General features: G+C 38.6%; 6 protein-coding genes across 7 annotated transcripts; 3 read left to right on the top strand and 3 right to left on the bottom strand.

Moving 5' to 3' along the window:
* Nucleotides 1–2,624: 2,624 nt before the first annotated feature.
* exoc2 (exocyst complex component 2) lies at nucleotides 2,625–54,458 on the top strand. The gene is made up of 28 exons (XM_008406707.2): nucleotides 2,625–2,712; nucleotides 12,534–12,691; nucleotides 15,369–15,545; nucleotides 16,668–16,791; nucleotides 19,479–19,592; nucleotides 21,070–21,194; nucleotides 27,585–27,665; nucleotides 29,100–29,245; nucleotides 30,985–31,066; nucleotides 31,184–31,286; nucleotides 33,557–33,675; nucleotides 37,843–37,956; nucleotides 38,201–38,325; nucleotides 39,743–39,811; nucleotides 39,911–40,068; nucleotides 40,159–40,280; nucleotides 42,310–42,371; nucleotides 43,312–43,392; nucleotides 43,555–43,614; nucleotides 44,389–44,450; nucleotides 44,536–44,605; nucleotides 46,667–46,783; nucleotides 49,377–49,518; nucleotides 52,832–52,887; nucleotides 52,990–53,112; nucleotides 53,395–53,456; nucleotides 53,781–53,840; nucleotides 53,928–54,458. Exons 2-28 carry the CDS (start codon nucleotides 12,574–12,576, stop codon nucleotides 54,019–54,021), a joined length of 2,766 nt encoding a protein of 921 aa, XP_008404929.1. The 5' UTR covers nucleotides 2,625–2,712; nucleotides 12,534–12,573; the 3' UTR covers nucleotides 54,022–54,458.
* Nucleotides 54,459–59,629: 5,171 nt separating this feature from the next.
* On the bottom strand, nucleotides 59,630–66,219 carry LOC103463393 (interferon regulatory factor 4-like). Its single transcript, XM_008406708.3, has 9 exons — nucleotides 65,619–66,219; nucleotides 65,227–65,426; nucleotides 64,498–64,684; nucleotides 64,330–64,406; nucleotides 63,843–63,981; nucleotides 63,644–63,745; nucleotides 62,508–62,870; nucleotides 61,787–61,899; nucleotides 59,630–60,833 (listed from the first exon to the last, which is right to left on the bottom strand). The coding sequence occupies exons 2-9, from the start codon at nucleotides 65,422–65,424 to the stop codon at nucleotides 60,672–60,674; spliced, it is 1,341 nt and encodes a 446-aa protein (XP_008404930.1). The 5' UTR covers nucleotides 65,425–65,426; nucleotides 65,619–66,219; the 3' UTR covers nucleotides 59,630–60,671.
* Nucleotides 66,220–68,234: 2,015 nt separating this feature from the next.
* On the bottom strand, nucleotides 68,235–78,277 carry LOC103463394 (dual specificity protein phosphatase 22-B). 2 transcript variants are annotated; one of them, XM_008406711.3, is made up of 7 exons: nucleotides 77,986–78,277; nucleotides 77,868–77,901; nucleotides 74,741–74,823; nucleotides 72,711–72,760; nucleotides 72,470–72,544; nucleotides 71,071–71,234; nucleotides 68,235–69,678 (listed from the first exon to the last, which is right to left on the bottom strand). In XM_008406711.3, exons 1-7 carry the CDS (start codon nucleotides 78,004–78,006, stop codon nucleotides 69,635–69,637), a joined length of 471 nt encoding a protein of 156 aa, XP_008404933.1. In that variant the 5' UTR covers nucleotides 78,007–78,277; the 3' UTR covers nucleotides 68,235–69,634. The 2 variants fall into 2 exon arrangements, with proteins under 2 accessions (XP_008404933.1, XP_008404932.1); XM_008406710.3 differs by having other exon boundaries at nucleotides 71,071–71,242; nucleotides 77,986–78,273.
* Nucleotides 78,278–80,992: 2,715 nt separating this feature from the next.
* On the top strand, nucleotides 80,993–84,323 carry bphl (biphenyl hydrolase like). Its single transcript, XM_008406712.2, has 7 exons — nucleotides 80,993–81,250; nucleotides 82,389–82,492; nucleotides 82,567–82,733; nucleotides 83,416–83,569; nucleotides 83,669–83,800; nucleotides 83,962–84,085; nucleotides 84,172–84,323. The coding sequence occupies exons 1-7, from the start codon at nucleotides 81,168–81,170 to the stop codon at nucleotides 84,260–84,262; spliced, it is 855 nt and encodes a 284-aa protein (XP_008404934.1). The 5' UTR covers nucleotides 80,993–81,167; the 3' UTR covers nucleotides 84,263–84,323.
* An 878-nt stretch (nucleotides 84,324–85,201) lies between these two features.
* On the top strand, nucleotides 85,202–87,341 carry psmg4 (proteasome (prosome, macropain) assembly chaperone 4). The gene is made up of 3 exons (XM_008406713.3): nucleotides 85,202–85,614; nucleotides 85,707–85,782; nucleotides 86,995–87,341. Exons 1-3 carry the CDS (start codon nucleotides 85,438–85,440, stop codon nucleotides 87,114–87,116), a joined length of 375 nt encoding a protein of 124 aa, XP_008404935.1. The 5' UTR covers nucleotides 85,202–85,437; the 3' UTR covers nucleotides 87,117–87,341.
* On the bottom strand, nucleotides 87,223–108,284 carry slc22a23b (solute carrier family 22 member 23b). The gene is made up of 10 exons (XM_081606192.1): nucleotides 106,910–108,284; nucleotides 104,803–104,906; nucleotides 102,877–103,031; nucleotides 95,050–95,236; nucleotides 93,831–93,958; nucleotides 93,284–93,386; nucleotides 92,871–93,097; nucleotides 91,381–91,413; nucleotides 91,164–91,287; nucleotides 87,223–90,306 (listed from the first exon to the last, which is right to left on the bottom strand). The coding sequence occupies exons 1-10, from the start codon at nucleotides 107,327–107,329 to the stop codon at nucleotides 89,886–89,888; spliced, it is 1,902 nt and encodes a 633-aa protein (XP_081462318.1). The 5' UTR covers nucleotides 107,330–108,284; the 3' UTR covers nucleotides 87,223–89,885.
* Between the last annotated feature and the right edge of the window lie 3,294 nt (nucleotides 108,285–111,578).

Below are 111,578 nucleotides of genomic sequence, written 5' to 3' on the forward strand. Positions count from 1 at the left end.
GTGCTAGCATTCAGTCTGAAAGCCTCTGTTCTCCTTAATTCTTGCATTTTGTTCATCTGGGTGATTTTCCAAACTTAAGCCTGGCACAGGCCTGGATTTCCTGAGTCCAGTTTCTCCAGGAAAAGAGAGCTACTGCAGATAAAACAGCACTCAGAAACAAAACAAACCTAAATATCAGAGGTTTATTTAAAATCCTCTCGTCTTATATTAACAGCAGCGCTACGGGGCAAGAGATTAGCCATGCTTGGGTCAGCGTTCCTCAGCTATAGTAAGTCTCCTAGGAATACATTTTTTACATTTTTGTGGTACACATAAAACAGACAGTGACTGGCTTCATACTGGGCAATTGAAAGAAATAATACGTAATTAATGGCCGACATGATAGAAAATCTGTACATACCAATATGACACTGTAATTTTCTTTACCAAGGTTGGGACCCCCCAGGTTAATACAATGTAAACACAGAGCATGTGATCTCCCAGCAGCCATCTTTGACACTGAAGGACTGCTGCTTGTTTGATGTGTTACAGTTGCTATGCCCTGTGCAGGAAGGAAGTGCTCACCCACGGCTCGTCTGTTCCATCTTCAGGACCGGCTTGAGGTGGGAGGAGGGATTTCAGTGCAATATTTACAGTGACCTTTTCCTCTCACTGGCCAGGGGCCCATGGGAAAAACTAGAGGAGACAAACAATGAACAATAGGTCTGAGGGATGAGCAACGGTGCCAGCGCAGCATGTGCCATTACGGGACATGAATTAGACAGGGGTGAGGGAGGTCATGATAACAACTTAAATTGCCATCACTGCCCAACATAGCAACACCTGGACACCTGTCCAGAAAACCTAAGCTGTCTGAAAAACACAAGAACATGAATTCGCATGTTTTCTTTTAAATTGTTGTTTAAAATAAGCAGCCATTTAAAAAGTTGTGTTTATATAAACCATTGAATTGAAGCTCTGGCTGTATGCTTAGGATTGTTGCCCTGCTGCCGTCTTTAGAGTTTTTCAGTTTGTAATGGGTTTTCTTCAAAGATTGCCCTGTGTTGACCTCTACTCACCTTTTCATCAATGTTGATCAGCTTCTCTGTCACTGATGAAGAAAGACTGCCACCACCTTGTTTCATTGTGGAGGCGGTACGTTCAAGAAGCATTATTTTTTTCCCAAGACAAGGCATTGTTGCAAGTATGCCAGGAAATTATATTTTTCTCTCATCTGACCAAAGCACAGTTTTCCACAATTTTGATGTCTCCCCTTTATTGATTTCTAATGACTTTCTTCCAGCAACAGCTGTCTTTTTGCCACTCTACCTCCAATCCAAGCTGAAGAGCAAGTCTAATAGTTGTTCTATCAAAACATTCTAACACATGAGCAGTAAATCTCTGCAGCTCCTGCAAAGTTATGGAACTATTGGCTGCTTCACTGATTTTTGCTCTTAAGTGAACAGCTTAAGTGAACAATCTTATAGGCTTGGAGTTGTTCCATACTATTTCCATTTTTAGACAATGCATTGAACAGTGCTGTATGAGGTGTTTGGAGCTTTATGTGTGTTCTTTGGTCTTCATGATTCTGTTTGTTCAGTAATGATCTCTATAAAAAAATCTAGGAGGTTTTCACAGAACAGCCATTTTTAAATAAAATGCCGATAAGACCTATCGCAGCCTGTGATTGTAGCAAAATTAGAAGTGGACAAGTTCAATGGGTTTGAGTATACAGTAAAATAGGTCAACATTAGATTGTTGCCTCACCACAAGATATATGTGATGTACCACTGATGCTCTCATTCACTGGCAATGGCTATACCACTGAGAATAAGATCAAAATCTTCCATCGTCATTGCTGTTAAGTAGATGTTTATGTAGACAAACAGCCTCTGTGTGACATCAGCATCTGTGCAAGCTCCCAAGTCACAGTTTGATCCCTCAATTATCAGATTACCCCGTGTAATTGGACAATATGGTTTCCTTGGGGACTGGGCCTTGCCTTATCACAGAAAGTCTTTCTGCCCTGCACAATTTGGTGAGATAAATGTAATGGTATCGGTGCTCCAGTGTGAGCCTGGGTGGTCTCTGTTGCATTTCTAATGATGCTGCGACTTTCCCAGAACAAGTGGAAATACCTCAGTGATGCACCGTGAAAAGAGAGACAAGGAAAGAGCAGAGCTCCCACTGGGCTCCAGTGTTCTTCCACGAAGGACGTCAGATTCTCCTGAGAAAAATGCAGGTTGTCTTTGTTGTTGTTGCAAAGACCCTATTCTGACAAGATGCTTTACATTTGCCATAAGATTACCTAAAATAGTTTAGTTTAACTATTAGAATGTGTATTTGAGGCAAACAACAAATTTAAAAAAGGCTTTCAAAATTAATGTGACATTAATTTTGAATTTATTTATTGCAGTGTTTTAAATTTGATGTACAAAAAATTCTTAGTCAGCATATGGCAATAAAACACATCCGTTTCATACCGATTGCAGACTGTGTAATAAAAATTTATTATCTGCTCACTTTCTTAATCACAGATAAAGTGAATAATAAAGTGAATAAATATAGATGATTTTAGTAAATTTTGCTTTATGTTGATTTAATTGATTCGTCCAAATATATAAAAAGAATTCATAATGGTCAAACTTTTCCACGTGTTTTATTTTGAAGGTTCTGCCCGGAAGTTGTTACAGAAAACAGGAAGCAGTCGCTGCAGACAAGCCTCTTTGAACTGTGAGTTCCTATTTCTCTGCAATATTTTGTCCTTCTTTTTTATAATGTGGTGATAATGATTATATCACGCAATTTAGAGGACTATAAACTTTAGTAGGATTTCAGCCAAGGCGAATGACAGTACTTGACTCTCTTCTTTGACATGGATTTGACTCACTAGCTTCGTCTAGCGGATGTTAGCTTAAGCTAACGTTAGCTCTCAAATTAATCAACAAAGCGGCTGTTTTTGATGTTTTTTATTTAAAATCACCCATGAATAATCTTGATATCCTAAATTGAGCTGACTATAACATAGCAGTGTTTGTAAGTAATTTAGTTGAAGTGGTTTAACTGTCCTTTCGCTAAAAGTTTATGACAGGAGCGTTAGCCATGCCAAACTCTGTTAAAATTTTATAAAATTTTAATGTCCTGGGGCCGTTTATTTTTTACAGAATATATCGATTGCTTCTCACGTTCTGTGGACGATCCAGGGTAAATTCGGCGGGGTGCTTGCTAAGTCATTGCCAAAAGATTTGCCTTAAAAAAACCGTTTGCTTACAAATATTTAGGCATTTCTAGATGACTGCTACATGGCTGGGCAGATTACAACTCAGCTGACAATCCATAACAGATAAGCGTCTCACTGAAGTTATCTCATCTGGATTTACTAACACTTGTTTTAGGTGAAACGGTATCCTAACAGTTTAATTATCTATAAATTAAGCTTTTTGTATTTTACTGTTTATCATAAATGATGAATTTATAGTTTTGGTAACCATTAAAAGGTAAAATAACCTTACATCCATATTTTTGGGGAATGTGAAAAGAGTATCTGGACAAACCAATTTATTAAGTCTCTTTAGTGTCAATTGTGCATGATAAGATAAAACCATTAAACGTTAATTTAATTTCAAGTCAGTTTTCTGCGGTACAGTGATTGTTAAAGATTCTTTCATGCTGAATTTTAAAAGTTCTCCCAGCAACTGATTATTTTGGTCATTGATAAATCTGTCTAGTAGATGTCCTACTACACAGGACTTTTCATATACATACTGTATCATAATTTAATCTTTCGTATTTATATAAGCAGTTTTTACATTGCATGGCTTAATCATGCTTATTAAAATGGAACTTGTAAAAATGTTTACTTTTTGCTACAGAAAAAAACTTAGTTTATTGACCATTTTAGAAGTGGTGTAGCAATGCCCTCTTTCGAAAACAGCTATGTTTCTTCTGTGATCTTGCTTCTATTAACTTTTTCAATTAAGAGTCTCTGTTATTGTATAAAGTCTTGTCTCTTTTTTCAGGTTCATTAGTGTTTTCAGTCTCAACACGTTTTGCGCTTCTTTAATCCCTTTTTGTGTTCCTTAGTCAAATATTGCTGTAGCATAGGTTCTTTAAGTAGGTTTGTCCAGGGAAAACAGTACTTCAGCATGTGTGTTTGCTCAACAGATTGATTGGACTTGAGAGTGAAAGAGAGCAGGTGATTGACAAGTTCACAGCAAGCTGGGGCTGTGTCCTACAAATGTCTGTGATTTGTGTTTATATCCATGCTAGCAGGGCCACACTTAGAGCACTTTGTCTCACCTTCTCCTCCACTTCTCCTAAGTCAGAGGGAAGAAGGAGGGGAGGGAGGGAAACACAGGGGCAAGGCTACACTGATCCATTTCCTGTCCCCTCCTGGGGCTCTAATTGAAAAATTTGGGTGGCCCTGCTTGTTTGTTTTGGTGGAATGTGGTGGGCTGTATTTTCTGAGGCTTTCCTCAGTGACGCTGCTCCGCTGAGGCGGGGGTGAATTGAGTGACGGGGGTCAGGCCAAGCCCTATTTATGAACCAAGCTCACCCTAACCCTTTATCCCCCCTGCACTCTTTGCGGTGTGCCCCACCTGGTAGCCCAGCTAAAAGCCTTACCAGCCACTGGTCTTCACTCTGTGGTTCCTGTGATATAGTGAACCTTGAATTTACAGACAGAGAAACAGAAGACTGAAACTTATTCACAACTTAAAAATAAGTTCATATAGTTATTGAAGCATCACAATTTCACGCAAAGAAATGTACTTCCTTGTATTTATTTGTGCTTTAAATTGCCAATGCTGTGGTTATTGACATCCCTGGTTTTAATTGCATCCATTTTCTCCAGCAGGATAACAACACATCCCACAGAATTTCTGTAGGATGTCTTTCAAGATTCTGTCATATGGTTTGTGTCATTAATCTTAAGACATCCAATAAGAATCCCATCAGATTTTCATTTACAATGTCTTGTTGTTTTAAAGAGCTCCTGATGCCATGCGCTCAAACAATATTTCTAGAATGCTTGTGAGAGAAACAGACTCTGAGCATCACAGACCCTCTACTCTATTTCACAATGTCCATCAGGTGTTTTTTCACATTCAACCTGCTTTAAACAAGTCTCATCTAAAATTACTGAACTGTTCACATTTGTTTAATCTCTTCAAGTATCGCATTCAGTAAAAGTCCAAGTAGAGTTTATCAAACTACACATGTTTAAGTTTGTAGTAGTAGATATATTAAAACTTTTTCTGGCAAACAACCAGCTGGCATGTTGCTTTAATTTAACAACTATTATGGAGACTTGGTGACTCCAAGATGCCTCTCTTTGCTGCACTTTTGTTACATCTCTAGAAGTTATGCTACGCCCCTTACCTTCTCACTGCACATGGTGGGAAGATAAACTGGTCCTTCTCCAGTGTTTTGTCACAGTTCCAAGTCACTAACTGATTTCTTGATGAAAGTGTTTTAATCCACCAACTCATTTCTTAGTTTTAATCCTTTCTCTTATTGCTCTGACTGTAGATATGGGGAAGTTTAGGTTAATTGTTTTCATTTGTTAACTTAAGATCAACAAAGTAAGCATATCTTGCATGTCTCATTTGAAGGGCATGTTCTTATGTGTGATGTTACCCTTTTGAAGCGTGGCTCTAAAAACCCAGGGAAAAAGGAATTCAGAAGTTAAAAAAAGAGAAAGTTTTGCAGTTGCAGGCCTATTCTTCATTGTCTTCATTATCCAGTTGTACTTTCATTGAGCAAATTATCTAAAATTTAAAGGTAGGATTTAAAAAAAATTTTCAATAGGAGATTAATTCACATTTTCTTCTCATTTGCTTAGTAGTCAAATAATTTTTGAGACAGTTGCACAAGCAAAGTAAGAAACAAATGTATTTTTGATACTTTTATTCAATATACACTTAATTCAGTTTATCTGGAACACCAGTTTGTGACAAAATTTATTCCAGAAAAGCAGGAAAAGATAATTTTATTAAGAATAAATTATTTGAGTAATATTCAAGCATTCTTTGAAAAAATACGTCTAAATGAGTTAGAGCCCTATCAATAAGAGAAAGTAATAAACCCGTCAATTTAAACATTCCTTCTTTTGTTATATTTTATATGTTGTTGTGAAGTACAGATTTTTGCTGTAACATATTGAATTTCTGCTCCATAATTAATTACATCGCTTCTGTTTTGACTCTGAATGTTTCTCACGCTTATATAGATATATTTTTTTTTACATAAACCAGCCGGGGTAGAAACGTTCCAGCCCGGCTCACCAAGGTTCAGATTGCTCCACTGAGCCTCGTCACCAGGCAGAGCCGCCTGTCTCCAGCCTCCTAATCCTCTGAAAACATTTTCTTACAGTTGCAGGCCTATTCTTCATATTTCTGTTTATTGTTTCAAGATTTTTTTTATCTGGGAAATTGGCGACTTCACTTCATTAAGCCTAACTCAGTGAAGCGCTGGAGACCGACAAACAAACAAACAGATAGCCCCAAACATAACAGAGCCTGTGGGTAAATATGATGCTGGTAGGACAGGGAGCCAGAGGCAAACATCTGATCAGTTTGTCTTCATGAAGAGTCTCCATGAACTTTCAGACTGGCTGCTCTGCGGAGGAGATGCTGAGTCATTGTAGAAACGGTCAGCAGTCACTGGACAAGTTTCCAAACAGACTGTGCACAGTCCGTTTTAATGGAGCCCCATTTATATGGAATCTGATACAGTTCACACATATTATGGTCAATTTCTGGCTATCTGCTACATTAGGCTGTCCACATCTTAGAGCGAACAGAAAAGTAGATTGTTTAGGGTCGGCCCAGTCATCCTAGGCTGGGAGATGTTTGGTTGGCTCTGTGCATTCAGAGGAGTCGAAGGGATCTTTGATGGAATCTAGTGTTTATATAATGATGGGGAGCAAAATGGTGCGTGTGTGTGTGTGTGTGTGTGTGTGTATGGTGCTTAGAGGGGGATGGATTGAGGGTGATGAGCTGTTTTAAATGGGTCCCTTTGTGCCCGCTGAACCCATCACACACTCGCTTACACTCACACTCCAGCACAAATTTATGCCAATCATTGCCATATGCGAGTCACCTTTTAGCTCCAAGGGCTAAATGATCCAAAATTTGAACGCCTTATTCATGACTTTGTCGCAGGGCACTGGGTCGTGTGTGTTGCGATTATAGGGGGTCAACTAGTTTAGATAAATTTGTTTATTTGTGTGTTTACAGTTTTTCATGTTTTGATGTTAGAATAATTGAAATCAGTGTCATTTAAATAAATCCTGAAGACATTATCTGATGCTTCACTTACTACAATATTACACTATTCTTTTAGTTGTTGCTAAGAGTTAGTATGACCAGAGGAAAATATGAAGCCGTTAGAATTGCATTGAGAGTCTAATAGAAGAAAAATCCGTCTTATTGTTGCCAGGTTTAACTAAATCTATAATTTAATCCATGCAAGACTTTTATTTATCCGTAATGATTGTTTATGCACATGTTTCTCCATCTAAAAATAATTGAAATGGCAGTAAAAATGCTAAGCCCAACTAAATATATCATCTTAATGCTTTAGTAGCATTTGTATTTTTAATGCAGTGAATGTAGCACATCCTTCACGTTCAAGAACTAAAAGGAGATACACTAATTTTGTCTAATTTTATCATGCATCTCGTGGGAAGCAACAGTTTCCGATAATCAAGACAATCTGAGATAATCAAGATGGTTTATTATTCAGAACTTACATGTGGGTGTGAGAGTAAAAGAAGCAAACAGATGTCAAAACTGGATTCTTCATTTGCCATTTGCTCTTTTTATCAAATACTCTTCTGATCCTCCCTGCAAAGCATTACGCTTCGTAGCGCTTCTATGAAGAGAAGGTTGTATGGGCTGGAACTACAAGATTCAGGCTTTTGGTGGTCTTATTTTGTTTGTTTTTTGCAGAGTGACCTGCTGATTCTCATTATCGTTCTAAGGTCTGTAACACATATAAACTTATTCATTTTTACATGACTTTAGTTCCAATGTTTAGCTCAAGAAACACTAACCTTAACAGAAACCACTGGCACTTTGATAGAAATTGTCATTTTGAATTTAATACAAAATAAAGAATGCAAGATTTTTTTTCTTGAAGTTGAAGGAAACACATATTCCTCGTTTTTGTTTGCTTTTTACTTAAGGTGAAACAGAGTACTAAGAAACGTGTGGGTTGTTTAGGCATTTGCAAACTGAAAGAAGTGCCAGTTTTCCGTTTTGATCCATTTAACAGAAACAAAAAAGTTTGACTTTTCCAGTTTTTGATCATTAGTTAAAAGCCAATCAACAAAAATCTATTTCTATCTTTGGCTGAATGGTCATTACATCATAAAAAAAAACAACATTAAAAAAGATCCAGCAAAAATCTAGTAATTGGCTAATAAGTTGATCTGTCTTTTAGATGTGGATGCACTCTTTACAGGTCTGGATTGGTTATAAGTTATTTAAATAAAAATTTAGTGAACCTTTCTTTTTTTTTTGTAATTATGAATTGTTTCAGTCACATTCTTTAAAGCACACTGTGATTCAACAACCTGAGTTGTTACTGATATTTTTTAAGATTGTGTAAAAAAAAAAAAAAAAAAATTGCTCTCAATCCTTTAGTAAAGGAAATCATCAAAAGAATAGTTTTCTTTACAAATGATAAGTAGATGAACTTATCTTCAATATTTCAACCCATAACTTAAGTTTGGCATTGAATTAATATACTAATAAAAAAAAAATCAGTTGATTAAATTAGTAATTTCTTATAGTTCAGTCGAATCTTTTTTCTTATTTTTCATCTAGATGTTAAAAAATTTAATGTTGACCTAACCTCAACAAAAATTATCTGCTTTTTCCATCCTAGATGTAAGTTAAAAAGATATTACTCCTCTACTCAACAATATGAACAATGTCTATTTAAACAACACTCTGCATAGTTTTCTCTAACAGCTGCTGTATAATTGGAGGCAACTCTGGTGTTGGTGACCTTCAAAGGAAAGTAAAGAGTGATACATGGGAGAGTGGCAGCATCATGATTCTGAGGGATTCCTGCTGTAGAAAGGAAGCTAAAAACAATCTATGATTAAATTTAGCCAACGAAAAAAGTCGGGGCTTGACACATGTTAGAACAAAGTGGTTTATCATCTTCTAATGCCCCCTAGAGGCTCGTCATTTTATCCCTTTTTAGGAAGATGCTGCCCCCTTAAACGGTTCCAGTTGGGGATTCTTTTCCTTTTCATGTTGCTCAACGGCAAGAAAAAAGAGTTTGCAGTTAAGCGTCTGTTTGAATAAAGTTACAATTTCTCTGACCTTGTTAGCAGGGTATTTGTGGTGATGCATGACATGAGGAGTCCCGTTACTAGTGACTCGGTTCCTTGTGCGAGCGTGCGTGATGTTCCACACGTGTGTGTGTGTGTGCGTGTGTGTGTGTGTGTGTGGGGGGGGGGTGTGTGCGTGTGTGTGTGCGTGCTGGATGTTACAGAGAAGGGTCTGGGCAGTGTTCCCGTGTCCATGAGCAGCCCCCAGAGTAAAGTAAACACAGCGGCTCTTTTCTCATCCCAGCCGTCAGCAGGCTCTCCCCAGGCCCGCGCCGGAGACCACACACCCAGACCACACACACGCACACATCTACAGACATTCATGCACACACATGCACTGCCCAGAACTCTCTTCAGATTCTTCCTCACGCTCGCATACGCACAGACCACACAACATCAGCCCAGGCCCCTCGCACGCAAACCTCGCTGAGCTGTCATTTTGCTCAGCGTATGTCTGCGTGCGTGTGTGCGTGTGGGTGTGGGTGTGTGCGTGTGCGTGCGGGTGTGTTCACGTGTACTATATAGGACAGAAATACTCCTGGAAGTAGAATCTGAGTTATTATACAAAAAAAAAAAGGGTTGTGGTCTCATCCCCCCCACCCTCTCTCCTCGCCACTCCCGCTCCAAACATGTGGGATTGATGAAGGATATACCAGGCTCTTGTTTTAGGCCTGTTGACCTCTTATCTTCATCATGTCAGATTCAGAGCCCCTCCATTTCCTCTTAACAAGCGCAGGGCAGCAGCAACAGCGCGAGGTAAATCCCTCTGGAGGTTTGTCTTTAGCTTTGGGATGTTGGTGCGGCCCGGCAGGGAAGGAGCTGTTCCAGAACATTCCTCGGACAGGTTCCTATTCTGCTCAATTTTTGGGTCACTACAGTCTTGCTTACTTTCATGCGTCTCTGTTTCTGATTGGCTTCTTTTGTTTTTCAATATTGTTCTTTGAAATGAAAGTGCCTTAGAAGTCGCAGTTTGCTCTATTTTTTAATCCTCTCGGCCACATCTGCATAATTTGATACCTTTTTTAATAAACTATGTGCTTGTTTGTTTTTGTTTTTTTTCCTAGTTAAAGTAAATATAACATTTCTTAATTTTTGTTTAACATCTTAAATGTATTCAAATATATTTTAATTGCAACATCTTACAAACATTGTTATACACCTTCTGTACAGGTTATAAGTCATTTAGGGGAATTTCTTGACACAGATGTCTAGATATGGTCTATAAACATAAGCTGGTTCTGGGAGATGAGACAGATTCTCACTTTGTAAACAGTTGTGATGAATGACAGCTTGACGTATGTTGTGTTAGACTCCTTAAGGATACATCTAAGTATTATGAGTCTGTGTTGTGTTTTTTCAGCATTAATCAAATACATTTTATTTAAATGCACCAATTTAGATCTTGAGAAGTATTTCATTTTTTCTTTTGAAGAAATTTCATAATATAACATTAAACAGAAATGTGTCTAGCTTTCTGCTTAAGTTTGGCACTTCCACTAGATGCTGGTCAAGGATAATAGCTGCCACTTCATGTCACCATTCAGTCCAAATTTGTTTTGAAATTAGAAAATAGGAAAAATCTGTCGTATTTGCCTACATTTTTCTATCTTTTAAAAGCGGGTGTTTAGGATATGGTGATGAATTTAAAACCTATTTTAACTAATAGTTAGAAGTTTTGCTTCTCTTTTCTCTGGTTATTGATAAGCACAGAACTAAAATTGGGACTATGGATATCGTCCTTTTTTCCAGTGTTGCTGGAATGTTGCTCCTTTAAATTTAGACAAATTTCGTAGAACATTTCAAATCTACATATCTGAGTTGTTTGGAGCTCCTTATGGATCAGTTCAGGCCTCTCACATATAGCCACATTAGTTTTGGACTGTGAGATTTCCTATTTCTTGCGTATTCTTAATTTTTGAATCAGTGCATAGAGTTACCACTATGGACAAGCTAAAGGTCCGGTCCGTGTGAACTCCTGCATTATTTGAGGTGAACGTGTTCTGGCTGCAAAGCGAAAGGACGGAAGCCCATCTCGGGTTGCTTCACGAAGCTGAGCTTGGTCAGAGACCTGGCAGTAATTTATTAGCAAACATCTGCTCAGCTGAAATGCTTCCTTTCATATTTTTGTTTTATTTGAAACCCTTCTCTCTCCTCAACATGAACTGATTTGCATGGTTGCTCCTTCTTTGGTACCAGAATGTGTACAGTATTGTGTGGGCTTATGAGGAATGATTGGGCAGACCAGGTTTATTTATCCTGCGCTGTGAGGTTTACATTCTTCCAATCCTCTCTGCTCTCTGTCTGTTTCGTTCTTGGCCGCTTTCTCTGTGTTTGCTAATATCTGAGAGATAACTTTTGCAATGCATACATTGTTTGGAGACGGAAATTAACTTTGAGCCAAATTCTGATCATATTTTGGGAAAAAGGTCCAAATATCTGGCATGAGTACTAGGTAAAAATCCTTGTTGAATTTATAAAATGGTTTGTGTTATTACAGATATAATACATTGTATTGTAATAGTATTAACCTTCTATGATTCCTTATTCGAGTTTTTACACAACATGTAAAAAATGAAAAAGAAATGAGAATAGTATAATTTATAAAAGCCTTATTAATTATTCCATTTCCTAACAGATAAAACCCATTTGTCTTAAGTATTTTTCCATTGGTTTTATGTTTAAATGATGTCCTTTATCTTATATTACAACATTAAATTTTGGGTTGATTCCATTTTTCATTTACCTTTTTTTTGTTGCTGACAGATAACCACAAATAAACCATTACTTGTTCAAACATTTTAAAAAGGCCTCCAAACTTATTTAGATTAGAGTTTGAAACTGAATCAGTTTTTAAAGTTTGTCCAGATTAGATGCCAGTAAAGGATAAAAAATGTCAGATTGTTCCCAATTACTAACAAACTAAAAGATGTGACAAATTGTAAGAAATCTGAATTTAGTGCAGGGTAGTCCAGTGTAAATTTGAACACACATTTTTATGTTAATGCAACTTTTCAATGGACATTTGGGAATATATTTGTTGATCTAATGTTTGTATAGCAGCAAAGTATGCAACAATTTCAATTAATTTTGTTGTCGAGTTCTTTTCTCTAACTTAAATGGACCAACAGGACATTCTGTAATGTTCTGCGAGGAGGCTGCATTTCGGATGCCACCCAATTTTTTACCATTGTATGTTGTGCTTGTCCAGTTGCTGATTGGTCCAGAGCTGCACTGCGACTCAGGTCAAAATGTCACCAGCACGGCCGCCACCACTAGTCACGGGCATCTCACCAAAGGAGGGACCAGCATGGACCAAAGTGACCATTCGTGGAGAGAACCTGGGCACAGGCCCAGCTGATCTCATTGGTAAGACCTTTAAAACTAACTGCACATCTCAGTGCCAGCAAAGTCATAGTTTGTATTTTTGTTTATTTTTTTCTATATATATTTACTTTTCATGGGAGTTGACTTTTGGAATGTGGAGTTTAATGGCCGTTCAGATGTTTTGTCTTATTGTCTCTTGCATGTTATTTAAATTAAGTAAATATTTGTTCTTAAAGGTCTTTAAATTCGAGTGTGTGGAGCAGACAGGTTAAAGATATTCAGTCTTGCAGCAAATGCAGTGTTCTGTCATATCCAGTCAAGAACATATAGAGACAAGTTGGCATATAGAGATAAAAAGTTACTAATAATTTGAAACCTGCAAAAATAAGTGATCTGAGTTTGTCAGATCACTTATCTGACAAACTCAGAGAATTACAGAGTAATTCTCTGTAACACAAGTCAACAGAGAATTCTGAAAATATTTAACTTCCTTTAAAGTATAAAAAGAAAAAACAACTTTTCTACCTCATTACCAAATTAACCATTAAAAACAACTTTAAAACTCTAAACTGCTAAAATTCAAATTACCACTGTTAATATTAATTATACTAGCCAAAATATATTTTGCATTCATCACATTTTTGAATCAGTGGTGCTAAAGATCCTTAAATGTGTTTTACTTTGACACAAACATTTCTCGCAGGTAGCTTGTCTTTGCTAGCATATAAACACATTTCTTTATAATGTTGATTGGCTTTACCAGCATTTAGATCAATGAGGAAGTCCAATGATCATAGCTAAGAAGAACTGTAGACTTATAAAGTTTAGGAAACGTGTTGTTCAAAAAATATCAGTTCAAATGACATAAGTACACATTTTCCAAACTGTCACCCACAGTTTGAAAGGAAGTTTGTCAGGATTTTCAGAAATAACCCAGGAACCACCAGGTCTTAAGCTTTTCATGAACTGGAAACTGCTGGAACACCATAAGAAGCCAGTTTTATTCCACCATGGACTGAGGGAGTGTCATCCACAATAAAACCTGTCCAAAATCGACACATTAAAGCTTGACAGAGATTTGTAGCTGCACATGTGGACAAGCCAAATACTTTATAATATCAAGATGTCGATTAAATTATTTGGCCACAATGAGAAGACATATTGGACAAGTCAAGGATAAGCTCTTAGTCCTAAAACCAGACTGTTAAATGGTGGTGGCAGCATGTGCTTCTTTTAGAGGTACTGGGTCCACTGCACAAAGTGGATGAAGAAATGAAAGATGGTTACCATCAGATGTTGTATCTTCACCTCACAACATCAACCGGAATGGTGAAACGTGGACTCAATGTTTCAGCTGATCCCAAACCTACCTGCAGGCAACTGGAATGACCCTGAAGTAAACCCTGAACTCAATCTTATTGAAACTTGCACTTGAAAGTCGAACCAACCAGCTTAAATGGACTTTGCGAATTCTGCCATTAAGTCAAATATCCAGTCAGAATTGCACCTTAAGCTTAGTGATGGTTACAAATAGTGCATTGTCAAAGTGTGACCTCCTTGGAGACATTAGGTAAATATTATTGAGGGTGTATGTATAATTTAACCCCTGTGTGGATTAGAGAAAATCCACAATAAAATCAAAACTAAATTTGCTTGTTTCTAAACCACTTTTTTTTTTTTTTTTCACCTTTTAATTCCCCTTTTCCCCCCAAAAAAAACCAACTCAAATAATTATGGTCCATCTGCTCACGGGTACTGGATGTATATCCTTTATGTTTAAAGAAAACAATCGTGTAAACACTCAAGACCAGAATTCACATTTTAACATATTATAAGACTTTTTCCTATTTATGATCATAGAAAAACAGAGTTGTCATTTGGCTTAAAAGAAAACAAAGTCAAATGACTTTTTTTGTAAGCCAAATTTGAGCTTGAAACATCTTGCTCTCATTAGATGATTTTAACATCACACTTTGTCTTTGCCAATATTTTCCGTCATATTTGCCAGTTCCTGTAAAAACTCTGATGGCAGTTCAGAGGACCCGCAAACCGCTCTTCATCAGGCTGCCAGCTCCCTGGCCAGCAATACAAGTCTATTCCTGACCATCCATGTCCCTGGGGCCTTGACTAGGACAATTAGATATGCACAAATGTGTGTGAGTGCTTATGTATCCAAACAAAGTGGCCTATGGAGAACAGAGGCAGGAAATGGGGCTCTAATGGGCAAATTATTTACGGTTTTATGGGCTATTTGTTGATCGCCTCTCGCTGGGTGACACACACGCCAAGCGCTACCAGATCTCCTCTGCTGAAAATGCCCAAGTTCTCCCTGCCTCACGAAGGCTTTGTGAGGTTCTAAGAAGAGGCTGACAGATGTCGGGGCAGAGTGCACATTGTGCCAGTAATGAGCCACTTAGCACTGAGGAGTCACTCACATTAAGTTTAAGCAGTTGAGTGAGTTGGAGGAAGATCAAGGCCACCCACGCCAGCTGTGACCCCGGCTTGAGCTTCGACCTCTGGTGACAGTTTGACTAAACTTGCTGATAGATGACAGCGCTGTCTGAGCAAGCCCTTCTACACTGCTCCATATTTGTATTCCTGTGTGTGTGTGTGTGTGTGTGTGTGTGTGCTTGCATTGCAAATGTTTATTTGTTCCCCCTGTGTGTGTGTGTCTGTATCTTTCACCCATTTCACCTTTTTCTCTCCCTCTCCATCTCAGGCCTGTCCATCTGCGGCCATAACTGCATGCTGACAGCAGAGTGGATGTCGGCCAGCAAAATAGTGTGCCGTGTGGGGCCTGCCAAAGATGACAAGGGAGAAATCATCGTCACCACAAAGTCCGGAGGCCTCGGCACCTCGACCGTCTCATTTAAACTGCTCAGGCCAGAGAGGATTGGTAAGACTCAGAAGGGTATAGGTCAACGAACCAATGAAGTGCCCATGAGCACTGCAGCTATTGATGATGTATATATGGCTTGAAGTAAACTTTAAATTTAGTTTCTTGTGGATATCTGTCAACAATGGCTTGAGCCCAGATTGGTGGATTGCAAGACTAACAGATGACAGATTCTCCCTCCTGAGCTGCCAAACTGTGCAGCTCCTCCTCTCTTAAAAACCTCTGAGACCTTCACAGTTAAACAACATTCAGGCTAAATTATTTAACTAATGATTTTACTTTTAAAGGCAGTTTCTTGGTCTGGGTTTTATTTATTTATGTCAGGAGACTGAAAATAAGTAGGTGCAACATTTCAAGAGTTTTTGTAAAAAAAATTAAAAAATTAGCCTATTTTGTTTTTTTGTTTTTTTTCCCTCTAGTTTACAATGATGCACTACTTTGTGTTGGTCAGTTACATAAATTCCCAGTAAAATATACTCAAGTGACACAATGTGAAATGATTTTAGGGGATTGAAAACCTTTGTAAGGCAGTATATACTGGTGACATTTTTCATAACATTCTACTTTTAATCTAACCACAATCTAATAAAAACACCACATCTAATTGCATGTGGTGTTTATTTATTATTTGATATAAATTAATGTGCTATCAGATTACAGTAATTCTACTAAACCGAATTGATTTTATTTGAATTTGGCAATACAATATTGAATTTACCAAACTGTTAATGTGAGTACAAATTGCAATAAAGTTAATATGATTTTAAAAACTTCAATAAATTAGTTTTCCCTTAAGATTTCAGGGATTTTCTTGCTTTGCCACTCATCGCTTCATATTATTGTTGCAAAGTTGTTGTTTTTTTTGTTGTTTTTTTATGCAAATTTTTTAAGCTATGATTAATATAATTGTTGCATTTGGTCTTTTATGACGCAGTTTCAGTTGCACAAACTGAATAAAAGTGCTTTATTGTATTAGGTATTAAAATATAGAAAAACAATGAATACATGAACCCACGGTTGACTTATTTACTGTTTGCATGCTTGTAAAATAAATTAGAGCAAGTGTGTTTGTGTGTGAGCCCATCTGGGACGTGTTGTGACTGCGTCCCGCCTGTCCTGCAGGTATCCTGGAGCAGTCCGCCGTGTGGGTGGACGAGGTGAACTACGACATGAGGACGAACCGCAACAAAGGAATCTCCCCCTTCTCTCTGCGTCCCAGCAATCCACTGGGCATCGAGATGGACAAGTACGGATCGAAAACATACAAAAACGTACACATGCCATCTCACTGCCATAAACACGAGGGCTCTCAAGTCACTGAGTCATGGGTTACATCTCTAAACAGACCCAAACTCTCCCCATATGCCGGCATTTGAAATATTATGCCAGCATGGGAGCAGCCGAACTGCTCCGCACAGGGAGTGGAAACAACATAATTGTGTATAAAGTAGAGAGGAGAACGATAAAGAGACATTTGGAAAGGACTCTGGGAGAAAACGTCACACTTACAGCGCCTCGCAGAGCAGGCAGTGTGCTGATGGCTCCCACGCGTCGGCCAGGGAGGGCAGAGCTTGTAACTTATAGTTTGTCTTGTCAAGTTCTGACATTTCTGGTTCAGTATTTGTTTGACTTAGAGGGTCTGGGGGCAAGTGACCGCTCGTGGCCAGAGACAAGACCCCCATAAACAGGCAGCTCCATTGACTGGCTCCCAGAGATGCATTAAACATTCACCGCAGCGCGTCTCGGTGTTTGCCTTTCAGTCAGATTAAAGCTATCTCTGGATGATATGTAACATGAAGGCATTCGAAAAGAGCCCGATAGGTTGTTTACATTTTTCTGCAGTGATCTCACTTTTAGGGTTTGCTGCTGTAAGTATTTAGCAGCTTTAGAAAAAGACAGGTCCGTTATAACTTCAACTCAACTTGTGAGGTGTTGCTTACAAATCCTGCGATCTCTGATAGAAACACTTGATGCACAAAATTTAAACCTGCTTCTGAGGGTTGAAGCCTAAATATTTAATTAAGATTTAATCACACTAAGCTACATTTATATTTTAAACGTTTTTACGGTATTGGTTTTTTATCTTTTATTTGTATCAGAAGCATAATTAGAGATCATCTCTTCTTTACATGAAGACATTCTGTATACTCCACATAGCAATGGTAAAAGAAAGATTGTTGATAGAAATAAAAATAAAGCAGAAATAAATTAAAATCTACTTTGACCTTTTAAAAACAGGTGTAAAACTTTTATTAATCACAGAAATAAAAGTGGATAAATAAAATCAGCATAATAAATACAAATATTTAAAATTAAGATGAAGCCAAACTAAACAAGACTAAAGATAAATTTACTGTAAGGTAAGAATAGGAATGCATTTTCATTATGCATCTTAATCACTTCAATTAGTGAAATACCAAATGAAAAACACACATTTTAAGCCTTGTTTTAAAAACTTGTATGTTCTCTAATTTTCTTAAGAAAGCTGTTTAACAGGCGAGGACTGTCAATTTTTGCTTAATAATCTTATATTTTAAATACATCATATAATTTAAAAATACATAAAATCTAAAAGCTCCCACATTTTTCATTTTGTAAAAGTGAGTCAACTAACGACATATTCTTCTATATGCTCAGTTTTTTGAGAATATCATAGAGCTCAGGGACAAATGCTTTGATGTGTGCATTTTCTGTTGGATTCAAAACAACCCCAATCTAAAAAAAAAATCTGCGCTGAGGTTTACTTTTATGCTCAGTGTTTGTTATATTTTAACTGTCGAGTCAAAACAGTTTACACAAATATGTTTCTATGTGGTATAGTTTCCTACAGAAAGAATCAAAATCAGCAGGTCCGACTTCAGAGAAAATCCGAAATCTGATGAGTGCATTGCTAAAATCTTCATTCTGTCGAACCGAACTTTCCGGAAAGCTAATCTCATTTCAGAAATGTAAAATCTTCTTGCTGCATCAGAATTCTAAAGATAGGAACACCATTGCTTGGGTCCAATGCTGTTTGTCTGGGTGGCTGTGTATGAAGTCCAGCTGTGAGATTTAAAAACACCATAAAATGTTGATTGATGAGGAACATTGTTTGAGGAAAAGCCAGCTCATCTGTTCTGCTTTGCTTTTATTCCTTAAAATAGCTTCAGTCTGAGTTCTGCTTGCTGCGAACATTTTTGTCATAAACATTTTTAATTAAACAAATATTCTCTTGGTATCAATTCCACTGTTCAGAAGTAAAATATATTAGAATAAATACGACAACATTTCTGGTCATTTAAAATTTTGCAGACATTTATTATTTTTTATGAGACTAAGAGCTTCAGAAAGATAAAAATCTAATCCAGAGTAAATATTTTCACTTAGAAGTGTAAATGAGCTGAAAATCAACTGGAAAAATGAAATATATGTTGAGGTGGGAGAATAGCAGGAACCCTGGCACTCCCATCCACGGGAGGAACCGCTGGTTTTGTATGTATTTGTGCGCAAACATCACCATGGTGGTAGATGGTTTTCTTTTTCTTCACATAATTAAACACTGAACTCTAATGTGAGATGTTTCCTTCTTTATATGCGTGTGTGTTTGTGCATGTGTGTGTGTGTGTGTGTGTGTGTGTGTGTAACTGCAGGGTGGGTGGTGATGCTGGGGATGTTGGTTTGTGTAGCCCACAGGTCATTAGTAGAGATCAAGCTTCCCTAATGAGTACTGGGTCCTCCAGGGGCATCCAGGCGTCACACACTGCACTTCCCACGCCAGGCTCTCCAAGGCCTGTGCTTCCTAGCTACACGCTGCCCCCTGCTGGAAAATAAAGTCACATTGAAATGATACAGCTTTACAACTAGCGTACTTATAATTCAGTTCTCCTCAACAATACTCAGCTGTTCATACAGTTTTCTCTTGCATTTACATGCCTTAATGTTTTTTTCTTGTAGGGGCAAAGTTCCACAGAAAGACCTGGAGCAGATATTTCCTGGAATGAGTGGAGACTTCACCAGTGAGAACTTCTCTGCCTCCTGGTACCTTATAGAGAACCACGCAGGCTCCGGGTAGGTCCATTGTTGTGTCTGTTTAAACAACCATCTCATAAAGCAGAAATACGGTTTCCTCTTACTGGTCATGCACTTGAGGTGTCTGTTTTTCACTTAGACAGAAGTAAAATCTGGATTTTTGCATCCACTGGTTACAACTTTGATGTCTCTTTTTTTAAATATATATATATATATTTTTCACCACATAGTGCAAGTAGTCAAAAAATAAATTTTCTCAATGTTTTTTGACAAATGTGACAAATGCCACTAAGAACAAAAATACAGAGTATTTATAGGAGGAAGCGTAATAATTTCTCAGAATCTGGCAGTGTTGCATTTTAACTCCAGGATTTTGCCAATATGTTTTTTGATACACAAGTTTGAATGTGTGAGACACAAATGCGTCTCACACAGTTTCCTTCCTCATTTCATATATTTGTAGTTTTATTTTTTATGGATGACTTTTTCCGCTTTAAATGGAAGCTGTTTCTAACGACAGTTTGCACAGACTTTCCAAAATTACTTCTAGTTAAATGATCTGCTCATAGTTTTCTTTAAGGAAACACAATTATGTGACTCCAGTTTCTACTTTCTACTCAGTTATTTTGTTTTTTAAGAATCCTAATCTGTCATATTTCATAAAGGTCAACATATCCAAATGGAAATCAGAAACCCAATTAACTTAAACTAGATGTATAAAATCATCAGAGAATGATGTAGAGTTAAAATAGATGGTGTTTGGGAGAAAAAGTATTTACATGATTGCTTATCTTGATAATCCATTAACTATATGGCTTTAAATTTTATTAAGTATCGCTCTGTATATAATTTTTACTAAAATGTACCATTCAGTTGTTTTTTTTTTTTTACAAGTTTCTGACATTTTGCAATTGAAATAATGATCAAGGATTATTTAAAAATGAAGAAACAATTCAATATACTGCTGGAAATGATTTCTACATTCACGTACTGACTGGTAAAGAAAATATGCCAGGAATTCCAGCTGAAGAAAACAAAAACATAGTTGCACTGTTTTTTTCTTCTTTTTTTTTTTTTTTTTACCAATTCCCTTTGAGTTTCTCCCCACATTGTCAGCTGGTTCTTCAGAGATCAGAGCGGCGTGTAGACGAGGTAGCCTGTTGACCCTAAAGACTGTTGGGGCAGAGGAGAGTTATTTTGGACACTCCTGGCTTCCTCTCCCCCCTGCTTAGCCTTCCAGTAACCCAGACCCCGAGGATCCAGCATGACCAGGGGCCTCTGTTTGGACCTCACTGGGTGACTGTTTCTTCCTGCAGAGGAAACCTCACTCAGGACACTGACACACAGACACACGTACTCACACGCGTAAAATCTCAAACTATGCGTCCCGAAATAGTGTGTAAGAAATGCAAACAGGCACGAATAAGAAACAAATTCAAGTCATTGTTTGGCTTTTTTGTTTATGTCTCGCAATAAACTGATAATTATTAGTTGTTTTTGTTGATTTTCGTTGCAGATTTGAGCAGCTGAAGATTGCAGCCAGTAACCTGAAGAAGCAAGCGACTAAGAAAAACGAGGGAAGCCTGGCCTATGTGAAAGGAGGCCTCAGCACATTCTTTGAGGCTCAGGACGCTCTGGCAGGTAAAGAAAGACATGATCTCAAACGTGCGCAAACCTTTACTCCCTCACTTCATATTTGGCCTCAGAAATAAGGTCCTAATTTGGGGGTAAATGTACAAGTTGGGCCGTTTTAATCCCCCTCCCTCCTCACCCCACCGCCACATGTGGTTTAGCAGCGGTTGATTAAAGAGGCTCATTTGGACGGTGTGTGAAAACCCTCCTCTCTGCGCTACAGTTCCAGCAGCCAACCACAACACGGTTAAATCACCTCCATCAAAATGAGATCAGCTCTCACCTGTCAGCCTCGCTCGGCTCCGAGACGTGGTTAGAAAAGCACGAACATGCCATTCACACTCGCTGACCCTCAGATGCCAAAAAGATTTCAAGGTGGCAGAGTCGGGCCGCTGTCGCTCTGCCAGGTACCTCGAATCAATTGTTCACTTCATCATTCATGCTTTTGTCTGTTTACGCTCTGCTCCCGCCGCAGCCACTCAGTTACTTCCCCTTACTATTTATATGTACACTTTTCTGCCTCCATCTTTATTATTATTACTTTCCGTATGTTTGTGCTCCGGTTGGAGGAGAGGCAATGTTTTCATTGTTAGTGACTGAATCTAAATAAACGGAGCAGCCCAACACAATGCGAGCCAGAGTATTAGGACTGATAGAGCTGATAACGGAGCCAATATGACCAATGGGAACAATGCAGAGTCATTCTCACGTTCAGACTGAGCGTGGCTTCTGTGTGCCCACTGCCCCAATGGGAAGTGTACAGTCTGGAGGGGTTGCAGGAAGCAACGCGCCATGTGTGCACTACATTGACCTGTGGGCCAAGTGGACTCACACTCATGGTTGGTAGAACGTGTACCCTCTTTCAGCTCTAAGGTTTTATGTATTAGGACATAATAAAAATGATCTGATGTTTGCCAGGTTCTAAAATGACTTTAAGTGACGTGTGGAAAAGCACAGAACAGATTCCATATTGTCATTTGTTAGTCATTTAATATAAGGCTGAAATGGAAAAGCTGTGGATGGAAAAACAAAATGCATCCAACAGCTCGACTTGTAGAATCACCTTCAGCACTAGCAGCTGTCGGTAGTCATTTCCTGTATGACTTTATCATTTTCCCACATCATTGTGGGGTAATTCCACTAGCCTCTTCTTTACAACCTTGTCTCCCTGCTTCCATGGCCCAATTTGGATCAAGCTTCAGTTGTCCAAATCGGACAGGTTGACCTGCCTCACATTTGACTTTGAAATAATTAAATTTCCAGATAACTTGATGGATGACTGCAAAACGAGCTGAAATCATCAGCATTTGCTGATGACATGCTGGTGTTTAGTTTGGTTTTAATTTTATACAGTATGACCAACCGACAGTGCATTAGAGTTGCACAGATGTTTTCCTTTGACCCTTCTAAACAAACTGTCTTTGTTCCATCTTTTTCTATTTATGCTTTTATTAACTTTAACATTTACATTGCTAACTGATATTTTTAAAGCTTTGCATGGAGCTTATGGATTTCTTAGCATTTTTTGCAGAGTATTGCATGGTCTGACATTGGGGAGAAGTCGCTTAAACATTCAATCATGAAGGCTGGTAGCTCTCTTAGATGTTTTCCATTGTGAATAATCTCAGTCTCACTCAGTTTATGTAATGGTTTATAACCCTTCTCACACTGATGGGCAGCAGCAGTACCATTCAGACCAAATATCACCAGCAGCAACTACAAATCACTTATTCAAGTCCTCTAACTAGAAAATCTCGACTGCTGCTTTCACTTTTCCATCTTCTCTAAACTCCAAGAGTACATTTTGTTTTTCCCACTGCTGTAAGGATTTTAAAATATATTTACTTAAAAGATGTGTGCAAAAATGGAACAATATAGAACATAACAGTCCATAGGTGTGTGATAGGTGAATGTAGCTTCATATACTTTAGCCTCATTTTGGAGTTTTCCAAATTTGAGGAAATGTTTGTTGTTTTTAACAGAGTAAGGTAAGAATGAGATGGTTGATGGATAATTTTAGGGTTTAGTGATTTTTTTTTCTATTTTCCAATAAAACTTAGAAATTAAAAACATTAAACTGAAACTATTTTTGAGTTAAAGATTCTTTTATTTTCAATTCGGGCCTCTTCTTTTTCCTTTTTCAGCAGTGTTTATATATGCATTATGTAAGCTGCATCAAGAGAAAGTGTATGACTACTTATTAATGTGTAAATTATTTTGAACAACTCTGAGGGAGTTATCTTTAGATTCTCAGCGCTTGTATGCTTTTTCATTATTGAAACTTATGTTGTATTCGTGTCGCTTGTTGCAAGAAATATGCCTTGAAACTGCTAATTTAGGTGTCCACTTGTGTGAATACGTAAAACATTAAAAGCATTTTTTTTCTCTCTGTCTCTCTCAGCGTTTCACATCAAGACATAAAAGCTTTTCACATTATTCTGTTTTTGAACTTTTTCTGCATCCTAACTAAGCTTGCTTTCACTTTTTGTGAGTTTATTTATTCATCAGAAGCTCCTAACAGCAGCAGGACAGAGTAAAGAAACATTATCTTGACGGCGGTACAGCATCAAACACTGTAGCTGAAAAATACCTCTCCTCAAATGCTATATTACATCCATGTGTCAAAGGGTTTTATTCTTTTCCCCCTCATAAAGATAAACATTGTCTCATATTTGAACCAGCAGCGTGACTTGAAGGTTAATTTTCAAACCTCTAGACCCCATGGCTTCTCGCTGTGACTCATTACTGCCCCGCGGCATCCTTTTCAGGCCAGGGTTCAGTTCTCTGTCTTGAAAAATGAGGCAGCCACACAGAATGGGTAGTTGGGTCAGGGATATATTCTTTACACGGAGTACGGCTGGCCAAACCAATGCACAGAGCACGCAGCCTGTGAGCTAGCCAGTTGGACTCGGCCCCTGCAGTGAACCGCTGCAGGGCTACTAAGCACAGCTGTCTGAGCGACTGTGAATCCCTTCTTTGTGTCTCCGAGGAGCTTGGCACATCGTCGTCGTTCTGAGCCAGACCAGATGAAGCTTACCTGAGAGGCAGCTTTTGGGATTTTTAGAAAGTCTTGCACTTCAGAATGTGCTGCGTTGGAAGTTGCTGCTGTGCCTGCAGACGCTCTCAGTCACCATGTGACATTCTGGTCTCCCCTCTTGTTTACTTTCAGCTCGCACGCTTAGATGTTCATCAGGTTTTATTGATGACTTTAATTGAAGTCTGGGGTTATTTTTAATGCAGCATGCAAGGTGGAAAGAAGGACGGGAAGCCAAAACCTGTGTAAAGAAATGAGATGGATGGAAAAAGTTCAGAGCAACAGCGACACTCTGAGGTTTTCTTCTTCTGAACATTTTTTTTTTTTTTTTTAGTTCTCATTTAAGGGCTTTTAGCTGTTTTTCCTCTTGAGTTCAATATAGACATTTCTAATATTTAAAATAGTCATTTATTATAAAATATGACTTTTGCATTTTGTAAACTAAAAGATCTGCAAAATGCCTTGCTGTCTTGGGATAGTTTGCAAGTACTTCGTTCTACATAGTTTGCAATTATGTGTAGAGGATATAAAACATGGAAAACATTGCAAATTTTGAAATCGGCATCACATTTTCATAATGTGTTGAAAATATAAACTGAATTAATATACAATGCTATTTACTAGTACTTGGATAAACTATGTTTTGCTGATATATTATAGACGATGTCCTTGATGAAAGCCCCTTCACTTTTAAATCATTTATATGGCAGCATTTTGGTGATCTAGCCAGTATGAACTTAACGTTTTTACATAATACATTGATAAATAGCACTTGATAGCAGCATTTAATCATGTTTTCCAAGATATTAATATTTATTGATGCTCTCGTAGAACTACTAGTGGAAAGATAGTCTAAGTAACAATCCAAACATGGCTGTTAGTTTCGGGGTTTGCAGACCTCATTAGGTTTTTTGCTATCACAATAAATAACAATTTGTATCCTGTTAGAAAAGCATCACAACAATGATAAACAATACAATAATAATCTATCCCAAGTTGTGAGTTGAACAAAAGAAATAGTGACCAGATACAAACTATTTGTAAACACGTTTAGAAACCATTACTGCTGCCTGGTAGCAATTTAATGCTATATAACTTTTATTTTGTAGAGTCGGGATTGCATTTGATCATCTCTAGTTTAAAATCTAAAGTTTGTTCAAACCTCAACTGGATAGTTCTATACTAAATTATCTCTAACAGAATTGTATTCTGTGAAAACAGAATAAATGGTGATACACCAGTCAGCTGACCTGTGATCAAAATCTGGCTAATCTGGCTATTTCCTTTGATTAGCTTTGACTGGTGATCATCCAGTCAGATACTGAAAAATGTGTTTGTTTGTTTTTTTTGCTATTCAATAATTACAAGAAAACAGAATAATTTTCTAATCTTGTAATTCCTTTTTTTTTTTTTTTTTTGGTTTGACTCTAAAATACTATATTTACCAAGAAATTAGCAGTATTATTTTCTTTAAAAAATAAATGAATTGGAATCAGCAGGTAATTCTCTCTGGGAAATCGATATCGGACAGCAAAAGCTCGATCGTTGTGCTGCTAATTCTATAAAACAATGTTGATTATTTGCAAAATCTTTCCTCTATTTATGAAATCCAAAACCTTGGTAATGGAGTGTGTTTTAGAATTTTTTTTTTTTACTAAATAAAAATAGAGTTTAAGGGGTATCGAGGAGATCATTTGGGCCTAAATGTTTCTCAGATGATGCACGTGTAATTTTCAATCAATTTCATCTTTTACTCTATTAATATATTTTAATCTGATCAATATTTTCACTTTAAGGGAAATGTCTCAGGGTTTTGTGGAGAATTTTGTCCCTGCACACTGTATGATCCCGAAGCCTGAGAGACGAGTTGGGCCGATTCTTCTGAGACATTCTCTCTCTGGCTGATTGAATGAGTGACAGGCTGTGAGGGAGGGGCGGGTTATTTCTGCTAAAATGTTGAAATTTGAGGTTTTTCATTGTTGTGTGAAAAGGAAGTCTCCCAGTGATGCAGGAAACGGAACAGCTACCGTGGTCCAAAAATGAAAGATTCCCAGGGCCTGTTCGCCGCGTCCCCAGCCCCAGCAGGAGTCAAAACATCTCCAGCTTTAGAAACCAGGGACACTGTATTTTTATTTTTATTCTCTTTTTTTCTTTTTTTCCCCCTCCCTGAACGGTTCCAGGAAGCGGAGCAGGAGCTGCGGCTCTTCCTCAGGACCTGCCTTCGTGTGTTCTCCGGATCTTGACCTGATGTTTAGCTTAACTGTAACGTCATCAGGCCTCTCGGTGGGAGAGGACAGGCAGCTGGCAGTGGGGCAAAGGGCAGTCTGGAGACATGAAGCAGACCTGCAGTGTGTGTGTCATCCTTTGTTTTTGGCCCTATCAATCCTGCGTACACACACCATCTCTGCTTATTTCCGTCCTAACCTGCGTTCAGTCACATTTACTGCTGGCTTGTAGTGACGTCCTTACTACAAACAGTGTGTTTGAACAGTGTGTCTCAGTAATGCTTCTGTCTGTCTGTCTGATTCGAGCCTTATTTATTTATGGAAATTTTCCCTTTCTCCTTCTTTTTTTTTAAAATCAGCTAAAAGCCATTTGGTGTAAATGTTTATTTGTCGTCTTCATTTTTTAGATGGAGTTCTTCTTCACGATGGTGTCGCTGCACAAGTATGCAGGAGATTGTCTTTTAAAGGCTCCCCACCTCTTTGCGACTCTGTCAATAAACCCACCCTCAGCTCTCAGCACCCAGCTGCCCACTACTGAACACCATTTATTTATTCACTGGGGTAGCCCCACCACTCTCTCCCTCTTTTTTCCCCCCTTTTAGTTTTTTTTCTCCTCCATTCCGCCTTTTTCAAACTCTCTTTCTGGTATGAAGCTCTTCATGCTAAGTGATGGCTACAGGCCATCAGAGGGTTCCTGCCCCCCTTTCACTCTCCTCTCTGCCGCAGTCACTTTTGGCATAAAAGCATGTTATTTTTTCAAACAAATGAGACGTTTTACATTCATATTTACCCCCTCTTGGTCAAAGGGCTTTAATGTCCCAAAACCACCAAACTGTGCTGTTAATGGCTGTAGTTGGGCGACTTGATCCAGGCCAGTGCGAGGTCACGTCCTGGCAGTGTGGGAACAGTCACTGGTGGGTTCAATAGCAGCATCTGTGAGTGGAGAACCGGTGAGGTTATCTCACATCTACCATTGAGGCAGAGCCTGTTTGTTGTTTTACCTTCAGTTCCTGAAGCTAAAAATGTCCATATCTTTGGTGATGTGTCCCACTGCAGTTAAGAAAACAGAAATAATTTTCATACGTCTGTTGCAATTATGTTTATAATTTTCAATCATTAAAGTTATTAATGCTCTTCCAGCGATCCACCAGAGACTGGAATCGGATGGAACAGAGAAAGTTGAGGGATCGATGACCCAGCGACTGGAAAACATCCTAAATCGTAAGTTTTATTTTAAATTTTGTGAAACAAAACTGATGATGATTGTTTAAAAATTTGGTTCTGGCCTTCTTGTGAATTTAAAAATGATATATAGTTTTTCTCCAGGTACAAATGCACATTTTGTTAATTTTTAAGTTAACCGACTCAGTTGCACATATTTTTTATAGTTACACTTTATTAATGTAGAAATTTTGCCCTTATTGTTCAGTAAAGTTATTCTTTTCTATTTTCAAATTGTTGCTTTAAATTTTTCTTATTAATTTTATACATATTCTTAGCCATTTGTATCTATATTAATCTATTTTCATTTAAATGCAAGTATTAGAGCACCTCCGAAAAAGGAATTTCTGTTATAGGTAAAGTGACTTTAGGCAGATTTGTTTTGCCGACAAGAGAGATCAGCAATAATTTAAATATATAAATATAAAAAATTTATAAAATCAGTACATATATACACAAAAAATATCTTTTAAAGTTACCTTTTGGAACTGACAATGCTTACGTTCTGAATAGAATAGATATATTCATCTATTTTATTCAGAATCCTTATACAATATAAAAGTATTTAATAGGAGAATATAACATTCTAGTCTATAGTGGAATATATTTAATCATCTATTTGATCAGATCAGACAAATGGGACAAAAACGGATGGACTGTGCCAGAAAATTGGAGTGATAAGTGAAAACTGTAACCTGGACATGTGTGTGTTCATTCAGTGCACTGTTGGTCTTCCCCACTTTATTAAGCTGATCCCTCATCAAACCCTGTGTCCCACCCTTGTAGGTCATACATGATAATGGGGCCACTCTAATGTGAGGTCAATAAGCTGGCCCTTTTCCCTAAGTGAAGAGTAAATAAACCTCTTAGCCGGACATATCTTTCATCCCTCCAAACCCGGACGTAAAGGCCCATGGCACAGCAGAAATAGAGCTTCGTTCATCCTCCCCCCCAAAACTCTTAGCATCAAACACACAGCACCAGTCAGCCAATCACAAATCAGCCTTGTTAAATGTTCCTTAATAAGTGACACTGGTGATTGAAAAATGTTAGATATTAGTCTTTACTCAGCCTTTTGCTGTTTTTCCTTCAGGGATTTTGTTGCGGGTGGGAGTTTTGTTTTGAATAGAAGAACTTTGTTTTTTTTCTATCTGACGGCTCAGCTGAGGCCACCCACGAAGCCCCTTAGTTCTGCTCAAGTCCCACCAAGTACGCTAAGAGATAGTTGTCACTTTCTTCTGCGCAGTGTAGTTCCTGCTCCTATTCCTCTTTTTTTCTGTCTAATAACATCCCGAGCAAGAGGAAAACCAGAGACCGGGAATATGAGGGAAATGTGGTGTTTAGCATTTATTTATACAGTATCCCAGTTTCTCATTTTCTCCCACCTCCTTCACTCTCGCTCATAGCTTTTTCTCACTCCGTCTTTTTTCGCAGGAGCGAGTGATACCGCAGATACTCTCTTCCAGGAGGTCCTCGGACGGAAAGACAAGGCTGACTCCACACGCAATGCGCTCAACGTGCTGCAGCGGTTCAAGTTTCTCTTCAACCTGCCGCTCAACATAGAACGCAACATTCAGAAGGTACTTTACACGAACATGAGAAATCCCAGCATGTAAACAGAAAGTGCCAAATGCAAAATTAAACCCACCTGATCCTTGCCTAAACACCAGCCTGTTGATGCTGTGTCCCCTCAGCAAACCTGGTATAGAATATATGAAAACCTTATCCTAGTTTCTCTCTTGAGAACAAAGATTAGAGGTTATTAAAATGAATGCTTTAAAAAAAAAAAAAAAGAAATCCTTAAATATATTTCATTGCTTTCCAGGACATTGCCTTGTGCAACCTTAGAAAAAAGCCTCCAGTATTGGTGCTCTTTTCATCTTAACATTTTGTTCTAAGTGTCTTCACTGGGAGTGGTGGTCCCGTTTCAGATGAGAAACCTGCTTGTTGTTACATCTGCAATTACTAAACAAGGCATAAAAGCCATCAAAGACATGCAAGAACAATTCTTAGCAAAGCCGTCAAAGACGTTTTAAAAAACACTGGGTTCCTGGTAGATCACGAAGGTTTCCAGGAGGCTCTGAACATGTAAAATACTTCCATAGCATAACTGTGGTGGATTAATAGAAAGATTGCAGAGGATCGGAGTCTGGTGTGGAGCATGAGTGAGTAACACCATTGAGGCCCTGTGCACACCGACATGGCCTGGTTGCCAAGAATTTGAACCAGGGATTAACTACAGTGGTTTCATTCAAGATTGTTGAATATTTGTCAGCCCAGCGAAATACAAGTTTCCACTGTAAAAATGTTTTTTATGTGCCAAATCCATGTTTGTGTTGATAAACAATTTAATGTTTCATTGAGTCTTTTTTGTCCATCAGTAGTAAAGTTGACAGGCAAATGAAAACACATTACACTAAACACAATACATTTTTTAGATAATAACGATAAAATAAAAACTGAGTCACAGGTACTCACTTCGATGAAGGAGACTACCGTGTGTAGTAAATGTTATTGTGACGACTGTTTTGCCAAACAAGGAAGTGACACTTTTAAATGTTACATTTTCCTGAACAAAATCTCCTATTAAGGAAGTTAAAACTTGGTCATATGTTGTTGTTTTTGTTTGTTTTTTTTTTCAGATGTTTTGCTCTTGACTAGAAAGAACACAAGGCCTTCAAAAAATATTGTGCATTTTCTTTAACATTGGGATTGAAATTTCAAATTTTTTGCATTGTGACAAGTCACCTTTAGCATGACACTAGATCATCTTTTTGGTAGATCCTGTAATTTTGTAGAGCAAAATCTACATAAAGCAGTCAAGTGGGGAAGTGGGATAGCAGGCTAACCATTAAAAGCCTTGGGAGCTGGCTTGTTCGTCTGAAATAATTTTAACTCCTAACAGATAATATGCCAAAGTGTATGCATTTATTTTTATGCTGCATTTTTAATTTTTTTTTTTTGTATTTAGCGTTTCTAAAGTCTGTTACAGAAAAATAAAAGCTTCCTCACCTGTTTATTTATATTTACCACTTTTGTTTGAAGATTGATCCTAAATGTTTAAACATTTTCTGGCTTTATTTTAATCCACATTTAGCATAAAACACTCGCCAATAAGACGCAGGTTTCAACTCTTTTCCTTGCAGTTTCGGCTCCGTCTGTCCTCAGTTTGTCTTGTGTATTTGCTTTGAGGTCCAGCCTGGGTGACTTCAACCAGAGGGTGGAGCTATAGATAGTTTAGCACAGTTGGTGTTGTGATTGATGAGTAGGATCAAAATGCTGCATTATTAACTGATTTTTTATTTTATTTTTCTCCCAGGGAGATTACGACGTGGTGATCAATGACTACGAGAAAGCCAAATCTCTTTTTGGAAATACTGAAGTTGCAGTTTTCAAGAAAGGTTGTTTTTTTTTTTCTAAAAAAAAATTCTGCGCTTTCTGGGGGGTTTTGCCCCAACAAATAAATGCCACAAAGTAATTTGATGATGTTAAAAAGCTGTTTCCATTTTGTGCTGCAGTTTATGCTGAGGTTGAGACCAGAATCGAAGCACTGAGAAATCTCCTGTTGGAAAAACTGCTGGAGACGCCGTCGACTCTTCACGACCAAAAGAGATACATCAGGTCTCCTTTCAGCTGTCTAATCCTCGCTGGCTGTTCTTCATCATCCGTCTCTCCTCTGTGTGTCTGAAACCTTTGATTTCTTTTACACAAAGGCTTTGCCCTCGTGCTTTGAACAGTCATTATTTTGCGTTCAACCTCAAAATATCCAATACAAAGTCATGATAAATCTTTTACATTTTGTTCTTGCTCACATTTTGGTTGCTTTTATGTCTTGTTTATCTTTGTTTACTAAAACTTCAACCTCCATCCACGTCCAGTTTTTATTTTTTTGCTTCTCACTTTCCTCTGTTCATGAATCTTGTCATCTTTCTTTTACGTGGTCCTCTTGTTTTTGCTTCTATTTTTTTCTTAACTTTTCCGCCTTTCTTTCCCTCCTTTTTTCCCCTCCATCTAACCGTCCGCTCATACTTGTGGTCGGTGCCGATTTATTATTGTTAGTACCAACCTGTCAGGATCACAGAGACCAGCTCCCGACCACATGGTAACATCTTTCATCCTGGTGCATTAGGCACAGCTCCTAACGCCCACTCAGCTCCTGTTTACCCTTCGTGTGCAGGGTGGGAGCTGGGTGCATTTCTTCGTGTGGGTCTCACTCGAACTTTTAAAAAGATGCCACTTAATGAGAAACAAACGAGCAGCTGGTTTTGCTGGATGACGGCACAAGAAATGAGGCCAAATCTCAGAGGTGGAATCATCTGACATCCCAGAGGACGCTTTAGGGACATCCGGGAAATCAAATCTCCTTGGAGATGAATTAGGATTACCAGGATGGACTGGAGTTCAGATGATCAAAGAAGAGTCTAAATGCCTAATTCATGCATGGATTTACAAAAACGTCGTTTTATTTTAGTCACGGAAAAAAATTTTCCTCTTGAATTATTTTTGCTAAATACAAATAGGTCTTTGATTTTTGTTTATTTATTTATTTGTAAAAATAGTATCTACTGTGTGATTCTTTCTTGCTAAGAGTTTTTCATTCTATTATTACAAAGAACTGTTAAACTTTGTACATAGATACATAACTTACCTCATAAGGAAGAAAGATATTTTTACTTTTGCTTAAAATGAAAATGTTGCTTTCATCTTAAGGGGGGAAAAAAGCAGAAATAATTTTCTGGCCCTGATAATTTCTATTGCACATTTCTATTGGGCATTTCTTTTCCAAAAGCAAGTCTTTCACTCAGTGTTATAATTTTGTGGGCAGACTGCTTGGAGCTAAAATTACACCAAGCAGGAGTACGCTTGATGCAACATTGCAAAATTCACTCTGCATAATCTGGGAAATCTACAGAAACATCAGGATACAAAATCATCTCCACTGAAGTCTTTACATATATTCCTAATTGTTTTTCTCTATTTAATATAAAAAATGTCAATTATAATTATATAATATTTTTTCCAATTTTACTTACGGATTAATTTTTACATTTTAGTTTACTTATTTTTTTGCATGCATTTATACACACTTGTTTTACTTAAATTTTTTTTTCCTTAAGTTTGTGTTATTTTATTTATCACTTTGTTGAAAACAGACCATAATGCTTATTACAAAGCAATGTATTATGAATTCTCAAGCATCAAAAATAAAGACAACTTTTCCAAATGCTTTTTCTAAATAATATATATATATATATATATATATATATATATATATATATATATATATATATTTTTTTTTTTTTTTTTTTTTTTTTTCCACCAAATTCGTATATTTAGTGTGTGTACACTGAGACCAAAGTGGAAACACAGTCACATTTCTTGTTTGTGTGCACAAGCTTGGCAAATAAAGCTCATGTGAAGTTATTCTTGCCTTGGTCTAGTTGTAAAATGTTTCATTGACATGTAATCAAATCAATTTTTTTTCCTTCTCCACTAGGGGTGCTAAGCTTTCAATTTCTTTCTTCTGCACCCACTTCTTTCTGATTGAATATGTGTTCATGGCAATTTCAGGTTTTTAAAGGTTTTAACTGTCTACAAACTATTTACAAAATCTACATAAAGACATAGACACTTCAGAGGATTGGGTAACCAGGCTAGAAAGTCAGTAGTTCACCAGCTCCCTTTAACAATTTAATCTGACTTTACCTTATTTTACCATCATTAAAATACATTTCTTTGCTCTTATGTTGAGTATGTGCTGGTAGAACTTTTAGATTTGGGAGATCTAGGTGGCGATCTATTGAGAGACTAACACAACAATGCAGCTATAATTCCTTCAGTCAGTTTTATTTTCTATTACTCATTGTTACCTGTCTGTTCCTGCCCTGTAGGTACCTTTCAGACCTGCATGCCCCAGGGGACCCAGCCTGGCAGTGTATCTACGCTCAACACAAGTGGATCCTGCAGCTGATGCAAAACTGCAGAGATGAGTTCATCAGCGGCGGAAGAGGTAACTAACGGCACATAATATTAGTCCTAGCCTCCTATTTTGCATTTCCAATCGTCTTTTGAGCCTAGAAGTAGCTGAAGGAAGGGAAATCCAGCTGCGCCTCCGTCACTCCAGCCCTCTGCCCACATTCCCGCTTCGTCACCACCCTCCCAACCCTGTTCTGTTCATGGCTCGCGTGTTTATTTTTTCACCAGCATATGAATAAGATGAAAGCAAGGCAGCGCTGGCTTCGGATTTGGGTTTCAGGGCCTGATATGTTGCCACACACACACAAACTCTCCCCTTCTGCCTCACACACAGCTTCACAGATGGATTGGAACAATTAACCCCAATTAAGCTGTTCCTCTGTTAAAATCAGCCGGCAGAAAAATGTGAATGTGAAACTGTCCGCTCAGGAAGACGAGCAATTCTCCGACCACACTTCAGACACGTACATGCAGGAAAACACTGCTAGAGAGGGGGCTGCTTCACATTGTACAGCTGGAACGTAAACATGTCTAATGCTAAGGGTAACAGAGATTTCCGGGGCTCTGGCTTGATTGATTTGGGGTTTGGTTTATTTTTTTGCCTATTCACCTTAAATGTCATGGCAGACAAAAATGAACATGCAAACTAGAAATTGTGGAGTATATCCAAAAAACGATTTGAAAAAACTATATCTGACTTTCCCATTTGTAGGAATCTTCTTTTTTCTAGCATCTAGCTTATAAATGAGGTTTAACTGAAAGGCAGTGAAAAAATCTGTAGGTCAATGCACAGTAAGTTCAACTTTGGTTATAGAAAACTTTGTTTAGATTTAAAGTCTTTCCTCTCTCAGCTCTAGAGTAACTGGTTGCACTAGTGCACGTCATGTTTTTCTTGGGTGCACCAGCACAAAAGTTGGATGCATCCAGATTTCTGATTGCATTACATTTAATGTTGCAGTTTTACTGGATCTCTCACTTTATAGACTTTGTCTGATGATCTGATTATTGCCTCCGTGTCAGAGCCCTGGCAATGATTTTAGAATGGCTGTAATAATGCTTGATTCTTGATTCTTGCTCTTCTTCTTTGCAATATAGACGTTATTTTCAACGTCTTTATTGAAAATGCATCTTTTTCTCTGAAGTAAAAAAGATGCAGGATTTTTTTCTTAAAACCAGCCAAGACCAGAGATGCAACATCCTCTTTTACTGCAACTTGGAGCCTAAGGTTTTAAAGCAACATGAAAATGCATTTATTTTAGTTATGAATATGTGTGTGTGTATAACTTACTGACCAGGAATGATGCAGTCAATTAGATCCTAAACTCAGAAGTAAAAGGACCCACTATCTTCTGTGTTTTTTGTTTTAAAAAAAAGTTCGTTTCCAGAGTGAAGTGTGCTTTGTTCGGGGGTCTTCAATAAAAAAAGAAAAGTACATTAATGTAGCATGAAGGTGTTAATTTGAACATATTCCTTAACAGCTCTGATGAACATATTTCTTTTTATTCAATCTTTTCACATTTGAAATTCTAGATAAAGGTTTTTATGTTTGATGAAATATTTCAAGATTTTAGTCTTGATTTAGACTTTTTTTGTTTGTTTTAAGTTGACGAGAATCTGTATTATGACACCTGAGGTAATAAGTCCCGTCTCTCTCCTCTGCTTAACACTACACCTCTTCCCCTTTCTTTCTGTCTCTCACACACATGCGCGCGCACACACACCTGGTTGCTGTTTGCCATCTCCTCTTTTCGCTCTTCAACTGTGAGAAACCTCTTGAAACGTCTCTCCACCCAGCCAGTGCCTGAGCGGCCATCATCTCAAAACCACATCCACTTCACTCCCCTGACCCCAGTCTTCCTCCACGCCTCGCTCACCTTGCCACATTCACCCCCCCTCCCTCCACACCCTCCCCAACCCTCTACTGAGCGGTGCCTCCACCATCCCTTCTGCTGGCTGCTTCCTCTTCCGCCTTGAATCACATTCAATCACACGTGGTGGGGATCATTATTTGTCTTTGATGGGTCAGTCGTAAAGACAGTAGCTGAAATCATTTTCTCCATCTCCTTTGCTTCTTAGTCAAGTTTAGAGACCAAAGGCCGTTCTGGTGTTCGTATTGCCCCATTAATAGCTCGCTGAATTGTTCTAAATGCGGGATGCAGCCATCCATCTTTATCAAACCATAAACGGGAACGCTTTTTGCCTTGTGAAGAAGCAGAGCAGCACGAGTTGCTTTCATATGACTAAACGCTTCCAGCAAACCCCATTGCTGCCGTCTGATTTGAGTCGGCCCAAGTCATTTATAAACTGAGCTACTTAAACAACACTTCTGTTCCCAACATCAATACAGCTGATCAGGAATCTTGGCCTGTAGTTTAGTGATGTGTGAGTTTGCTCTGCCAATATGACAGTTCCCATCGTAAACGGCTTTTATTGAGATTTTAAGAGACAGACCAGCACAAAGAAGGCATTAATAGCATCAGTTTCACATGTACTAATTAAAACCCGAAAAGAATTGTGTGTGTTAGTGCTCAGACTCTGATAGGGGGCGAAGAGTTGTCAGTCTATCACATTGAAATGTGTCTGATGTTTTTTGATTAGTTTAATGCCTCCACCACAGTCTCACATTTTTTTCAGCTTCTAGCAGTTTTTTCTTTCAGGAATATTTTGCATTTACCTCCATGAATCTCCCCATCAACCCCAATTAATTCCTTGTCCCTTAGACAAAAAGCATTCACACTTCCTGGTGTGTTTAGGGTATGCATCCTCCAGCCAGCCTTTATAAAAGTCAAGCTGGTGAAGTGCAAAACTATTATTTCTCCTGGCAAAGGTTTCTCTGACACTCCTCTAGAGTTGAGATCGTGGCCTCCTGGTCTGTCAGTTTCGTCACACAGTCATGTCAGTGGTTTGTCAGTTTTTAGGGGTATCAAAGTAGATACATATGCAAGTCACACTCCAATTTTCCTAAAAAATAAATAAATAAATAAACATACAATTTCCTGATGATTTATGATTGTGCACCTCTTTGTGGTGGTCAATAAAATATATTGAAGCATCCAGCTATGACATTTTAAAATGTAGAAAGATTTAAGAGATAAAAATATTTTGACACACTTTGAGATGAGTGAGTTCAACTTCAGCAATCTCACGCTTAAAACATAAATGGGAAGTATACAAGGCATGCACGCATTATATTTAGCGCACACAATTTCTAACCTCTGCATTTTGAGAAGTGATTATTATTGTCGTGCAAACACAGATTGAGTCCTGCAGACTTCCATGTTTCCTTGTGATCCTCAGCCGACACCTGGAACAACAGCAGCTCTCATGCCTGTAAGAAGACAGGGAAAACATGAAAGACAGACTCTGTGCTGCTCCATGTGGGTCGAGTGTGGATTTGTGTGCGTGGATGTGCGTGTGTGTGCGTGTGTTAGAGATATGTTTACAGATAGTCTGACTCAAATGAGAATTTCCTTACATTTTCTAGGCTGCTGTGTTGTGTGCACAGCCATCTAAACCACAGTTGCTGCTCATTTTGGGGGATTTCTCAATACTTGCTAACACACTGCAGTCAGTCTATGAGTCACCGGTGCACTTCTCTCTCTCTATGTGTGTGTCAGACACATGTTTTGGAAATGTGGTCATCCGTCTCCCATCGTTTAGACAAACTCCATGTAGGCGTTCTGCAGCGTTTGCACGAACCTCTCCTGAGTTTCATTTTCACTGCAGCAGCTTTGCTCCCTTCTTGGCTCTGCTGCTCTTTCACTTTCATTCCTGTCCCGTAACTTACACCCCTCCTGCTGTTACTTTTAAGCTTTCTTCCAGATTAATTTCACCAAAGTTATGTCACCTCATGAGATAGGACCGTGCGCATGCCCTGCAAAGCTGCAGCCGTCGTGGCAGTTCCATGGCTCTCTGTTGCCATCTAGTGGATGTCTTCTGCTGGATGTAACTGAGGACATTGTGGACACTGTAAACCCACTTCACCCCTCTGCACTTGCAGACCCCCATACTCTGGACAGAACTTGGACGTCTCTAAGCTGCGGGTCTGGATCGGAACATAAATAAAGACAAGACAAGGAATGATTGTTTGGTGTGAAAACCTGCTCAGCTTATCGAGGAATGTGGAATTAGGAATATGGCTCATTTGATTATTTGCTATCTAAAGCACGTGTTGTTTTTTTCTCCTCTCTGCGTGGGTCAGTGGGTGCCGGCGCTCTGGATCTGGAGGGGGATACCCGTCTGGCGGCGCTCGGCAGGCTCGGCCACTCCGCGTCTCTGAAAAGAGGGGGCAGTTTGCGGTCGGCGCGGCCCAGCAGTGAGTGTAAAATCACCCACACGCAAGGTGCCGCAGAGGGGCTTCCCTGCCGCTACACTGATGTTTATGTGTGTAACACTTTCTGTCACATACAGTGCTTAGGGGAATCTCCTCTTATCAGCCAGTACAGTAAGGCCACAAAAAAAAGAAAAAAAATGTTTGTCTTCCAGGAAGGTTTTTGTTGTGTAGTTACCCACGACACGACTTTGAGTTTAGTGAATAATAAGCTTTTTCTTTCCTCCAGCGTGGCGCTTTGAAACCCCACAGCAGGTGCAGTTTGTGGAGAAACTCTCAGACGTGGTGATCGGTCAGCTGCCAAACTTCTGGAAGCTGTGGATCTCCTATGTCAATGGAAGTCTTTTTAGTGAGGTAAACAATTCAGAGTGAGAAGAGAAAGAATAATTAGAAAACTCAGTTGTTGTTTTTTTTTTCAGTGATGCATCAAGGCCATTTTCACCTTGGCTCTGGTCCATGATCTGCAGATCAAATTTAAAAACAAAATAGCACTATTAAGTGCATCAAAATTTCAGTCTTTAAACATCAATCAACAGTTGATTGTTTAAAATTTTAACAAATGTTAGCTTAGGGACTTGTGCGTCATTTATTTATTTTCTGCTGAATTCAAAACTTTGTGGGACTAGTAGTTTTTCACAGTTTTTCTCTTCTGCATATTTTAGTCCATTTTCCATTTTCTTGCACCCTTATCCCATTGGGGTTGGGGGCTGCTGGTGCCTATCTCCAGGGAATTGAACCCAGGACCTTCTAGCTGCAAAGCAACAGTGCTACCAACTGTGCCACTGTGCAGATATATTTAAAAACAGAACAGAATTGTTCCCATAGTAGAAAAAAATCTGGTGTCATAGCAGCAAGTTAAGGTAAAGGGGAACTTGCAAATGGCCCAAAAGTAAAAATAAAATATATGCATAAGAATAAGAGACTCTACAATAATGACAAATTCACAACATAAGAACAATAAGACAGTTGAAATATTGAAATATATTCTATTCAGATCAAAAGTAATATGCAGCTTTGCTAGTTAATTTAGAGGAGAAAAATGTGCAAGATGTGCCTGGATGTATATGAGCATTAAAAATAGACTATAAGAAATAAAAAAAAACTGCAAACAACTGGGAGGAGAAAATAACAGCAGAGTTAAAACTTAAGTCTAGATTTAATAAACTTCTGCTTCTCTTTAGCAATTTTTTTATCCATCTGACCAACTTTCTAGCCCCTGCTAAAGACTTGCTTTCCCACAGGATGGTTCTGCCACCACCGTGTTTCATGGTGTGTTCAGGTTGCTGTGTGGTGTTAATCTTAACCCCCACAGTGTTAAACCTGTAGATTCTGAGTTTTCTGAAGTAAATTTGTGACCCCTCTGATGCGAGAATGCTTTGTGATTCTCCAATGTCAGCTGGAGGATGTTGCTAGGGATACATGTCTAGTGATGGGCTCGCCTTTTTTTGCAGGGTTTCCAGGAACAATAACATTACCAGGTTTTTCCCCAACCTGAGCCTCAAAGGATGTTTACAAAACTAGACCAGAATAGGCTCTGTGATATCCTTGAAAACACTGTAAACTGTTCCAGATGCAAAATTATGTAAAACACTATATTTTTCCATACTGATGAAGTAAACTGAAAATTATCCTTTGTGTTCCTGTTAGTGGTTATCTTTGTTTAAAAAAAGAAAATGTTTCACCATCTTACCAGTCTCCTCACCTACCTTAGAAAATTATGTTAACTGCTTTTCAAACTGGAAAACTCTTGTTTTTTTTTCTTTTCTTTCAGACTGGAGAGAAATCTGGCCAGGTGGAAAAGTCCAAGAAGAACGCCAGACAGAGACAGAATGACTTCAAAGTATGAAGCTTATTTCACTTAGACTTAAGCTTCTTTTGTAAGGCATGTTATCTGGTTTCTACATGTTTTATGGGTTTGTTTTGTTTTTCATTTTTGTAGAAAATGATCGAGGAGCTGACAAACAGACTTGTGAAGCTTATTCGGGGCGCTCTGCTCCCCACCACTTTACCGCAAGGAGAGCTTCGTGTTTATGGAGGCTGGGAGGACAAGACGGAGCTGACCGGAGCCTGGTTCACGCAGATCATCCACACTGTCAGGTTCTCACTCCCGCCACCTCCTCTCCGCCACTTTGTTAATGACTGACTTTGGTCATCTGATCTGATGATGTTGATGCGTCTCTCGCCCAGGGGTTGTCACGAGGCGCTGTCCACTTTGGAGATCCCGAATGATTTGCTGCAAGTGATCCAGGATCTGCTGCTGGACCTGAGGGTCCACTGCCTGATGGTGACTCTGCTCCACACGTCAGAAGGTGAGACGTTGTCCGCTGAGTGGAGCTGTGGAAAGTGAACGGGGGACTATTCCCCATTAAACCATCTGCATCTGATCATGTCGGCTTCATCTCTGAAAGAGGACAGAGTTTATTTTTATTACACTTTGCAGACTTTTCTGAATTATGGGCTGGCAATTTGCTCTAGTGTTTACTTCAGCTGCTGTCCACATGTGCACTTTAACCCCTAAAATAAAACTGTAGAATGGTATTATAAATTTTTTTATTTTTTAAGAAAAAATGCAGCACAATTATCACACCATGGAAGGTATTATAGCAGTAATAATATAATTTTGATAAATACCTTCAAAAAAGATGAGATGTGTCTTAATTATTATACTAATGTTTTTAAAACCAAAATAAAGAAAAGTATTCATGAACTCATTTAGGTGTCTGCACGAGTCTAAATTCACAAATAAGAATATAAAAATAATGATTATTATAAAACTACTGCAGGAAACATTTGCATATACAAGACAGCTGCCAATTAAGACAAGCCAGATATTTTAGGAGTCCTTCAGCACAAACTTGCAAATCAGTTGCAAACAAAACATTAAGATTATAATGGGATTCTTGCATGTTGACTAAGGAATCTGCTGAAGTGTCAAGATAGAAATGCATGCCTTAAAAGAGGAATGACACACAAAAAAAAGCATGAAAATCAAATTGGTTGACTCAGTGTATGTGATCGAATACTTAGAAATCAAATGTGCAAAACAGCTAATCTGTTAAAAGCTGCAGCCATGGATAATGAGTCAGTGTGGATCCAGAGTCCTAGAAGAAGAAAATTCTGGAACTTCAACTTGGTTTCATCTCAGTGGAACGTTTAGGATGAGAGTGTGGAGAACAAACATCACAGCAAATTTCCTCAGCAATCAATGATTTTTGGGGATATGTGTAAGAAAAATGAGCTGGGCATCCTTATCAGTCAATGGAGACGGGATTTCATGAGGATGAAGAGATTTGTCAGACTAATTAATTTAATGTTTTCTTGTGTCTAATGTGTGTATGATGAACAGTGGGTATTTTCATGCTTGATTGGGATTCATCAGTTTGGATGTGACGGTGATGCTCAAACTGCAGTGGAACTAACTGTAGGGCAGCAGAGGAAATTAAGTTGTGTTGGTGGATCTGGACTTCTTGCCCACAGTTAAGTATGGCAGGGGATCTGATGCGGTGGGCCTATTTGTCTTCCAAAGGGGAAATTGTTAGAGAGCCAAACACAAAATGAACCCTATTTCAATTGTATTTATATTGTAATAAAATAAAATAAAAATGGTTTGAATTTTCACAAGTTTCTGTTGTAAAATTAGGTTACTGTCATTTCTTTATTTTATTTTTTACATATTTGTACAAGGAATTCTGATCATTTATGCAGAGGACTGTATATTGAAGTACTACAGTTCAGTTTCAAGTTTGCACATCTGGTGAAATCACTGTATAAATGCATACTTGATTGCAAGAAAGCCTTGAAGAAATACTGATAATTTATTCTAATTTTTACATAACTCTTGTGCACAGTAGACCCAAAATACAAGGCAGAATTTAAGAAAGTCACTTGGAAGTGAAGAAAATTACTGTTGATGGATGTAAAGCAGTAAGAGAAATCACTAAAAACTCTTCAGCATTTATTTTCTAATAAACCATCTGAATTGCCTGCATTGATTTTCTTACTGGTCAGGATCTTTTTACCTCCTGCAGCCTCCAGGGTTATAATGGAGAAAGTGTTATGAGACCAAAACCAGACATGTTCAGTTTCACTTGTGGTTAGGTATGGTCATTTTGAGAAGAGCGAATGGTTTTCGCTGAACTCCCTACACCCGTGTCACATAACACCAAATAAACTGAGGTCTCTGCAGAAAGGTAGATTTTCTTTGACATTGCCTGGTTTTTCTTCAGAAATGCACAACATTGTCTCTGTTTATTATCATTCTTTGAAAATAAGGGATCCCTGTTCAGTAAATTGTTCAACGGTTTGAAGTAATTTCTGCATTGCTTCTTCCCCGTTTAGATGTGAAGAGGCTTGCCGAAAAGGAAGATTGGGTTGTAGATAATGAGGGAATCACCAGTCTGGTAAGAATGAGTTACCACACCAAGCAGTGCTCGATCTTACAGAACTAAACGTGGTAGATATATTCCCACAAACACTTAGATAGAACCAACCCTAATTCAGTACATTCTTCTTTACTTTATAAACATTACCCTGTTTTTTTGTTTGTTTGTTCTTTAATATTGCTATGTTTTATTTATTCATTTTATCTAACAGAATCTAATCTTATCCATATCAAATCTCTTTTCTTTTTCAGATTAGTTCAGGGGCTTTGAATTGAATCGAGTCATTTTTGTTGCTTGCAAAATCAAAAATAGATTTTATGCAATCATCTTCCAATTAGAATACTATATCATCCTGTATGTGATTGTCTGAGCTTTTATGAAATTCTTTCAGAAATACCTCATTTTATCTCCTATTTTTGTATACTTTATTAAGGTTGATGTCCTAAAGTTTCTACTCTGCTCAAGACAAAATGGCTAACTCTCATTCTTTAAGTAATGGAAAAAAAATGTACGTAAAAAGTGTTCTAAGTCCATAAAGTTTACAGAAATGCAAACGAAAATTGAAAAACTACAAAAATCCTTGCTACATCCATAGGACTTAGCAGCATAAGTATCTGTCAGGTGCTTTTTGTCGGCCACAGTACATCGGCACCTTACAGGCCAACGTATCCTAGCGTCAAATCTGACTCTGTAGCATCGTAACTGTCTGAGCATCTACGTCACATAGTGTAGAGGAGACAAAATGATTAGGATTTATCTGTTGCTTATTATGTTGTGAAGCACTTTCAGTGGAAATCGCAGATCAAGCTGAAGAAAAGAGAAGTGTCAACCCCTTACATAATAATGCACCGACTCTTTCTGACGTGCACCTGCTGCCTGGCTTTAATCTGACTTGCTTTTATTCTTCAGCCCACGATTCTAAGTCTCTCGCATGTTTTGTCTTTGATATTTTTTGCAGCCTTCAAAGTTTGAACAGTGCCTGGTCCACATGCTGCAGTCACTGAAAGAGCCGCTGGAAATCAAAGCAGGAGAAATCAATGTAGGTTTTGAAATGAGTGAAAGCGAAGTTTGAAATCCTTCAGCGCAAAACTTTAAAGGTCACTTTATCCTGTGAAAACCCCTCTGACAGATTTATGTCTATGCTTGACAAATTGTAGCCACTGATTCAGTTACTTTAGGCTTTGTTTCCTGTATCTGTCAGGTTCTGCAGTTAGACCAGGTCCAGGACAAGGCAGCACAGCTCAGCGTGAGCATCATGAAGGTAAAGTGTGCTAGAAAACATCTGCAGACCTCAATAATACATGCTTACTTTTATTAGATTCATTTCTTGTATGATTTGAGGAAGTTTCCCATAAAGGAGCCACAGATCACTGTGTGCACTGTCGCTAAAACCCACTCTGGTTGTCATTACTCTGAATCTTCTGGAACAAAGTCCACGCATGCCAAAAGCATTTTTGTGTTTTTCATGCATGTCCACAGTTGTGCATATATGTATAGGTTTGCATATACATGCATAAATCCTTGACATCGTTTCTTTTCTCAAAATATTTATACTAAAGATGTTTTTTTTGTTTTGTTTTTTTATAAAAATTTACAAAAAGATAATTCCCAGTAGACCCAACCTGCAGGTTGCACCCATTAAAAAAAGATAGCATGGTTGTAAAGTGATAAAAATGGAAAATCTAAAATAAAGTGTAAGTTGCTACATGACACCATATTATATTTGCCTTTTCTGGTGGCTTTTGCCAATCACTGCTGAGGAGGATGTTTCTCAATCCTTAGCTGTCGACACAGATCGACTTTTGTTGCCAGTATTGACCAGTTCCACCATATGGAATTAATTGGAAATCACAACTGACACAATGGAGACAAAACACATACATTGAAAGCAGAACTTCCCTCTTTTTTGTTTTTCAATCTGCAGATCTTTTTTTCCACCAGTTTTAGTCGTTTTCATTCATAGTAGCTTTTCAGGCTGAATTTCACAGCTTTGATGTTGGTGGAAGTGATGTGGATCTCCATGTGTTCACCTTAGGTTTTTATAAACTGTTTGGAACAGCTGAGTATGAAGGCAGATGAAGACTTTAATGTATCTCAGTGAGTATTTTGAACATTTCTTTTTTCAGTTTTTTAGTTCGTATTGTGGTTTCTTCTGAAAAAGAAATGTCTCCTCTCTATTCAGCAACGTTTCAGTGGACCTATCCTCTCCTGATCGGTTTTCCGGCATCCAGGACGGATCCATTCCGACATCTGTAAGCAAAATTATTATAGTTTTTATAGAGCATTCTCGATTTAATAACCTCGAGTCCTACAGCCAGCCTGCGCCTGGTAGCGTCACCCGAGCGTGGAGCGTGGGCTCGCTATGTAACCCAACTAGACAAACACACGTCTCACTCATTGGAACCACAAAATGTTATCAGGCTGTTTCCTGGTTGTGGACAAGCAGCAGATACGTCCTTGTTTCCTGTAACTTGGTTGAGTTGTTGGTGGAGGGGTAAAACGCAGGGGAGGCGGCTGGGAGGAAGAGCAGGGTACGGGGTGCTTCTGGTAAAGGGAAATGGAGCAAGGTGCAGAAGGGGTTTCCCCAGCCCGATGTGAGCAGCGGGAGTTTGGCAGCGGAGCTCTGGTGAATGACCAGAGTCGAGACGGATTTCACTCATGCAGTATTTTGATGTTTTTGTTTTGAGAACGACTTGCTAAAAAGCATGTGAGGATGTAAACCTGACAGCCATTAATAGATATCAGGTTTCTGTAGCCAACTGGAGGCTCTTATCGCTGGAGCATGAAAAACAAACGTGCTGCGAGTGACGCCACATTTCGTGGTTGGCACACTACAAGCTTATCACTCAGTCATCTCTCTGTTTCTAAGAACTAGTTTTGGTTATTGTATAAATTTGTATCTCCATCTGTACAGTTTTAGAAGGTTATTGTGAGTTTGTGGAAATTAAAATTAAAAACGGACGGAAGGAGATTTTATTGAGTTGACAATCTTGCTCGTTGTATGCAAGATTAATCCAAAACAACAAATCTTGTATTGTTAAAAAATAAGTACAATTTAACGTATCCTAATCCCTTTATGTTAGAGTACCGGTTAGTTAAGAGTAGATTTTTGTATGTAGTTTGAGTGATTAGACAAAGATATATATACTGTCTTATAAAAGAAGACGTGAAGTTTCTAACATTTTGTTATGTGAAAACTTCAAACTTTAATGCATTTATTTAGATTTATTTTTTTTAGAGAAAAAATATATTTTGTAATATTTTGCATGTAGGCCTTAAGGTTCAGTTTTGGTCTTATCTGATCACAGCACCTTCTTCAGCAAATGTTTGTTGCGCCCCCTACTTGTGGTTAATTTCAGACAGGATGTCCAGTGGTTTTCTCCTATTGCCTCTCATACATAAAGATCAGATTTGTGGAGAAGATGATTAAAGATCATATTAAGACGCATATTAATAATTTGTTTCCTATCCACATATATTTCCACCTGAGCTTAATTATTTTTGCAGCTCCTCCAGATTATTTTCACTTTCAATGCTCTGTTTTCTCTTCACTAAACAATTGTTTATTTACCGAGACAAAATGACACACACATTAACTTAAGTCAGTAATTAGACAACTTGTGGTGGCAATTGGTGTCCAGATTTTATTTGGGAGTATAATAATGAGTTGGCTGAAAACAAATGCACATCCCACAAAAAATATTTTAAAGAAACTGTCCTTTTTCCGTCTGCTTCAAAACAATGCGGTATGTAACTTTGTTTTGTGTGACAGAGCTGCTTCCAGTATCTAGTTTATAATGCAATTTTTTTGTCTCAGTAGTTACTTGAGCAATATTTTGTGTAATTGACAACATTCTTTTAGTGGATTGATGCAAGATAATTATTCAATTTTTAATTCTATATTAACACACGCAGACGTAAAATTGAGGTGAATATTGAATAAAAATATTTTCATAATGTATTCCTCTCATTCTAAACCACTGCGAGAATATCCCTTTCCGACATGGGTTGGATTTAATGAGACTGATACAATATTAATATATAAATATAATTATTAGTCAAAAAGCCCACCTGAAAGTGAATGTTTAATTTGATGTAAGTCAACAAGTTTATTTTCTTATCACTCTTAAGAAAATCAGTGGTACTCATGCATCATATGTGATCTTTCACACTCATTTTGTCAAGATAGATACATATAGATGGATGGATAGATAGATGAATGAAAAGTGGGTAAAATGTTCCAATTTTAGTGCAAAATATTTGGCTTCTTTGTAGAACATGGAAGTTAAAACTTGGGATTGTTTTGTGCACAGGAGCAGCGCCTGTTGATCATCCTGAGTAACTGCCAATACCTGGAACGGCACACCTTCCTGAACCTGGCCAACCACTTCGAGAAGCACGGCTTGACAGGGACAGAGAAGATCAATCGGGTCAGTAGCCGAAACCGCGACTCCTTTTTAGGACAGGCGTCAACTGCAGCCAAAGTGCGCTGTACTCACACATTCATGCTGTTATTCTGTTAAGTGGTTTGCTGAGGTGTTTGTAACATCAAAGCTCTGATGAATGAGGTTCTGTTTCTCAGCAGAGTGATGACTCTTAATCAAAAAAGGTAAATGTCACTGTCTTTAAAGCAAATTTTCACCGCTTTCTCTTCACTCACTCAGACAGTCACACAGTGGCACACAATGACTAATGGCTGAATCACAAAGAAAATAAAAGTTCGGTTGGTTTTCCAGTAAAAACAGTTGATCATTATTTTCTTTGAAAGTTTGAGTTAGAGCCTCATCAAGATGTTAACATGATATGGGTGTTGGACTGCTTGATTAAAATAGCTCTGAAAGTGTTGGTGAAAAAATAAAAATAAAAATCCCAACTTGCATCTGGCATAAAATTGGTGCTCTGTACAGAATATTATCATCATTAGCGTATCTCTGATCAAAAATAACTTAAGAAAATGCACAGGTCACATATATAAATTTTGATAGTTTAGCATTATTCATTAGAAAGCATTTGCAGATATAATTTTATTTTTCTTGTTCCAGAAGTAAAAAGTTAGGAAGTAACATTAATCTAAGCTTCAATTTACAAAACACAACACATTTCACACTGATTAGTTATGAAACAATAAGGCTGAAATGCAACGACTGTTTGAAAAACTAAGTACATTTTTACGGCTTCAATGGGATTTAAAATGAAACAGTAGCAGCAAAATTGTCATCACTTTATCATCTTCAATCTGACCTCCACCAACGTGCAGTTTTGGCAGGGTGGAAACCTAGCGTGGAAAGATATCCGCAATGATGTATGGTAGGACACTGTTGTTGAGAGGATTATGTTGCCACTTTCCACCTATTTGAAGTCGAACAGTAAACACAGAGGAAAATTATTCATAGATGGGAAAACATTTTAGACATGTGCAAATTGTTCGATTCCAGTAAATCCACCCCAAGGTTAGATATATCTCAGACTCTACAGGTCTCGGTTAAATCTTAAATCTCATGATGAAAAACTAGCAGAGAAATTGAAATATTTGAAGGAGAAAATCCATGTTTTCTAAGAAAAAGAATGGAGAAGGATTACTTTGGTTTGCAAAGTTGCATTGAATGAACCGCAGTGTAAAGTTTGGAGAAAACCAAACGGCAAACACCTCATACCACCTGTCAAGCATAGTGGTGGAAAAGAGATGATGTGGGTTTGATTTGCAGTTCTGGGTACCTTGCAGTCATTCAGTCTGTATATCGTAGCATTCCAGCAGTAGTTTGTCCAACAGCTGAAGCTTGGTCCAAACGTTTTCATTATCAGGACAATGACCTCAATTACAAATCTGCTACACAATCGCTAAATAAGATCGAGGTGTCGTTTTGGCCGTCAAACCACTCAAATCAGCTCAAATCCTGCTGATTTTAGCAGGATTTGAACATTCCTGCTAAAATCAGCAGGAATGTTGTGTGAGATTTGTTTAGACGCCGTTCTCCCATTTAAGCTTGGTTTCAGTTTAATGTGTGGTTTATTTTTACCCGTTTTACAATCTGCAAAAAAACTATTTTATGTGTACCTACATGAAATAAAGTATAATACTTTATACGTGAAACTTCAGAAGAGTGGTTGCCAGCCATGATCCTCAGGGACCATTGTCCTGCATGGTTTAGATGTCATCCTGCTGCTTCAAACTTGATTTAAGTGGGTGATTAACAGACTTCTGCAGCTCTTGGTGGCAATCAGATGAGGTCACGCAATCGTTTGTATCAGGTGTGCTGGAACAGAGATGCATCTGAAACATGGAGGACATCAGTTCCTGAGGAATCACTGTTCTAGAGCTAAAGTAGAGGATTTCTACTTTCACAAAGTAGCCAAATGTGACCCGTATCTGACTTCTTCTCTGAAAGTTCCAATTCTGACCTTTCAATATGAATCAATCACTTCAGTTTGTGGTATTAAATCTGATCTATAGCCGATTGTTTTCAAAGAATCTACAGTCTGAACTGCCATGTCTCATTATGTCTAGAATTCTGCACTAGAAGAAGCCAACATGATAAATCGTAACGTACGCAATTGCTAAAAATGATAAAATATGAAAATATGAAATAAGTCTTAGTAAAGCGTATCACATCACAATCACCCAACTTCTGGCTCCATCTGCATGTCCAAATAGTCCTCTCTACAGAGGTTGCAGTCAATGTTCCACGACAGATCATTGCTATTTGCCTTTTGTCTCATGATCTTGTGACATTACTGTCTGCTCCATTGCTGAACTTCAACTTTAAAATTGATCAATAGTCAACGTGCATTATTACTTCTAGAAACAATGCACTGCACAACGTTCTTCTTCTGCTCATCCAGGTTGCGTTAGGTTTGTAAACCATTCACACAGGAGTCTAATTGCAGTCGTGTCATTCAGTGTTACGAATGACCACTGAAAAAAAAATCTGATTTCCACAAAAAAAATCAGAATTGAGCATCTAGACCTGCTCTGTGAACATAGCCTTGGTTTTTGTTGATTCCCATCTGTCTGTAACCTTCCAGGTGAGTGTAGACGCCGTTCGGGAGTTGGACGGTAAACTTTTTGAAGCTTACATCGAGAGACGAGCCGATCCAATCGCCGGTTCCTTGGAGCCCGGCATGTATGCTGGATACTTCGACTGGAGAGACTGCCAGACACCTGCAGGTATTGGAAAAGCTTCTTTGGCTTGATAAAAGTGAGGATTTAAAAGAGTTGGGAATTCACAGAGAGCAACCACCAACTGACCCTGACAGCATCATTGATGAGCCGCCAAGAGCCGTGTAGCATGAGAACTTGTCTGTGCTCTGATCTGTAGATTTGTGGTTCACGTGTGTCATGTGTGGAGTACAAGTCTTTGATGGCTTACTGTAAACATCATTCTGCTGCTCTGCCTGAAGCTCTCATGGCCTTTATGTTGGAGCTGTGGGTGTGTGCAAAGGTTTACTTTGACATTTCTGTCACCAGATGAACTCCAAACTCAGGTGGAATGAGAATGTAAAATACGTGGTTTACCTTAAACACAGGATATGAGACAGCATGAGTCTATTGAATTTTTCAGGTGGGATGCAGGCAGATTATCGCACAAAATTTCCTAATGACAAGTTTGAGCCTTGCACTGGTTTTCTGCAGCCTCTAAGAGTTCGTATGCCTGGGCCACATGTGAAAGCGGAACATTTTGGACACTAAACCACCGTTCTAGGATATGAGACTTTCACTTGTTGCTCTTTGTGTGGGACTCCTGTAAGCGTGTGGGGTGCTGCAAGGCATTAAAAATCCGGTTTCAGTACTTTCTTTCTGTTGCTGCATTTGGCTGTTTCGCTGTCAGAGTTCACTGGATGTTATATTTTCAACCTACCATGTTTGCACATTAACCCCCGGCCCCAAACCGCATTGAATCTTCCTCAAGTAAAAAAAAAATGGTAAAAACACCATTGCAGTTGCAGCTTCTTATGCATTGCTTCTACATATTTGGCTGCTCGTTTTTTTTGCTCTTTTTGGAGAAAAATGAATGCATTCATAGCTAAATTATCTCAGTTGGTCACATGTGGGCTGGTAATTGAAACGTAAGATTTATTTGGATCCACATGTAAACTAAGGACTTTTTTTACAATTTATTTTGGATAAAAATTGTCCTGTTTGCTTATATTTCCTAATTGGATTTTTTTATTTTTGTTTTTTCAAAGATTCAGAAACCAAAGGACATCTTTATTAACTGTGTGTCAATACAAATTAATGTAACTCAACTGAATACCTGACATTTACAAATCTTCTTTTAAGGACTTTATTAAATGTGTCCAAAACAATTTTGCATGCCTAACCAGAGCGAAACAGTCTAATGTAGGAATGCAGTTAAAACTAGGTAACATACAGGGTATAAAAAGATATACAACCTTTTTTTTCCTCACTTACTGGGGATAAATGAGACGTAGATTACTATGCATTTAAACAGGTTGGGGAAGCCCACATGATGACATCATGGCTTTGTAAATACATCACCATTTGTGTCCCAGATACGAATGTTTAAGCGTGAAACATATCAACCTCAGAACAAAACCATAAGGCCGCGTGAGTGTGAAGATACTAGCTGAAGTTAAACGGAAAGTCGTTTTCTAAAGTGAAACATGTCTTTCCTCAGCATTAGCTGGAAGGCCACTCGAAGAGGAAGAAACCATTACTGCCAAAGTAACATAAAAAGATAGATTAACGGTTGCAAATGCTTTTAGGTTAAAGACAGTAATTTATGGAGACATGTCCTCTGCTCTGATCAGAGGAAAATTTTAATTGCTTGCCCATTATTACCTGTGAAGGGAAAAATGAAAGCTTGCAAGCTTCATGCCGTGGGGGGCTTTGCTACAGAACCTCATGAAGCTGCTGGTGAAAAGCACCAGATGAGGAAGAAATTAAATAAAATAGGCGTATATCACAACTAAAATCATCATCTCGATATTTACCAACATTATCGCCATCGTAAGATTCTATATCGAGTAACTCTACTTTCATCGGCTCTTACTGAAACTGGCAACTGTCCTTCAGCAACTGCAATCTTTAAAGTGCAATGTGTGTTTTTCTTCTAACTTTTATTCTATTTGTGAATAACAAAGTGGAACATTGCTGTGGGGTTTATATATTAGTATCTTAACCTCAGAGCAGGCCTAGCACAAAAGTTCCAAAACAACTGGTAAAAGCGGTGTAAGGGTCTTAGATATTGAGATAATGCTGATCCTTTCTCTGTTCTTCTTTACTGAGTTACTTTGCTAGAAGATAGTTGTGACAATACCGTCTCTGCAACTTCCTGCAGTGCATAGCTGTAAAGAACATTTGCATAAATAATTTTAAATAATACAATTCAGACTCAGAACGTGCTTGGGAAGAATCTGTCATATACTGTACCTTGCAAAATAAATCATATGTTTTACACATTTGGTCTCTCTACAATGAGTAACTACATTAAAATAAGGATGCATTTTACTGATTTTTTTGTCGATTTTTTTTGACGTTTCAATGCAAAGCATGTGAAGTGGAAGAAAAAGTGCAATACATGGTTTTAGATATAGTTTACAAAAACTATATGAATAACATTGCAAACACTTGTATTCAACCTTGTTTTCTCTAAAACTACAAAATAAAATGAAATATAATGAATCTTATAAAACAGATCAATGATGAAGTTGTGTAGAACAATAAAGTAGGGTTAAGTTATCCTAACAATGACCAAAAGTGATCTGTTTGACTAAAACAAACTTTTGCAAACTTTTCTGTCCTGTGATATTCTGTGGATATTCAATCATCATCTAAAAAGAGAGAATAAAAAAAACAGAATGAAACAACTGTTAACCCAAAAAAACACAGGTGTCCATCTGATCTAACAGAATTTGAAAAGAGTGCATTACTCATAGAAGCAGCCAAGAGGCCCATGGAAACTCTGGAGGAGTTCAAGAGATCCACTGTTCAGATGGAATTTTTTGACAATTATTAGTCATGCACACCATAGATCTGGTATTTAGATCTATGGTGAGTAAAACTAATGGAGAAAGGCAGCCACAAGCCATGTAAGAAACGTGCCAAGCAAGGATTTCTGATTGTGTTTCTGTGTGAAACGCTGCATTTGGTATAAGATAAAACTGCAAGTCGCCCTGAATACACCATCCGACAGGGTGCAGTACTATGATGTGGGACTGCTTTCATTAAGCAAGGACCACGGTCACTGGTCAGGGTTAATGTCAAAATGGTGGAAGCTAAAATTGAAGCAGTCCTGGAAGAAAACTTGATCCTGACTGCAAAAGAGTTTAGACTTTGGTAAAGGTTCACCTTCCAGCAGAGTATTGACCCTAAGCATCTATAGTGCTGCAATAAAATGGTTTATATCAATGCTTATTTATGTGTTTTAATTCCTTTATGTTTTTTTGTTTTTTTTAATATTCATTGTTTTTGCAATATTTTGCATAATGTATCCCATTTTCACTGCCTTCTCCCTCAGGTGTAAGGAACTACCTGAAGGAAGCTCTTGTAAACATCATAGCCGTCCACGCTGAGGTACAAACGCCCTTGCCCAGACCCTCCTTCCCCTATACACCACAAACTTTTTTTTTTTTTTTGTCTGCACTTCTTTACGAAACTCAACTTTTTCTGCAACAGGTCTTCACCGTCTCAAAGGACCTGGTTCCCCGGGTTTTGTCAAGAATCGTGGAATCGGTAGCGGACGAGATGTGTCGCCTTATGCAATGCGTGTCATCCTTCAGTAAGAACGGAGCCCTGCAGGTACACACTAAAATACACACGCGTTCTCACAAACACACGTTTAGCTGTTTGTCAGTCATATAGTAAGACCCTGACTCATAAGTCAACACCACATTTGTGGGGGGATCCACCAGTCGTTTCTGATAATGCCACATTTCAGTTCATCTGCTAACTGCTGTCAGTTGGTCATGATGGCTAGATTTCATGTTCGCTGGCTTTTATTGTTCTTTTTTTTGTTTTTGTTTTTTTTTTCAAACCTAACCTCTCACCACCATCCTTCACCCCTCCCTGCTTCACATCCAGGCCCGACTCGAGCTCAGCGCCCTGAGAGACGCAGTGGCCGCATACCTAAACCCTGATAGCAAGTGAGTACAGCCGTCAAACATGTATAGCCAGTGATTTATAGCCGTGCATGTCACAGGCATAAATCCTAACAGTCGCACATCCCTCACCTACAATCCCTATTTATGTTAGTTGGTGGGTTCTGGAAAGGAAGTGAAAGTAATCTGGTTCTGTTGTGTGCCTGCTGTGTGGTGTGTCTTGTGTGTTCATGTAAGTAGGTCAGTGTGCATGTCAGGATACATGCATAGACTCGCCCTGAACTGTGTTCTCTGTTAATAAAGTTTAAGTAAACTTAACTGTTTTTATAAAATGTATGTTTTTTTTTTGTTGTTTTTTTTTGTTTTCAGCACCAGCTTCAAGCAGGCGTTGGACTCGCTGCCTCAGTTGCACAGCGGGGCTGATAAGAAGTGAGTTTAATTCTGACACCGTTTCTGTAAATGCGTAACAGTTTTACAGACCAATTTCATACATTTTGTGTTTGTTTTGGTCTCCAGGTTACTAGAGGAGCTGCTGAACAAGTTTAAGAGCAGCATGCAGCTCCAGCTCACCTGCTTCCAGCCTTCCAACATCCAGCCCATCAAGAGATAATCTCAGTCCACCTTCTTCTCCACTGCCCTGCATCATCTCGTAATAACCTGTATGCAGTCATCTAAAACTGCAGCTATTATCTGCTCTCTTATAGCTTTATCATTTACTCATAACTGTTTTCTTTTCCTCTGTATCACTTTCAATTTCTGCTTTACTATGATAAACACAAATGTCTGTAAATCTAATCTTGAAGACACTAAATGAGTGGATTTCATTGTTACTGTGCAGGACAGTCCCATCTGTGTTGGTTATGCTAATCATGCCTGACCATAAATGAGTTCATGTGGGGATCTTGAGTGTTTGAGAAAACACTGGATCATTGGCTGGATGCAGAGTCTCCTCTCAGACTGAACTAGTCCAAATCAGGATTTATTTAAAGGATGAAAAGTTGCTGTAGTTTACAATGTGTGTTAATAAAAGAAATCTACACTCCATAATAGTCTGAAGTTGAACGGTTTGTCAGATAAAAATATCTGTTGAAGGACGAGTTGCTAAGATGTGACATCTTTATCACTTTGCCTTTAAACTTTCTCCAACATGAGTCTTTCATATTGTGCAGCTGGAAGTTTACACATATCTACCATGAGCATAAATAGCATTTTAATTTGCACTTTTAGATGTTTTTAAAAAACTGTTCTAGAACCAAATGGAGGAAGCAAATGATTAAAAACTGCCTTTGAACTAAAACAAGCTGTTCATCAGCTGTTAGTTTAAAACCAAAAGCAAGTAAGTTTTAAAAATGTACTCTGTTGATGATTACATTTGTTTGGTTGATGCGACTGTCGAGGTGGCTTCACAAAGGACATCTACGGTCTACAACTGGTTTTGATCCCCAAAAGTTTCCAGTGGTGATCAGCAGGACATCCAGGATGGAGAATCAGAAGGACAGTATTGTCCTGACAAAACGTCCTTATCCGCAGTCATCAACGCACAAACACCTCAAGTCAATGCAAGTTTGTTTGGAAACCACATTTCAATAACAAGATAACTCAAAGTGCTTTGTATGATGAAAACAAAAGAACATATTGCAGTAACATAAAGGAAAGAAAGTTGGAATACAGACTAAGGTTAATTTTTGACTTAATATTAATGGAAAGAAACTCCAAACAAATAGGGTTTTAGTCTTTCTTTAAAAAAACTCAGGGTTTCAATATTCATTCTGGAATCTGGCTTCCAGATTAGTGGAGCATAAAAACTGAATGCTGCTTTTCCGTGTTGGGTTCAGATTCTTGGTATTCAGAGCAGATTTGAACCAGAAGACCTGAGAGGTCTGGGTATCTGGACGAAGACAGATCTGGAGAAGAGAACCTCCAGATCATGACTGTACCGTCTCCACTGTGCTGATAGAAAAGCTCTTCAGTAGCATCTCTTTGTCATGCTAGCAATGTTGAAGCAATCAAGATGTCAAAAATGTTTTATTATTATTTGGAAAACTTTTTGCCATCTTTTCAGTTTGAGGTAAGCTGAGCTCTGTGACATGATGTATTACCATGGTGAAGTAGCCCTCAGAAGGTAGGTGTGGTGAGGAAGGAATGGACATGGTCACCAACAATACTCGGGTGTCACAGTAACGGGCCCAAAGAATGTAAAGTAAAACCAAAAAAAAGAAACATACCATCATACCGGCACCATCATTCATAATTGTTACTACAAGGCTGGATGGACTGATGCTTTATTATGAATGTAACAGCTGAAATTAAGACTCCTTGAATTAGGAGACATGTTTTCAGTCTTTTTTTTGTCCCATTTTGGTGAGCTTTAGGTAACTGTAGAATGTTTCCATTTCTTGGTTAGTCTGTGGTCTTCTGCTATTGTAATTCATATAGTGTTTTAGAAAGTGTTTACAGTATACCTTTGTTAAATTGATTGGTCATTTGAGCTACTGCTGTCTTTATATTGTCTCCAGCCTGTTTATTCTCTGTAAACCTGAGAAATGGTTGTGTGGGGAAAATCCTAGCAGATCAACAGTTTCTTAAATACTCAAACTAGTTTGTCTGATGATGATAACCATGTTTTTTTTTTTCTTTCAAACTCAATTTCTCTCCCATTACACTGCTCGGCTAAAGCCTCTGCAAGTCGTGTTCACTAAATCGTGATGACTAAACGCATTTCCAGTTAGACTTTAAATTTAACTCCATGTCTAAATGTCACATTCGGTTGAACAGCCAGCAGTGAATGCATGGTTGCAGACAGTTGGTTTGTGTGCAAATCTGTTCAAACGATCATCTTTCATTATTCATTTCTGAAGCTCCAGCTCATCACCTTGCACATGCTGCCGTTTGTCATTGTCAGCGTCTTGTTCTGAGGGAGGCAGGGTGGGTTCAGGGCGTATGCAGGGTGGGGAAGGTGTGGGCCGTTGCTCAGGGGGAGCAAACAGTTATATAATCCCAAATAAAGATGATTGTGGGTGTAGGTACTCACGAGGCGAGCATCTCTTTTGCTGAAGTGGTGTACAGGAGAGAAGAACACGCCTACAGCTCACATGAGGCAGTTTGATTGGATGAAAGGGGTTGTTTGAGGGCAGAGTAGATGCGCTGCAGAGGTTGACCCATTAAATTTCAACTTCTGAATGTACAAACCACAAATTGCTCTTCTCAGTCATTTGTTTTCAGATTTATGTTATCGTCTGCATTCACACACCCCAAACTTTTTTTTTTTTTTTTTTTCTCTGACTTGGTTTCCCATCTTCATCTAGGGGAAGGCCATGCAGTGCAGACAAGAGTTGTTTTGATCGCCTGTGTTCTATGTTCTAAACTTAGCTCTCTTTCCTCCCACGGATTCATTCACAAAATAGGTTCAAAGCCTAAAGCCTTATCCGCTCCTCACCCGGCTCTGTTTACAGTAACAAAGGTGAAAAAGGGGAGTTTTTCTATTTACAATTTTTTTTTAATTTTCTGTTCCATTCAGGAGAAAAGATCACAACACCAGATGAAAGAAAAACTTACTCTGACGTGATGTTTTCTTCATAGTGAGTGGGTTAAATGAGCAGATGGAGAAATTTGTTGCATCAAAGAGGATTTGTTTTGGCTCAATTTGGTTGTGGAGCATATTTGTTACCTGTTTTTCTGGAGCAGATGTGTTTTTTAATGTACGTAAGAAAACAGTTCCCATTGCTGATGAGAAGAGAGCAAAGTTTAAATATGTGCTAAAACACAGTCGTTAGCAGAAAGACAACAATTTTCTGTTTGAGTGAAGCTAATTGGTTAGCAAGGTGACTAGTCTTGCCATTTTTTGAGTGAGGTTCTGTGGAATACTTATGAGCAGTCATTATCTTAGCTACGGCTGCAAGAGCAATCCTACTTTGAAGAATCAGGGACCAATTCTTGTGTTGAAATCAAGCTAACTTTTACTGTTTATACATTTCCTGAAATGTTTTCTGTTACATATCCGAAAAAATTTTACTGTTTGCAGAACTGTGGATGGGAAATACTCCACATGCACAGTAACGCCTGCAGCTGTACTGCTTTATTGAGATTTTCCTTTAAGTAAAAACAAAAAATGTATTTGATTTTCTTTTTTTAATGTCTAAAACTCTTTAACATAAGCAAGAGAGAAAGAAAATGTCTTTTATGTCAAAACATCTTGTACGCAGCCCACATCTGTGAGAATCTATGGAGCGGGGGGGGCACATTTACATCCTAAACCTCAGTGTTATTGGTGAGCTGACTTTTGTTTACTTGGCGTCTTTGTGCTCTAAGCTAAATGTGACTATGTAGTGAAGCCAGCTAAAAATGAATAAGCAGAGTTTTGACCCTCCTGTAGTTTTTAGAGGGGTCCAGTGAACCCCGCCTGGACTTTTTACCATGCGTGATTCTGGCATCATCTCCTGTTTAACAGCTTTTTTGTGTGTGGTTTTGCAAACTGAAGAGCTGACGGGTCACTCTTGGTTGGCCAAACATGACATCTACTGTGCGGGAGAGTTAAACCGTTAAATCTAGTTGAAACTTTGCCAAAAGAGTTGAAGTTAGGTAAACATTGTTTCTTCATCTCCTCCTCCTCCTCCTCTGGAAGTCTCAGACACTCCACCTGAACCTGGGAATCGCCATCCTCCACCTCCCGTGGATCGAACGGTTAGACTTTGTCTGTCTTATTTATGTATTAGATCTGCTGTTCTTGTGTGCCATGTGTATTACGCACATGTGGCCAGTATTTGTGTGGTCTTGTCTTGTGCTGGTTTTGTGCAACATGCACACGATGCATGTTAGAGATGCGGTTGTGCTCTTGTGGGTCAGGTGCAGTGATAGAATTGTGCGTACCCTCGGATAATGTCCTGCAGGCGCCCCTGCCACCTGCAGATGAAAACTCCCAACAGCACTGGAGACTAGGTAGTGCACTTTCCAAGCCTGTAGGAGGCAGGTAACCTTTGTGAACTTTCTGACCTAGAGTCATGTCTTTCAGAAGTGCACATATGATCTGGCACATGTAATCTATGCCTCTTGATCTCGAGAGGTGCAGCAGAGCACAGAGGTCCGCCATCGCTGTTGTGCTGTGCAGAGGAGAAATCGGGCTTGAGTGCGCAAGGTGACATGACTTGACATCAGTGTTTACAAATATTTTTGGTTTTACATTTACACAGACCTACTTTGCATTGTGTTTTTGGCCCCGTTCAAACTTTTGTGTTTTTGTTGGGCAAATGCTCTATTGAAAACGCCACAGAACGTTTCCGGTCTACTGTCCTGACGTTGTCATGTAAACAGGGCCTTAGTTGTCTCTTATGCAAATATCCCAACAAAATGGTGAGTTTTGTGTCACTTCGGTATTGATTTCTTTTCACTTTCTTGTAGTTCATTTGGGATCAGAGCAGAGGATTGTCACAAGTTATGAGAGAGAGGATGCAGGTGGAAGCAGCGCCGATGTGGTTGACGCAGAAAAATAGTTTTATATGAATGCAACAAGGTAGCCTATGCAAAAAAAAAAAACTTGGTTTACTAAATCGACTAACAATTTGATTAAGACAGTGGAAATAGAAGTTTTAACGTTGTTTTGTTTTGATTTTGCACGTGTCCACAAAATATTTATGTGCAAGTGAACATTTTGTGCACATAAAGTGTATGCACGTTTTATAACCTACCGAGGAAAAAAGTTTGAGACTTTTTTCTTGGTAGGTTGTAAAATTTTGGTGAAAATAATTTAAGCAGTTTTCCTCCTCGTGCTTTTCAGTACAACCACTGGTTTCCAAAGTAACATGCTCTGACTTGTTTTTGGAACCTAACCTCCTCAACTGATGACGACTTCTTCCCTGCTCATCTTCTGAATTATTTTGCGGCTGACAGAAATGTTTTTGTGGTTTCTTTTCGATTGTTTTCCATAAAAGTGGAAACACCTCTGCTAGCAGAAGTCAGGAAGGCTTTCTCTCCACTGCTCTACGCGGAAAGCGCGGCCAACCTCTTCCTCTCTCTCTCCGCCCTTCTTGATGTCATCGTACTGTTTGCGATAACCCGGAGTTTGATTAACCAGCATCATCCTGCATGTGAACCACACTTCCTGTGCAAACCACGCACAGATAGTACTGACGTTATTCGCCGAACTCACACAATGATGAAGAGAGCATGGCCTTTCTCACAGTGTCTTGTTGTTTTTTATTATTGTTCCTTTTTTTTATATATATATATATATATATATACAAACACAAATTATTCTTGAAGACAAAAGACATTCAGATTAAAACAAGCTTTGTTCAGATGCGAAACATTTGATACAAAGTAAAAGTTAAGAAGCTTATCTACATTCAGCTCCCTGAGTTTCTTATACAAACAGTAGTAATAGTGTCAACTAGCAAAAAAAAATATATATATATGTAGCAAAAATTCCTATTTACAAGAGGTTTGTTAAATAAAATAAAAAAATCTTGCAGCTTCTTACCCCAGCTCATATTTAGTTGTACAGACAGAATGTATGTTTTTTCTCATGTAAATAAAATACAAAAGTAGAGCCAGTAAGCTTACTCATAAAAATTTGCAAAACTGACCTTTTGTAATCAGTTAAAAAAAAAACCTTCCAACTTGTTTAAGGCTTAAAGGTACACATTTAAAATCTTGTTGACGATAATACTCAGTTTCACACTGTAATTGCAAAATGTGAGTTAGATGCAGTTGCAAACTAACAGAAAATGAAATTTTGGCCCAACAAGAAAGCAATACTTTTTTTTTTTTGTTCTAACTAAAAAATCAACCATTTGGTAGCTCTTTGGTGGATTTTGCTGGAGATCTAAGCAGGCCAGACCTTCTTTCTTGCTTCCAATTTTACGCTAAGCTAGTCGAGTGCTAGTCACGTCGTGGATCTCAGGATAGATTTATGACCTTACAAAACAAAATTTATGCTTTGTGCTATTCATTTAAGGCACAAAAGTCTTTTTTGTTCATTAGTACAATCACCTCCGCTGTCAGTTTCAATTTCCTAAAACAAATAATGTGTGGTTAAAATAAAACGGCGCCGCAATTTTTGGTTTTATCACACCAACACGTATTCAGTCACACGCTAATACACAGAATCGAAAACTAAGTAAACAGAGGCTAACTAAATATTCAGTTTATGTACACAGTTGTCCATGTTTGTCCCTGAGATTTCACGGCCAAGTATTATTTTTATTTTTTTTTAAATGCTTCTGTTGCTTCACGAAGTTTTTCACAGTCACTCAAACCGCTCACGGTTCACTCCTGCAGGCTGCTGCTGTGGTGATGCGTGATCGCTCTCGGATAGTCCTCGGTGGCGTTTATATGCTCCGTAACTGTGGGATGCTCGTAGCCGCGGTAGTAGTGGCCACCAGTCTGCTGGGCATAGAACAGGAACTGCCTGGCGAATAGCGGCTCCACCTGAAACACACAGAGGGGAGGAAAACACTTCAATATGGCTCCATTTTACACTTTGAGTTCTTATTCTTTGTTTATTTGACTAGCATTGCGTTAATGTACCCTTTTAAACTGCTAAAAGTCTGAGATGAGTTTGCTAATTTGTCAAAGCTCTAAGGCTAGAAAGGCTCAAGGAAGTTGCACTTTGTTGCCATTTACCACAGACTTGCTAATTCAATTTCTTTCTTTCTTCTGAAAACACACACAGTCTCATTCCTATATACAAAGATCACAGATACAACCTGGTTCCCTGAGCACCTGTAACATTTCATAGACATTTCTGCATGTCTATCTTTCCATCAGTTGCTCACATAAAAGCTGAATATATGGTGAGAAAAACTCAATTATTTAAATAATTTTCAAAGCAAGTTTTTTTAAAAAATCCTATTATTTTTCTTATTTCTCTGACTAATATTTATCTTGACTGCGTTGCTGTTGAACATGCAGATAGAAAAGGCGATTGCTAGCAAGAAATGTTACAAATGACCGAATTACCAAAAAAGTTGATTAATAGATTAAGAACGGCTAGCCATGCTAAAAATAGCCTTCCTTGTCATTTTGAGACCTCCGAAACCTTATGCTGCTGTAGAAATCAAAGACGTGAGAAGTAATCCTAGAGCCTGAAACCAGACTGATGCTGATTCTTAGCAACGTTTTCTAAATCTAGATTTAGTTTTGAAACAAAGCGTGCATCTTGACAATGGAGAAGTTCCTGCAGACTTTCAAGTCCTATTTTTGAGTTTTGAAAACAAACTTAAAAGTTTCAGCATTACTTTTTTTTTTCTTTCTTTTTTAAACCTTTCAAAACGTAACGCTGAAAATCAAACTATGATTTCATTTCGATCAGAGCGTCTTCTGACATATATTTACACAAAGAGCCATTGTAAGATTTCTTAAACACGGAGTCTAAAAGTCACCTGGACTGTGAGGGTTCGCCTTTGCCTCTGAGGATCTAGACATTCGTCTCCAAAGCTCAGCAGGACCTGGAAGCGACTTAGTGGCCGACCGTGGAGCCCGTAACTCTGGATCTCTGGGTGATGGGGAAAGGGAAACAACACAGGTTTACATTATTATTAATAGCTCTGTTATCTGGAGTAAGTCTGAGGACTCAAAATGATTTCAGCAGAATTTCTCTTGAAGTGGTATGACATTTTAGGGTAAAGTGAATGGAAAGTCCTGGTCACACTAAGCATGCAAATACAATTAGTTGTCAGTCACAGCTGGGGCTGTCGGTGCATGTGGGTGGGGAAGATGTGGCTCTGTAAAAAGTCATGTGACTGACAGCTTATCATGAAAAACTACTTGAAGAAGGTCACCACAATTCTTCTTAGATGCTACCAGGGGGCCTTTCCAGTAAATGAGCTGCAAGTTTGGTACTCATGAGATTTCACAATCAAAACTGTCCCTTTAACATGGCTAATGTGGCTTTTTCTAAATAAAAGCCACATTAGTTTCGGTAATAAAGCCTCTTTTGTTCAATTTAAATAATAAACGGTGTGAATTTCAATGAAGCTTTTTTTAAACCCTGTGTGGGCAACAACAACAAAAAATAACTAAAATGATGCAAAAATGTAACATTTAAAAATAAAAAAATAGTGCATTTGTAATCGAGTTTGATCACGCATTCTGAAGTCTCACCTGTAAGGTAGTCCTGTGTATGTAGAAGTTTACAGACAATGTCTCTCTCCAGCTTGTTGGGCTTGTTTCCGTACATTGAAGGGCCGCCCTGCCAGTACACTCTGCTCTGGCACATCCTGCGGGCGTAGAGTCCGTCAGCGCCCATCCACAGCAGGACGCCGCTCTCCAGGCCGGTCGGCGGACTCGGCGGGCACTCGTCCACCCTCCTTTGGGTGTCCACAGGCAGCGGCACCACGTCGGGACCACCCGAGAGGTAGGGCTTCTCTGGTGGGCTCGGCGTGATGTGGCAGCCCTCCGGACTGGAGGTGGTCAACTCCCTCACCAGAGTGTCCCGTACGTACACCGACACATGGAGGCGGAAGTCTGTTCGAGGAAAGAAAACCGACAAGAGGGTCAAATAAACCTGGCCTGTTTTTCCAACCTGTTTGCGCTTCCATCACCTGTACAGTCAGATTCAAAACTGTAGTTGGATCAAAATAGTTTGAAATATTTGCTGAAAACAATCAGCAACGGCATTTATCTAGGTAGAAGGTCACCTGGAATTGACAAAAACTCTGCTTTTTAGGAAACAGGATCTGTGCTGCAAGATTTGTGTCATACTTTAGACCTGTTCTCACACTAATGCCCTGCAAAATGGCATTAAGCCCTTCCTTTCAATTTATTATAGTTTGACCTGATGTGTTTGAGAATTTAACCGTTATACCTTTAAATATAATCAAATTTATGTAGGTGCATCTCTGGCAACTGATTATCGGGATCATATTTTGTTATAGGGTGTATAGTAAGATCATGTTTACTTAATTGATAAAGAAACTTTTTTTCCCCACTTACTACGCTGGGGCTGAAAAGATTGCTCACTTCTTGCTGAAATGTCATGTTTTTGGTTACATCTCCGAAAAGCTTTCCTTTGATTGATGACATAATTGTCTGTTTTTATTTTGGGCGCACAAAAAAAGGCAGGTGACAGGATTTCTGCGCATATAAATCTTTAATATGGCTGGGGGAAAAAAAACTTCTTTTGGCATATTTTAATCTGTACGAAGCATTTTGCCTCACAGCTTCCTGTTTTACAATGACCCTATGATTTCATGGCGTGAGAAGGGGAAAAAGGTGAAGTGAAAGTGTATCATGTGCACCTGAGAGCGCCTCTGCTGATCTGATGCTGGCGTCCAGCGGGAAGGGCGAGGGCTGACTGTCTGTGGGGCCGTAGGAGTAGATGGAAGCTCTGAGCTGGTATCCTGCGCAGAAAGAGGAACGGAGTCAAGCTTGGCATGCCAAAAAGTGGATGTAAAACGGATAGGTCTCATGCAGCTGTTATAGATAGAAATGACGTACCGTTCTCCATGGATGGGGTCTGCCATGGCAGGCTGCGGGGCGGACAGGGGCACTGAGTAAAGGGCAGGTCGGGCAGGGACGGCTGCTCCGAGCAGTAATCCCTCCAACTGCATTCAGAGCTCGGCATGTACTGTGGCATCTACGAACACATACGTCCAGCTTTGTTTATCAAGCCTGGCTTTAAAAAGCTTTGAAACAAGGTTACATTACTAAAATGTTTTGGGTTCAACGATCCATTTCGAACATGTTTTTCAAAGGACCAAGTGTTCAAATGTTGCTTAGGCTTATGCATATTTTTTTTTTCTTCTCACCGTTATTTAAAGTACATTCCCTTTACAAATGTTTGTTCGGCATCATTCAACACGTCATGAAGCTGTTGTTTCTCAGTTCATTCATGCACGAACAACATTCCATGGTTCATTCAGCAGCCTGTCTGCTGTCTCTCTGAGGCCCCGCCCCGCTCATTTTGTATGCATATGCAAATTACCTGAGTAGGTGCAGGAGGGTATGGATGGTGCATCTGATAGCTGACTGGGCTCAGGGGACTGTCCTCCGGTCTGGGCCCTGCGTGCAACACGGAAAAGATTTAACTTCACCCTTTCCCAGTTAAACTCATGCAGCTGTTCGATGTACATGTGGCGTTCGAGTCACTGACTTTTCTTTGCCCCCTCCGGGATGATTCGGTACACTTTGTAAGGGTCAGAGATGTCCAGCTGGCTTCTCTCCACCAGCTCCTCGAAGTCGTTGCTCTTGTTGAGGGCGCAGCGCAGGCGCGTCTTCCAGGTCGGAGGGTCCGGCTTGTCGATCCCCTCCCGAAACTTGCCCTTGAACAGCGCCCATGCCTGCAGACAATTCGCAGGGGGAAAAAAAAAATTGCAAAAACGCAATATATAAGCATTTGGTCACATCTTACAAGGTTGCAACGCAGGAATGCAGGATGAGTGCGCAATTAGACTCGAAAACTTTTATCTTTTTCGTAAAATATTGTATTTTTTCTTACATTTACATTAAATTTTGAATAGTATTGTAAATGTTATCTGCTGTTAAAATTGCAGTGATGACTTATACTGAATTTGATTGATTTTATATTTCGATGGATGAATTAGACTTGTTTGAAATTATAACGCATATTTGTAGTGAATTAAAATCACATGAACTGAATTGAACTTGGATCATTTTTATAGTTTGCTGCTTGCATGTTTAAGTCCACATGAAATAATACATAAATACTCCGCAGATCAACCGTGCATTAATATTTAAACAGGTGACTAAAAGAGAACTTAATTCTAAATGAACGAACAATAACTTTAAAATATTTAGTCAGTAGCCTAAATATTTAGATAAGTTGCCAGTTGTATTCCCATCCATGCCCGCTGTCTCTTACCTTGAAAAGCGCGGCATCCTCATCCCGGTTGTAGTCCTGCTTCCCGGCGTGTTTCCATGGTATCCTAAAGATGGTCTTCTCGTCGTTCTCCCACACCAGGCCGGGATACTTCCCGCAGTCCACCTGCTCGATGAGCCACTGGCGCAGCTTCCCGTTGCCACTGCTCCCGGAGCCTCCGTAATCCACTTCAGAGTTCATCTCTGAGCAAAACACAAAAACAAAACTCCGCTTGTAGGTCCTCTACCCTAATGTGATATAATGTGTAGGCTGTGAAAGCAGCGCACAATCAAGAGTTGTAAAAGTGAGAAGATCGCTAAACGTGGACTCCCACGCAGACTACAGTTGTGCTCTTGCTTTACGCGGCCCGGGTTGCGAATCGAAGCATGTCTTACCTGCGAAACCCGAAACCCGTCAAGTTTTGAAATCTGTCAGTCTCAGAAAGCCCTCACCATTCCGGCGGGCCCGCTTAAATCCTCGCAGCGTGAAGCGAGCAGCAAGGAGGGCGGAGTCAAGAGGAGGATGCTGAACGAGGAGGAGGAGGAGGAAGAGGAGGACGCACCTGCCGCGGCTGCGCCTCCTGCCGCCGCCACGCTGAGCTGAGCTCCCCTCCTGCGAAGCTTATCAGCGCGCTCACAGCGGCCGATCTCCAGTAAGACGCCAGGGGAAACCCTGCCGGCGTCAGCCAGAAGTGTCACACACCCGCACGGGTGGAAAGTCGGAGGACGGAGACGAAAACAATTCTTTGAAATGATAAAGCCTTACGAAAAAAAAAAAAAAGGTAGCTGCAGAGTGGTCCTGCAGGAGAAATGATGCGCAGAAAGAAAGAAATGTAGTTTGTTCCTTCTGGAAGATTAAATAAGAACAGAGGATATAATTAGATTAGGTGAGATTATTAAGTAGTTATAGGAATTCGCCCGCTCTGGTGCAAGAGAATAAAAAAAGGTTAATGGAAAAACATAACTGTAGCCTATTCGAGAATGAAGAAAGTGCTTGTGAAACTTGGGAAAGGTAAACTGAAAGAAAATATTAATATAATAATAATCACCCCAATCTAGTCTAAGAGATATCAAATAATAAATTCTCGTTTTCTTTTATGTCTTTTACGTATTATATTAAAATTTTCACCTTTTCTATCTCATTTTCTATTTGTAGTTTTTATACGAAAACTGTTATAGAAATTTTGCTTCATTTTATACTTATTGTCTTGCTTTTTCTTCTACAAAATGCATTCAAGTGGCCACCATTTTACAGGTGGGCCTTTTGGAAAAATTTGCATTTGAGTAAATCAGAGCTAAATGTATATGTATTTGAATAAGCTAGTTTTAAAGAACAAAAACAGACTGTGTGTGTGTGCGTGTGTGTGTGTGTGTGTGTGTGTGTGTGTGTGTGTGTGTGTGTGTGTGGGTGTGTGTGTGTGTGTGTGGGGGTTCTTTGAGAATTTAAAGCTTCTCTAGTTTCAATCTGCAGCATCTCAACTCCTTTATAAATGATATTTTCAGGAATACAGCCGATTCCTGAAAATAAAAGCTCCCGCAGAGACATCATATAGCCATCATTGAGCCCTTAAATAAGGAAGCAGAGGTACATGGCATTTGGCACAAAAATGAGTTTTAATAAACATTCAAATTCAGTCTACTGATTCATGACATTTTAAAAAAGAAAATATAACGCAATTGTCTAATTACTGTCCTTATCGAACAAATGTGTTATTTTAATTTTTAAATTTCTTTCAACATCCAACAAATATTGAATTAGTCACATTCACCTGCTGAGCTAATTCAGAGATGGAGATTTAAAATAAAACACAAGACTTACAAAAACAAAATGTTCTCATGTTAAATTAGCAATATTTCATGATTTTTACTTCTTTATAAAATACACTATTGACAAAAAGTAAGGGACATTTGCCTTTTGAGTAAAATTTATGGAAAACGTGAAAAGTTGGCAGGACACGAATATTTTTAGGCCAGCAGGGCATTTAAGTACAAACATGCAATAGTGGTTTTCTCATCTCAAACAATTCATTGAAACAAAAGCATAAATAGTGCTTATTTATGCCACACCAAAAAAACTGCCAATGTTTCAATGACAAGTCATGGCTCTTCATCATCTGTTACAGAAGAACGTCTCAAGCGTTTCACCAGTTGACTTATTGTGTGCGTCAGTCATTAATCCCACCCTTCCTCTTCTTCTTCTGTTCACAACAAAATGATCATCATGAGCTGCAACCTGCTGATGATACTCTGAAACACTTTTGTCTGAAAACATCATGCTTGAAGGTAAGGTCAGGTTGATCAGTTGCTTGGTGTTGTCTTGGTCTCATCCTGTCAAAATGTGAACAGCAAGCTAAAGGGCATTGTTTAAATACCAGTTCTGATTGAACCAGGAAATGTATTGGTCCAGTCAGGGATCAAACAGCTGTGGGGAATTTTATCATTAAGCTTAGAGAACAAAAAGTCACATTAGACCTTGGATTTGTAAGTTTTATTTTTTTAAAAAGGTATATTTTTTACTTAAAACTGTCACCAGACAGATAATGTGTGAAAAAAATCGATTTCCCCTGTCTTCTCCAAGTGCTAATTACAGATTTACACAGCTCAATCAGAAACAACCAATCACAGCCAGAAGGAGGATCTTAGCACTGTCAATCAGGCTTGTGTACACTGCTCACAGACTCCCACTTGGTCTCTGCAACACTACAGCTTCCCCCCATCAGTACAGCCTGTTGTGAATGCTAAGGCTAGTTAGCCGATGACAGCAGAAAAACGGCTTTCCTGGAATTGTGAGTTGTTTCTCCACCATTTGCACATTAAGCAGTGTGTATACAAGGTTGATTGACAGCGCCACAACACTCCTCCTGGTTCTGATTGGTTGTTTTTGACCAGGAGTGGTGCATTTCTTCACAATTTAATCTCAGTATATAAACATCTGTTCTGTGAAGGATTGTTGGAGAATATATTAAGAACAAACATCATGAAGATCAAGAAATACAGCAGACAGGTCGGGAATAATTTTATGGAGAGTTTAATGCAGAGTAAGATTGTAAAGCAATATCCCAGGCTTTGAACATCTAATGGACAGGCTGAGCAAGGGATGGAAACAATGGCTGGAGTTGATGGTAAGATGGAAAGAGCTAAATACAAGATTATTCTGAAAGAAAGTCTGTTGCAAAACACTTGAGACGGGAGACACGGCCCTACGCAGACAGTCACGGCTACAATGGAATGTTTTACATTAAAGATGAATGAATTGCTAAGACGGGCTAGTCAAAGCCTAGACAAAAATAACAAATTCAAAATGACTTAAAAATGTGATGTTCAGATGAGAATCTGACAGCCGATTTCTAAAGAACTACTGGCAATAGTCTCAGTTTCTTAATGTGCAAAATCGTTGAGACATAAAAGATCAGCAACATGTGGCTCTACAAAGTCTTGAATCAGGAGGGATGGTTAATATTCATGCAATTCTTATTTCTAAAAAATACATCAGTAATTAAGAACCGTGCCTCATTTTTCCTTCAACTTCATAATTATGCATTACCGTGTGTACATCCATCACATAAAGTCCCAATGAAAACATTAAAATTAAAACATGAAAAGGTTTAGGGCATAAATTCTAAAAAAACAAACAACAAAAAAAAACACTGTTTGGATACATTTCAGATACCAGTGTGTCAAAGACAACAGTTAAATTTGTGAAAGTCAGAATAGTTAAAAATAAATGAATCTGTTTGAAATGAACTCATAACTCCCTCGGTGGGTGGGTGAAATTTGACATTAATAAAAATGTACTTCCACAATATATAATTGTTTGCCTTTTTTTATGCAGAGGCTACTGTCAGCTGGACATAAGGCAACACAAATGAATTCAAATAATTCAAATAATATCAATAATAGTGTAAGTAATAAAAAAAGAAACACATGTTGTGGTATGTTTACTGGGAAACTGATCATTAGTTTCCACTCTCTGCATAGAAACTAATACTCATATTTCAAGTTCAAGACACAGCATAACATAACTCACAGGGGGGGAGTGTCCGCTGCTAACTGTGTGCTCACACTCAGGACTTTGTGTACATACTTCCTTGGGGTCCCGCTTGGCTGCCCTTGCATGTTGTTTTGACAGTTAGAGGCCAAGACATGACATGACAACAGAGGTATGAAATCCCCCCGGCCAATCTGCAAACACGAGATTCAACCAATCATCGATACCAAACAACTCCTGGATGAACGTTCCTGCTGATGCGATTCCAACAGTCCTCAGATTTGTAGGCCCGGGGTGACGAGAGCAGAATATATTTTTTCATGTGTGACTTGGTCCCAGAGCTGGGGGGAGGTTGACAGAGCTGCTGCTGCCGACACTGTTGCTAGACTTTTTATTGATAAGATTCTGAATTTCCTCATCGTCATTAAAGGAGCTCTTCCCGTACCGCTCCGTCCACCAGGCTCGATACTGAAAAGAGGGGAGAAAGAGCTTTATCGTTGTTGTGACGTTCTGAAGATCTTTCTTGTAGGTCTTGGAAAAAGCATCAGATCAAGACACATTATCATTCAGTTATAAAACTGTATAACGTGGTTTTACAGCCGACTGAATTAAGTAGTTTTAGCCGCAGTAAAACAGCTGATTAACCCTAAATACAAATATTCAGTCTGTCATTCTCTGCTTCCCAGCCCCTCTTCATTACATCACAACCAATTTTGAGATGTGGATAGATAGAAACACAAAGGTTTGGCTCCTCGCTTAACAAACACGCTCAGAAAGCAAATAATTTTAGGGTCGTCATTGAACAGTGTTATATTTAGAAAAAATAAATAAATAAAAACACTGATATTTCAGAAAATATTATATGCCTAACTTTTGCTTTGTATAGTACAATGCAAAAGTTTTATACCATTCTTTAAGTGGAGGATTGTGTGTGGAAAATCTCCGTAGGTCCGTTTCTGTCTGGAAGCAACATCCACGCTGTGTTTAAACACACTCCAATCTCCTTTTCCTCCACATTCTACACTTTGTTTGAACTTTTGAAAGTCATTTTCACCCCCTCTTCATATCTAAATACATTGATCTTCAACAGGTGTTCATAATATAGTGAACTCTGAGTGTATTGGAGTCTGTAAGTATTTGAGAAAATCCACTCAAACACCTAATTCTTGTTTTTTTCTAAGTTTTATAATCATTTTACGAAGGAAAACAATCCAATTAAGTCTAATGTGTTTGTAAAGATTACTTTATTACCCTGTCCTCACCTTTCACTAGTTAATCTGCCAATCATAAAAATGTTCAGACCAGAGTTAGCTTTACTTTTCATTTTTGACTTTTCTATTGTGCTGCCAACAGTTAGGCTGGTTCATGAAAATACTGTAAGCCATTAACTTTTATCTTTTGTTTGTTAAATAACTGTTAAAAAAAACAACAAATGAAAAAAGTAAAATTTGCTGCATTTTTTAAAACTTTTCCTGAATAAAAAGCTCTTAAACATTTCTCAATAAAAAATTTCATGTAAGAAATTTTTGCTGTGGGTAGGCTTCAAATATGTAACTTGCAAAAAACAAAGGACACGGGGGAAGGACTAAAGTAAGGATACAGGGATGGGAAGGTCGGAAAGAAGGAAGTAAGGGAGGGAGGGGAGAATGTAAGAAGGAAAGAATGGAGCAAGAGAAAGAGGGAGGGAGGAACAGTGGATAATTGGATGGGGCATCAACTCATCAAATTTATTTCGCCTTATTCTTTTCCACATTTATTATGACTTAAAAACTACTGAAACTGCAGGCTGCATAGGAACCCTATGGATAATTTTTGATCCCTCAAAGGTTAATTTTAGATATTTTCATTCAAATGACTAACCTCTGCCAGCTCCATGTTTTCGAACTCCTCCAGCTGCCGCAGGAAGCCCAGGTTGGGGCCCGCACACGGCCGGGCAGCCCGGACCGCCGCCAGGGACTCCACCCAGCCTCGTCCCGTCACTGTCATGATGTAAGCCACCACCAAGGTTACGCTGCGGGACACTCCTGCCACGCTGACAAGCACAGACCCTCACAGTTGGTAATCCTTCTCATATGCAGAATCTCTGCTTTAGAGTATAAAAGAAGTGAAACCCACTCTTTACGCTGTGGTTAAATGTCTGCTGTTGGCTGTTTGATATGAGACAAGATGAAAGGTGAGGACATTTTCTATGAAAGTTTTTAACCTAAAAGCCTGATAGTCAGGTTCTTTTTGGTGTGGCTGAAAATGAGACGTGGGCTAATAAAATCTGAAGATTTTTCAGTCATTCTGAGGAAAATTCTTATTATGACAGGGGAATACAAACTTTTTCTGCTTCTTTCTGATACAGTCACCAGTAAACTCTGATTCCCCCCCTCCAATCATTCAAAATTCTCCAAGCTATCCACAAGTCTTCCAAAGCGTTTATACCTCAACTTCCTTTTTTACCTCAGATGTATTTGAATTGGTGGGACATGAGAAAAACAGAATCCGAAAGTACATTTTGTAAAAAAAAATTAAAATAAATAAATTAATTAAATTAAATTAAATTAAATTAAATTAAATTAAATATGAAACACGGACCTGACACAAGGCCTGCAGGTGCATCATCCTAAAGTTGCTATAATTTGTATTTAATGACTTTACCTGTTAGGTTCTTCCTCAGATTGGTACTGCACAAAGTTGTTTTATAAGATTAAACCAAGGATACAAAAATAATAATGAATCTCCAATAAGTCATCACTTCATGTTTCCATTCTCTTTTCACTTTATCATCTTTTTTCTGTCTCATCACAGCCACAAACATCAATGTATTTTGTCAAGATTTTTATGTGACAAACACAAAGTTGTGGATATGTGGGTTTAAACAATTTTTACAAACGCAAATCTAAAAAGTGTGGCATGAATTTCTGTTTTCTTGGATATGTTACCACAAGCTTTCCACATCTAAAGACAAGACATGTGTTGCCGATTGTTGTTAAAAATGGATTAAGCGCCGTAAGATTGGATGGAGACGGTTTGTTGAAAAATTCTTTGTATGTCCAGAAATTTGACTATGTCATTTTAACACATCAATGACTCCTATTTAAACCATTCCATTGCAGGTCTGGCTGTGTGGTTATCGACCTTCTTGAAGGCGAACCTCCACCTTAGTCCTAAATCTTTCCCAACCTTTTTTAGTTTTTGTTCTTCTTTTTTTATAAGGGCTGCAAAAATATACAAGAGATTGAGTCTAAGAACTGGTCTAAGAACTGGTCCTCACCAGTGTATGAGGCAGCCCTCTCCTTTCAGGCGGCTCTCATGGATAAACATGATGCTCTCTCTGAAGTACTGAATCCTGGAGAAAGCATCACATCAAGCAGCTTATCATTAAACATAACAATCTAAATATAGAGAGGTATGTATCTATGGTATGGTTAGTTACAGATCAAATGCTCCTATTTCAGTTGAAAGAAAAATGTAACAAATTGCAGCACCAAAATCGGATCTTTTTCAGTACTCACAAGTTTTGCTTTGAGTGGTCAGAAGCAGATATACAGAGATAAGTCATGTCCTGCACAGAAGAGGAAACAGCTTAAATTAGAGATGTTAAATAAAATTCGGTGCAGTATTTTGTAAACAGAAGTTCCTTTACACTTGCAAAAACAATAATATTAAGTATATTAATCGCTCTTTGTATTTCGAGGTCATTTAGATGCAAATGCGGTGGCTATTGCACCCTTCCTGTTTTTCGTGATACGTGCCCCGAAACCTTGCAGTCCTTGCCCTGTGAGCGATGTAGATTGCGACATAACGGAGTGAGGGTGTGAGTTTTGTGCGTGCGTGTGAGTGTGTGTGTTTACTCTTCGTTGCACCTGGCAGCTGATGGTACATTAACTGGACAGAAACCACCTCATCGTGCTATGACTGCACTCGTGCAAAAACCCCTGAGTCCTCAGGGACAGCGCAAACTCTGGAAGTGCTCCAGACACTTTTCGTAAGAATTAGTAAAAATATATCCACAGACAAATTCTGACTCTCTGGAAAGGACCTCATGTCTTTGCACAAGTTCATCACTATTATTTAATCAAATCAAACCCTGACAGTGAAACTGTATTCCTATGCATGCTCATAACTAAATTCCATTCTTGTAAAGAAAAGTTTAACAGATTTGATCAAGTAGAAATTACTGCTTCACTCTATTCTGCAATATGGTAATCACGACCGCATCTTTTCAATGTAAATGTCACATCTGACCTCAGAGACTTAGTGGTTGCAAATTTTACCATCCTCTCTCAGGAACCATCACGTCGTCTTCCAAGAAATCAATCAGTCAGCAGTTTGACTGTTGAGTATGCAAATAAACTGTCCCATCTGGCCACTCTGTCTAAACTCGACCTGAGTCATCTTTAGTTACAGACTTTAAAAAAAAAAAAAAAAAAAAGCTGTGTCATGCAGTTTTTTTACAGAAAAAAATTATCAGATTATGTGTTGTATTAGAAATGAGCAAAAGTGTGTGAAGTACTGTATGTGTGGGCCAAAACTTTTGAAAAGTTTTGGTGGTTGACCAGTTTAGGTAGTGATACTGTGTAATACAAGTTGCTGTTTCTCTTCAATGTTCAATGAAACATTCTGGCATGGATGGGAGAAAGTGTACAGAAAACTCTGAGCACTTTTCATGATCGCTTTCAGCAAGGAAAAGATGAAAGTTGTGAAAGCGGACACTGGGGATATCAGACAGATTTTCAAAAATGAGTCCAATCGATTGTTTTCAAACACATTTCCTTTTTTTTTTGTTCACCTTGTTCCTCATGTTCAATCCAATATGATAAAAAAAAAAAATAATAATAATAATAATAAAAACATTCCTCCGCTTACCGGCACATCTAAGTGCTGCAGTAAAAACTGTTTTTTTTTTTTTGTCCACTCCTTCTTTCAAAAGTTTTTGGACCTCAATGTGCAGAACTAAAAGCTTCTTGTGAAGAAAATATAGCAACAAACAGCAGCTGCATCAGCTGACACAGATTTTCACACATGGACTGAAATTTCATGTTCTAACAATACTGAGGCCTCAGAAAAAGCTGTGTTTCTGAAACCTGGTGGATTCCATGTCTTATGACTGTCACACAATTGAAAATATGAACATCTGTATACTTCAGCTGCCTTTGATAACGATTTCATTGAATACTCTTATCTCACTAATGATCTTAGGTAATGAAAATATGTTTCAGGAAGTGATTCTTCAATAGGTTGAAAACATAAAATAGATAAACCTAAAGGATGATATATATCATGTAGTTATAAACTATTTGAAATAAATTCCCTACATGCCTTTGTCACACAAAAGTACTCACACACAGCTGTAGGGAGATATTTAACTCTGAAGAGACATAGCAGCTCCGCAGAGATTTCACACTTTCACAATGAGTACTGATCAGTTGGGACACTGACGGGTAGGTGTCTGAGTTCAGAGGACATTAAGTACTCTGTAGTTGGATGAAGGTTCGGGTCATGGGGTCGCAAAGGCTCATGTAGCAGTTTGAAGCTGCCTCACCTCCAGGACAGGTGCAGCTGTGTCATGGATTGAGAGGATGTGGGTGATGTTGTGCTTTGCCAGTAGCTCCTGGTCCTGTGCATCTGAGAATCACAGAAAATTGAGAAATTTGAAATTATTTCTGCATCCAATGACAAATGTCAGCATGAAAGCTGCAACCTAAATAAAGCATTTTCTGCCCGACAACAACCCCCCTCCCTTAATGTCTTCCAAGCAAATATGGCCGTATGGTTTTAAAGTTTTGCTCTTCTTTTGAACTGAAAGAAAAACCGGAAAACCAGTGTTTCTAAAACAGTCCAACAGCTTGGCCCAAAAGCAAGAAACAGTAATTGTTTTAATCAAATTTTGTTCTTTAAAAGGAAGCCAAATGTTTTCTACGATGGACAGATGTGCTTTAAGCATTTTTTTCTCATGCTTTGCAAATGTGCAGGATGCTGCTAATGCCACCCCAAAAATGCCTAGAGAAGCCTTCACTAAGCCCTGCTACAATGCAAGTAAGCAACCATAAACTGCAGACATTATGTTGCAAAAATATTTAATTTTTGCAACATAATGTAAAACAACACAACCATTTTTAATTATCAAAGTATTTCCGAGAGAAGTGCAATCCTGAGTCACTATCTATATGTTCCCAGGGTATAGTTTATGCAACATAAATCATAAATTGAGGGAAGGCTAGTAACTCCCCTAAGGTTCATAAAGCAAAAGATAACTTTTATTTTTCATATTTTTTGCCAATATTTGACATTTAAGACCAAAAGTTATTAAAATTATAATTTAAATTATCCAAAGATACAATATGTGATTCGTCAATGTGAAAACATGCTTTTATCAAGACTCATATTTGTAATGTTGGCCTCTGTATCTCCTATAGTTTGATAACTAGTTATGCATGTATGATTGGGACTGATTTTTTTTTTTACCTGGCTAAACTGAAATCAAGACTAGCTGGCACAATGTTGTGTATAAGACAGAAAGTCACTTAATTAACATAATAATATCTTCTAAAACAATGTATACCTTTATTTAGAAGGGTTTTGTTAGAAATCAGTTTATTTCTTCAGATTTAGATGTAGATAAGCTAACTTAGCGTTAGCGAAGCACCTTAAGTAGCTAGCTTAACATAGAACATAGAACATCTGCTGTCATAGTTGTTGACAGCAGATGGAATCCGTACACTAATCCGTTCTCTGATTAGTTTGAAGCTGAGAGGGACTGCAAGAAATATTGCATTGCCTTTAAAATTCAGCTAGACCCACCGCATTCCTAATTGGCAAATGATAAAGGACTAAAAGGACTCAATGCAAAAGACTGATTGCTTGCTTTGCTCAGTAGAGCAAAGTATGAGCAGCCTTTCACATCTCTATTTTTATCTGCAACCCATCAAGGCATTTGTCCAATGGACAGTGTTCAAAGAAATGTAAAATCTGTTTTGAAGGACAAAGATAGTAGGTGACAAGCCTTCACAAATAAAGGAAACTAGAAGTGTTTCTAATTATCCCTTCAGTTATTAAGCTTATATATTGAAAATATAAACTTTTCTGCAATATTCTAATTGACTGAATATGACTGAGATTAGTTGCATACTTTGATAACTTTGTTATGTTGTTATATTATGCACTGACAATTTAAACATTATTTATGTGTAGAAGCAGATTCAATATATGGTTTTGTGGTATTAAGATATTAGATATCAAATCCCAATTTCAGAATAGGCCAATTTTGCAGAAATGCTGTGAAATATAGAACATTATCAATGGATTTGATTTATTTGATGCAACTTTCATTTTTTCTGTTTACTCAGACAAAGTACATAAATGACAGATCCAGTTTGGAAGTGACTATGGGCTTCTGGCCTCATGGTGGACTGCAACTTTCATAACATCCAAATTTATTGACAGTCTAATTTTACAGTTTGTCTGTGTAGGGCGTCTTAGTTAATTTAGCATTGTACTGCTTTTTAGAGGTTGGCTTGCCCTTGGATTTTACACCTTAACTAGATTTTGGTATTAGAACTACTTGGTTAGATTTACACACTTGATTAGGGTTCAGCTACTATGGAAATCCACCAGTTACTGGCCCAGTAAATTTGGTCTTTTAGGGGAATTCCCAATTTCTGAGCCTTTAGTACAGCATGTAGACATCTAGAAACGTATAGCAGGTATCCAAATCAAGACTCCATTTTTTCTACGAGCTTCATCAAGTGAATTTATCTAAATACTATTGTTAAACCTGAGTGCATTATGTTTCAAATTCAGTTTTAGCTGAATAAACTTGAATCTCATCTGAATGTGTTTGAAATAATTTAAATCAGAAATGGAAACCTCAAAGGTTTAGTTGTAAAACTCATAAAGCAATATGAACTTATGGACTTTAAAACTTTAAAAGTTTTAAAGTCCATAACTTTTTTATGGACATTAAAAAGTCCATTTTTTGGTTAATTCAAACTAAGACAAAAACAATGTGATATCCACAGTTTGGTGTATATATAACATGAGAGGCAGCCTCATAACACCAGACATTATTATTTCCTTTGTTGTACACAAATGTCTTTAAATAGGCACGGTGGGAAGCATAAAGGAAAAAACATAAAAGGTGTTGCTAAGATGAAAGGTATTATGTTTCCTATTTGACAGCATTTTTCAGAACAGGTCACGTTTACAAAAAAACGTCTTCCACATATTTATGCTATTGCCTACGTGTTTATGGTTCACTGTGTGAATTAGATATAAAAAGAGCAACCTCATGCTTTGGTTTGCTGTTTTGTGGAAACATTTGGAATGCATCTTACATCAGGGACACCCCCACAGCACGGGGCATCCCCTCCCACGCCAACGCTCATCATATTCACAACATAAGATTTATGTTCCCCGGCAGCAGCTGCACACCTCAAAGGAAAAACTTCAGAAAAGATAAAAACAGTACTGTAAGTTTTTTTTTTTTTGTCAAAGTGCAGTACTCCAGTCGTTCAGCTTCACACTGTGACCTCTCTACTCTATAGAAACCAGGCTCAGTGTAGCAGTTCACCACATGCTCCTTCATATGAGGAACTGAAACGTGTTCTACTACGCTGTCCTGAAAATGATAAAAAAAAAGGAATAATTTCTTCACTGACATGAAGGCTTACCTTTAATGTTACCAAGGTACAAATCTGGTAGGATCTAAAAACAGCAAGGAAACGGAGCTGAACGGACAATGCAAAAAGAGATTTTGAAGATTTAAACCGATTCTTTGTGATACTTTACCTTACTTATTCCATTACCCATCTTTGACAGAATGTCTTATGCAAGTAAGTTCAAATCTAAGACAACTATATGGTCCTTGTCTTCCAATTCAGGCTTTGGGGATGAAATCCTGATGCTCTACAGCAGCATTGCTCTCAACTGACAAGCTCCGTCTCACCGTCCTCCAACCATCCTTGATAACTTCTTTGGGGTCAACCAAAATATCACAAAATCTTTGACACGTCCACAGCTCATGTACAGAGAGATCTTTCACTAAGAGCATGTTGATTAGAATTACGTAATGTCACCTTAGTAGTGAAGCACACTGCTTGGGTGTTTATATTTAGACCGAGCTGGGTCACGGGATCGTGCATAGATACATACCAGCCAGACAAAGATGGTCGAGTGCCAGGAGAAACAGGAGAACACATCTAGAGCGGGGTGACGTCTGGTTGTCACCATGTGCTGAGCTGTTCTGCCATACAAGGAGCACTTCTCAATCAGACTCAAAATACAATGTGTAAATCAAACCAAATTTTTTACTGGTTTTGCTTGACTAAGAAAACGTAAAACCCCATTTCCCAAGAACTGTGACAGTTTTTCATCTGATTATTTGTAAAAATTACTTTCAAATCAATTATATTCTCTATAAAGGTCCATACAATCGGAGGTTGGACCAGTTCATCCAGTAGATATGATGAACTAAAAGCCCTAACATATTCAATTTATTACAGAAAATTAAGTAAAATCACTTCACTGAGCCTGATTACGGGGTCTGGTTTTTTCTTGACATTAAGAATTACCCCGCTTAACTTTAATTTCTTGCTCTCTATTTCATTGAACACACTTCAAGTTTTGCATTTCCAGTAAATCTGGTGACACCTTCAATTCATCGCTCATAGCCAACCAGGGTATTTTTAGCCCGGTTTTTGTCTTGTGTTCCTGTATGCGGTTCAGTACATGGCACTGCTCACACTCATTAACAAGCACAGGAGTGCGGAGGCGTTTACAAAAACCGGAGAGGCCTCAAACAGCTCATCAGGGCTGACGAGTCAGACATAAACAAACCGGCCTTTGTTGAGGTTTATATTAAAAAAGTCTTTCATAAGTTCATTACAGGAAATACTTTCTTTTTGCTTGATTCTTTTTACTACCTACTTAAAAGTTCTTTGGCTGTACCTCTTTTATTAAGACTTTTCTCCAACTATGTAAAGGCCACTAACTCCTGAAGTTTAAGGAGAACATTTTTAAAGACATAAGTAATAATTAAACAAGAAAATCAGAAATACAACCCTCTACATACCTTATGCTAGGTCTTTGTAAGCTTTGGTACACACAGATATTCTAAAAAATATGTAATTGATTTATTGTAGTCTTTAACAGACATTTATGTTTGTTTCTTATTTTTCTTTTTTTTTCCAGATGAGATTTCCTTGAAATTATAGCGTTAAATGTTAACATCAAATATTGCTGGAAAAACATATTTTCCAACCTGGTCCTAAAGGTGAATTTTTATCTGCTACACATTGTGGTTGGTACAGTTTGTCAAATATTGAATTAAATGTTCACATAATTAGAGTATTTAACTCACAATCAATGCTTTAAAGCTACATAGGCCTTTAAAGGCGGCAGTGTGAGTTTAGCAAACCAAGGACACAATCTCTGTAGAAGATCAGTGTTACAAAAGATAAGAATGTCAGTTTTTCCATTTATGCTTTGGAGTTTTATCTCAAACCGTGAGTTGTGTTTTGCGAAACTGTTGCATAAGAAAGTATTGTTACTTTTCTTTTTCAAAGGGGTGAGATGGGAGAGTAATCCACAAATCAATTAAAATAAATATTGCACTTATTAAAGATTAACCTCAGGCATGTCAAAGAAAACTAAAAAGGACTTAATAGGACTGCTGCTGCAGAATAACAGCTAGATGGACAGAAAAAGCCCTGCCTAATAGAAATGACTGGACATTTTAAGGAGCTAAGTTTAATTTTCTGCACATATTTCAAGTAGTAAGAAGAGGATGTCATGGTAGCTTTGGCAAATGTGTCACAAAGGTATATAAAAAAAACAAATTGTAGTGTTCCATATCTAAATAGTACAACATGCTGTGATTCAAATATTTAATATTGTAGTTCAGCAACTGAATTATGTATTTGTGCAAAGCTCAACATACAGCTGAATGCAACATCATTAGATCGAATGTAGTTTCTCTACATTTGATCTTGGGTTGACCACTTTGCCCATCTCTGCCGTATTTATGCTCTCTGCCCACCATTGATGTATTATTTGCAATTATGGCTGTCATTAACTTTGTATACTCTGTTTTTCTTTGAAAGTAAACCTGGCACGTTGGTTTTCTGTGTGGTTTTAGTTGTTGTCCTGCCTTCTCAGCTTCTGCTCAATCACGGCAGATGGCTGCTCATGCTGAGCCTGGTTCTGTTGGGGTTTTCCCTATTAAAAGGAAGTAGTTCCTTCCAACTGAGGAATCATTTTTTACACAGTTCATTATCTATTTTTAATTTATGTTTTTTTGTACCACTGCTAGGTAAATTTTTTAATGTAGTTTCATTCAACACGGAAGGTTCATTGTGGCTTGAAATAAAACAGAGGTTTAATTCTCTTGCCATTAATCTTCAACTCTCAGATTCCCAATCAGACTTATGTTTTGGCCCAATATCGGTGGGCCACTCAAAAACATTAAATTGGCCAATAAAGTATGTATCAGTAAAGATAAATTACTCTAAACTAGAATCTCCTGAGGATACAATTGTGGGTGCAACTGCATACCTGGAAAGTGCCATAAAATTATGATTTATAAATCATTATTCCATTTAATAAAGCATATTGAACTCACCCCACACAAAAGAAAATACACATTTAAATATGTAATTTCTTAGAGTGATTACTGTACAAAGCCAAACTTAAGAAATTAAACTTTTCAAGTAATGCACTTAAATCAAAGCAAAACATATTTTTCTGGATTGGAATAAAGTAAATTAAACGTTCTTGCTCCTTCCCGTACTTTCGCTTTAAATTTCCCTGACGTAAACACTCCCAAACCTCACTCACTCACTCGCTGCTGCTGCCCGGACTTCCTTTGAAAACACCTACATGCAGCTCATGACTGAGAGGACTTTGAACTATCTTAACCCGCTTTAATCCAACCTGTAGTAGCTGACCGAGTGGCTGCAACGCTTATTGACTAAATGGCCTTGCTTTTGTTTGGAGGACGTTTGTTTAAATGCAGCAGAGACGTCGGGAAGATCATGGAGGCGTCGCAGCTGTACTGGTAACTGTTTGCATTGCACCGCATTCAGTAGGAGAACGTTTAATGTTCAAAGTTCTTAAAATTGACTCAGAAACAGATGAGAAGTTCGTTCGGACAGGTCTAGCTTTGGTGCTAGGTGCTACTGTTTTTACTTCAATGATTGTTTTGTTTTTTTACATCCACTAGATGGCGCAATTTCTTTAGATGCACAAAGAATGATGAAAGTTGCCAAAATCACCAAGAAAACACCCAAAACTCCTTTCGCGTTTAACTTGCAATTATTTCATAGGGGATTCATGTGTATTTTCTAATTAAGTTATCGGTTGTTTTTTTGTTTGTTTTTTGAGGTTAGTGCTTTAATTTCTGTTTAGGAACTACATGGTAAGTTCTACTTTTAATTTATGTCGCTCATATTGTGGAAAGCACACATTTTTACTCCTTAAAACAGTCTGCTAGAGTTTATCCTAAAATCATTAAAAATTATCAATTTTAGAAAAACTTCTAGCTTGTTTAGTTATTTTGTTGTAAAGCATTATTTAAATAAGATAAAATATTTCTTCCCAAAAAGGAGAAATATGTGATGTCTCTGATGACATCACATGAAAGCATATAGCAATCATTGTAAATTAATTTAGATATATATTTTTTTTTTGTTTGAGACATACGTGAGAACACTTAATTAGAGAAAACGTGCTAACAGTAACAGTAGGTTGTAAAGAGAATTAGAGCCGATTGGAATAGCTTGATTTCCTTATCAAAGATTTTAAGCACTCGTGTGGAGCCAAGCTATTACAAAAATAATATTGTCAGGTCAAGGAATTTCATTATAATGACTCTTTTTTTAAGTCCCAGTGTTTCATGAAGAACTCTGTGGTAATGACTTAGCCAATAGTTTGGCTACAGTCTGGAAGACGGTTTCCAATAAAAAGGAGCAATGGCTTAAAATGTTTACATTGTATTGTATTGCATTAAGAAGCTAATTTATGAAACTTGTAAAAAAAACTTGACATTCTTACCCTGAGATTATTATGTTACCTTTTTTTCCTCTACTTCACAAAATATTCACACTACTCCGTGCAGTCACGCATCCTTCAGATCCAAACACGTTTTTAAGCGTCTCTTCTCGTGTTTGCTCAGACGCTGTTTTGTTTCTCTGCAGCTCTTCAGCTTCCTCGGGCAAGCGGCGTGTTAACGGCGTTGATCTGTACTACGAGCAAACAGGACAAGGGAAACATGCTGTTCTTCTCTTTCCTGGTGCTCTGGGTAAACACAGACCCACCGATATGAGGATAAGCTTTAATACCTTGTTTACAACAGATCTGCCTTTTTTACCACAGGAAGCACAAAGACAGATTTCGGTCCGCAGCTGAAGTCTCTGAACAAAGAGCGTTTCACTGTGGTGGGGTGGGATCCCCGTGGATATGGGCAATCCCGTCCTCCAGATCGAGACTTCCCTTCTGACTTCTTTGAGAGGGATGCAAAGGATGGAGTAGATCTGATGAAGGTGACTTATGACCACACTTAACTGTACAGAACCATTTTCTGTGCGTTTCAATCCTCTTCCTATAAATACATCAAAAGAAAACAAACAAAAAAAAAAACACTCTACATAAAACAGTTCATGTTCTGATTACTTCTTTCCACAGAATTATGAAACATGGTCAAAAACATGTCTTAAAGGGAAGGAAAACAACAAGGTTAAGAGGCAACAAATAGCGTACATTTGTACGTTAGTGGCTAACAATCTAAATAAAATCTTTGCTTTCAGTGCCTTCTTTTTGCCAGTATAAAATTTCTGCTGATGTCCACGTATCACTTCTTTAAATTAGTTGTTCTTTCCAGACATTGTCTCTGTATCATTTTATCTATGATATGTTAGCTATAACAGTGGCTCATTTTTCCTCAGTGTCTGAGCAAAATGAGGAAGACTTTAACTGTTTTAAGTATTAAAACGCCCCTCATCCTGTACACTTGCAACATTAGGTCAAAATCCCTTTCTAGAGCTTGTCAACATTGTAATTCTTGTTTAAAAAGTGAGATGTCTCATCTGTCTTAAAGTATACATAAAACTATATAATCACTTATGCGAGTATCACAAAAATGTATACTATTTTTTTAAAGGTTATTATGGAAATATTTGTAAAAAAATATTCCTTCATTGATATTTTGTTCATTTTTTTTAACAGACTCTAGGTTTTAAGAAATTCTCTTTGCTGGGTTGGAGCGACGGGGGAATCACTGCTATGATTGCAGCTGCAAGGAACCCTGATCTGATAAATAAGATGGTCGTCTGGGGATCTAATGTCTTCGTTACTCAGGATGACCTCAAGCTTTACAACAGTACTCCAGTTTTTATTGTCAAAAATAAAAAAATAGTGCAAAAATAGACACTGTTTCTTAAGTATTGATTGTATATTCCTTGTTTCTGGGAATATCCAGTGGTCCGTGATGTCTCCAAGTGGAGTGCAAGAATGAGGCAGCCCATGGAGGAAGTGTACGGAGTGGAAGCATTTGCTAAAATATGGGAGAACTGGGTGGATGGCATTGCTCAATTTGCAAAGAGACCAGAAGGTGAGGAAAACCATGTTGTTACAGAGGCATAACAACTGAAATGAAACTAAAATAAGCCCTTTTGTTGCCTATTTAAAAAAAAACAAATGCATGAAAGAAATATTTTGATGTCTTATTTAGTATTTTAGGCTGAAATGATTATTTTTGCATTTCATGTTTAGGAAATATCTGCATGGAACTTCTACCTCTTATCAGTTGTCCAACCCTGATCATACACGGAGAGAAAGACCCTATGGTCCCCAGCTTCCACCCTCATTACCTTCACAAAAACATCAAAGCATCACGGTGAGACCATGTTCCAACCAATAACTTTCAGTGCATTAGATTTATTGTAACAATGAGCTAAAACATTTTTTCCCCCCTAAACCTAGGTTGCATCTAATGCCAGAAGGAAAGCATAACCTCCATCTGAAGTATTCGGAGGAATTCAACAAACTAGTTGAAGACTTCCTGAAAGACTGAGGCAGATCATCATTTGTTTTTTAGCCTGCAAACAATCATAGCGAAGAAAATCTTCATCTTGGACCCGTTTGTTTAATTTTCTCAATATTTTATTTTTATTTTTTTTACAAATACAAAAATGATTAAGTCTCGAGTCCACAGCTTGGATTCTCATGAGTGCTAGTTGTTGACTGCAAACTCAACAATGAGATTTTGTCAATCATACAGCAACAACATGGTGAAAAGAGAAGGCTCATTGCTTCAAAGAAGAGTGACCTTCACCATATTAATAATGGTCACAAAAGCAACTGTTATGATTGGGAGCCCTTTTGAGATTTGAGCAGGCTGGACAGCTATGTTACATTAGTAAAATCTAAAAACTTATCTTAGTTTGATGATAAAACTAGTTTAATTATCTGAAACATTTAAATGTGACCAAAAAAGAATACATTTTTATATGTGGAAACAATTGTCATAGAACTATGAAATCAGCACATGCTTTCCTATCTTGATGTGATATTTAGGAAAACAATTAGGGATGCTGTGGTGGCGCAGGGGCAAAGCACGACCCGTAGATTGATGCCATGATCCTTGTGGCGGCGGTTGCAGGTTTGATTCCTGGCCTGGTGACATTTGCCGCATGTCTTTCTTCTCTTTCCTGTCTAACTACTTTCAAATAAAGGCCACTAGAGCCAACAAAACCTTTAAAAAGGAAATAATTATGTCATTACTTTTGGAATATAACTTTCTTCAAGAAGAAAGCAAAACCTTTCTTTCTTTTTTTGCCTAAAGGTTGGTCTGTTGCTGTTTTTGAAATAAAAAAACATGTCCTACAATAGCAAACGAGACCTTTAGGATAAATTAAGGACCATAAATTAAATAACTAATATTTTTTTCCTAATTGCCGAAATGTGCAATGTATGCACGTTCAACATTTGGTAAACATTTCATTGTAATATTTTCAAGAAGTAATTATTTAATTTGTTGCAGTTTGTGCCGGTGTTCTGGCTATCTGCGCTACCTCATCGGATGTTCCCAAGGCAGGGCGGATTAATGGATAACAGATCGAATACCAGCCCGTTGCATCTGAAATCGATTGGTTTGGTCTGCCATTTCCCCACTGTAACCAGGAAGTAGCTCCTGTTGTTTCACACGGGTCGTCATTTTCCAATGTTAGCGTTACGAAGTGCGTCAAAATGACCGAAATGCTGAACGGTTCGGACTTCGGGGGAATTTCGGTGCATAATTTCTCCGAGAAGATTCTGGAGCAGGTCGTCCACTTCCACGTGATGAAGTTGAACGAAGGCTTTTTCCTCTGGGTCGGTTCGGCTCCTGCTCTATCAAACCTAGCGGTTTCAATAAACAGCAAATATGTGAGTAAATGGGTTAACTCAGCATTTGTGTTTCCGCTTCTCATTGATGTTTTCTAAGTTCACCATGTTTTTTTTTTCTCATGGTTTTTCAGGATTCGATGCCGTTATCTACATTGGTGATGGGAGATCCGTCAAATACTGCAGCAAACTCTTTGGCACAGAGGCTAGGTAATGTATAGTATTAATTTAATGTTTTATCACAGTGTTTCTGTGCTCTGGTATAATAAGTCTGAGAGTTAAAGTTTGTATTAGGTTAAACGAGATCTTCATCTGCACTGATGATTTTGTATTTCTCAGCTATTTTTGGCTGGATGCACAGATTTTGATAATGATGCTTTTTACTGCGCTTTGAAAATTGTAGAAATTAAACTTAACAGCATTTGATGTTTTAAGTTCTTTCGAAACTGAAAGTGATATTGACATTGATACTGATGCAACCTATATAACAGGCAAACTGTTGTATAACAGCAGTGATAGTACCTTTTGCATTTCCACCATATATTACATATAGATAACAAATATCAAATTTAACACTAAGACATCTAAGTAATACAGGTAAATAGTATGAACTAACAAATGCATAAAGCATAACAAAAACACTGCAATTTCTGATTAGTGATATAGTAAGGACCCACTGTTCTCTTTATATTGCAAAAATTGCACACAAGCATCAAATCGGGTGCACATGTTGACGTTACTTACCATTTTTGACCAACTAGTTTATTTAAACTACTATGATCTGTCTGTTGAAGCCAGACAGATCATAAGAGCTGTCTGAGGCCTTCAGAAAAAAGATTGCAACAGCCTATGAGGTTTCAAAAGACTTTTAGATCATTAATTCAGTTATATGCAAAATAGTCTTAAAGTGGAGGAAAATTCAAAACAACTGCCAGCATACCCCAGGTCTGGTTGTCCAATCAATTTCACCCTGAAAGCAGACAGCAAGACGCTGAAAGAAATTTCCAAACCCTTGCTTGTTGAATTGATGAATTACATTTTTTTTCCCTTTAAACTTCAATATCTCTAGCAAGCTTTTTTGTGCAATTCGGATACATTCCAAATGTTTAAGATTAATTGCAATAGAAGCAATATTGCAACAAAGAAATACTCAAAAATCCCTTGTCTTTATTTGGATAAATTTTTTGTATGTCAATAATTTTATAGAGTATACCTTACTGGCTCAGATTCATCAGGTTAAATTCCCACCAGTCATGTTTTTAATTGGCACAACTCTAAACATAAGTCGCTTAAAAAAACCCTCTAACTTCCAAATTCTTTCTTCCCTCACATACACAGTTCATGTATTACTTTTGAACATTAAGCCAGTGAGTTTGTCTCATGAACCAAGTGAACAAATATCTTTCTGTTTTTTCTTCACAGCAAAGAGGACCAAAAAGCAAGTTTTTGTGAGTTACAGTCTTCCGATGGCAGACTCCAGCCTGAGTTTGTTGGTGGAAAACCGGATCAAAAAGGAGCTGGAGCTTCACCCTGAGAACTTTTAGAAGCACGTCACCCCTTTAAGACATTTACTTTCCTTACATTAACACCTGATTATTCTTTTCATTGTCCTGCAACCAAACTCCCAAAACAAAACAGACACGGAAGCAATCACATCCACTGTTCTTTTATTGACATAATAAATTAAGTGGTTTATTATCAAAACATGTAGGCCTATGGCTTTTTGTACAAATGCATCTTATTAAAAAAATAACACTTAGAAAACAGCATTAGAGACTGAGTTTTTTTTTTTCTTTCTGTTTTTCATTGCTTTACCTGTTAAACATACAAACCAGTAAACCCATACAACACTAATATGGTTGGAATCATTGTTTGGATTAGTAGGCTGGTTCATCTAGTTGATGTGCTTCTAAACATGTGAAGATCAAGATCCATACATTATGAATGAATGGCACATGTACAAATCCTACTCAGTATTCACATAGTATAAATGTTCACAGTTACAACTAGGCCAGCTCTACACTGCTGTACTCTAATCTTCACACGTGTTTATTAAAAAAAAAAAACAACAGTATTTTATTGTGCTTTCTGACTAATGTTAAACATAGAAACGGCAAGATTATAACAGTACTAAAATACAGAGAACAAACAGTGACAATTGGAGCGGAAATATTTGCTAATGAAGGAGGTAATTCAAGCAACAAGTTTGCCCTTGGCATCATTAGAAAATAAATACTGGATTTCTTCAGTTACATCTCATCTTAAATCTGTAAAAAACAAAAAAAAAAAAAAAAACACAGAGCCAATGAGATAAAGCCATTGAAATGCTGAGATACATCATTTAGACATACAGCAGTACACCGCCCTAATATCCGTTCAGCTCTCAGATTTGTCTCGTCATCAAGTCTCAAAAGGCTACACGTAAAAGTCTGCCGTGGTCTCCGGCTGTTTGTAACGTCCGACAACCATCATATGTCCCCCTGACAGTGTTAGTCTTTATTTAAAGATCGGCGTCTACGCTGACCGCATCTCTGAGGATAAAGTGCCACAAATGGACTTCAATTAGTGGACACGAATGAGAAGGGGAGAAAACATACATGTGCCCTTTCATGCAAAAAAATTTAAATAAAAAATACAAAAAATTATAGTGGATTAAGCCTGTATTTCCAACATATTGGCTAAAAATTCACAAACACTTGATTGTGTCTTTGACATTTAGTGCAAAATAATGTGAGAAACTCTTTGCCCCCTTACAGATTTCTTCTGTTTTTGCTTTTGTTTGTCACACTTGTTATACTAAAACCATAAAACAAGAGTTATGTCAAAGATAACCTGAGTAAAACACACTTTTCAAATTATTTCATATATTTAGGGAGCACCAGTCCCTTTCTTCTTTTTAGATAATGACTTCGCTCTGATCAATTACGTTTTCTGAAAGTTGAATTCAATTTCACCAAGCCTGATTAGCTTCAGACCAGTAGAACCAAGAAATTCCTTTAGGGGAAGTTTAAAAGCATGAAAAATGTTAAATGATCTAAAAAACACACACATTGAACTGATCTACAGAAATTTCTGATCAGATTGACACCTATGGGTTTGGAATGGGTGATGAAACCATTTCTAAGGCTTCAGGACACCAAATTACCATTTTGTCCACAAATGGAGAGAACAATGAACATCAGTGAACCAGAATCACACAGAGCAGCTCAACCAGGTCACAAAAGAACCCAGAACATCTGAAAGCACTGCAGACCTTTGTGTTCATCATGCAACATTTAAAAGGAGGCTGGGTAAAAGAGACACCAATGGAAGAGTTCCCACTGGTGAGCAAAAATACCTCAAAATCCCATCCCATATTCCCAAAATAAAACATCTTGACTATCCCACAAGACTGAATTGATGGGATCATGAATACTGAAATTTAATGTCAGCAGCAGATGTTCAGCCAACACAAATTAAGGCGTTCTACTGGCCTGTTCAAAATCTAGATTGGGATCTGCCTGAGATTCAGTGGTATGACTTTAAATAGGCCTCTCAAGATCAAAAACTATCCGGTTTGGATGAACCGAAGCTATTCTGCAGAGAAATGTGGACCAAAATTCCTCCACACCAACATATGTTACATCCATCCATTTTATGTACACCCTTGTCCCTACTGAGGTTGGGAGGGGTGCCGGTGCCTATCTCCAGCGAACGTTTCGGGCGAGAGGCGGGGTTCACCCTGGACAGGTCGCCAGTCTGTCGCAGGGCAACACCGAGTTGGGTTTTTCAAGTTGGGTTGATTTACCTTTTTTTCACTTGCTAAATGAAATTATTACATGAAAACCACCTTTTTTGTATTTGCTTAGGTTATCTTTAAACATTTAAGTTCACCAAAAACCAAACCCAGAAGTTGAACCATATAGTTTTCCACACCAAGAACTATTCGGGCCCACTCAAATGATCCACAATTAGCCTGTTTCAACAAGTCAAATCTACAAACACAAAAGTCACAAAGTTAATCTGCCATTGGTTTACTTCCCTGCGTTCGTTACTTTAAGCAGTGCAGAAAAATCACCATCGTCACATTCTGACTTCAGATAAACCAGGTCCATACAATATTTTTTGGCAACTCCTGAATGAATCATTGTCACTAAACGTTACACAGGCTTGCTGTCATTGTCATCATCTCAAACCTCACTACAGCTTAACAGCAGTTCATCTGGTTTGTCCGAACACTTTTGCTCCTTTTCTCCTAAAACATTTGATCACATCTTGGATCTGGTTATCGCTGCATCAGTTATTTGCACAGTAGAAGACTATTGCTGTGATGTTCATACCCCGTTGGCTATGGCACAGTTACCAATCACCTCACCACCGGTTGCGAGAGCATAGGAAGCAGGTACCGCTGCCAGAGCGGTGGCTACTGCCGCCGTAGCGCCCCCTGTGGCTGTGAGATGTAACGGAGTGTCGTGAACACGCGAGTAGTCCCTTTCGTACTTGACGAGGAGGAGATGCTGCTCCCCAGGATGGAGCAGGATCTGACGGGTGAAGGTCTCTCCGTCGGCGAGGCTCTCTGGCAGCGGCTGACCCCGCGGCTCTGGCAGCAGCAGCAGGCAGATGATGCACAGCAGCGTGCAGCAGGCGAAGATCACGTGATGCAGGAAGTAGCCCTTTTGGTTGTGCAGCTCCATGATTGGGGCGGTTAGCATCCCGAAGCCTGCACTAGCCAGGACGAGGCCCAGACCTCCACCCCTGTACAAAGCGAAAATCAAACTCACTTGGCCTACTCATGTTCTTATACAACAGCAGTCAAAATTTATATTCACACAAACATAGTTGACATATTTCTAATAATAATAATAATAATAATAATAATAATAATAATAATCTGTTATGATGGTCACAATGTGCATATTAAAGTAGCAGCATCCAACACTCTTAGTAAAATGAGGTGGACTTGACATTAGCATTTACTTTACAAAATAGTGTAGAAGTTCATCTCCAAACCCTTTTTTGTAAAAGCAACTAGATTATGTTCCACAGTCTTATTTAAAAGGGTTAAATAAATAGCATGATACCATTGAACTGGTATTTTTATTCCTACAAAGTACTTTAACACCTTAATGGGCTCCTGTGATGACCATAAAATATGGCTCTGAGATGAGAATTGTTTTTTGAAATCATAGAAAATTATTCAGATCTCAACCTGACAAGCAAGCACTGAACATTTGTAATCTATTTTGTTTATGCAACACAATTATTTACTGGGGGGAAAAAAAAACTCCAATTCATTTGAAAACTCTCTTGTTTTCTTAAGCATGTCAGATGTTCACATTTTTCACGTTTGCTAATTTTACCTACAAAGTAAAACTGCATGCTGAGGTCAATATCCTTGCAAGGTGTTTTTAAGCCTCATAAATAACATATCTTGAGATTACCAAAGATTACTTGCATCTTGTGACCACAAGAGAGAGCTGTTGCTCTTCATAAAATGTACTGTGATCAGGAGAATGTAATGCAATTTTACTGTTATATCACTTGCAATTAATTCATGTTGTTGGTTTAAACTATAACAGCAAAAAAAAAAAAACATCTCTGTTAGGACTCACCTGATGACAGTGGGAGTGATTTCAGCACAAAAGAAAATACTGAGAGTGCTGACGGCATGAGAAGAGAACATGCCGATGATGGAGAAGGCCACTGAGAATTTTCTGTTCAGTGTGTCTCGTAGAACTGTCCAAAAAAAAAAAAAAGAAAAAGGTAAGATGATGTCAGCAAAATAAAAAAGCATTCTAGGTCAAAATTAAACTGAAGCAGCAGCTGTACCTGTGTCATGGCGGAGGCTGTACTTTCCAATTACTGGAGTCCATTAGTGAGCATTGAAGAATGGAAAAGAAAGGAGAGCAATTCATTAGTAAGCACAAATGGTAGAACAGTGCTGACTCAAAACAAGCAAAAAAAAAAAAAACAAAAGCCCTTAGGAGAACTCTGAACAGGACCAATAAATAATGACTACTGCACATGTAGGTCAGAAATGCAGAATGATGGTTAAACTGCAGTCTGTGCTGTTTCAATGACTCAGGAACCACCTGCAAGGTGTGCTGAATAACCAACTGTCTGCCCAACGTAAGATTCAATACTACTATAATAATATTTATTATTAAAAATATATAAGCATAATTTTATCCATGTGTGTTCAAGTGATCTAGAAATACAATATCTACTAAAAATTGCCTGTTCAAACAACAAAAAAAGGAACTTATGAAGGATCAGTTTAGAGGTGTAAATGTCAGCATGTCCGGCTAACTAGCTTAATTTCAAATTTGATTTTGCTTGCACTACAAAATAATGAAATAAAATGGACAACATACAGCATATTATTAAAAGAAAAAAGTTGTTGGGGGGGGTAACACCTGGAGGATTTTTACTAGCTGCACTGATCATAAACATATTCTTCGATAGGAATACAAAATAGAGCCACTTGAATCCCACAATTATTTCCCAGAAACTACAAGGTATTTTCCAAAACTTTTATTGTACTTTCAAATCTAACCTTTATTACAAATCACTTTGTAACTATCATTAAGATACATGTAAGTTCACAGAAAGCAACTTGTAACTTATTCTCATTCTTGGAAACTAGTCTGTGACGTCCAGCAAAGTAACTCATGTATTGTGGCAGTGTAACTTGCACATTCCAGGATGTAACTTGCATATGAAGTGACCTGCAACTCCCTGAAACGTAACTTGTAAGTACCAGCAGAATGCTGTACTTTGACTTGTAGGTTCTGTGAAGTAACCTGCACTTCCATCAAGGTACCTTAGTCAATTCAAAAAGTAACGTGTACGTTCTGCCAAATGAGATTTTTAACACCAAATGAGTTCTGGATAAAACTTTTAAAAGCAATAATTATTTTAAGCTCAATGGAAATTTCCCCTTTAAATATAGCCAGTGCAACTTGAATTTGGTCGCAGATTTAACAGATTTATGGTACTTCAAGTCCTCAGCTGTTGGGCAACAGAAGGTAAATGTAGGAATAACAGGCAGTTGGTGCTGCTCTTGTTAAAAGTCCACACCAAGATTCATTTTCTATTGAGCATCAATCAGACTTTGACATTTAAATTGGTAAAAATAGAGGATATGCTACAAAGCATATCTTCATTCCCAGACAAAACGTGCACTTGTTGATTGATGAAATCAGATTTGATCACATTACAGCTGGTTCTGCCTTTTATCTACAAAACAAGTCAATGCCCACAGCAAAGTTTCCAAAGCAACTTCAAAGTGCCATGCCTGGGGGTAAGTGTGTACTCACAGTTGAGCAGACCCAGCTGCAGTAGTGATGCTAGAGCCGTTATGATCATGAAGGTGAGCAGTCCTCCACGCCGACCCATCAGTCCCACTGCAGGGCAAAGAGCCAGGCATGTGGCCACAGCGATGCCAGCCATGGTGTAGTAGTCTGTGTGGCACAAAGCCGTGGGCTGGGCCTCCGGGTCCATCATACTGCGGGCGAAGCAGTGGTGGATCCCATAACCTGTCAGACTGCACAAATACAAAGTGAGAGTGCAGCCGTAGACGGTAGACATGCGTCTGCCACAGGGCCTGAGAGGATTTAGACCCAACATTCTTTGAGTCTGCCTGTGGATGAAGTAACTCATGCTGTCAACGCAACGGATGCTGGCTATGATGAGCAAAAGAAGTGTTCAAAGGCAACCACAACACACTTACGAGTTCACACATAGCACCACAATGTTTTTCCACAGGTTCCTGGTGCTCATCATCTTGACAATGCAGCTCCTCTGGGGTTTCTTGTGTAGCTCCTGTTCCAGCTCTGGTAGGAAACATGAAATGTACAGCTTGAGATCTTTATTTCCTTTCAGGCTGCAATAAGGGATCTTTTGCTAAGGGTCCTTTTAAGCATAGAGAAGCTAACATGCCACGGTGTCTTGATCTATCTTCTTGGTCACTGAGAAAAAATTACACTCATACAAGAGATGAATGTGTGTCTGTTCAAGGAAAAAGATTGTTTTTCATCATATTACTTGGAAAAAATCAAGACACTTTGTCAGAAATTGTGAAATGAATTGTTACCGGCAGTATAAACTTACAAATCTTGACTATCTGGAAACAAATGTACATCTATTAGTGAGAGCAGCATCACAAGCTGAAGGAGATAATGTAAAATAACTTGTATAAAGATTTGAGTGAGGCAACCGGAAGAACATTTGGCAGTTAAATGGATTTGAGAGCTTTCATCTGCTAAATTTGTCTTCACCTGCAAGAACTCCACTGGGCTCTGTTGTCATGTCAACCTGGTTTTTCCTGGCGATGCGCAGCATCATGGCTTTGGACCGCTTGTAGTGCTGGGTGGCCAGCAACCAGCGTAGCGATTCGGGGAAAATCCTGCAGATTAGAAGATGCCGAGTAAACTTAGACTCTTTGAAAGGCGTTGATGCAGCTCCTGCCTGAACACCAAAAATGAATTTATCCTTTTATGCTCATTCTTTTGGAATTTATTTAAGTCCGGGACTATGAAAGAAAGTAGAAGCAGCTGTGCAATTAAAAAAACCTTTTCTGTGGTTTTCTATTCAGCCCAGTGGCTGAATAGAAGCTCACAGAACAACTTCTTAAATCAGAAGAAAGAAAACAAGCCACAACCAAAACAACCCTAAAAATTTGAGTTGGAAATGTTGTGTCTCCTGGAGTTTAACTGATGTTGCTACTTTTAAGTATGACTTATTCTGCCATTTCTAATGACATTTCTAAAGCTGTGGGATGAAAAGCTCACTAGAAATTGCAACAGACATAAAGAATCCAACAGAAAATGTTTTTTAATGAGGAAAAAAAGCAGGGACAAGAATTCTGAGAAAACTTTAGAAAAAAGTTTGATGCTACCTAACTTTCTTCTCTTCAGGAATTAGGAAATGATTTGACCAAAAATAACAGCAGAAAGTAAAACCTGCTAAATAAAGTAAAATTTTTGGTTTTTTTCATGGGGAACAATTTTTACATTAAAATGCAAATAATGAAAGGCTATTGGCAAAACAGTGCTCCTTTACCAGAATACAGCTGAGCTCTATGGAAGTTATATATATATATATATATATATATATATATTTTTTTTTTTTTTTTTTTGTGTTAATTTTGTAAATGCTTTATACCAAAACTCATCACTCCATTTCTGATTAAGCCATGTGTTTTGTTGCCGTCTTTGGACCAGTGCTGAACAGGAATGAAAGAGTGATTTATATGTGCTCCAAACAGTTATAAATGTCCTCCAGTGCTTTGGCATTTGCACCCTCAGAAAGACAGAAGAGGAGAACAGACTGTGCTGTAAGAGCAAGACAGAAAGAATGAAGAAGAAAACAGCAGAAGAAAGACAGCTTTGTTTGGGTGTTGACTGCTCCGTACTGTGTAGTGTGTGTACTGTACAAGCCGTTGCCTGGCTCAGTGTGAGAAACCCTGGATGGATGTCTTCAGAGGGTGGGACTCACCAGACGTATGGCAGCATCAGAACAAAAGGGCTGATGATCACGATCTGCAGCACCTGCCAGTCATCCCCATTCGGCCAATGGCGGCACAGAGTGGCCACCCCTGGCATCAGTAGCTGCCCGCCCACCTTCAGAAAACTGGCCACCATGGTCATGGAAAAGCGCCAGCCTGGCAAGCAAAGCTCGATTCCTAAATAAAGAGGCAGAGCAGAAAGAAAGGAAGATTTTATCTCTGAATATTTAGACGCATTATTTTGTGGCAGCCACAGAGGAAAGTTAATCAGGTATGAATGGGATGCGATTGAGGATATGTCACTAAAAGCAGAGGATTTCAGTGGTTTAAGATTAGTCTTTGTCTAGCAGTGAGCTGGTCTTAAGTGTGTCCTCTAAATTATTTGACAATTTAATACCAAAGTGAAAGCTTTTTAGAAATCTTAGCTTTTCAGTATTCCCATTTCCCCAGAAGAGGCTCAAGTTCCCATTCTTACTGCCGGCAGCGTCTTACACTCCAGATGGCTGGGTCCATATGGTGACGTCGTTTCTCAAGGTGACCATTGTGGGTGTGTGAGGACAGAGGAAGGAGGGACGCTGAGTAACATGTGCTGTCTTTGATTGTTATTGAAAATATGATTGAAAAATGGGAGGGAAGCAAAGGAGGGCGGAATGTTAATAAGTAATACAATTAGTAAGAGCAGAAGGCAAATTCGTTTCCCTGTTATCTCACCTTGAGGTAGTAGTTGTGCAAATGTCTCCAACCTTTTTCAGATTGTTACTAAAATAAGAAGGGAGTGCACCAAAGAACAAACTGCTTGTTGATGTCAGAAAAAGTGTCAGAAATGTAAGTTTTGATGCATTTGATGAATATGTTAGAAACATCAGATTTTTTTCCCCAACATTGCTGGTTAGGGGTAAAACTCTGATCAATAGCAAGCTTTGATTGTTGGTTGACTGATTGGTGCATTTTTTTTTAATCCAATACTGAAAAACTAAAGGCTTAACATGGGCTAATAACTTTTTTTTTAAATCTTCTATCTTCTATATCTCTATCACATAAAGCTTAAAGGTCAAACCTCCATTTGGCTCAGAAGATGGGACCTGAATCTTAAAATGATGTCAAATCCAGCTTAATTATACCCAGGGGCAGAACGACGCCTACAGAATCTATTCAGACAGAAGAGTCAAGAAACAGATGTGAGGTGTGATGAGAAACCTCTATTTGATCAACTGTAAGGCATGTACAAACTATGATTGTTAGCAAACATGTAAAATGATGTACATCTTGTTAGCTAAGGTCTGTGAAGTCACATTTGCAGTTCTAAGAAAAACTATGCATTTCAAATTTCCTAATCTTTTGTCACGTTTCAAAAACCATGTCAGACAAATATAAACTCAGGAAAGAGAAATTGCTTTGCAATTATTTCAATACTAATGGTTTCAATAACTTTGTGTCTCTTCTCTTCTTGAATTTAGATTAGTTCATGATGTGAATACAAGTAATTTCTTGAGTCTGCAGGTCTGACAGTTGTCACACCTGGGTGTTGCTGGTAAAACGGAACTGAAGAAATTTGGATAACCCCAGTTAATTCATGATTTATCTAGGGATGATTTATCATTATCTTCTCACAGGGGCAGGATGGTTTAGATGTATATTTTTCTCTTATTCAGTAAAATAATCCTTTGAAAACTGCATTTTTTATTCACTCAGGTTGTTTGATATTACAATTTGTTTGATGATCTCATATAAAAATAAACAAAAGAACAAGATGACATTATTCTCCTTTACACATGTCAAGTTTGTAAAACTACATCAGATTAACAATTAGAAAGTTTACCTAAACTTATGCATCAAATAACTCTAACCACATAACATCTGAATAATAATTCGGTGAGGTTGACTTGAAGTGTTTGCAATCTTACAAAGACATCAGCAGACCTATTCAGGCATTGTTGAAAGCCAACGTGGCTCCATGTCTATTTGCATATAAACCAGGTAACAAATCTGATGAATGAAAACAGAATTTGAATGTCAGCTGTAAATGGCCATATGGAGATCTATTCAATTGTATCTGAATAAACCAGGACGCAGAATAAAGCCAAGTTTAAACAGAGCCGTACTGGCAAAACAATGAGAACCATCACTTCTAATGGGTGGAAAAGCAGCAAAACAAAGGATGCTCCCCAGTTCTCTGAGGAGGTGTCGAATCCCACCTATTCACAGACACACACAAACACGCACAGGTCAGAGTCTTTATTTTTGTTGAAGCTGACTGTGAGAACCGTTCTTCTTATGCTGATTATCTCACCACTCCCCCAGGAGCCGATCCTCCCTCCCTCCCCCCTTCCTCCCTCTCCTCTGCCGCTCTGAAGTGGCTCTCACACGCTTAAAAAAAAAAAAAAATCTACCATCCCCCATCGCCATCCTCCTCCTTTCACCAAGCAGCTTCTCCTCTGACTTTACATCTGAAACTTGCAGACGCTTTGCAGAACAAAAAACCCAGAGTGAAAAAACGCGAGGCAAAGAGAAGACAACGAAAACCAAAGACCTAATGACCAGACTTGTCTTTCAAGGCAAACAGCTGAGAGCTTTACCACAGAGCCACGTTGTGTTGTTTTGCTGCTGCCTCCCTAACCTCGCCCGAGGCCTGATAACAAAGTGAAGGGACCATTGGCTTTCTGTCAGCATGAGTTCTCATGAAAACCACTGTGTGGTTTATTTTTGTCTTAATGCAGAACAGCTCAGTCACACAGAAACGTGCACCTAGATGTGCTGTTGGGATGCTCAGTTTAATCGGGCAATAGGTCAAAAATGAAAAACAATAATCTCAAAATTCATTTTTTACTCTGCAGCTTTGGGAGGAACTCTAGGTGCACAGTTACATAAAGTTCCTTGTTCGGCACGCCCAAAATAGAACTACGGGCAGGGAATGCTATGTAATGGGGAGGGAGGTATCCACCATTTCACCTGTGTGCGATGCAGTAGATGATCTGGACCTTGTCCAAGATCACTCTGAGGTTTCAAGCAAAGGACCCAAAATCATTTCTTCAAGAGTCACTGCCGAACAAAACCTCTGATTTGAGAAATTTAATGTGAGAGAATTTAGTTCTATTCACGCTTTATAGAGAGAATAGTGACACTTAATATAAGTAACCTTTTATATAAGATAGAACAGTATAAGGAGAAACTCTCTTCTGAAGTCTCAACAGGGACTTTAGGGAGAGGAATGGATGGGAAACGTTTGACAATTCGACAAGGGCACAGCATGACAGCAGCGTTAAAACCCAGCTGAGTCAGCAGAAGTCACACGCCTCAGTTCAGTGAAACACAACCTTAGTACATGCTCTACTTTCCTTGCCTTTGTCATAAGCTGCAACATTCAAGGACAAGGCAAGGCAAGGACAGAGAGAGCAGAGGGACAATTCTTGATTTCAGGACGTAAACCCTCATTGTAGATGTATGCTACGATTCAGTGTTGAAATTTGTCACCCTCAGAAGCGCTTCCTATAATTTCTTTGAGTTAGAACTGTACTTTTGATTTACAGGATGTTGACCCATTTTATGCGTAAAAGGGTCTCTGGAGATGCCTCATGCGGATTAATTATTCCCTCTGTTGTGTGCGAACCAGAACTGCTCTGAATACTTTAAAGAATTATTCTTTCTGAACATTTTTTAAGAAAAAGGTACAAGTCAGATCTATATTTGTTTGTAGCCTGAGTTTAGTTTTTTGTTTTGTTAGTTTTTAGTTTTTCCATCACATGCTTTGTTGCCTTTCACCCTAATGTTATAAAATGCAGAATCAGTGAGGCAATAAAGCTTCGTCTTTCTGCAGAAAATACCCACATTTTATTGAACAGATCAGTGGTTTCGCGGTATTCCTAATAATTTTTCTATTGTAAACCAATATGTTTCACCCACAAGCAGGTTCCTGAAAACAACAATCTTTCAGATTCAACCTCAAATTTTCGGGATCATATTTTTTACATTTTCTAAGCATGTGACTTTTGGAATCAACTCCATCTGCCTTGAATCTTAGAACTCTTTCCGAGAATATTAAAATGGCACAAACAAATTCAAGACGCACCAAATTTTCAGCCAACAAACTAAACAAATTGTGAAGTTAAAGGTAAGAATGTAGAACGTTGCTGTACATGCTAAAAGAGAGAAAGAACAAGGAGAAGGTTGCAGCAAAAATCCTGATGGAATAGTTGCAATGTCGCAACATTGCAACTATTCCATCTGTGCAGGAATGGTTCAACAAGCAAATGTACCACAAGCACACATTATTTAATAGAGTAAACTGAGGGTCCGTCTGACTGCTTCAGTGGAGTTTATTATGCAGCGTGTGCTGCAGAGAGATAACCAAACATTGAGATTTAATATGAGTGAGACGTGGGGTGGGGGGTAATAAATTGGTACAGGATGAGGAAGAGGAAGGGGGTTAATGGAGAGCAGAGGAGATTTAGAAACAGAAGTTCTGCGCCCAATTTACAGCGGCAGCAGTGGGTGAAAAGAGCGCGCGAGGCGAGCAGCTATTTCTGCAACATAAATACTCCTCCTTCATCTATAATACAGTAAATCCATCCTACATGTTTATTTCTATATTTTTCTGTGTGACCTCTTTCCGTATTTGTTGCTCAGCAGTATAACAGGCTTTATGTGCCCCTGTTGTGCTCTGCTACAGTGCAGCTTCATGACAGTGAGGCGGTTTTCTTTTAAATCAGCAGCTCAGTGAGATTTAAATTAAACACTATTTTGGGGGATTAAATACAGAGTTTAAGCTTTAATATGGGGAATTTTTTCATCTTAAGAGGCTTTATAGATTTGGTACTTTTTTTTTTTAATTCACTCAGGTCGTTCTGCTGCGGACCATCATCATGATAACAACATGAATCTACAAACGGTTTGTTTGCTCAGGCGGAACAAACGTCATTCGTTGAAGATAAAAATCAAAGCAAACAAAAACAACTGAAATGTTCAAAAAACAACTAATTGATCATTAGTGATGATATATTAAGTCATTAAATTAAGTGAATTTAATGGCCTTGAGGTAAAAAAAAAAATCTTAATAGAAGCATAATATTCTCAAATTTGTCCACTGCAAAACTAGATTTTATGTGCAGTTGGGATCATTATGGTACTGGGACATTAAGCAGTGTCCACATCTGACCCAAAATGTCACGGAAAAAAAAATACATCACGGCTGCAGAAAGACCACAAAATATGGAACTTGCAAATTTTAGGATTGTCTAAAAATTTTCACTTGCTTATAAGAACAAAAAAACATATATATATATATTCTAAAGGAAGGTTTTATACTAAAATGAGACAAAGATTGAGCTGTTTGGACAAATGTTTGAGGGTGTCAAAATTACTTTTTTGCATGGTCGTGGCAGCATTATGATGCGAGACTGTGGGTAGGAAATGAAGAAGAAATGTTTCACTAATTTTGGAACAAATTACTTGACGGTTGAAACGTTGACAAATCTGGATGTTCCAACAGGACAATCGTCCCAAACTCACCTGGCAGCTTGGTTTTGAAGCGTATTTTAAAGCTCCTAAAGTGGCTAACTAAAAGTGTGTTTCCTGTGCTGAAAATCTGTGTTCACGCCAAGATTGTAATAGATTCAAACTTGTGCAACAAACTTAAGACAAAAAAAATTACACAAGATGTTTGTGTGCCACTGTTCCATCATGTAAAGATATCTGAACTATTAAAATAACAATATTTAATTTATTTATAGCTATAATTATTGTAGATGTTTAAGTAATTCTAACATGTTTGCAGAAAATGTACTCAGAAATATCCACATATTAAATAATATTTTCTTTCTGGTTCTGATTTGCTCACTCTGTTAAAATGACAGTAAAATTGGGGTGTGACAGTTGGAGAAATATCTTATTTTTATATTATGAATAATGTGTAAACAGAGCTTGTTTTTGTTCCTCCTTCTGTATGCATGTACACCTCACACAGTCTACCAACAGCATCTCACACAAACACCTTTTTGTTGCGCTTTAAATTGCATTCACGTCTCGCATTCAACCCGCAAACGTAAAGCAAACTCAGATGCTTATCTAAATAGCTCTGAGAACATAGGTGACAAATATTCAGTTTCTGCCCCACATTTTCATGGTTAATCATCACTGGAAATGTTTCTATTTTATAATCCGTCTTATTTATCTCACTGATCCTTTCCAAGTCCCACAAGCCTTTATCTGTGGACTCCCTCTAAATACCACACACCGCTGATATCCGAGCTTCATTCGCTGATGTTTACATCACAGATTAAATCCCAGTCCTCACAGGTTTCTCTGCAGACGGCTCATTTTGTTTGCTAGGTACAAGGGGGTCATTTGAAATTTATCAGGGAACCCCGCTGAGGGAGGACAAAACAACACCCCGCTGCCCGAGCTCGAGCCTGGCTGAGCTTCCCGCATCATGTGTGACTAATCTCACAGTGGCCTGAAAAGAGAGAAGAGGCCCACAGAGGGTGAGACGGGGGAGGCAGGGAATGCAGGGGACAATGTCTGGGAAAAAAAACGTCATCCACCAGTTTGGTGTCAGCTTGATGCCCTGAGGAGTGCCTTTTACAAAACATTTAAAAGAAAAAGGAAACACATAGGAAACAGGAAATAATATTTTTCTTAACTTTGTTTTTTCCTGGCATATGTTGGAAAACCTCATGAATTCAGTAAGTGATGGACAAGGACATGCATGGCCATGAAAGTGTAAAGATCCAGAACAAAAATGAAGGGACTGAAACTCCTGTTTTCAAAAAATTTCAGCAGCTCTCATCACAGATGCTAATTGTGGGAATTACAGAGTTTCAATCAATCATTCAAGTTTATTTGTAAAGCACATTTAAGCAGCAAGACGGTTCAAAGTGCTTTACGTAATAAAAGCAGAAAATTACAAAGTTATAAAGAAAATGCTATGCAGTCAACAATTGAGCAGACATTATATTTTGATGAGTGCCATCACCAAAGTCGTATATCGAATATGTTGGTAAATGTTTCATTTGTTGTGGTTCAAAAGATTTTCTGCCCAACTACCCAAAATCTTTAAATTAAATGTACCTTGGGGTTGGACAAGATGGCTGACAAATGTATCACGACCTAAGCATTTCATATCAGCCGATAATCCATAATTATTGGTCACTTTTTCGTTTTAAATATACACAATTCTGCCACAATGGTGGCGTGACATTTCCTGTTTTATCCACAGTTTTCACTCTACGCTATATTTTTAAGCAGTTATGAGGGACGGTGGTGAAACCTTAAACTGCTGCTGCACAAATTACCCAGCAAGTTGTTGCTAGGTAACCACAGAGTAAGTGAATTAGTTGATGCCGCTCCCCTAGCTTAGCTGTGCCGTGAAAGTCTTTCTTCTGCCTACATCTCCCAGAATGCTGTACGGTGCTGGATTAGAGTTCAGGGAAATTATTGAATATCCTATCAGAGATATTGATCATGCAATTTATATTGTTATTGATTTATTTTCCAGCCCTCTTGCACCTTTCACTCATTTTCTTTTCCTCCTTCATCTACAGTGTCGGAAAAAGAGAAAAGCAAAGGCTGCAAAAACCTAACAGGTGTTTCTTGGGTCTGCTGTGTTCACACAGGGGATCATTCATCACTGAAGTTCCACTGTTAAACTAGATTGGATACAAACTATTGATGTATAAAGAAGAGGTTTTAGTCTCTTTCCTAAAGCTTTCCTCCCCCTTTGTCTCCTTCACGGTTTCATAGCTAACCAAAGCATAAACCGGGACAGACAAACCGCAGCAGGACAACAGGCAGACAACAATCAGAAGGCGAAAGCTTGTACTTACTGAGCACGTAGAGGGAGAGAGCGAGGCCCGCCAAGCAGAAACCCTCAAAGAAGCGCAAGGTGCTGAACATGGTGACATTTACAGAGAAGGCGACAGACAGGCCGAACACCAGCATGAAAAGCGCCGAGAGAATCAACACCGGGTGTCGGCCAAACCTTGGAAACAGAGACAGAGGAGCAGCAAAGAGTTTAAAATGTGAGTGAGACCGCAGAGAAATCAGGTGAAAGAGATCACTGTGTGCGCTGGTTCAAAAAGGGGCGTGAGGTCATTAGGGCAGCAGGTCAGAGCTGCTGCATTGTTTTCATTGTTACTGATGTCCTCCCACGGTCCAGATTAGGTTCTCCCTGAGGCTGCAGACCTGAACCAGCACAACAAGGTCAGTGTGAAACTCGGAGATCTGCTGGTAACTCAGAGAAAAAATGCTGGTTTAGCTTTTCTTCGGAGTTTGTCCTCACTTTAAATTGTTCCAAGTAAGTTATGTGAGGATTACGGGAAGCTTCTGGAAGAGGGCCTAAGAACAGTGAACTCACACTTTGCTTCAAGGTTAGTTCCTATGAGTTCATTGTGAAATTAAAACTAACTCTGTAGTCGTTTCAGTCAAATATCTTTAATTTATCCAAAGCATTGAGTTAAAGCTAAAAAAAAAAATAGCTGTGTTTTGTTTCTGTGATCATGAGCTCATGATTATAGGCCTGCTTCCATCTGTACCAGTATCCATGTGCATGTGGTCATATCTACATATGACCACATGCACATGGTATTACAGAGCTCTGTTTCTGCTGACTAAAGGAAAACACATCTGTAATCTTCCAGCTGTGTGAGCATTTTTTAAACAAATCTTTAAGTATACTCCAGTGTGCACAGCCAACGTTAAATCCAGGCACTTTAAAGCAGATATCTTGCAGGAGCCGACATGCTCAGGTCCAATGAATCAGGAATCTCTCTGAGATACAGGATGCACCTGGTTTGTGCTTCACTGTTGCTGGAGATTTTATGTTTTCCACAAACAAAATGAGAAAAGTTCATTGTGATGTAAGCTGGTGGTTCAGTCGAGATACTCCATGAATTTTCTAACAGATTTACATCTGAACTTTGACTAGGGCATTCTAAAGTTTGAAAATTCGTCTCCATTAGTCTTCTGTTGTTGACTTTGACGTATGTTTGGACTGACTGTGATTATCTCTTTATCCTCCCCGCTTTCTAGCAGACACCTGAAGGTTTTGAGTAAAATTAGCTGGCATTTTGAAATGTTCCCGGTGTAATCACCTGGTTGCATCAAAACTGAGTTTGACTAAAGTGACAAAAATATATGTCTCATAATATTCTGCCATTTAACAAATGGCAGAATATTAAGAATGGGATTACCAAAAGATAATTTTGGTAATCCTAACACAAAATGTTCAGTTTCAGTTCATTTCAGATTGTGAAAAATGTATTTATTTTTTAAACAAAATTGGATGGTCTGCTGCTGTTCTGATTGTTGCTTTCGTCTGACTTTTTGCAACCTTATCTATATGTCTTCCTTTTACAGAGTTGTTCAAATTAATTAATGCGGAGATGCATCTTGAAACCAAGTGTAAATTGAATCACCGCCAACCTGTGAGCAGGAAAACAGAATGAAATGAAATCAGGTGTTGCAGCTTGTTTTAGAAAACCAGCTCCCCGAGTTTTATTATGCATTGAAACCTATTTTTGTACAGAAGCATCAGTGCTGTAAAAACAAGGTTGTTTCAGGACTAGAAACAACTTGAGAAATTTGGAGAAAATGAACCTGGTTACCTGAAGAAAAAAATATATTTTTTAAGTTTACCTTTTTGTTTATGACTAAAAATAAAATAATTTTAAAAAAGGAAAGGGGTCCTGAAAATCAAGACATTGATCTTATTGACAAAGATTTCTTCATTAAACTGAGAAGATGGAGCATACCAGTCAGCCATCACACCCATCACCAGGTAGCCAAATATTGAGCCCACCAGCAAGGAAAACTTGGCTATGTGAACCTTCCAGGCCGAGTCGCACACCAGGTGCCACTGAAACACAGACAGACGACAGAGAGGAGCAGCTTTAGTCAGTTTGAAATCCTCCAGGAAAAGGGAAGTAAACATCAGAACACGCAACACTTCGAGTGTGAACCAAAACCGTCCTCCCTTATCAAATTCTTCTGCGATTCTGAAATACATAAATCATGAGAAAAGTCTATCAAATCATGAGAAAACACAAACACGTGTGTGTGAATGAAAAAAAACAAACAAACAAACAAAAACCTAACACATGGGAAAGTGTGAGCGTGTCGTCACTGACAGAAATCAATAGTTTTCCTCTCATGGGTCAGTGAACACACCACTGCAGCTCTCCGTATCTGAAACACAGCCAAGGACTCAAATGAGGAGGCACAGCTTGTTCTTTATCTGCGTACAACTCTGAAATCAGCAACTCTGCAGTCAGATTGGGCTGTGTGTGGAAAGTGTTTAACAATAATTCAGAAAACTACTTGCTGAGCAGAAACCCTGTGCAAGGGGGGGAGGGGGGGGCAATTAGTGGCTTTGCATAATTATTTTAGCGATGGGAAAGCCTGTGGTGCAGATATGGAGAACACCTCCAACATGTGTTTTGCTATAGTTGCCAGTTCTAATAATGTCAGAGGAAATCTATGTTGTACATGCAAGTCAGAAATAAGTTACATTCGTTGTAAATAAAACAAGCATATGTTAGGAATCAAACAATTCCTTATTCTTTTCACTAACTGTAGGTTTTTCTAAACTGTAATTACACTGTAGTTAGCAAAACTGTATACAAATGAAAAGCAATATTTTATTTCTATAAAGTAGCATGTCGTTATAAAGTGGAAGGAACAGATGTGATGGTTTCCAACATCTTTTACATCTGAAAACCGTGGCGTACATTTCCCCCTGCCCCCTTTTACTCTGATGCCACAAAACAAAATTCAGCGCAAATAGTTGCCATCCCATTAACACGATGAACTTCAAATTCCCTCCTGAAAAAAGCAGAATCCCCTCAGCCACATGCTGGGGTGATGCGCTGCGTTAGTTTCCCACTTTTCCGTTTAGGTTGAAAAGTTCATTTTTTTGTCCCATCTGATCAGAGCACCTTCTTCCTGCTGATTGTGGCTAACATCATATTGTGTTTCTTATAAATTTCATTCAAAAAGAGCTTGCTTATTCTCACTATTCGGTAAAGGCATGTATGACTAATAGTTGTCATGTCAACAGATACTCCACATGAGCAGAGGTTTCCTGCAGTTCCTCCAGAGTTACCATGGCCTCCTGTATGTTTCTCTGAATAATGTACTCCTTGCCTGGCCTGCCAGTTTAGGTGGACCACCATATTTTAGTAGTTTTTCATTTGAGTTATGCTCTTTTTGTTTTCTTATGATTCCTTGATCAGAGTTCTCTGAGATGTTGAAAGCTCAGGATATTGTTTTCTTCACAAATTCAGCCCTGGCTTGTTTGGTGTGTCGCTTAACAAATGTTCACTAGAGCTTGGAGGATTTTACAGAACAGCATCTCTGAAAAAGGTGGATTTACAATAGGGGGAACTGGATTTTATTTAGTGGTATTAGAGTGAAGGGTGTTAAACATGCCTCACTTTTTAAATTTTATCTATGAAAAAACTTTAAAAGCATTTATTGTTTCCATTCCACTTCATAACTGTGTGTTGCTTTGCGTTGATTTCTCATAGAAAAAAAGTAAAACATGGTGAACTTTGTGGAACAAGATGGAAAGAAAACAAAGTTCTTCACATTTCCAGAACTAATGCTTGATATCATTCAAAGTAATGGCTCATTAGTTTGGATTTGGTCATTATTTTTTTTACCAATCTGAAATATTTATTTCATTAATCGTGCTGCTTAAGTGCTAAAGTCCCTGACTAACATTCTTAACCTTCAGCTGCTGAGTCTCGTATTGAGGTCAGTGGGTAAGCTGCCAGTCAGCTGTTTGTTCCATGCTCTCTGATGGTGAGAGTGATGATGGGGAACAGAGGGTATCTGCTGTACCGTAGATCTATCTGTTACCTTGGTAACCACATTCTGAAGGAGTCCTGTTTGCAGCTCCAGCCTCCGCTCCTCGCAGGCGCACAGCAGCCCGGCGCTGTCCCCGGGTTCCTCCGCGGTGCCGTTGGCCCGAAGCTGCAGCGCGGGCGCGCCGCTGGCAAGCAGAGGTGGCCCGGTCCAGTTGCTGTGGTTACCCGCGGGCGACACGCACGTCCCGTTAGGCTGCGCCAGCAAGAAGTGATCCGAGAACTGGCTGAAGCCGATGAAAAGCGCGGGTATCCATGTCAGGACCACTAGCTGCTTCTGGTGTCTCCCGAAGCCCCCCAGAGATGGCAGCACACACCCGTCGATGTGCGGTAGCAGCCGGGGCGCCGGGCGCTCCAGCGGGGTGAAGCCGTTCTCGGGCGGGTGGTCCTGTGCCTCCGGCCGGCTACCCGCCATCACGACCCGGCCACAAAAACACAGCAGCTGTGCGCAAACGAAGTCCCCCGCTCCGCCACTCCGCCGCCCTTTGCGCTAAACCCTTTGACACAAAGGAATCCCAGAGCGCAGACAAATCCTGTGAGTTACGTACAAGAGCAAGAGCCCGATAAACGCAGGGTCCACCGAATCACCGAGCAGAGACCCTCATGTCGAGAGGGACCAGGAGAGGCTGTGTCAGGAGGAGAGGGCTGCGGGGAGGCTTCCGGAGAGGGGCGGACTCAGCCAGGCTTTGTATTCCATGAGTACAGCTCCTACACCAGGATTCATCCATGTGGGGCTCCACCGTGCCAGGCCTGGGTTGGGGGGCGGGGGGGACGTATGACAGCGTGGTTAAAACATCAGCGTGACCTTCATCTCTGAGCGCCACAGGTCTCACACCTGTCCGAACCGTGCCCTCCTGCAGCTGCGCATCATTCAGGTTCCCAGATATCCAACCGATCCACAGCGAGATCCTTGAAACCCGCCGCTCGGCTCCTCTCCGTGTAAATCAATGGAACGTTGTGCCAGAGCAAATACGGAGGGGGGGTGGGGGGGGGGGACAAACCCCGCCCTCCGTCGGTGGCGCTATTCGCAGCGATTGGAGGGGCTTCAAAGAGCGACTGCACCACTGATGGGCATCTGCAGGCAACAATAGAGCCCTTTGTGCCGCCTATGAGTATTAAGCCTGTTAGGATCACTCAGTCATTCATGCTTCCCAACGAAGCGGGATGATTTAAAGTACTCACACAACCTCTGCTCCAGGTGGTTTTTCTTTCTTGCTTGTATGTTCTTTTAGATCGGTTCTCCTGCTGCATCCCACGGATTCAGAAATGCGTCATACGCTCCTTTCATAACCTTCATATAAATAGATTAGTAAGTGGTTTGGGGAGACAATAGAAGGATGGCTGTTTTCTGGATGCTGTACTGCCTGTGAACCACCAGAGGGCGACAGATCATCACACTTAGAATTTTTGCACTAACTTGCCCTACAAAAAATGTAGAATTAGTCCCTATTTTTACATTAGATTATGAAATATGAAAACGAGATTTAAAGGTTTTAAGAATTGATAAACGTTGTGTTTAGCTGAGACTAAGCTTTAGATTGAAGTGAAAAATTTCCCCACTGTCATAAGGTGGGGTTGGACCCAGGTTAGGATGCAAATGAACAAACGGTACACAAAAATCCAGGCAGCACAGAAAAGCAGCAGCAAAGCTCCGAATCTGGCAGCACCTGGAAAATAATATCAGCAACTGACATAAGACAAATGTCAGAGGACGACAATAGACGAGGACCTGACAGGAAGCAAGAGACTCCTGGTGGGTACAGATACAGGGAAGACGATCAGGGGAAACAGCTGGGGACAATCAAAGGGAGCCGGGACGACAGGGAGACTCAACTGAAAAACAAATTGGGTCTTTCTACGTATATTAGGTGTTGAATTAGTACAAACTAAAAGTAGTCCAGATTAATTTTTTCAGCAGTGGAACCACCATTCAGTCAAGTTTTGAATCGGATACTAACTTCAGCACTTTCTGAGAGGTCACAGTTCAGAGGAATGTGAGAAAATTTGTGTTAGAGAGAGTGGATCTATTAGAAAACAGCCTAGTCCTCTATGAGCAACACCGAGCTGATTCCTCTCTGCTGAACGCCTCAAGGTTCAGCAGAGAGGCGACAGCCTGCTCATCTGACTTCTGTCTCCTGTTTTCTCCTCCTGCCTTGGTGGAGAGGAGGAGACTCATAAACTGTGAACATTGTTTGCTGTTGATGTTAAGCTGTGCCAACCACACCCATCGTAAAGGACATACCAAAACACCTTATGTAACCTCAGGTAATCACATCCAAACCTGCAGTTGCAATGAAATGTGGCAAAATTAAAATAAAAAGGTGCGGAAAAATTCCAGAGCTGCAGGCTGCCACATATGGAGACGGGTTCCAGCAAATAGCTCTGTTTCAATTGTACACAAGTGATGGTTGAGCTTAGATATATTTAAAAAATATTAATATTTTAGATATGCACTGTGAAAAAAAAACAAGAATAGGCAAATCTCTCAAGCATAATATGGAGTGTGCAGAATGTTTTGCTGTACAGAATATTTTGCAATGTATGATTAGTGAGTCACAAAGAGGCGGGGGTCCACTGTAGCAAGCAGCTACTAATCAATCACTTTCACATGAAGGCTGACATTCAGCCATGTAATAAAACAGAACCTACTGTGGAGTGAGTCTGAAACTGGATGAGCAACAGCCAAACTCTACCGGAGAGGCTGTGGAAGATAGGTTTGTGTCAAAGGTCAAAGACGATAGCATGAGTGAGCACCGCAACAAGACACAAGGTATTTTATGCCATCAACAAGGTCACTCTTTAGATAATTATTTCAAGACAGACTGAAGTTTCAAGATGTTCTGTTTAAACTCTTTTGAAGAAGCACAAACACATAGCGGTGAGGATCAAAGAAATATTGGTTGGACAAGAAAACTTAGTGTTGGAGATGAAAACATATCAAGCTAATTCTCGTTGGAAGTTAGAAGAGGTCCAGAAGCTAACAGCTAGCAGACACCAGAGGGAGCCAGTGGCTCCCAGCAACTATTTGGAGGTATCTGACCACCAGCGGATGAACTGCAAACAAAAGCTCACCGGTCCAACAAGGAGAGAAGCTGAAGCGACTCAACTTTTAACGAAAACAAAGAAACTGAGGATTAAACGCTAAATGTTTGGTGTTATAGAACAAGCACATTTTGATTAGATTAGGGTCTTTAGAAAACATTTATGTAACACAAACATAAATCTTTGTTAGATTTGCTGAAATTCATAAAAACAAAGATCTGTTTCTTTAAGACTTTTAGTCAAAATGATATTGATAGCAGTAGTGAAAGAGTTTCAGTGTTTCAGGAGCATCATCCTGTGACCAGCAACCCAGATAGGGTCAGGTATCAGAGCTGGCTGGCCACTCCTTCCCATTCACTTCCTGCTCTCTGGCTCTGCTTCTATACCCCTGGAGGCATATCAATGTCACCCACAGCACAGACACACCTTTGTCACAGGATCACACGGTGCAACAGCTTGCAGGTTTTCCGTATGGAGTTTTATACTGTTTTGTAATAGACAGACACATAACGGAGTGCTTACGCCTGCAAAATCTTTAAAACTGCATCACATTTCACTTTAAACTAGAATAGAGTGATTCAAACTCCCTCTGACAACAAATGTATGGATTAAAAGCTTGCTATTTTAAATCTCTCCAAAGTCTGTTTTTGTTCATGCTTCGGTATCTTGTAAAAGCTTCGGCAGTGTCTTTAAAATGAAACCGGGTCGTTCCCTGCATCGACGTGTGTCTGTGAATTTTTTTGGTTTGTGGCTGCTGCTCCACCCAAAACTCCTCCATAGAATCTCTGTCAGGATATTCAAAGGGTGTGCAAACTTGGCCTATACATAAACAAATTACAAGATCATTACAAAGCACAAACACAATGGTGATAATATGAATAGTAATGACTGTGAAAAGATACTAATCAAAAACAGTAACTGTTGTAATAACAAGCCATATGAGTAGTCTCTTTTACGATTTGGTTTTGGTATCCATTACTTTGTTTTGTGTGGTACATTCATTTGACTATTTTTAACACTAAATTAATCTCTAAATGAAGCTTCAAATGAAGAATATTCTCAACTTTTTTAACTTGCTTTCTCCAACACTTTCCAGAAATTGGAGAATCAGATCCCATCATATCATCATAAGTAAAGCTTGTGTAAAGATTTATGGTCTGTATTGTACATTCAAATATGTCCTGGTTTAGAGTTAGTAAAGCTGCAGTTTTTTTACACAAAAATCTTACTAATATATGGCATATTAAGTTCACCCATGCTACAGTATCCACAATAATAAAAAAAAAACTAAATTAAAAAAGTCAAATTAAGTCATGAGGAACAAAATTAAGTTCAAGATAAAACAAATTGATGTTAACTTAGCTACAATAACATAAGCCAAGTGAAAAAAACAAACAAAACAAAAAGCCTTATTAAAACAGTAAAAAAAAAAAGTAAATTCGAAATGAACAAAATAACCAACATAAAATAGGGCAATTAATGTTACACTAAGCTAACTAGCCTAACTTAACCAAGATAAAAAGATAAGATGAAATGAACTAAAACAGATTAATCGAAGCTGGAATAAATAATACTGTAAGAGAAAAATCCAAAATAATCTAAATTAAAATAAAGCAAAAATA

Source organism: Poecilia reticulata, chromosome 4, assembly GCF_904066995.2.
Source record: "Poecilia reticulata chromosome 4, P_reticulata-male-v2, whole genome shotgun sequence".
NCBI classification, from domain to species: domain Eukaryota; kingdom Metazoa; phylum Chordata; class Actinopteri; order Cyprinodontiformes; family Poeciliidae; genus Poecilia; species Poecilia reticulata.

What these genes read in the sequence shown, in the direction of transcription:
- exoc2 (XM_008406707.2), top strand. Translation starts at nt 12,574, where the DNA reads ATGTCACCAGCACGGCCGCCACCACTAGTCACGGGCATCTCACCAAAG. An exon ending in GAAGACTTTAATGTATCTCA is followed by an intron (nt 44,451 to 44,535) that starts GTGAGTATTTTG and finishes CTCTCTATTCAG; the next exon opens with CAACGTTTCAGTGGACCTAT. An exon ending in GGACAGAGAAGATCAATCGG is followed by an intron (nt 46,784 to 49,376) that starts GTCAGTAGCCGA and finishes GTAACCTTCCAG; the next exon opens with GTGAGTGTAGACGCCGTTCG.
- LOC103463393 (XM_008406708.3), bottom strand. Translation starts at nt 65,424, where the DNA reads ATGAACTCTGAAGTGGATTACGGAGGCTCCGGGAGCAGTGGCAACGGG. An exon ending in ATCAGCAGAGGCGCTCTCAG is followed by an intron (nt 62,871 to 63,643) that starts GTGCACATGATA and finishes TTCCTCGAACAG; the next exon opens with ACTTCCGCCTCCATGTGTCG. An exon ending in GGCGAACCCTCACAGTCCAG is followed by an intron (nt 60,834 to 61,786) that starts GTGACTTTTAGA and finishes TGTGTGTTTCAG; the next exon opens with GTGGAGCCGCTATTCGCCAG.
- slc22a23b (XM_081606192.1), bottom strand. Translation starts at nt 107,329, where the DNA reads ATGGCGGGTAGCCGGCCGGAGGCACAGGACCACCCGCCCGAGAACGGC. An exon ending in TTCAGAATGTGGTTACCAAG is followed by an intron (nt 104,907 to 106,909) that starts GTAACAGATAGA and finishes TCTGTGTTTCAG; the next exon opens with TGGCACCTGGTGTGCGACTC. An exon ending in ATGGGTGTGATGGCTGACTG is followed by an intron (nt 103,032 to 104,802) that starts GTATGCTCCATC and finishes TCTGTTTCCAAG; the next exon opens with GTTTGGCCGACACCCGGTGT.
- LOC103463394 (XM_008406710.3), bottom strand. Translation starts at nt 78,006, where the DNA reads ATGGGTAATGGAATAAGTAAG. An exon ending in TGGGTAATGGAATAAGTAAG is followed by an intron (nt 77,902 to 77,985) that starts GTAAAGTATCAC and finishes TGCTGTTTTTAG; the next exon opens with ATCCTACCAGATTTGTACCT. An exon ending in GACCACTCAAAGCAAAACTT is followed by an intron (nt 72,545 to 72,710) that starts GTGAGTACTGAA and finishes TGCTTTCTCCAG; the next exon opens with GATTCAGTACTTCAGAGAGA.
- psmg4 (XM_008406713.3), top strand. Translation starts at nt 85,438, where the DNA reads ATGACCGAAATGCTGAACGGTTCGGACTTCGGGGGAATTTCGGTGCAT. An exon ending in TTTCAATAAACAGCAAATAT is followed by an intron (nt 85,615 to 85,706) that starts GTGAGTAAATGG and finishes ATGGTTTTTCAG; the next exon opens with GATTCGATGCCGTTATCTAC. An exon ending in CTCTTTGGCACAGAGGCTAG is followed by an intron (nt 85,783 to 86,994) that starts GTAATGTATAGT and finishes TTTTCTTCACAG; the next exon opens with CAAAGAGGACCAAAAAGCAA.
- bphl (XM_008406712.2), top strand. Translation starts at nt 81,168, where the DNA reads ATGGCCTTGCTTTTGTTTGGAGGACGTTTGTTTAAATGCAGCAGAGAC. An exon ending in TGACCTCAAGCTTTACAACA is followed by an intron (nt 83,570 to 83,668) that starts GTACTCCAGTTT and finishes GGGAATATCCAG; the next exon opens with TGGTCCGTGATGTCTCCAAG. An exon ending in ATTTGCAAAGAGACCAGAAG is followed by an intron (nt 83,801 to 83,961) that starts GTGAGGAAAACC and finishes TTTCATGTTTAG; the next exon opens with GAAATATCTGCATGGAACTT.